The 108,752-nt window shown below is 36.4% G+C and overlaps 9 protein-coding genes, 3 non-coding genes and 2 pseudogenes across 18 annotated transcripts in view; 7 read left to right on the plus strand and 7 right to left on the minus strand.

The window, feature by feature from the left end:
• Window positions 1–24,463: 24,463 nt before the first annotated feature.
• On the minus strand, window positions 24,464–25,381 carry LOC148583915 (uncharacterized). Its single transcript, XM_088510684.1, has one exon. It carries the CDS (start codon window positions 25,351–25,353, stop codon window positions 24,712–24,714), a length of 642 nt encoding a protein of 213 aa, XP_088366810.1. The 5' UTR covers window positions 25,354–25,381; the 3' UTR covers window positions 24,464–24,711.
• Window positions 25,382–27,493: 2,112 nt separating this feature from the next.
• LOC132190235 (transmembrane and coiled-coil domain-containing protein STS1) lies at window positions 27,494–34,255 on the minus strand. Its single transcript, XM_059605160.2, has 15 exons — window positions 33,874–34,255; window positions 33,566–33,650; window positions 32,100–32,585; window positions 31,699–31,867; window positions 31,433–31,585; window positions 30,742–30,839; window positions 30,480–30,571; window positions 30,143–30,213; window positions 29,922–30,057; window positions 29,225–29,284; window positions 29,059–29,144; window positions 28,900–28,976; window positions 28,739–28,809; window positions 27,956–28,013; window positions 27,494–27,860 (listed from the first exon to the last, which is right to left on the minus strand). The coding sequence occupies exons 1-15, from the start codon at window positions 34,098–34,100 to the stop codon at window positions 27,720–27,722; spliced, it is 2,010 nt and encodes a 669-aa protein (XP_059461143.2). The 5' UTR covers window positions 34,101–34,255; the 3' UTR covers window positions 27,494–27,719.
• Window positions 34,256–35,496: 1,241 nt separating this feature from the next.
• Window positions 35,497–35,569, plus strand: TRNAE-CUC (transfer RNA glutamic acid (anticodon CUC)). Its single transcript has one exon. It is a non-coding gene; the product is annotated as a tRNA-Glu (tRNA).
• A 70-nt stretch (window positions 35,570–35,639) lies between these two features.
• LOC132189937 (Low temperature viability protein) lies at window positions 35,640–39,884 on the plus strand. Of its 2 annotated transcripts, none has more exons than XM_059604790.2 (5): window positions 35,640–36,153; window positions 36,356–36,733; window positions 37,868–38,485; window positions 38,748–38,884; window positions 39,512–39,884. In XM_059604790.2, exons 1-4 carry the CDS (start codon window positions 35,776–35,778, stop codon window positions 38,877–38,879), a joined length of 1,506 nt encoding a protein of 501 aa, XP_059460773.2. In that variant the 5' UTR covers window positions 35,640–35,775; the 3' UTR covers window positions 38,880–38,884; window positions 39,512–39,884. The 2 variants fall into 2 exon arrangements, with proteins under 2 accessions (XP_059460773.2, XP_059460774.2); XM_059604791.2 differs by having other exon boundaries at window positions 38,748–38,875.
• Window positions 39,885–41,414: 1,530 nt separating this feature from the next.
• On the minus strand, window positions 41,415–41,487 carry TRNAE-CUC (transfer RNA glutamic acid (anticodon CUC)). The gene has a single exon. It is a non-coding gene; the product is annotated as a tRNA-Glu (tRNA).
• Window positions 41,488–44,715: 3,228 nt separating this feature from the next.
• Window positions 44,716–47,488, minus strand: LOC132189400 (putative TPR repeat-containing protein At1g05150). Its single transcript, XM_059604137.2, has one exon. It carries the CDS (start codon window positions 47,257–47,259, stop codon window positions 44,869–44,871), a length of 2,391 nt encoding a protein of 796 aa, XP_059460120.1. The 5' UTR covers window positions 47,260–47,488; the 3' UTR covers window positions 44,716–44,868.
• A 1,354-nt stretch (window positions 47,489–48,842) lies between these two features.
• On the plus strand, window positions 48,843–53,370 carry LOC132189001 (Pentatricopeptide repeat (PPR) superfamily protein). Of its 2 annotated transcripts, XM_059603464.2 has the most exons (4): window positions 48,843–48,926; window positions 49,116–49,193; window positions 50,054–50,176; window positions 50,406–53,370. In XM_059603464.2, the coding sequence occupies exon 4, from the start codon at window positions 50,452–50,454 to the stop codon at window positions 52,840–52,842; it is 2,391 nt and encodes a 796-aa protein (XP_059459447.2). In that variant the 5' UTR covers window positions 48,843–48,926; window positions 49,116–49,193; window positions 50,054–50,176; window positions 50,406–50,451; the 3' UTR covers window positions 52,843–53,370. The 2 variants fall into 2 exon arrangements, with proteins under 2 accessions (XP_059459447.2, XP_059459449.2); XM_059603466.2 differs by lacking the exon at window positions 50,054–50,176.
• A 2,570-nt stretch (window positions 53,371–55,940) lies between these two features.
• LOC132189083 (kinesin-like protein KIN-7E) lies at window positions 55,941–63,022 on the plus strand. Of its 3 annotated transcripts, XM_059603590.2 has the most exons (14): window positions 55,941–56,021; window positions 56,126–56,364; window positions 56,950–57,039; window positions 57,123–57,223; window positions 57,320–57,433; window positions 57,556–57,637; window positions 57,749–57,816; window positions 57,902–57,961; window positions 58,069–58,193; window positions 59,386–59,722; window positions 59,823–61,067; window positions 61,428–61,732; window positions 62,268–62,611; window positions 62,895–63,022. In XM_059603590.2, the coding sequence occupies exons 2-13, from the start codon at window positions 56,154–56,156 to the stop codon at window positions 62,590–62,592; spliced, it is 3,063 nt and encodes a 1,020-aa protein (XP_059459573.2). In that variant the 5' UTR covers window positions 55,941–56,021; window positions 56,126–56,153; the 3' UTR covers window positions 62,593–62,611; window positions 62,895–63,022. The 3 variants fall into 3 exon arrangements, with proteins under 3 accessions (XP_059459573.2, XP_059459572.2, XP_059459574.2); XM_059603589.2 differs by having other exon boundaries at window positions 62,268–62,906; XM_059603591.2 differs by lacking the exons at window positions 62,268–62,611; window positions 62,895–63,022 and adding an exon at window positions 62,106–62,163.
• Window positions 63,023–63,127: 105 nt separating this feature from the next.
• ARC6 (Chaperone DnaJ-domain superfamily protein) lies at window positions 63,128–68,695 on the minus strand. The gene is made up of 6 exons (XM_059603592.2): window positions 68,099–68,695; window positions 67,575–67,799; window positions 66,775–67,035; window positions 65,704–66,664; window positions 64,266–64,402; window positions 63,128–63,529 (listed from the first exon to the last, which is right to left on the minus strand). Exons 1-6 carry the CDS (start codon window positions 68,648–68,650, stop codon window positions 63,239–63,241), a joined length of 2,427 nt encoding a protein of 808 aa, XP_059459575.2. The 5' UTR covers window positions 68,651–68,695; the 3' UTR covers window positions 63,128–63,238.
• A 111-nt stretch (window positions 68,696–68,806) lies between these two features.
• Window positions 68,807–68,879, plus strand: TRNAE-CUC (transfer RNA glutamic acid (anticodon CUC)). The gene has a single exon. It is a non-coding gene; the product is annotated as a tRNA-Glu (tRNA).
• A 1,594-nt stretch (window positions 68,880–70,473) lies between these two features.
• On the plus strand, window positions 70,474–74,320 carry LOC132190165 (uncharacterized). Its single transcript, XM_059605067.2, has 2 exons — window positions 70,474–73,408; window positions 73,506–74,320. The coding sequence occupies exons 1-2, from the start codon at window positions 70,705–70,707 to the stop codon at window positions 74,201–74,203; spliced, it is 3,402 nt and encodes a 1,133-aa protein (XP_059461050.2). The 5' UTR covers window positions 70,474–70,704; the 3' UTR covers window positions 74,204–74,320.
• Window positions 74,321–76,795: 2,475 nt separating this feature from the next.
• LOC132191049 (pentatricopeptide repeat-containing protein At1g80270, mitochondrial-like) lies at window positions 76,796–82,628 on the minus strand (annotated as a pseudogene).
• Window positions 82,629–95,852: 13,224 nt separating this feature from the next.
• Window positions 95,853–101,028, minus strand: LOC132190322 (alpha/beta-Hydrolases superfamily protein). Of its 2 annotated transcripts, none has more exons than XM_059605274.2 (9): window positions 100,684–101,024; window positions 100,102–100,338; window positions 99,259–99,305; window positions 98,974–99,092; window positions 98,730–98,887; window positions 98,024–98,133; window positions 97,842–97,941; window positions 96,311–96,434; window positions 95,853–96,176 (listed from the first exon to the last, which is right to left on the minus strand). In XM_059605274.2, the coding sequence occupies exons 1-9, from the start codon at window positions 100,872–100,874 to the stop codon at window positions 96,051–96,053; spliced, it is 1,212 nt and encodes a 403-aa protein (XP_059461257.2). In that variant the 5' UTR covers window positions 100,875–101,024; the 3' UTR covers window positions 95,853–96,050. The 2 variants fall into 2 exon arrangements, 1 of the variants encoding a protein (XP_059461257.2); XR_009441122.2 differs by having other exon boundaries at window positions 96,087–96,176; window positions 96,311–96,439; window positions 100,684–101,028.
• Window positions 101,029–101,337: 309 nt separating this feature from the next.
• LOC132189843 (uncharacterized) overlaps window positions 101,338–108,752 on the plus strand; it is a 10,586-nt pseudogene continuing 3,171 nt past the window's right edge. Inside the window, exons 1-2 of the transcript XR_015909167.1 lie at window positions 101,338–101,493; window positions 102,964–103,362. The product of XR_015909167.1 is annotated as an uncharacterized LOC132189843 (transcript). The remainder of the gene's footprint in view (window positions 101,494–102,963; window positions 103,363–108,752) is intronic.

The following is a 108,752-nucleotide window of genomic DNA, read 5'->3' on the forward strand; positions in this document are numbered from 1 at the left end:
TCCCATTACGTTGAATGCATTGTTTCGCCAAAATATGTAGACAACACAATAAAAATAAGGGTTAAATACCTAATACCTCATGAGGTTTCATTACTTTATTTTTTTTTTCCTAGGGTTTGATTTTTATCACAGGAGGTTCTTGTGGTTTTGATAAATGACCAAATTAGTCATTCTGTTCGTTGACTGTTAGTTGATTTAACGGAAGTCCACATGGACCAATTAAAATTTGACGCTTGGCATAAGTGACCACGTCATCAGTGATGATGTGGCACCTAATTAATTTTTTTATTTAAAAAAATTAAAAAATATATATTTTTTTTAAAAAAACTGGGAGTGGCTCGGCCATCCCCTTGGCCATTTGGGGGTGGCCGAGCCACCCCCTTGGCTCCAAGGGGATGGCCGAGCCACCCTTGGTGCCCAAGGGGGGGTGGCTGAATGGCTCGGCCACCCCCATCCGGCCAGATGGCCACCCCCAATTTTTTTATTTTTTATTTTTGAAAAAAAAAATTAAATAAAAACTTTAATTAGGTGTCCACGTCATCACTGACATGGCCGCTTATGAAAAGTGTCAACTTTTAATTGGTCCACGTGAACTTCCGTTAAATCAACTAACGGTCAACGGATGGAATGACTAATTTGGTCATTTATCAAAACCACATAGACCTCCTGTGATAAAAATCAAACCATAGAGAAAAGAAATAAAGTAATGAAACATCAGGGGTATTAGGTATTTAACCCTAAAAATAAATAAATAAAAATGAATCTTTATTTCCACTTGGAAAGGAATAGCTATTCCTCTCATTTTTTAGAGGAATAGCTATTCCTTTGTGGAAGGGATTAGCTATTCCCATGGAATAACAATTTATAGGAATAGGTTCTTACCAAACAAAGGAATGGCTATTCCACATGAATAGCTATTCCCTAAGTGTCCGCTAACATGTGAGATGCACATATATATATATATATATATATATATATATATATATATATATATATATATATATATATTTATTTTATACATATATTTTTACAGTTATATATTGATTACCCTTTTATTAACTTAAGCATACAAACATTGATTTTTTTAGGAATTCAAACATGTGAGAAAACACTAGTTATTTATTAAAGCAAATTTCGGAAATTTGTGTTCTTTATTTCTTGAGTCATTCGTATCACTGATTGCTCAATCACGTGCACACTACAACTTGCAAGTTTCACGAAACAAACACACAAAAATCATAATAGAGACAAGTGTTTATGGGAAGAAGAATAAAATGGACCGATTCGCACAACCCCAAAGAAAAAATTAAAGGATTGTTGGTGGAGTCTCACCACACAAGAAAAGTAAAATTTACTATATATATTCTTTATTCTGAGCACTGATAGCTTTTATAGACTAGGTTAAAGTACACGTGCCTGTTAAGAAAAAAAAAAAAACAACAACAACAATTTGCACACATGTGCTTATCAAAAGAAACATCCAGGAAATTTGATACATTGCTCATGGGTGAGCACATGCATTTTTATCCACGAAAGTGGATATTCCAAGTGTGGAGGACATCTTAAATGAGCATATCAAGACAATTTACATAACAAAATGCATGATGCAAAATCGACACGTCAAAAAATTTTTTTTTGACGTGTTGCTCCCAACACATCCAAAGTTTTTGACGTGTCACTGTAGACACGTCAAAAATCTGGGATTTTTGACATCTCCCTATTAACCGTTGCTAAACGTCAAAAACCTCTAGTAAGAAATTCTCACAATTTTTGTAGTGATGGGAGCCGACTACTTTTGCTTCACGATATGCATGATGGCGGCCAAGGAGTCCGACACGTTTCGGAACCATGAAGCAATGCCATATGCATTTCTTGACAACCCGATTAGCTTTGGCAAGAAATTCCTTAACTCGATCATCTTTAGCTTGAGCAACTTTGGCAAGAAATAATTTCACAGCCCGACCAAATTTTGTAGGATTGGTAGGTTTGGCAGGAAACTCAATCCCAAAAACGCAAGGGATAAAATCTTCTATAATACAGAACACCATTTCATGGGAATTAACTATATGTTCACATTTTTCATATGTGTGTTTAGAGCAAGGACGTCGGTTCTCAAAGGCAGAGGAATATTGAAGAAGACGAATAGAGAGTAAAGTGGGACAAAGAGAAAGAGGGGTAATGACATTGGCTTGGGCTTTAAATATTGCAAGGATAATCAACCTTATCACTAGAATCAAAGCTTTTCGCAGAGATTTCATGGCCATCGGTTTTGCTAACACCACTTCAAAAAAATTATTGCTTGGAAGTTAAATAAATAAACAATATATATAAGGGTTAAACGTTATAGAATTAGGTGGCTTGACACCATTTGAAAAAGAGTAATGCTATAAATCACATTTTTTATCCTATAACTATCACCTACATATTAATGTTGATTTAGCAGTCTTAACCAACCATTGAATTAGTCCCCATATTTTTAGATTGGATGTTGACAATTTTTTAAGAAAAACTTCTTTATTCCTACAAATCCTTCTATTTAAAAAGAGCTAGCTTTTTAATGATTGTGGCTTTTGAAATATATAGTATTCCATATTTAACTAACTGTTGGTTTAAGTTATATGTTTTGGTGACACATAAAAGGTTTCTCAGAATTATTTACGTAATTAATTTGTGATCGATTCTTAACAAAAGTTAAGAGACTCATAGAAAATAGTAATTTTAAAGACGTGAAGAATGAGCATTCATTACATGAAAGATATTACATCAAACCTCTATTTAAATCATAATTTTAATAAACTATTGGTCCAAAAAATAGTGGAAATTAAGTATGTAATACTAGCTAGAGTATTTATTTAAACAAGTAAAGAGGTATAATTCATTGATATAAAAATACTAATTTTTGGCAAATTAAAAATTGACAATTTTTTTTTACCCTAGAGGCTTTTTTTTAAAGCGATGTCTCTTGATTTATGTAACAAGCTCCCATAAAAGTTTTTAAGTAATTGAGAAGTAAATTTTTGCAGTAAACTTGTGTAGTCTTAAAAGATTTCAATTGGTATCTCTTTAAACAAGTGAAGAGTTATAATTTATTCGTACTTTTTTTTTTTTTTTTTGTAAATAATTTATCTTGAATTAAGCCACAATATTCTTCTATAAAAGCTAGCTCTCTAAGCAACTCAAAAGTAATTATTGGCAGTAAACTTGAAAATTCTCCGTAGATTTTAATTGGTATTTGTTTAAACAAGTAAAGATGTAGAATTCATTGGTCTCAGAACACTATCTTTTAAAAAATTCAATTTGACACTTCTTTTTTTTTCTTTTATTTTTTTTTATTTTTTTTATTGGAGAGATTGTTTTTTTAAAAACAATGTCTCTCAAGTTAGCTGAGAGGCTTACATAAAAGCTACAAGTAATTAAAAATAATTTTTGATAGTAAACTTTTGTATTCTCCGAAAATTTCAATTGAACCAACATAATTAAGAAAGTCCACTAAAAGTTATTTTGATAAAATAAATGTTTATTTATATTAACTAATTTATTTCAATTTTTCTTCCAAAAAAATGGGTTAATTAAAGTTGATGCGCACTGTGGCATTGGCAACATCAACGCCTATTTCTAGGATGAAAAATTTTATAGGGGAAAAAGCCAAGAATGGTCTTAATTATTAATTAGGGTCAACTTCTAACTAGGGTTAGTATGTCTAGACTATAGAGAGTTAGGGTTGAATGTGTCTATACGCTTGTGTTTGGCTTTTTAGAAGTCATTCGGCCTATTTTACAGGTTTTATGTGATGCTTTACTAAATGTTGTGCCTTAAATTTTCAAAAGAGTCTTATGGTTATCATTTTTCAGAAGTTTGTAATGTCAATCATCACGTCAAAATTCATGGTTAAATCAAATGGTTGATGAGTGAAATTTCTAAAATACTCTTAAGATGATTATAAAATTATGAAAATACCTTGAATTTGGACTCAGTATTTTGGAACTTTCACTTTCTCTATTAGGATTTTACGCTTAATTCATTATGATTTGAAACGAACTTATATTGGTTGTATTCATGAACATTACCAAAGTCAAGTTAAGCCAAGTTCGCGAGTAACTTGACTCATTTTTAATAACTCAACTTATCACCTAAGAAAAATCAAATTTGCAAAACCTCTCTATATTCTTTATTATGAATGCTTACAACTTTTATAGACTTATGATAACTATTTATTTTTTATTTTTTTTAGACTTATGATAACTAGCCCTCACGTGACATGTGCCTATTACAAGAAAAGTAATTTATTCTTATACCAAACGCGCCTAGTAGAAATAACAAATATATATATATATATAACTTACACACACGTACTTATTAACGGAAACAACCATATAACTTTAATTTGCACTCAAGAAAATCGAATACACATGTATTATATAAGATATCTTGCTCACGAGTATGCACATTTAAATTGTATCCATGAAGGACGTAATTCCACGTGGTGACGCTTCTCAAATGAGTGTTTCAAGACAATCTACCAAACAAAATGCATAAAGAGGGCCAACAACTTTCTGATCGTTGAAGCAGAGCTTCCCACATTTCATCGAGGCAAGAAAAGCTTTGGCATCATATCGCATTCTTGAAATAAAACCTTTACGTCTTTCAATCGGATCAATGCAAATTTCGGAAATTTGTGTTCTTTATTTCTTGAGTCATTCCTTTCTTTTGATGCCTCATTTTGTACGTTGTTTTTTATTTTTGGCAAAGAGAACCATATGACGAATACAGCAAGCCTGGTATGAGTTGAAAACCAGATTTTCTCAAATCATAAATTTGACTGTTATGGTATGTAGAAATTGGAAGAAAAGTGGTGAATTTTATAAGAAAACTAAGGGCTGGCCGATTTTTTTTTTTTTTGGTGTTTTCGTCTCTTGAATTTTTATTTTTATTTTTTGAAAAATGAGAGAATGAGGCTACATGGAGCACACGGCTATAGTGGGGCTTTTATATATAGTCTAGGGTTTTGTTTTCTTTTTCAAATAGGATTTGGGTTTAAAGTCCTAATTAATCAGTCTAGGATTTGGTTTTATGAAGAAACAAAACCTAGACAAAATTGCCCCAAAGGATGCGGCTAGGGTTCAGTGTTCTAAAAAAATATTTCTTATATATAAACATAATAAACTATCTTCTTTTTTCTTTTTTTTTTTAAGGAAACATTATTAACTATATATGTTGCCGAAATAGGACTTGAATGAAAATAAAACACGTGAAATTAGTTTTCATGTTGAACCAGGCATTATGCGGCTAGGATGAAAATTTTTAGGGCTTTTTAAAAGATAATTTTTAAGGTTGAGATGTTACACAAGCAGTAAGACAGGCATAGTGTCTAAATTGGAACAAAAGTAAAAAGTAAGTAGTGTTGTGAAAAAAGAATATTGTAGCACTGTAGCACACGTACGACAACCTGTAAATTTCACGAAACAACCACACAAAAGCAGAACAAAGACGAGTGTTTATAGGAAGAAGAAGAAAATGGTTGTCGGTGGAGTTTCACCACACAAGAAAAGCCAAATTTACAAGACTTTCTCTCTATTATTGATTATGAACACTTACAACTTTATAGACTAGGTTAACTAGCCATCACGTGACACTAAGTCACTTATTGATCTAGCACTACACCTGCCTATTAAATAAAATCAAAATAAAAAATAAAATTGCGAATACATTCTTAGTTGAAAGAAACAACCATATAACTTCGCATTAGAGAAAATTGATAAGCATGTATTACATAAGATATCTTGCTTATGGATGAGTGCATTCATATCCATGAAGGCCGAGATTCCACGTCGAAACGACATCTCAATTGAGCACATCAAGACAATCTACATAACAATATGCATGATTAGGGCCAACAACTTTCTCTTTGTGGAAGCAAAGCCTTGCACATGTCTCCGCACGCTGACTAGCTTTGGCAAAAAAATTGTTTCACAGCTCAAACAACTTTGGTAGGATTAGTAGGAAACTCAATCCTAATAATGCAAGAGATAAAATCATCAGTAACACAAGACACCATTTCAAGTGGTTCAGGTATATGTCTACATTTTTCAAATGTACTTTCAAAGTAATAACGTCGGTGATCAATTTTAGGTTGAGAGAATTGAAGAAGACGAATGGGGAGTGAAGTAGGTCAAAGAGAGGGAGGGGTAAGGACATTGGCGTGAGCTTTAAATATTGCAAGGATAATCAACTCCTCATTAAAAGAAAACTTGTCATGCTCACCCGCAAAATGCGTACCTGGTCGAGGGCAATTACCATTCACCCCCTGCGACGGCAAGTTGCTCAATGAGTTTCTCAATATGATTGTCAACTGGAGCGTGATTCGCTCAAACACATTATGACCAAATTGCTCCTCCATGTGTTGCTCCAAATGTATCATTGATTGCTCCATCATGCACGTGCACACGACAACCTGCAAGTTTCATAAAACAAACACACAAAAATCATAACAGAGACAAGTGTTTATGGGAAGAAGAATAAAATGGACCGATTCGCACAACCCCAAAGAAAAAAGGATTGTTGGTACTGGAGTCTCACCACACAAGAAAAGTAAAATTTACTATATTCTTTATTCTGAGCATTGATAGCTTTTATAGATTGGGTTAACTTGCCACACTGTGTGACACTAAGTCACTTATTTTAGCACTACACGTGCGTATTAAAAGAAAAAAAGAACAACTTGCACGCATGTGTTTATTAAAAGAAACATCCATATAAATTTGCACTTGAGAAAATTGATAAGCACACAAGAGATATTGCACATTTTTATCCATGAAGGTCGATATTCCACGTAAGGGCGACATCTCAAATGAGCATATCAAGACAATTTGCATAACAAAGTGCATTATGGGAGCCGACAACGTACTTTTGCTTCACGATATGCATGATGGCCGCCAAGGGGTCCGAGTCCGACACTTTCTGGATCTATGAAGCATTCCCTTGCGCATTTCTCGATAGCCTGATAAACTTTGGCAAGAAATTCCTTAAGCCGATCATCTTTAGCATGACCAACTTCGGCAAGAAATATTTTCACAGCCCGACCAAATTTTGTAGGATTGGTAGGTTTAATGAGATGAAACTCAATCTTAAAAATGCAAGGGATAAGATCTTCAGTAATACAGGACATCATTTCATTGGATTTAGTTATATGTTCACATTTTTCAATTGTGCTTTCAACACAATGACGTCGGTTATTAATGCCAGGTTGAGAGGACTGAAGAAGACGAATAGGGAGTGAAGTGGGACAATGAGAGGGAGGAGTAAGGAAATTGACCTGAGCTTTACATATTGTAAGGACAATCAACCTTATCACTAGAATCAAAGCTTTTCCTAGAGATTTCAAGGCCATCGGTTTTGCTAGTACCACTTGAAAAAATTTATTGTTTGGAAGTTAAATGAAGAAACAATATATATAAGGATTAAACGTAATAGAATTAAGTGGCTTGACATCATTTGAAAAAGAGTAATGCTATAAATCACATTTTTTATCCTATAACTATCACTTACATAACGTTGATTTTGCAGTCTTAACCAACCATTGGATTAGTCTCTGTATTTTAGATTGGATGTTGACATTTTTTTAAGAAAAACTTCTTTATTCCTACAAATCCTTCTATTTAAAAAGAGCTAGCTTTTTAATGATTGTGGCTTTTGAAATATATAGTATTCCATATTTAACTAACTGTTGGTTTAAGTTATATGTTTTGGTGACACATAAAAGGTTTCTCAGAATTATTTACGTAATTAATTTGTGACCGATTCTTAACAAAAGTTAAGAGACTCATAGAAAATAGTAATTTTAAAGACGTGAAGAATGAGCATTCATTACATGAAAGATATTACATCAAACCTCTATTTAAATCATAATTTTAATAAACTATTGGTCCAAAAAATAGTGGAAATTAAGTATGTAATACTAGCTAGAGTATTTATTTAAACAAGTGAAGAGGTATAATTCATTGATATAAAAATACTAATTTTTGGCAAATTAAAAATTGACAATTTTTTTTACCCTAGAGGCTTTTTTTAAAGCGATGTCTCTTGATTTATGTAACAAGCTCCCATAAAAGTTTTTAAGTAATTGAGAAGTAAATTTTTGCAGTAAACTTTTGTAGTCTTAAAAGATTTCAATTGGTATCTCTTTAAACAAGTGAAGAGTTATAATTTATTGGTACAACTAAGTCACCTGCTCCTATAAAAGCTCTAAGCAATTCAAAAGTAATTATTGGCAGTAAACTTGAAAATTCTCCGAAGATTTTAATTGGTATTTGTTTAAACAAGTAAAGATTTAGAATTCATTGGTCTCAGAATACTACCTTTTGAAAAAATCAATTTCACACTTTCTTTTTTATTTTTATTGGAGAGATTGTATTTTGAAAACAATGTCTCTCAAGCTAGCTGAGACGATAGCATTCAAATTGGCCTATTTTGTTGAGCTAAAATGCTAAAGACCCTTCTCAACAGGCTCAACAAAATAACTAACGGGTTGTTGAGGTGCTACAGTACTCAATAAGTTTGCTGAATGATATATATTAAACAATTAGCCCATCATATGCTACAACTTCTCTCCTATACTAAAAATAATTTTTCTTCTTTCCATGCATGTGCTACAAATGGTTGGATGCTATTCTACGGTTTGAATGGTATGAAGGAAAAAAACGAATAAAGAAAGAAAGAATTAAAAAAAAAAATAGAGAAATAATATTTAAATGATAGAGAAAGATTATTTAAAGAGATAATAAAAATGATAAGTTAAAATATTATAAGCCGGATGTGAGTACTTTAAAAAAGTGGGTAATTTTGCTAAGTAGGATGTGAATGCTCTAACATAAAAGTTACAAGTAATTAAAAAATAAGTTTTGATAGTAAACTTTTTGTATTCTCCAAAAATTTCATTTGGTTTTTGTTTAACCAACATATATAATTAAGAAAGTGCAACAAAAATTATTTTGATAAAATAAATGTTTATTTAAATTAAATAATTTATTTCAAATTTACTTCCAAAAAGCTTTTGGTAGAGGGGATTGGTCGAATCCTTGGAGACTGGAGGGATATGGAAGAAGCTAAAACTGGATCCTGCAGCCCAGATCACAGTCAGTTCATTATAACGTGAACACCCAGAAGATTAACACATAGTCATAGACATGGCAGGTAATACAGGCAGAGGTGGAAGCAAAATGAAAAATTAAAAATAAAAAAAAAAGTTCGCAAAATAAAATACTTTAAGGTTTTGGCTCTATGAAAATTCATGCGTCTGGAGTTCTCTAGATTACGGAAGATGCTCTGATTCGAAAATTTAATACGAAAAAAGGGCAAGGGAACATTGAGAAAACACCCAAAAACCCTAGAAATTTGATAATTTCCGTCCAAACAAACAGAAACCCAAAAATTTTCCCTCAATTTCCTTCGTTTAGTGTATTTTAAAGGGTTGTGCATTTGCATCATTAAAATTTTTAGATAACACTACCCTTCAAACCAATCAACCGTTCAAACTTTTGGATCCTTTTCCAAAGCGATATATGGCTTCTTAACCAATCGGAAACCGTAACAAATGGAAAACCAATTTCTTTAAGAAATCTGATTGTAATAAACCGCGCCCCAATTTCCGTCAAATTGTTGACTTGGGAATTACGAGAAGGATCTGAAGGAAAAAAATTCCCAACAAAATCTCAAGAAAAAGCCTTGTAATTCTATATACACCTTCATCATACCCGCTCGATCAACACAAGACACTTATTTTCTTCTTCAATCAGACGAATCTCAAGACCCCCAAAGAAACCCACAAAATAAAGAACGGAAAAAATCCTAAGACAATTTCTAAAAGAACGAGAGAGAGAGAGAGAGAGAGAGAGAGAGAGATGGTTATGGATATGCATCTGAAACGATGAAGCTGAGCCAATCAACGACCTCTTGCGAAACTTGAGCTTCGAGAGCGATTGAGAGGAAAAATGGACAGAGAGAGGGAGGGGAGTTATTTTGAACCATGGTTAAAAAACATAACTGGTAAAAACTTTTAAATTAAGACAATTTTTTAAATTTTAAGAGATTTAATCTTGATCGCTGCTTGAACTACAGCATGTAAGCTAGAACTGTTTTATGTGACGCTTTAATAATGAATTGAGATTTCCGGCTGCCATGAGGCAGCCAAGCGTCAGACATCTGACCCCTCCTTTTTTTTTTTTATTCTAAATTTGTTTTTTAAATTGAAGAAGAGATATATTAAAGGAAAATTCAAATTTGAGATATTAGCACTAAATTTAGGATGTTAAAATTCCTTTTAAGTGATACCATCCCTAAAGGGTTAACCTTCCTCCCTTAGGTTTTAGTTTTAAATTCAAAAATAAATTTTGAGGCATTAGAAACTAAATATTAACTCATAAAAATTTAACAAAAAAAAAAAAAAAAAAAACTAGCAGGACTAGGAAGAGAGAGATTTTTCTACAATTTTTTTTTTTATTTTTAATAAAGCCACATCAGACTTTGGCAGACACTTGTCTGACTCTTGGCAGCCTAATAACAGGACTCTTTAATAATTGTTGTGCCTTAAACTTAAAAAAAAAAAAAAAAATCAATTTATGATTATCATCTTTCAGAAGTTTGTAATGTCAACCATCCCGTCAAAATTCATGGTTAAATCAAATGGTTGGTGAGTGAAATTTCTAAAATACCCCTAAGATGGTTATAAAATTACAAAAATACCTTGAATTTGGATTCAGTATTTTGGAACTTTCACTTCATTTGTTAGGATTTTACGCTGAATTCATTATGATTCGAAACGAACTTATACGAGTTGTGTTCATAAACATTACCAAAGTTGAGTCGAGCCAAGTTCGTGAATAGCTTGACTCATTTTTAACAACCCAACTTATCACGTAGGAAAAGTCAAATTTGCAAAACCTCTCTGTATTCTTTATTATGAATGATTACAACTTTTATAGACTTATGTTAACTAGCCCTCACGTGACATGTGCCTATTACAAGAAAAGTCATTTATTCTTGCACCACACACGCCTAAAAAAAAAAACAACCAAACAAAACAAAACTTACGCTCGTACTTATTAACGGAAACATTCATGTAACTTTGCACTCGAGAAAATTGAATAAGCATGTATTACATAAGATATCTTGCGCATGAGTATGCACATTTGTATCCATGAAGGACGTAATTCCACGTGGAGACGCTTCTCAAATGAGCGTTGCAAGACAACGTACAAAACAAGATGCATGACGAGGGCCAAGAACTTTCTGATCGTTGAAGCAAAGCTCTTCACATTTCATCATGGCAAAAAAAGCTTTGGCATCATGTCGCATTCTTGAAAAAACTCCTGTACGTCTTTCAATAGGATCCATGCAAATGATCAAATTTACATAAACACACTGAGCCAATTGAACGACTCTTGTTTGTTTTTTGCATTTTTTAATTGTGCTTTCAACACAATGACGTCTTTGAGCACTGCCTTGTTGAGATGATTGAAGACGACGGATATGGAGTGAAGTAGGATAAAGAGCTGAAGGGGTAAAGGCATCGGCATGAGTTTCAAATATTGCAAGGATAATCAACTCCATGCACCACTAAAATCATAGCTTTTTGCATAGATTTTTTGGCCATTGGTTTGCTAATACCACTTTAAAATTTTCTTGTTTAGAAGTTATATAGAAAAACTATATATATAAGGATTAGACCATGTAGGGTTGTCATAATTGAGTGGCTTCACACCATGCATTTGAAAAAAAAGTATTTTAGTTAATTTGGATGTTGACATTATCTTTAAGAAAAACCTCTTTATTTCAACAAATCATCTTATTCAAAAAGAGTGTTTTTTTTCTTTGTTCTTTTTTTTTTTTTTTTTAAAGGATTATCGCTTTTGAATATATAACATTTCAATCAACCAACTGTTAGTTCAAGTGATACGTTTTGGCTACAAACGAAAGGTTTCACAAGATTATTTATGAAGTTAATTTGTGATTCCTATCAAAAGTCAACTAGACTCATAGAAAATAGCAATTTTAAATAAATGAAGAAAGAGCTTCCATTACAAATGTGATAATGCTGAGTTACTATGATTAAGCAATCAGAAAGAGACATCTGTATAATCGTCGTAAATCATAACACCCTTTCAAAGTTTGAATACATAGAATATAGAACAAATTCATTGTTGTGCTAACACTATAATTATTGTTTAATTTTTTTTTTTTTAATGAAAAATTATACTGTCTTTTCCAAATCCAGTTGTTCCAAAGGCTCTGCAAGAGAATGTCACTTGGCAATGACTATAATGTTACTTGTAAGGACTCTTCAGAATGCTGAGCATATGAAGGGATACTTTTTTGCTAGACCAATCAATTCTAATTATGTTCATGTGGTTAAAAGTAAACCCAATTAACCAAGGAAGTCCTAAGCAATGCCTGAGCACATCTAGAACAGTCAGAGCTATTAATTTCAGAAGAATTAATTAATGCATGGACAAATGACTAAGTAAGCGTTAGTAAAGTTTCCAAGAGGTAGTTCAACCAGCTGGAGACCACGTCTTATGATGCGAATATCACTAGTTCGAATCCTCCCTCCACCTCTTATGTGGACATGTTAAAAAAAATTGTTGATTCAAGTGATATGTTTTGGCGAAAGACAAACTGTTTTACAAGATTATTTACGTAATTAATTTGTGAAAAAAAAATGGCCATTTGCGGGTGGCCACACATTGGGCTATATAGGTATGGTTTGGCCCCCCGGTGTCAAAAACTCAAAATATAAATTCTTACAAACCCTTTTAGGGATCTACGTCATCATCAGTTGATGTTCAAATATTATAGCTAGTGTACCTTATTAAGGTCGAAAGAACAGTCTAAGAACAAAAAGGGTTTATTATTTGTCCGAAATAGGAGGGTTTTATATAAGATATTGACATAATTGTGCCTTAATTGGTGTAGTAATATCACAATGAACTTCCATTGAGAGAGTGATACGGATGCTGTTCCTAGTGAATTTACCATCTAATAAATGTTGTGCCTTAAACTTAAAAAAAGAAGAAGTCAATTTATGGTTATAATCTTTGTCAATAATTCCGTCAAAATTCATAGTTAAATAAAATGGTTGACGAGTGAAATTTTCAAAATACTCCTAATATGGTTATAAAATTACAAAAATACCTTAAAATTGGATAGAGTATTTTGAAAATTTCATTTCCTTTGTTATGATTTAATGCTGAATTCATTATGATTCGAAACAAATTTATACGAGTTACATTCATGAACATTACCCGAGTCGAGTTAAGTGGGGTTCGCAAGTAGCTTGACTCATTTATTAACGGCCCAACTTATCACCCAAGAAAAGTCAAATTTGCAGAACCTCTCTCTATTCTTTATTATATGAATGCTTACAACTTTTATAGACTTACCGTTAACTTGCCCTCACGTCACATGTGCCCATCACAAGAAATGTCATTTATTCTTTCACCTAAAAGAAATAACAAAATAATAATAATAATAATAATTTACACACACATACTTATTAACATAAATATTCATAGTGTCTATCTCTTAACATTCTTGTCTTTGTGGCACATGCACATCCACTTGACTTTTTTTTTAAAATAAAGAAAAAAGGAAAACAAAAGGCAAAGGAACAAAGAGAATGTTCCACTTGAAAATGTTGAGTAGCATTTCTCTTAATTTTATAACTATGCCTTATGTTTTAAGAAATTAATATATATATCTTTGATATACCGATTTTGGAGTAGGTAAACACACAACTTCCAACAGGGATACAAATATATGCTTTTACCAAACTAATGATTTTTGAGATAAATGTCGGAAAATTTTCTAAACTGTTGCATGCATTTTTATAATTCATTATGTATTTTGAAACTATGATTAATAACATGATTTACATGCGATGGTATTTTAAACATCGTATTGCATGTTATGAATTTTAAAAATGTATTGTGATAAGAATTTTGCAGGCTCAGATTTTCATTTAGTCTAATCAGGGCCAGCTCAATGTATTTGGGGGCTTTAAGCGAAATTTTGAAGTTGGGCCTTATTTTTTTTAATATTTAAATATTAATTAAATAATATTTATTTTAATAATATTATTATTTTCTTATAATATTATTATTATTTTTATTCTCATTGTTGTTTTATGACTTCTAAGTTTAACTTTTAACTAGTTGCCCAAAAAAATTGATGTGGCATATTTGTTTTTTTGGGTTAATTGGTCTTATTTTACAATGGGTTTATTATATTGAGGCTTTATTTTAGAGGCCTAAACTTTTTATGAGAAAATTTTGGGCCTTATTTAAAAAAAAAAAAAAAAAAAAATTATGCCTTAAGTTAAAATAAAATTAAAAAAAATTTGAGCCTTATTAAAAAAAATTTTGAGCCTTCATAACTGGGGCTAGGCAACCGCCTCAATGGCCTAGCCATTGAGCCGGCCCTGAGTCTAATACTTTTATTATTCACTTCAAAATGTACCGCATACTCTGCGCATCAAATTATTTATTCCTTTGTTAAGATCGCACCTCATTAAAAGTAAACTCGTCATACTCACCCACAAAATGCAGAGCGATGACCGTCCCCCAAACCCCCCACCCCCCCTGCGACGACACTCCTCTAAGTGTTGCTCCAAATGTATCACCGATTGCTCATACTTGCACACGACAACTTGCAAATTTCACGAAACAAACACACAAAAATCATAACAGAGACAAGTGTTTATTGGAAGAAGAATAAAATGGACCAATTCACGCAACCCCAGAGAAAAAAGGAGTGTTGGCGGAGTCTTACCACACAAGAAAAGTAAAATTTACTATATTCTTTATTCTGAGCACTTATAGCTTTTATAGACTAGGTTAACTTGCCACCGTGTGACACCAAGTCAATTATACTAGCACTATACGTGTCTGTTAAAAAAAAACAACAACTTGCACACATGTGCTTATTAAAAAGAAACATCCAGGAAATTTGATAATCACATAAGTGAGCACATTTTTGTCCACGAAAGTCGATATTCCAAGTGAGGAGGACATCTTAAATGAGCATATATATCAAGACAATATATATAACAAACTGGATTATGAGTGGCGACAACTTTTGCTTCAAGGGGGCGAAGGAGTCCGACACGTTTCGGATCCATGAAGCAATATTGCCATATGCATTTCTCGACAACCCGATTAGCTTTGGCAAGAAATTCCTTAACCCGATGATCATGATCTTCAGCTTGAGCACCTTTGGCGAGAAATAATTTCACAGGCCGAAAAAATTTTGTAGGATTGGTAGGTTTGGTAGGAAAACTCACTCCTAAAAATGCAAGGGATAAAATCTTCAGTAATACAGGACACCATTTCATTGGATTTAGCTGTATGTTCACATTTTTCATATGTGTGTTTAGCGCAAGGACGCCCTTTCTCAAAGATAGAGGAATATTGATTCATTGAAGAAGACGAATAGGGAATGAAGTGGGACAAGGAGAGGGAGGGGTATAGACATTGGCCAGCTTTAAATATTGCAAGGATAATCAACTTTATCACTAGAATCAAAGCTTTTCGCAGAGATTTCATGGCCATTGGTTTTGCTAGTATCATTTCAAAAAATTTCTTGTTTGAAAGTTATATATATATATATATATATATATATATATATATATATAAAAGGATTAGACGCTATAGCATTATCACAATTGAGTGGCTTGACACCATTTAAATAATGCTATAAATTACATTTTTTATCTTATAATTATCACATAACGTTGGATGTTGACATTGACATTGACATTTTTTTAAGAAAAACTTATTTATTCCTACAAATCCTTTTATTTAAAAAGAGCTAGCTTTTTAATGATTGTGGGTTTTGAAATATACAGTATTCCATTTAACCAACTTCCGTTTAAGTTATATGTTTTGGCGACACACAAAAGGTTTCTCAAGATTATTTACGTAATTAATTTGTGATTCTTAACAAAAGTTAAGTGGACTCATAGAAAATAATAATTTTAAGGGCAAACTTCAGCAAGCTCCCCAAACTTTTAGTCGATTTGACAAGCACCTTCTGAATTACCAAAACTCTCACTTAGGCCCTTTGAACTTTAGTTTGTTCTCACTTTGGACCCTTCTGCTAGTTTTCAACGTTAAAGTCAAACAGTTTGACTTCTTATGCCCATTTTACCCTCTCCCCAAAACTACACCGTTTTGTGCCTTAAAGCTACAACACCTACCCAGCCCAAAACGACGTCGTTTTAGGCATTAATTTTTTTTTTTAATTTTTAATTTTATTTAATTTTATTTTTTTTTAAATCAGGGTGGCTCCAGCCACCTCCTGGCTGATATAAGTGTGGTTGAACCACCCCCATGGCCAAGGGGGTGGTCCGGCCACCCCCAAAATGCCAAAAAAAAAACAAAAAGGGGGCTTGGGTGTTTTGGGGGTGGTTTCGACCACCCCCTACCGGTCGTATGGGGTGGCCGAAACCACCCCCAGGCCCTTGGGGGTGGTCCGGCTACCCCCAAAAGCACCTGATCCCCCCCCCCCTTTTTTTTTGGCCTTTTGGGGGTGGTTGGACCACCCCCTTGGCCATGGGGGTGGTTCGACCACCCTTAGACCGGCCAGGGGGTGGCTCCAGCCAGCCCGCCACCCCCTTGGCCAAAAATGGGGTGGTCCGGCCACCTCATTTTGGCCAAAGGGGTGGCTAGAGCCACCCCGATTTTTTTTTTTAATATTAATATTATACTCAAAACGACATCATTTTAAGTTGGGTGGTGATGTAGTTTTGAAGCCCAAAATAGTGTAGTTTTGGAGCCTAAAACGACGTAATTTTGGTTGAGGGTAAAATGGGCATAAAAAGTCAAACTGTTTGATTTTAATGTTGAAAACTAACAGAAGGGTCCAAAGTGAGAGCAAACCAAAGTTCAAGGAGCCTAAGTGAGAGTTTTGATAATTTAGGAGGTGCTTGTCAAATCAGCTGAAAGTTCGAAAGGACTTACTGAAGTTTCCCCTAATTTTAAAGAAGTGAGGAAGGAGCATTCATTACATGAAAGATATTAGATTAAAGCCTCTATTTAAATAATAATTTAAAGTAAACTATTGCTCCAAAAAAAGAGTGAAAAGTATGTAATACTAAACCAATAAAATCTTACTTGTAAGGACTCTTCAGAATGTTGAGCATATGAAAAGGGATACTTTTTTGCTAGACCAATCAATTCTAATTATATTCTCGTGGTTAAAAGTAAACCTAATTAAGCAAGGAAATCCAAAGCAATGCCTGAGCACATCTAGAACAATTTATTTATTTATTTATTATTATTATTATTATTTTTAAAAATGGTAGGTTTGAGAGACCAATTAGAGCTATTAATTTCAGAATAATTAATTAATGCATGGATAAAGGACTAAGTAAGCGTTAGTAAAGTTCTTAAGAGGTAACTCAATCAGCTGGAGACCATGTTTTATGATGCCAATGTCACTAGTTCGAATCCTCCCTCTACCTCTTGTGTGGACATGTCATAAAAAAACCTGTTGATTCAAGTGATATGTTTTGGCGAAAGACAAACTGTTTTACAAGATTATTTACGTAATTAATTTGTGAAAAAAAAAGGGCCATTTACGTGTGGCCGCACATTGGGCTATATACGTGACTGCTATAATGAATAGCTAGTACTGTACCTTATTAAGGTCGAAAGAATCCTTGTAACCTTTTCCCGCATTTAATTAAAAAAAAAAAAAAAAAAAAAAGGTCGAAAGAACAGTCAACAACAAAAAGGGTTTATTATTTGTCCGAAATAGGAGGGTTTTATATAAGATATTGACATAATTGTGCCTTAATTGGTGTCGTAATATCACAAAAGTTGTGCCTGGGTTCACATCCGCCGAAACAAGTTCAATATCTCAACCTACAACTCTAACGTTTCACATACTTTAACTTCTCTCATGATTTTGAGATACTAGTTAAAACACAGTTCTATATTTTGTGGGTTATCTTGATTTTGAGTTAATGTGAATTTACCATCTTCGGTTAATAAATGTTGTGCCTTAAACTTTAAAAAGAGACAATTTATGTTTATCATCTCTCAGCAGTTTGTAATGTCAACCATCCCGTCAAAATTCGTAGTTAAATCAAATGGTTGATGAGTGAAAGTTTCAAAATGTCCCTAAGATAGTTATAAAATTACAAAAATACATTGAATTTAGACAAAGTATTTTGAAAATTCCACTTCTTTTATTATGATTTAACGCTGAATTCATTATGATTCGAAACGAATTTATACGATCGAGTTGTGTTCATTAATATTACCCGAGTCGAGTCGAGCCGAGTTTGTGAGTTGCTTGACTCATTTTTAACAGCCAAATTTATCACCTAACAAAAGTCAAATTTCCAAAACCTCTCTGTATTCTTTATTACGAATGATTACAACTTTTATAGACTTACGTTAAACAGCCCTCACGTGACATGTGCCTATTGCAATAAGAGTCATTTATTGCACCACACGCGCCTAGTAAAAGAAATAACAAAAAAAATTAAAAATTAAAAAAATAATAATTCACACACGTACTTATTAACAGAAACATCCATATAATTTTGCACTCGAGAAAATTAAATACGCATGTATTACATAGGATTTGACTAACGTACTGTTATTAAAATAACATGTATACTGTAGTTTACACACATACTTATTAACAGAAACATCCATATAATTTTGCATTCAAGAAAATTAAATACGCATATATTACATAAGATTTGGCTTCCGTACTGATATTAAATATCAGCATGTAACATTTGTATCCACGAAGGACGTAATTCCACGTGGTGACGCTTCTCAAATGAGTGTTTCAAGACAATCTACCAAACAAAATGCATAAAGAGGGCCAACAACTTTTTCTTGGTTGAAGCAACGCTTTCCACATTTCATCGAGGCAAGAACAGCTTTGGCATCATATCGCATTCTTGAAATAAAACCTTTACGTCTTTCAATTGGATCAATGCAAAAGATAAAATTTAAACCAACACAGGGAAACAATTGCATGACTCTTGGTACATCTTTACATTTTTCAAATGTGCTTGCAAGACAATCTCGACGTCTTTGAGCATTGCTTAAATGAGAGGATTGAAGAAGACGGATATGAAGTGAAGTAGGATAAAGAGATGGAGGGGTAAGGGCGTTGGCCTGAGTTGCAAGGATCATCAACTCCACCACCAAAATCATAGTTTTTTGCATAGATTTTTTGGCCATTGGTTTTCTAATACCACTTTAAAATTTTCTTGTTTAGAAGTTATATGGAAAAACTATATATAAGGATTAGAGCATGTAGCAATATTCTCATAATTGAGTGGCTTGACACCATTTGAAAAAAAAAAGTATTTTAGTTTGGATGTTGACATTATATTTAAGAAAAACCTCTTTATTTCAACAAATCTTCTTATTCAAAAAGATTATGGCTTTTGAATATATAAAATTTCAATTAACCAACTTTTGGTTCAAGTCATACATTTTGGCTAGGGTAAAGTTTACATACCCCATTCAAACTACCACCTAATTAACAATGTCTCCCTGAAACTTTTAATTGTGACAATGTCCCACCAAACTACCAAAATATTGTCAATGTCCCCTCAAGATTAGCAAAAGATAAAAATGCACCTATATATTTCTCAATAAAACAAAAATACCCGATAAATTCGAAAAAATTTTATTTATTTTTTTTATAAAACGGAAATTTTATTTTATTTTTTGTTTTAAAAACAAAAATTTATATATATTTTTTAAAACGGAAATTTTTATTTAAAAAAATTATAAAATAAAAATAAAAACAAAAAATTTCAATTGTTATAAAAAAAATGATTTTTTTTTTGTTTTAAAAAAAAAATTCTTATAAAAAGGAAATTTTTTTTTAAAAAAAAAAAAAGAAGAAAAGAAAATTGGCCACTCCTTGGATTTTATTATTATTATTATTTTCAATTTTAGGTTTTTTTCTAGAAGTTCTAGTTTTTTTTTTTTTTTACTAAGGGTTATTTCGTCATTGCGAAACATTGATAATGTTTTGGTAGTTTTGAGAAGACATTGTCACAATTGAAAATTTGAGGATGAGACATTGTTAATTAATTAGATAGTTTGAGGAGGTACGTAGACGTTTCCCTTTTGGCTACAGACAAAAGGTTTCACAAGATTATTTACGAAATTAATTTGTGATTTCTATCAAAAGTCAAGTAGACTTATAAAAAATAGCAATTTTAAAGAAATGAAGAAAGAGCATCCATTACAAATGTGATAATGCATTTTCTGAGTTACTATGATTAAGCAGAGTGAGACATCTGTATAATCGTCGTAAATCATAACACCCTTTCAAAGTCTGAATACGTAGAATATATAACAAATTCATTGTTGTGCTAACACTATAATTAATGTTTTAAAAAAGATATTTTTTTAATGAAAAATTATACTGTCTTTTCCAAATCCAATTGTTCCAAAAGATCTGCAAGAGAATGTCACTTGGCAATAACTATAATGTACTTATATTGAAAATAATAATAATAAAAGCAATAAAATCTTACTTGTAAGGACTCTTCAGAATGTTGAGCATACAAAGGGATACTTTTCTGCTAGACCAATCAATTCTAATTATATTACTATGGTGAAAAGTAAACCCAATTAAACAAGGAAATCCTAAGCAATGCCTGGGCACATCTAGAACAGTTAGAGCTATTAATTTCAGAGGAATTAATTAATTCATGGCCAAATGATTACGTAAGCGTCAATAAAGTCCCGAAGAGGTAGCTTAATCGGCTGAAGATCACGCCTTATGAAGCGAAAGTCACTAGTTCGAATCCTCCCTCCCCCTCTTATGTGGACATGTAAAAAAAAAAGTACATATTAGCAGAACAGTTAATTCTACCACGGGGCAAGAGCATTTGCTAATTGAATAGAATTTTTTTTTGTTGGAAAAAATCATATTTCATCCCTAAATTTTCATTTGATTTAGATGTAGTTTTTGTGTTTTCAATTTCAAGAATAAGATTAGATTTTGCCTAGGTTTTTAGCAGGTTCTTTTGCCACTTTACAATTTGTCATATGCTACATGTATCACATTTTACATGTGAGCGACCATGCATGTTAGCACTTAACGTCAATGCTGCATTAGCAAGTGTCAAGTCATCAAATAAAAAAGAGTAATGTTATACATTACCCCATTATCCTCATCCCATTGCCCTAAAGCTTATATATGTTGCATGGTCCCCTTAACCATGAGCAATTAATGCTATACATAACCCCTCATCATCCCCATCCCCTCAAAGCGTGTGGCATACTACCCCAACTAAAAAGTCCGTCTCCATGCATCGGTGGTGGTTAATTAATAGAATTACTCTCCAACCATTTGTTGCATGAAAATTGATTTTTTTTTTTAATTTATTTTATTGATGGCTTGGCACTTCCTACCGTGGCATTGATATCGGACGTTAGCTGAAGTTTCAAATGAGACACACATGACAAATATTAAACTATTAATTTTGACCGAGAGACATATTTAAAACCTAAGTAAAATATAAGAACTTTATTCTTGAAATTAGATATCCGAGGGCTAAATCCAAATGAGATGAAAACTTCCGAGATAAATACGTTTTGTTTTTTTTCCCCTAAATTTTAATTTTCCAAAAAATACTATTTTTAGATCAATTAATTATGCATCTTCACTTGTTTAAACAAATACCAATTGAAATTTTTTGGAGAGTATGCATGCAATAAGTTTACTGTCAACAATTTCTTCTTAATTACTTGTAGCTTTAATCAAATATCTTATGTCTAATGGATGCCCCTTCTTTAAAATTCCCCCAAGTGTGGAACCAACACAATCAAGATGGATGGATGATTGCATTAATTACCAGTTAATTACGTTGGGAGCGTTACACACAACAACCTGCAAGTTTTACGAAATAAACAGACAAAAATAGAACAAAGATCAACGTTTATGGCCGGGAAGAAGAAGAAGAAGATGATAATGGCATGAGTTGTTCAACCCAAAAAATAAAAAAGTTGCCCATGGAGTCTCGCCACACAACAAAAGTCAAATTTACGAAATTAAATTTCTCTTTATTTTATATTCTTAATGCCTACAGCTTTTATAGATCGACATGAAGTCACTTACTCTTGCATAACATTTGCCTACTAAAAAAAAAAACAATTTGCACGTACACACGTGCTTATTTAAAATAAACATCCACATAACTTTGCATTGAAGAAATTAAGTTGATAAGCATGTATTACATAAGATCTCTTGCTCGTGGCCCCGTGGGTGTACGCATTCATATCCAAGAATGCCCAGATTCCACGTGGAGACGGTATCTCAAATGAGCTTATCATAACAATCTACCAAACTAACATTCCCTTTCAGATCGTTGAAGCAAAGCTTTGGGCATTTCCACGAGACACCTATACGTTTGGCATTGTATCGCATTAATCTTGAAAAAATACCTTTCGGAAAATCTTTCAGATCAATGCAAAGGGCAAAATTAGAACACACACAAACCGACATTTGAAAGCGTTCTCGTATATCTTTACATTTTTCGAATGTGCTTTCAACACAATGACGTCTATGATCATTACCAGGTTGAAATGATTGAAGAAGACGAATGTGGAGTGAAGTGGGACGAAGAGAGAGGGGGGTAAGGACATTGGCCCGAGCTTTAAACATTGCAAGGATAACCAACTCCATAACCAAAATCATAGCTTTTCGTATAGATTTCTTGGCCATCGGTTTCCTAGTACTACTGAAAAAAATTTCTTATTTGAAAGTTAAATAGAGAAAAGAAACAATATATAATGATTAGACCACCTAGCATTATCGCAATAGAGTTGCTTGACACCATGTGAAAATGGTATTTTATTTCCGATGTTGCATTTTCTTTAGGAACAACTTCTTTGTTCCTACAAATTCTCTTATTAAAAAAGAGTTGTTTAAGGATTATGGCTTTTAAAATATATATTAATATTCCAATTAACCAAATGTTGATTCAAGTGATATGTTTTGGCTACATACAAAAAGCTTCACAAGATTATTTACGTAATTAATTTGTGATATGTAACAAAAGTCAAGTAGACTCATATAGAAAAGTGCAATTTTAAAAAAGTGAAGAATGAGCATCTATTACATGCAAGATATTATATCAAAATATTAGAAAGAAAATTAAAAATTAAAAAAAAAAAAAAAAAACCCTTGTATTTAGCATTATTTTAATTAGTTAAAATTTTACTACAATAACCCTAATCCTAAATCATAGCCATCGAGCACGTGCATACATATATGAGAAATGCTATAAACCTATATTTTTTATCTTACAACTATCCAAAATTGCTGACGTTGCAATTTAAATCAATCCTTTTTTTTTTTTTTTTTACAATGATTAATTCAATGGTTGGTTGAGATTATCACATCAGCATTGTAGGATAGTTGTAAGATAAAAATTATAATTTTAGCATTACTCCACACATTAGTAATGCTAGAAACATTTCTGTCGCACAATAATGATGTAATAATAGTCTCAACCAATTCTTGAATCATCAATTAAAAAAATATGAGAAAACTTCACTTACCCCCAAACTTTTGCGTTTTTTGCAAACACCTCGCCCCCCTCCCCCCCAATTGTTTAAAAACTCTCACTTTAATGTATCAAATTTTTATTTTCTTTTACTTTGCCCCTTCCATTAAAATTTTGCAGTTAAATCAAACGATCAAATGAGTAAAAGTCTTTTATACCCCTAATTTTTTTTAAAAAATTCTAAATTTACCCTTATTTATAAATAAAAAATTATTATTATAATTATTATATTAAAAAAATAAAAAATAAAAAAGTGAACCCCGGTGGGTCACAAGATTAGTCGGTCACTTGGTGACCCGCCGGTGGGTCACAAAGTGACCCATGGTAGGTCACTTGTGACCCTCCATTGGGTTACAAGACCCACCGGGGCTCACTTTGTGACCGACCCCGATGGGTCACTTGTGGCCCTCACTTGGTGACCCACGGTGGGTCACAATATAGGTGGGTTAGATCCACCGGTAAACTCACGAGTCAAGAGTGTTTTTTAAAAAATATTTTTTAATTAAAATAAGGGTATTTTAGGAATTTAACACCGGTCCGTAACGATTTCGCAGAAAATCTTAACGGAATGGGCAAAGTGAAAGAAAATAAAATTTGATACATCAAAGTAAGATTTTTTGAACAATTGAGGGTATCTACAAAAAGCGCGAAAGTTTGGAGGATAAGTGAAGTTTTTCCCAAAAAATATCTAATAGTTGATCTCTTGAATTTGTAGGATAAGATGAAAAAAAATATTGACTTAAATCATTTCTTATATAAAAAAAAAATGTATTGTTATTTTTTTTAGAGCAGCCCAATCCTGTTTTCACTTTTTCTCCATCAAAAAACCGTCAATATAAAATAAAAAATAAAAAATAAAAAAGCGTACAAGCACACATTCCAACCAAGTTTTAACATTCCACTGAAATCTACAATCGAAATAAATCATCCTGACCCAGCAATCTTGGAATAGAAAACACATTCTCTCTCTTTTTTTTTCTTTTTTTCTTTTTTTTTTTTAATGAATAAATAGAAAACACGTACATTCATGGTTCTCTGCAACCTTGAAGAAAGCAAGTGCGAGAAAGAGTTGGGAGATGGAGAATTAAAGTAGCAAATGATCAGGAACGCCGACAATGAGCCTTGCACATATGCTGGCAGTCATACAAGCAAGGTCCACCGCAGTGAAGAGGGCAATCCAATCTCATGCCTCTACACCGGCTGCCTCTTGCCATGCATTGTGCAAACTCTCCCACCTTATAATCTTCCTTGTTGAAAACTCTCTTCCTCGATGCATGATTGTAATTGCTCCCTCCTCCTCTTCCCTTTCCTTTGCCATCTTTTGGTTGTCCCCCACATCCCCATTTGTACCATCCACCCCCTCCACCTCCCCATCCCCATCCACCTCCTCCTCCTCCTCCACGACCACCACCACCACCGCCTCCTCCTCCTCCCCCACCACCCCATCCCCATCCATACCCTCCTCCGCCACCGCCGCCTCCTCCACTGCTGCCACCTCCTCCACCGCCACCGCCACCGCCACCGCCGCCACCCCCTCCTCCTCTATTATATCTATTATTCTTGTTGTTGATCACTACTTCAGTACTGTAGGTTTTATTCTGGAGAGGCTTAGAGGGAGCTAACGAAGTAGTAGTATTGCTTTGAGAATGGGCTGTGGCGTTTCCTAATTCGTCACCTTTCAGCCCAACAATACCGTTAATGGCAATAAACAAGACAACCCATGAAAATCTTCTTATCTCCATAGATACTTTGGAGGTCCAAAGAAGCAGCTTTTGGGTTACGAGCTTGATCACTATATATAACTGTTTATATATACATATATATATATATATATATATATATATATATATATATGGGAAAGTTTAGTGGCATTGCCAGCTAAGGTTCTCCCACTCGATCCATATCTCCAAGAGTGAGATGCCTTACGTTGCACTTTGTCCCCACCTGCAATTGCAGTGATTAACGCACGCTGATTTTGTCCATTCTGAAACTCCTTGGGCGCACCGATCCTCGCCCACTATTAACATGACATGCGCAAGCATCCTCTTTGCTTTGTCTCAGCTACTATACACCTTCTAATTCTCATGGGTTAAGCCTCAAGGGACCACCTAGTGTTGTTTGATCTTGGATTTGGCTTTGGAGATTTGTTTGAGTAAACTCTATTGTCAAAGAAGTATATCATTCAAAGAAGATTGATACTCACTCTTCGCACTCATTTCATATCAATTGGTATGACGTGTTTTAAGTCTTTTTATTTTATTTTATTTTAGTAGTGTTTGACATGAAAAGCCACATTATATTAACTTGGATAAAATGAGTATGGAAGCAAGGATAAAAGTTTAAAGAGTAATCTTAAAAACTACATTTTTATCCTACAACTATTGAATATTACTGATGTAAATTTAATAATTATTGAAACTGTCACATCAATAATATATAATAATTGTGTGATAAAAATGAAGTTCATAGTGTTTCTCAAGTTCAATTGTTAAACTATCTTTCCAAAAAAAAAAAGTTCAATTGTTAAAACTTCTCTCATGTGAAACTCACTTTATGTGGTAATTAATGTCCTATAATTGGCACCATGTGCCCCATAGTGACAAAGATATCTGAGAAAAGCCCTCGTATCTCGCAAAGAACCAACAGTCTAGAAAAAAAAAATTGGCAATAGAATATTAATGCTTGCAAATAACATGGCGACCATTAGCCTTGACCCTTTAAAAAAATCCCATGCTCTGTATCAACTTTAATCCACAATGTAACAAATCATACCCGTATTTATTAAGATGTTAAAGCATACCCATGATCGGATAGAAAATTGTAAATTTTAATTATTTAATTAATATTTTAACACTTTCACTCATATATATAAGCTCAAATTCTTCCTCAATGGATGTGAAATACTTAACTAAAATGGGATAAACTATAAAATTAGAGTTCAAATTCAAGACATCTGTTTTCATAACATGTTAAATTTAGAAAGGGATCAAATATCTTTTTTTTTATTACCTAAATACCTAGGGATGGCCCACTCTATATGTATATGAGTTCCTCTACGATTGAATGGCTTTTGCTTGGCCTTGAAGTCTGGGAATTTGGGAAGGTATGTTACTTACAGGCTTACAGCAAGCAAGCAGTACAGGATAAAGATGGTGATTGGTGGGGGCAGTGTGGTGATATGCATTCATTCCAGATGGTACAGTGATTACTTTTGGATACAACCATCATGGTCCCAACTACTCCATGTGGATTGAATAATGAACATTTATACATACGGGGATTACGCTACAAGCAATATACTTACCATCACTGCTTTTATCCGTATATATGTAGGGTTGCTTGGATTGTTTCAAGTGGTGTAGTTGAATTGTAAGAGGGGGTTGAGGTAGGGTCAGGATTGATCGAATCTTGCGAAAAGAAAAGAAAGTATAGTGAAAGATACGAAAAATTGCCACAAAGGTCAAATTCATTCATAAATTACTAAACCAGTTGTAAGACTTTAACACCCGTTTCCTTGAATCATCCCAGCATCCAAAATTAGACGCTTTTCAACAAAAAAAAAAAATGGTTTGAAGTTGCTTCCCCTTGATTATGGGAGCTATTAAACGTCACTGGCCACACATATAGGTATGGTTATCCACTGAGGTTAGTAATAATTCCAGCTGGCTATGTAGGGAGACAAAAAGAATCATGAATGATGTGTTAAAACCAGAACCTTCTTTGACTCTTTGGCCAAAAATATGCACTAAAAGGAGAATTATCTACCAAGGATTATAATCAAAAGATCCTTCCCCATCCTCTAATCACCTGATATATATATATATATATATATATATATATATATATATATATATATATATATATATATATATATCACCAATATTTGCTTTACTACAGCACTTCTCTCAGGATCCTCAATTAATTGTTGCAAATTAAGAGGCATAATTTGATATATCCGTGATAATATTGGTGCATCTAAGCTAATTACAGAGAGAATAAATTATATATCAAGGAAGGAAAAGAGAGAAGGGTTTAATTCATTGAAGGAAGACAGAGAAAGGGAAAAGGAGTAGAGGTGTAAGAGCAAAGCGAAGAAGTGAGAGCTAGACTATAGACCTTTTTCTTCCTGGGATTTGGAATGTGTGCTGCTGAAAACGGGGTAGAAATAATCTAATTCAAGCTGCTCCAAGATTTGTTTTGTCTTCCAGAGATAAGAAGAGTGGCCTTCTATGATTTGTGTTACATCAACCTGCAAAGACAATGGACGGTTCATTAGTAATGTATAAAGTAATGCAAGCATGAAACACAAAAAAGTATGAAAAAGATCGGAAACAGAGAGCTTACATTTTCAATCCCGGGTAAGTCAACAGGCTGAATACCAGCTAATCCTTGACAAAGTAAGCTGTACACGTGAAACCTCTTAGTTCTATAGAAGTATCGAATTCAAAGTTTGTGCTATTTAAAAAGGTAGAGGAGATAAGTAATTAGCAGTTGATCAGATGCAGAATTGGAGGTAATAACACCTACTCCAGGCATCTGACCGTCCTTGCGATCGAGCCTTTCTAGAACTTGAACTTAAAATGTCTTCATGACCTCGTACGACTCTCCTTCGATCGAGCTTGCAATCAACAACTTTTGTTCTTCAATTTCAACCAAGTCTTGAACCACACTTTAAAACTAACTTAAACCCAAAACCTAAATCTTACACCTTAACAAATTTTGACACTGAATTTACCAACACTAAATCCTAACATCTAACACCTAACCATTGGGTCTAATAAATTCCAAGCAATTATATATTCAATTTGCTAGTACGGCTAGGTGTCCACTAGTGCATTTGATGGGGTTGCGTCAAGCTATGGTTGCACCGACTTAAGAGAGCACATGCAGTCTTCCCATCAGCTGGCTCCTCTTGTCATTGGTTTCTATCGGGTAATTGTTACTATGGTCATCCCCAGGTAAAAAAAAAAAAAAAAAAAACCTCCCAAGCCGTACTAGCATGGTGAGGCCTAATCCAACATTTTGTGAAAATAACAGGCTGCATATATAAGCATTACAAATTAGCACAACATTTTTTTATCACCTTGGAAAAACATGATCCGAATTTACAAGTAATGACCTACATACCTTCCACGGAAAATAATGCCAAGCATCCAATCATTTGTGGAATAAGCATTCACAAATCTGCCAGCAACTATCTGCAAATCACGACCAGGACCTAGTCATACCTCTTGAAAAACAGCAGCAGCACAGAGCTTGCACAAGAGACTATAAAAGGCATCCACTACCTTTCTAGCAACCTCCCAATTTTCATCTTTAATTGAAATTGGTGCCCCAAGAAGTACAACCCTTTCTACAAGTCCTGCTGCGGACATATAACAGAAAAGAACTTCACTCAAACAACAATCCAGTCCATCAAGAAATACGAATGAGACAGTGATCATTACCATTATTTCCTTCTGTACCAGCCAAACACTGGAGACATTTAAAAATTACTCGAGCCCCCAAAGAGAAACCAATGAGTGTTACAGGCCTGAACCATGCATGGAGAAGATAGGAAGGATAAAGATGATATCACCAATATATTTTCATATTCACAAGAGATTGTCTTACCTGTTTCCTTGCAAACCCGCCAACAACACTTCAGCAAGCAGCTGCCCAGCTTTATCTGACCTGAACAAACAGAAAGGAGGGGCTAGACTTAAACTGAGAGGAAAAACTACAATTCCGATGAATTACTCATCATCTAAATACTAATATATCAAATTTATGTCTCCAACTGCAAGAATGCTTAAACATAAATAGAATTTTTTTTTTTTTTAATTAAAAAAAGAAAAAGGTACAAAAGACTATGAATTACGTTTCTACATTTGGAAACTAATTGGGAAAAAGTGTCATCTAATGTAAGCGCTGATATCCCGATCTGCCTAATTCTGTGCACCTCTAAAGGCAAGCACATCTGATCATCCCAGAACTACCAGTTTTACAACTTCTGCATGTGCATGACTTTCTTCACCATTTTAGGATGTCCTAACAAATATCATCAGATTCTACAACTTCATACACAGTCCAGAGCATCATAGCAATAGTAAAGTCGTCTCTTCTTGGAACAAAAGAGTGAGTATTTTTATTTGCCATTTTGGCTAAGCAAACAAACGTGGTGATGAGGCTCCCATGTTGGGCACTTAAATGAAGATCACTAGTCAATACACTGTTGCCTGTATGCGTGTAAATGAAAGTCGATTCCAGATTTCCTTATTATCTTCCGTCTGGATAAGTGGGTCTTCCCTCTAACAAAATGAAAACTAACCTGTCCACAGCAATTGCCCATTTGCTGTCTATAAGATCGGATGCTGTGACTAATGTAGCTGGCAAAGCCAATGATGCTACAAGTGTGCTTAGTACAGTCATCATGGCACCTTCTTTCATTAATTGCAATACAATTCCTGTGACAGGAGACAATATTGTGAGTCATTAAAATACCAACTGTAGTCAGTCATCAGAAGTAAGTTATAGGGTTCAGTAAAGTACTTGAGGTTAGCCAGTCCTGAATTGCAGTGCTCAATGCAATCAAATTCTTGGACTCCCACCAGAGTGCATACCTATATATTGCACTTCATTTCTATGAATTATTTGGTAGAAAGAATGAAGGCGTAGCCTTCTAGGGAAAAAAGACATTTTCATGTGAAGAATCAAAAGATCTTTTAAAAGTTAGATCAGGGCAACATTGAGGATGCAATATACACAACCATATAATAACAATTGATCATAAGTGGCCAACCTCCATCAAATGGAATTATAATTTTCAACCATAGTAAAGGATGCAGGTTCTATTTTCCAGATAACGTGATAATAATATCTTTCATACCTTTCCAAGTTATCATTGTGACCCTCCCATGGCTTTATAAAATCTTCTTCCTCAAACACCAGTCCAGAAACCGAAATCCCAACTGCTAGCCGCTGGGAAAAGGAAAAAAGAGAAAAAGAGGTTTGTTAATATTGGTAAGCATATTTATAAAATGCTATAAGAGAGAGGCCACGCTCAAAAAAGTTTTTGGCTGTATCATCATTCTAATGAGCACCCTACTTGAAATATGTCTTAAAACCAATAAATTGGTAAATGGACTCACGCCTTGGTTATAATTTCCTCCAACTGTTTTGAACTCAAATTCTTCAATCTTTCCAATTCTTCTAGCCATTTTAAACCCTGAAAGGCCAGCTCCCGCAGCTGCGATGCAAAAATAATAATTGTTATCTGTGTTATACCATTTTTCCTATTCGAATTTAAGATATACAAGCAAAGCAAAGATGGTGTTCCTAAAATTGCTTGTATAGGATTACGACTCTGCGAGACTGTATGCAAACTTCAAAAGTCAAAATTAAGTCATTGCATAGATTACCACTACCACTCTGTTTATTGCTTTTGTTTAAGGACTATGACCCCGACCAGCTGGATGCAAACTTCACCCGAATCAAATTAAGTCCTCTGTCTCTCTCTTACATTCACACACATGCATTCAGTGGCAATTTTCCCATAAACTGACGGTCTTAAAAAGCACTTGGAAAGGTTAATTTGGCACTTCATATTTTCTTACTTCATAATTTAGTACATTTGCAACAGTAGTTATACATTTTACAAGTAAATTAATAACAATGGCGTCGTATAAAGATGAGTCAATAAATTTCTGATCAAAATGCATTTTTCTGTTTAGGTGAAAAAGCCAATAGCAAACATGAGCTAAAGTATAGAATGTTTCCTCTTATTCTACTAACACTTGATAGTTAATCACAGAATCTTGGAAACAAGCCACTTTTCCATACCACCAAATGATGCAGCAACAGCAGCAGAACCAGCAACAGATCCCGTGGCACTTGCTGCTGCAACAAATCCACTAGCTCCAATTGCAGGGACAATACTGCCCAATGTAGGAGCCAGAACACCCATACCCTGTGCAATTGCTGGGGCAGCTAGGCCTGTGAAAAATAAAATTATTTCAATGAAAAATTACAATTCCTCATGCTATCATAAACTCGTGCCGAAGAAGAGATATCTTGTTCTTATATACTAAGATCAACAATTCCCATACCACCAGTGATGGCCATCACGGCACCTCCAGTTAAAGCAGCTGCACCAATGATACCTCCTCGCTTCCATGTATCCCAAGAGCTTTCTGGAGTTTCAGATTTTTCTTCCTCTGCAACTTCCCCATTTGCTGAAGCCATTAGAGAGAAAGCAACCATAATCTCCATGGCTTCCTGTTAAAGACAACATTTTTCATAAACCTTCCAAAATCAAATGACAACTGCTAGGTGTCAGCTCACGAGCACCATAAAACACGATTCATGCATGCTGCACACACACATGCAGATATGCTAGCATACATATTCTTTTGAAGTATGAGGGGCTCTTCAGGAAAGAGAAAAAAAAATAGCTAAACCTAACATGTTAAGGGAGCTTACAGTGAATAAATAGTTCAAGTGGACTAACCATTTTTATCCATTTGACATCAAGCCATGTTGCTAGCAACCGTAAAGCCACGCGATGTCGAGCATCATAGCCCTTTCCTAATCGAGAACACATGTCATCTTCGGTATTGTTTGTAACACAAGCTGAAAGAAGCAAGTAAAGAACTGTCACTTTCCTCTGATAACTGAGCAGCGCTTCTTCTTCCACAGGTTTCTCGCCAGTTTTGCCTCTGGACCCATTAGAAGCTTCTTCTTCAAAGGATATCTTCGAACTTGTCTTCTGTATGCTTCCATAAGGCTCTGCAGCCACATCAGAGATTGATTCTGTCTCAGAATTTGAATATTTCTCACGGCATCCGATTCCAAATTCATGACTCTCATTGTTGTCTTCAGAGGAAAGAGGAAGGCTTTCCATACTAAGCACCATTGCATCAACAGTCTTTGTCAAAGCAAGTTCCTTGTCAATTTTTTCTGAAGAAGGCCCATCCTCTGAGAGCAACGTCAAGAACTGAAATAAAATGAATATAATATTCAACAAAAACGAGATGAACCAATAGCAAAAGTGAAGAAAAAATGCAATGGAAACAATAGATTAGCAAAAAGTTTTATTTTTATGTTATAAAACATAAATTCTCTTTATAAGAGGATCTAAGAAAGTATTCCAAGCCTGTCTTGCTCTCTGCTAATTAACAAAGTAAAGAGATTTTGGTGAATTGCTCTCATTCATTCAGTCGTATATTCATGGGGGATATAAACACGTGCTGGTACAATCTCATCCCATGATACACAGGATTTGATATACACTACATACGGCACCTCTACAAGACAGTAGATAATGGTAATATTTTTTCCAAAATGAGCTACGGTGGATTCCATTTTCTGTCATGGTCAGACTGTGGTGGGCTTTCCTTGCTGGGAGAGAAGTGCCAAGCTGGTGTGCGTGATATTAGGTGATGGTGTCCTGATACACCCCCTCAAACTCAACGGAAGGGAACAAACGTTGAGTTTGAAGCTTAGCGTCTGGAACCAGGTGGACACAAGAGGCTTGGTAAGGATGTCGGCGAGATGACCTTCACCGGAGAGAAACAGACTTCCAAGGCTTTAGAGGCCACCTTATCACACACAAAGTGATAGTCTATTTCAATATGGTTTGTGCGTGCATGAAAGACAGGATTAAACATAAGATAGGTGATACCAATTTTGTCACAATGAAGCGCTGGTGGAGTAGAGAGGAAGATGCCAAGATCCTTCATTATCACTTATTCCAAAAGCTTAAATTATAGAAAAAATATAAAGCTTAATCATTTAATTAAATATTATAATACTCCTCAATTTACAATCATATGCTTTGGTACCTTGTGAATTACCACTTGTCCCCACAATCTAGCTTATACAGATAGGAAATGGTGAATTGTAATCATTTAATCAAATATTCTAACAAAATGTACTAGCCGCATTTAATCAAACATTCTAACACAAGATACTAACCGCTCCAACGTGATGCCGGATTTGTGAAGAATTTCCAGCAGTTTCCTTCAAACCATGCCATGCTTGCTTATCCACTCCAAGAAATCTGTCCTTACCATCGAATTTATATAAAATTAACCAAAGAAATGGCAACAACAACAACAATCAAATTAATATCCAATCAGTAAACCACAAAAACATGACAATCTTCAAAAATGAACTTGCATTCCAGGACCTCTTTCTAAAACAAAAATCACAAATACAGCAAGATTTGGCAAATCGGCTTCAATTGTGCATTTGTACGAAGAAAGCATAATCTCTTTACAAACCTGAAAATATGCCAAAGCAAGCCAGATTTTTCGTGGACCCAAAGCAGAGGATCTTCAGAGACCGAAGCACTCTTTCCATCGCTTACACGTTCGCCAATCGGCTCCTCTTCCAGAGGAACTAAACTATTCAAAGGCTTCGTTTGGTGGACCTGAGACTGGTGAAGAGCGAGTGCAAACAAAGCGGCAGCCGCGTACCGCTGCGTGGGCGTCAATATCGAGGTTTCCATGAATCAATAATCTCTAGGGCTAAAAAACACATTGAAACCCTCCCGCATCAAATTAGTAATTTCTGGTTCAGTTTCTTGATGGTGAAATGAGAAGCACTGGTTTACCTTTTCAAAATCGCACCGAGTTCGCCGAATGATTGCAAGCACAAAACGGCTATTTCTCCGCGCTCACGCGGGAAACGTAAAGCGTGGTTTAACATAGAATAGACACGTGATCTCTGATTTTCACGGCAATAAATTTTGGTGAAATTTGTTAAATTGGTCCGTCTCCTTAAGGCCGTGAAAAATGGAAATCAGAGTGGACCATTTTAAATTAAGGGTAGAATTGTTATTATTATTATTATTATTATTATTATTATTATTTATTTTAATTTTGCTCTTCACTTAAAATTGACCAACTCTCTTTAAAAAAACAAAAATTGACCAACTCCCCTCTAGTTAATTTCAACAAAAGAGGATAAAATACGTGACAAATAGCTATTTAAAAAGTTATTGACGTTACATATTGTATGGTAGTCAAATAAAATTTAAATTCAAATTTAGAAGGGATAGTCAAGTCACACCATTTAATCAAACGAGAGTTGGGCCATTAAGTGATTCGGCCCCTTGCAATTTTTTTTTTCTTCATATTTTTCATTTTCATTATAAATTTATAAGTGGTATGTATCACTATATATATATATATATATATATATATATATATGATTAATGTTGATATGGCACATTGATGAGTTTTGTCAACTTTTTTAATGGCACTAACTTTATATTTTTATTATTTACCCCAAAAAGTGTTTAGTTAATTTTAAAACTTCGGTGAGCGTGAGCTATTTATCACAACCTCAAATTACTTAGTAATTTTTCCTAAAGTTTGATTAAGGCTCCGCTTATTTCGACGTAAAATGTTTTTTGAAAAATGTTTTATATTTTTTTTATATTTAGTACAACTGAAAATTGTTGTCGGATTGAAAACATTTTTGGTTAACCAAAAAAACTTTCTTTAATCCCTATAAAAGTGTTTCATTAAAAAAAAAGAAAAAAAAAAGGGTTATCACTTTCACTTTCCTTTGCAGATCATTCCCTACTATCGTCGGAGGTTGCTAGCTGCTGCCACCGAAGGTTACCGAGCTACTACTGAAAGTCGTTGTTAGCTGCCACCTACTACGATCAGAGTCCTTCGTCGTCGCTAATTACTATCATTGGAGGGCAAAGCCGCCACCAAAATTCCTTGAAAATTTTAGGTTGTTTCCCACTATCACGCTGGCCACCATTGCCGTTTCTGATTTTTCGTATAAATTAAATGTCGAAAATTAATTTTGGTGAAAATATTATGCAAAAGGAAAATTTTGGTCTAAACTAAAAAAGAATATATAATTTTATTTTCATTGTTCTTATCAAATCCGTTGTAGTCTAGTTGGTCAGGATACTCGGCTCTCACCCGAGAGACCCGGGTTCAAGTCCCGGCAACGGAATGGTGTTTTGTGATTTTTTTTTCTTCTACTTTTGCGATCTAAAGTGCCACGTGCTGACTATCCTAGGGTTTTTACATTTTAGCTGGACCAGCTCTGCTAGGGTTTATCTCCACACAGAAACATATCTGGTTGGTTTGGGGTTTATGTGGAAATCTTAATCCATAGCTATCAATCAACTTATTGCAGCTCCCTAGAGTTTCTACAGAATGGGAAAGAAGAAATTCATCGACAAGAAGAAATCGGCGACGTTCCAATTACTCGCCCGCGACTCGTCCGATCCCAACTACGACGACTCACCGGGTGGCGACCGAGTCTTTGTCCGCGTCGACAACAACTCCGCATCCGTATTTGCCGATGCTCTCGAGGACAACGACGAGGGAAACGATGATCTAGTTTTGGGGAACTCGGCGCCGGAGGCGAATGCTTTGCCACAGCAGTTGAGGAAGGAGATTTTGGAGCTAGGGTTTCCAGACGACGGTTATAACTATTTGCTTCACTTGAGGGAGATCAAGAACGCTGGAGCTGGCTCTGCGTTTTATGATAATCCGAAGGCGAGGCTTGATCAGCTTCCCCGTGACGTTAAGGTTGGTTGGTTAGCTTTTGATTTATGTTATCTGTTTGGTTGCTGATAAAATTTCTTGGAATATACACGAGGATAATGAAATTTTCAATGAAATGTTTTCCAAAAACATAATTTCTATGCAATTAGGATGAGCGAATGTGTTAGGATTCTGGTTTTGGTTGTCTATATGGGACTCAAATGGTTGTATCGATGGCTTTCTTTAGGCATATGATGCTTCGAGAGTACGGATAGGGGATGGTGATCCCAATGGGAATTCGATTTTTAGTGTTGCATCGAAGAGTGTTGGTGTGAGAGTTCAGAAAGCGGTTGATCCTGATGTGGCTGCACTGCTTGATGATAGCGATCTGTCGCGATTTGGTTCTGATGTCGAGGACTTGGAAGAGGATTTCGTTCTTCAGGCAAACATTCCTGAAGAAGAGGAGGAAGATGTGGAGGTGGATAATTCTGACCAACAACAAAATTTGGATGGCCTTGTCTTTCAGAATGGAATTGGAATTGGAAATCATCTGGTTGTAGGAGGAGATGAATGTGTTGGTGAGAAGCTGCGGGTTCGGCGTCTTCTGGATGAGCAATTTGATTTAGTGAGTTTCTTTTCCTCTTTTTTTTATTGTAATTTCAATTATTCTTTATTTTTCCTAAATATGCTTCAATAATTATATCATGTTCGAATGTTAAATTTCATCTAGTTCTGTTAGTTTTAGGCCTTTTTTAATATATGGTATAGAGCTTAGACTTCAATTAAGAAACTCTTTGTGTAGCTGTCGTACAAAATAGTCTCCTAACCTAAGTTTCCCAACCCTAAGGTAGTTCTTAGATTTGATTTTTTGAACCCAATTGGGTGAAGTTTTTTTTGGGAATTAATTCCTATGTGCTATGCTCTTTTAATTCCTGTTCTTTCCTACCTTAATTATTCATTTTTTATTTTTTTTAAAAATTGTCTATAAGTGCATTGTTATAAGTCTATATATAGGACTTCTTTTTAGCTTGATGATGAATTTGAAAGCATTATATAAATTATAACATAATGATGCCTGATTCTGATTGACTGAGGTGGTGGGCGTATATTATGTGACTATACTTATATTAATAGGACCACCACGTCTTATTGTATATTTTAAAGCCTTTTTGGTGTGTGCTAATCTAGTGCATTATTTTGGAAATTGACTTCTTATCAATACTTGGTTACAGAAATCATGCACCTTCTGTGTTGTTGTCTTATCCTTGATTGTAAAGAATATGCATTACATTAAGTGTATTGACACCTAGCTTATTATTCAAGATGACGTCCACGCTGTCAATTTGCTTACTTTAGGTTTTAAGCTTTAAGCCTTTAATATATCGCAAGCTAATTTACTTGAGTTTCAACTACCTATGTATTTCCTTTTCAAGAATTCTTTTGATTTCCCTTCTTGTTCTACATTGACTGCAAAAACATTTGTTGTCATTGAGTCATTGGTATCCAATTTCTACTTGATCTTGTACACCAAGTATCAAAGAATTTTTGTTGCACTTTTGACCATTCTACCGCAGTTTTTGTTGTGCTTGCCAATGCAGCCGATTAATTGTTTGCTATATTGTTTGATTCCAAAATTAAGGGAAAACTTTATACCCTTGTAACTTGCATCATACAGTTGAACCACTATCTTTCTTTGTTCGATGGCCCTTTTCTTGTCACATTAAGTTTCCTCTGTCCAACGGTTGTTTATCTTTTGCAGCTTGAGCGTCAAGAATATTGCACTGATGATGATGATGATGATGATGAATATGGTAATGTAGCTGAAGAAGATGAACACCTGGCAGAGAAGCTAAAACATGCCCTAGGTGACCATGTGATCGATGACTTGGAACTCAGTGACAAATATAAGGCTCCTGCAGATTTATTGCACGATAATGAGAGACCAAAAAGTAAGGAGCAATTTGACACTGCTGTTGTTGTGATTCGTCGCTGTGTGGAATATGGTGAGAAGTATGAAAAGGAAAATGAAAATGAAGACAAACACGTGGTTCTTGTAGAAGAAAGCAGTGATGAATCAGAAGTGTGGGATTGTGAGACCATTGTTTCTACGTATTCAAATATCGATAACCACCCTGGTAAGATTGGGGCTCCAGAAATAACTAGGAAAAAGAAGTTGGCTGAAACTTTATTTGGAGCCTCGGGTGCCACGAGTCATGTAATATCCCTACGAGGAAAAGAGAAGCTACCTGTGGACTTTCTACCTCATAGTATAAAACCTGTTGCGGAAAAGGTAAAGGATGTGGATAGTAAAATGGCTGAGCAGCAGAAGAGGAAACAACATGGTCAGGAGTCAAAAGAGGAGAAGAAAGAACGGAAGGTATCTACTTGCTGCCTGTTTCAGCTTATTACATTTCTTGAACAGTCAGTGTCTTCAACCATAGAATTATTCTGCCATCTTTTACTCATAGAAGATCAAATACAGTCCTTTGCCTCTTTGCTAACTGCCATTACTAAGCATGATGCCAAAGGAAATAAGTTGCTGTTAGTTATCTGATAAGTAACTAGTTTGAGCATTTATTGCTTTGTTGGTCTGCTCTACTTTTGTCTTCGATATTGATGTTGAAGGTTTCTGCTTGCAGGCTGCTGTAAAGGAGGAAAGGCGTGAAGCACGGCGTGCTAAAAAAGAAATGAAGGAGCTTTACCGGGGTGAAGCACAGCGTGCTCAAAAAGTTGCTGCCATTTGTGGCCCATCTTCTATACATCTTATGTAAGTGTGGTAAGCATTGAATTATGTTTCAGTTAGTTGGAATTGCTGTGTAGTTTTTAGGAATTTAGATGTATGCAATTTTGGATTTGAAGTTTTATTATCCATTATCATACAAAGGGAAGAGATGCAGTAGTTGGGGAAGAATCTCTAGAAGATAGAAAATAGAAAAATGATAATGAACAACTAGATGGACCTAAAAATCTTCATTCAACTATTTATGATAGGCAATGGCAATCCTCAGTTTTGAACTCAATCTGTAATCTCCCCTTTAAAAAAACACATTAGACTGGCATACCAACTGCAAGTCTCCAACCAAGGTACATTGCATAAGTATTATTTCTGAAGTTGAAGCAACATTCTCATGCTTGTTGAGTATTTAGTCTCTTCATAGAAGAAAGGATAAAATTAGTGGAGAGAAATTTTGTGGGTCTAAATGGACGCTCACATATTTTCCTCAGATCTGCTTCTGTTTTATCTTCTAACTTATACGCTGAACCATAGATAGCATAATGTTCTCATCTCAAATCTTGCTAAAAATTCAATGAAGTTCTCAATTGCCATGGTGCATGCGGGTACCCTTCCTAGTTTTCCTTAACCTTGTGGTCTAATAACTCTGATTTTTCTTTTGTCAAATAGGTAAAGATAATACCAGATTGTTGCCTAAGACTCTGTGGCCTTCCATTGGGGTAATTCTGCAGTTCTGAAGTACAAGGAAGTAAAGTAATTGATGTTATCCACAGTCAATCTTCTACAAGAGAAGGGGCGTATGCTCAGCTAGTTCTTGATTGCCATGATTTGGTTAGATTATCAGAGTTTACTATTTATTGTAGTCGTTTTCTTCTTCTTGTAGGGATGGGGTGGGGTTTTTGCTACTGAGCCTTTCTGGCTGAAGCCTGCATGTTCTACTGTACGCAGTAAAGTTAAATTTATATTTCTTTAGTTGTTGTTTTTGCTTGCAAAACAAAGAAACATGAGAATCTCTGCTATAAACTTGGACGCAATCATGGTAGACCTTCTCCTTACGTGTAGGATAACGACAATGATCTGTTTTTCCTTCTGAAGAACAACTTGATATGAACTTGTGGCCAAAAAGAAGGTGATACACACACTGACACACAGATTACAAATGTCTACTTAATAACTATACGAAATTCATACCATATATAAGCGACTGACTAGGAATACATGATAATAAGGTATACAAGTACATCATAGAGAGCATATCATGATACTCTGGATCTTCTTGGGTTAGAAAATGAAATCTGGACTCTAGAATCACAGCTAAATTCTTCTCAGTGTGGAATAGGAGACGAGCTGTCATCACCGGAGTTGGGCGCCGGATTCCAATTGCCATAGTCTTCTTGCAGAATTTCTTGTTGGACCTGGTACTGTTGCTCGCCTCTCTGCACCTGATTCTCTAGGGGGTCAAACAGAGTAGATGTTGCTGGTGGTGATGGGGATAATGGCAATAATGACGATGATGCTGTTACTGCCATGGGCATCATAACAACCATTATCACGCATAACATGCACATAACCAACCCTAGTGGTCCGGTTGGCATGATTTTTGGCTGCGTATCTAACCTTGTTCTCTTGAAAGGCATTTAGCAACTAATTCAATTGCTTAATCCTAATTTATAGCTTATTTATGATAATTGAGTTCCACTTGTGGTGTATAAACTAAAAGCAGTGTTTAAGTTGATTGATCTTTCTTTTCACACCCGGTGGATGATACAGCATGTATCTTGCATGCATTTAGGAGGTGGCAGAGTGAGCACAAAATAAAGGACAAAATTTTCTTAGGAGGTGGCAGAGTGAGCACAAAATAAAGGACAAAATTTTCTTTCAAACTGATTTAAAAGAACTTCTTTAATGCAAATGACGAATAAGCACTTAGGTTGATTAGCCTTCGTTTGAGCATCTTAAAATGTCGTTGAGTCAACCTATGTAAGTCATTCATAAATTGTCATGGCAATTTACGTAACACTTACCACGTCAATTACTAAACAATTAAATTTACATATTAGTTGCTTAATTTTTATTTTTTTTTCACTCATATGGTGACACGTGACATTGATGTGGACTGCAACCTAACTTTGTAATAAAGTTATTATAATTTTTGTAGAAACTAGCCCTTGTTTGGAAATCCATGAATTGGCAATGTATTGAATCTAAATTTATTTAGTCCAATCCAAACATTAGGAACCAAAATGATTTGATTTTGAATTCCACATATGTTTGGAATTTCAACTTGCATGCATGACTTGAACTGAACTAAAATTCCCGTGAATTAGCTCACCAAAAAAGACAGACCACATCCAATTGGTTCAATTTGTAACCCATTCTCTCTTTTTTCATCCCAATATAGAACACAGCAAAACTTAACAACAAGCATTCCTTTCTTTTCTCAGTTGTGTTTTTGCCAAAATATGATTGGTTCAAATATTAAATTAGATAAATGAATTTTAAATATAATTTTATACCACATATGATTGGTTCGTTTTCGGTCCAAAAGAGGTTGGGAGGTCAAAAAAATAATTTCCGTTGCCGGGACTTGAACCCGGGTCTCTCGGGTGAGAGCCGAGTATCCTGACCAACTAGACTACAACGGAGCTGATGCTTCTCTAATATTTCTATAATTATTTTTACAATACAAGCAAGATATTGATAGTGGAGGCCCAAAGTAGGAAAGACGTAATTTCAAATTGATCATATCATAATTGCGTGATATTTGAGAGTAAAGTATATACTTTCTTAAAAATTGTCCTTCAAAATAAGCTATAAAAAAAATAGTGCTTTTATGGATTTAACTCTTTTGTCTTATCATATAATTGCTGTTGGGTAAAGTCCATAAGCAATGACTAAACCTAGTGAGTTCATTTTGTGTTTGAAAAGTTGAGTCTTTAGAGTTTTTCAAGAGTGATGGGTTAACAATAATCTCACTTTCCTTGCACATACCTATCGAGTATTTTCATCCACTTAATCCTTTCTTTTTTACTCTAAACTTTGATAGTGTGACCATTTTTCTTAGGATCATTATGAGTTGGGGGCCAATTTTTGAACACGTGATGAATGCCCATTTAATAGAATATAATAGAATTAGCACATTTATTTCTTTAAAAACAAGAGGTTTTTTTTTTTTTTTTTTTTTCCTATTCAAAAAGGCGGGAAGGGGTGACCAGTGTGATTTTTATCCTTGGGCGTGATCATTGAGGTCCTCGCCCGTTGTGGAATGTTCAGTTTGAGCCATAGCTATTGCCTAAGAAGGCGAATCCGTCACCACAACCCCACCAAAGTACAAGTTGGTAAAACCCCTTTTTAGTAGCATCTAGTTCGCGGACTACTATCGCAAGTGAGTTTTAACCCGTGACCATTAGGAAAAGAGGAGGGGGGGAATTGAACCTTATCCCTTACTGTTTTACTAACTCAACTACCACATTGGTGATAAAAAACAAGAGAGTTGAAAAATGAAGCAAAGCAGCTACTTTTGTAAACTAAACTAAGATTCAGATATACAAAATGAAATGAATTTGATGCGAAATCTATGATAAAATTTGCTTTGTTGATTTATATTTCAGGTCTATAGTAATCAAATTGAACTCCCAACTCACCCTACATCCCTGAACTCAAGGCTTTGGCATACCTAGGTGGATTATCAATGTTTTAGAACTGTCTAATTTGCATTGAAATGCCGCATCAGTTAGATTTAAACTAAATAAACTTGCTCTTTTTCCATAGCATGTGTAGATCAAGTATAAGATATTAACATACCTCCATTGCTAGAAGATAAGCTTTTCATTTCTGCTCTGATGTCTTTTTGGTGGATGCTTTAAGTACAGAACGGCAATATTGTTTTATGTGTGTCAAGGAAATTAGTACTTTAACCTTAAAGTTACATTGATCACTTATCAAGTTTAACGAACTAATTTCGTTTATATTTAAGGTGAAAGTATAAATTTTTCAAACGTTTGAAAAACGAGTCAGCCAGCTATGAGCCCCAAAATAAAATAACTATGTCATATTAAAATAAAATAAAAAACAATTTCAATGTAAAGGTTTTTAGTGTCATGGATAATTCACATTTGGCAGTACATATTCAATGAGATTATCAGTGATGAAGCCATGACATCAGAGATTATAAGAGGAAGTGTAGAAGAGCCCACCTTCAAGTCCTCCACATGGTGGAGGATTTGGATTGCCATAATCATTTGCTATTAATCCGGGAGTGATAGGCCTTGCCATAATCATAGCTTACGTAAGTCATTATTAAATGGACAAAGATTTTCTCAAGATTGAAGGACTTCTTTTAATTAAAATTTGTCATTAAAAAGTTAAAACAAATAAAATGCACATAAGAATCACACCTTTTTTTTTTCTTTCTTTTTTTTTTTTTTTTTTTTTTTTTTGTAAAAAAAAAAATCTATTAAAAACACATGAGAATTATATGCTCTAATTTAATTTACAAAAAAACTTTGTCCTTATCCTACTAAGGTGCAGTATTTTAAAGAAAAATAAATGAATTCAAAATTTAATGATAATTTTTGCTGTTACATTAAAAAGTATGTACTTGAAAATGCGAATAACATTTGTCTATTTTCTATAAATAAAGGACAAAAAATTTTCAATATTTCATTCAACCTACTTCAATAGGTGTCATCTGGATCTGGATCCACTAAAATTCCTAAGGGAATTTCAATTTTTAGAATTTCAGATGCAAGCCGTCTATTTTTCATCCAATGATCATTGTTATGCCACATGTCCCACTACTAATAAAATGAGCGGCCTAAATTTTTTAGATTGGATGAAAAAATAACCATTGGATGAAAAATGAGCGGCCTAAATTTGAAATTTCATAAACTGAAATTCTTTAGAAAATTTCAATAGATCTTAATCCTAAATATTAATTTTTTAGAAATTTAAAAATATTAAATAATATTTATCACTTATTATAATAGGTCGAAAGAAATTTTTATCCTTTCAATAAATTGGTCAGGCAAGATGGTTGTGTTTAGGCAATGATTACGCCTGTCCTCCCTATTTCCAAAGTCTTACCAACAAGCAAATGAGCCAAATAAAAGTTATTAGCATTTCTTGGGGGGTGTTTGGCACATGCACTAGTTGGTCCCCTGTTGACTGCCCCAGTCGCAAGAGACATAAAATTGTAAATCAGGGGCTTTAACGCAGCATTCGATTGCCTTATAACAGTAAGACTTCTAGCTTTTCAACTCTCGCATCATTATCCTCGGTGTTTTTCCAACTTGTGAATCATCATGACATTGTTGCTCTCACATGCCGACAGTAAGCAGGAAATATTTTCCAACAAGCCATTTTCTCTGTAACCTTTTTCTTTTGTTTTTTTCTGGCTGGTTTCATATCAATGGAATCATTTTATGTGACTAGACTTTCATTGCTATTGAATCTTTCTGCTACTAATTGGAAAGGGTCAATAATATTGCCAAAAAAACTGCTGCAACAAGAAGGAACATTTCCAAGTTCTCTACTACAGAGCAGGATCATCAATCTAGAAACTGCCAATTTTCACAGTTCAAAGCTCAAATTTGGTTCCTATATATATATATATATATATATAGATAAAAACTGACACTCAAATCATGTCAAGTTATTTTCAAATGCAAAGAAGTTATCACTGAAAAACAGATATTTTGACGTTTAGCACCTTTAAGTAGAGCTTAAACTCATAAAATAGTACTCTAAATAGAAAGCCACTGGCCCCTACTGCAGATCTGGACTCATCAATTGAAAATAAACTCTACATAAAGAATGAGAAATTATGAAGGAAATATACAGCATGTCAATTCTACAGCTAGAAAACAAGAGCATCAGAGCAACAACTTGACAAATTTTATTATACAATGGCATGAAGCTCGCTAAACACATCGATGAACTATATATCTCACACTTGACTTAACAACTAGAATAACATGATGGAAGAACAAAAAAAAAAAAAAAAAAAAACTTCTAAGCCTTCTAAGCTACGGATCATTATGGGATTGCACATTAAAGCACATGCACTTGTCTTTCATCGCTTCAGCCTCACTTCCGTACTCTTTGAATCTGAACTCTTCTTGCTTGTAGGTAGAAGGCACCTTTCCCTCACTGTAACATTGATTACAGAGACTAAAATGAGATTTTATTTCCTTGAAGCGGGATCCAATAACCGGATAGCGGCAAACTGCACAAACATAGCGGCCATGGCGGTTCCTATCCCCAGTTTCAAGCTTCAATAGTGTGGACATGATACCAAAACCCCAATCGGAATCATCAAACATGACAAGAAACTCAGAGTAAGACACCAGTGAAGCATCGGAGTCTCCATGGAGTTCCAGCATCTCACTAACCCCATGAGAAGGGACATAGATAGCCCTCAACAATTTGATGTATCTAACAGCATCGGCCTTTCTAATCTGCGAAATGCCTTCATTCACAGGACGCCACACAAGCGCATCAAACGCCACACGCTTGCGCTTCTCTAGAGGGCCGCTGCAAATGGGGGCAAGGACAGCATAGAACATGCCCAAATCCACCCTGCCTGAGCCTGCTTCATCCAGGACAGAGAGTATCCTCTCGTTTATGGCTTTGACGGCCCCTTGGAATGTTTCAGGCTTTAGGAAATTGAGCAAGCGACGGAGAATTTCTTCCAAGTTAGGCTTACGTATGGTTTTCTGGGGAGCGCCAGTACCGGAATAGGACACCGGCACATCACGATCAATCATCTCCCTCTTCAGAAGGTCTACATCACAACGACTCAACCTGGTAATCCTCTGGAAAGCTCTAATTTGAAGAGCATTGGCCAAGTCCTGTCTCAAGGTAGTCTTGTCCCCAACAGTCTTAAATCTCGAGAATTCCACAGTGACAAATGCCCCTTCCCCATTGGCACCCCCATTAGACTTCACCTTCTTCTTCTGCAACTGCTTCAAATGTGATATAGCATCATGCAATTCAACCCTGTTTGTCATCTTCAACGCTTCCTTCAAAGCTTTCTTAGCCTCCTCAGTTTCCCCAGCCCCCAACAAGGACACAGCCTTGTTGAGCTGTGCCCGCCAATGATTCGGCCACACAGCTAAAACCCTAGTATACATCTCCGAGGCTCTCGGAAACCTACCCAAGTCCATATACAGCCCACCCAAATTGTACAAAGCGTCAACATGACCGGGTTTCAAATCAATAGCCTTCTGAAACACCTCAATCGCCCTCTCATCCTCATCCATGGCATGCAAAGCCGACGCCAAATCGCAATGTGCGTCGGCATAATCCGGTTTCATGAATATGGCCTCTTCTAAGGCCTTCACGGCCGCCCTATATTCCCCAACCCCAAACAGAGCACTACCCAAAAGCTTCAAAGCTCTAAAATGCGTAGGACAAAGAATTGCAGCCTCTCTATAGTACTCACAAGCACTAAGAACCATACCTTCGCCTTCCAGCGCAATCCCAAGATTGACATAAATCTGTGGCAGCAAGTAGCCCCACTGATTCCCACCAGCCTCGGCCGCCTCCAGAGCCAACAAGAACTCCTCCTTGGCCTCCTTGTACTTCCCAAGCACATAGTGGCAATTCCCAGCTCTGAAATGCGGCCTCACATCCACGGGTTGCAACTCACAAGCCCTCTTGAAGCTCACCAAAGCCTCCTTAAACAACTGGTGCTCGTACAAGACCCTACCGATCGCCATGTGCCCATCAAAGGCCTCCTCTCTGGACCTCGCCCCGTCGGCTCGGCTCCTGAGAACCCCCAATTCCTTCACGAACGCCGCGTAGTCGTGTCCGGACTCTTCCCAGAACACCCTTTTGTCAGAAATCTCCGTTGACGGTCCCAATTCCCTCGACCACCCAGCGTCTGAGTACGCGTCGAAATTGTCTCCTTTCAATTTCCCATCTTTCGCTTGCTTTGCCTTGAGCCTCTTGATCAGAATCTCCAAGTCGTCGACGATCTTCCACGTGTCGTCGAAGACGATCCCGTGGTTGGGCGAGACCGCCCACGCCGCGGTCCTCTGCTTCTTCTGGGCGTCGATTGCGCGCTCGTCGGCAATCGAAGACGACGACGCTTCCGAGATTCCCTTGATGTTCTCATCCAAACTGAGCTCGAGCTCCAGCGCGTCAAAGTCACGGTCTACGTCGCCGGCGCCGTCGTCGTAGGTCCGCAACAGTCCCTCGTAGGTCAGGCCCTTCTCGCCGTCGATGAACTCGCCATAGGTCCGGAACACCTCGTCGAGAATGGCGTTGATTTGCTCGTCGCTGAACTTGACCCTCGGGTTCACCGCCACCACAAGCGCCGACATTTCCTCTCTGTTGAGCCCTCCATCGCGGTTCACATCGAATTGCTGGAAAATCCTCTTCACCTTCTCCGATCTGCTACCTCTCGTCGCCATTTTTCTCCCTCTCGCTTCGCACTGAGACGGAGAGGGTCTCTAAAAGAAAACCCACAAAGATGATAGAGATAGGGGCTAAGGGCTAAGCAAAATTATGGGTTCGTGGGGGGAGTGTTCGCTTCCTCTCATTGGATCTAGAAGGAAAGCTAAAGAAAAAAGGAGGAGCTAGAGAGGGAAAGAAAGAGAGACTCCTCTCTCTTTTTCTCTCTATCCGTTTCCTTTCTCTCCCTCTCTCTCTCTCACTTCGTTGGCTGTGATGATTGGTGTGGTGGCAGCCCCACGATAAAGCAACGTCGTTTTACTTTTCGTTATTTTATTTTATTTCGGCTGAGTAGGCTGTGCGAGGCTTGGCTATTAGACAATTGGCTTGTATTTGAAAAAGGTCACAGTAGAGACTTTTGGCCAGCTGGCTTAATATTAGATTAGTGGGGCTTTTAGAACTAATTGCGTCGTGCTAATTACCGTACCAAACGTCCACTTTGCGATAAAGAAATTATTATGATTCGAGTCCAACTGCCGATATTAGCTGAACCGTCGGTTCACTTCTAATCTAAGTATTTTAGCCTATTCAACGCCAGGATTTTCCCTTTAAAAAAAAAAAGAAGAAAGTATTATTAAGTTTCATCGACTTGATCATACTAAAATCCTAAAACCTCTTCAATAGAGTTGATAGTACCATACTACCATGCCAAATAAAATAAATAAATATCTAGTTTAGTAGCTTATTGCCGATAGACTAAAAGTCTGTTTTGGTTTGTAATTTTAAAAAGTGCCGATCATAATATGTTTTACATTAAAAAAAAATATAAAATATGTAAAGATATATAAAAAAAGAAAAAAAACAATATATGTATTAGGGGGGTTGGACCACCCCAAGATTGGGCAAAGGGCTTGACTAAACTACTCCCAAATTTTGTAGATGGTTAGGTCATCTTGTTTGAGCGAAATTGGAGGTGGCTGAACTACCTCTATGGTTTAAGCGGTGGTTCGACTATCTCCAACTTTGGTTAGAGGGAGTAGCTGAATCATCTTCAAGCTTTTGGAGTAGTCTGACTACTCTTATTGACCAAAGGTGTGGCACTAATATGATACTCTTGCAGTTTGTATTGAATTTTTAAACGGAAGTTTAGAGGGGGGACTTAATTTGCTATTTATGCTGACCACTTTTAAGTAACTTTTTTAACTTTAAGAAACATATTGCAAATCAATGCAATTATTGAGACTGATTTTACGTTTTTTTCCTAAAAGTAATTCTAAAAAAAAAAAAACAGAAAGAGCAAAACATTAAAAACTCTAATACATTCTTTTTGAGTTTAGTTTAGCTTTAATTTTGGTTAAAACTGGAGTCACTAGACTATATGTCCGAGTGTGACATGACATGATACATGTTCCAAACATGAAACAAAGCCGGAACCAAATCCATTATTTTCTTTATATTGTTTGCTAAGTCTCATTTACTTTTCTCTTGATTTTTTATACAAAAAAATAATTATTTTAGAAAAGGAAAAAAATACATATATCGGTCTAGCTATCCTAAAACCCTCGTATATATCGGTCTAGTTCTCCTAAAACCCTCGTGGAGGCGCATGTTGGGTTGGTTCTTCCGACTGTCATCTTTCAGAGCAGCACTTCCAGAGTCCCAAGGCTCAGCAATTTTGTCATTTTAGGTAAAATGGCCAAATCACTAAAATTTTCTCATCTTTTGTTTATTATGTCACCCTTTTCCCCCCTTTTTCTTCAGTACTTTTCTCAACGAAAACTGCCTCTCCCGCCTCTCTCTCTCTCTCTCTCTCTCTCTCTCTCTCTCTCTCAGTAGCTAATCCGTCCATTTCTGCCTCTCCGCTTCTCTCTCTCAGTTGCTCAAACCAGGAAGTCTGTCTCTCCGCCTTCAACGAAGTCTGCCTCTCCGCTTCTCTTTCTCTCAGTCGCTCAAGGTAACCTTCTCACTCTCTCTCGTTTTTTTCCGCTTAAGTCTGGTTTCTCTCTTCTCTGTTTTGATTCAAGAATCGTGGTGTTTGGTTGTGGGAGATTAAGAGATTTGATGATGGGGGATGGCTGGTTGATTGGCTTTTGCGTTTGTATTTTGTTGGTTTTTGGCGTTTTGGGCTTTCCCAGAGGAGGAAGCCATCGGTGGCTTTGGTTTGTAGTTTTTTTTTTTTTAGTTCTTTATGTAGAGTTGTCTAGGTTGCTGCTTGAGGAAAGGGAGAGTTTGTGTGTGTGTGTGCGTGTTTTTTTAGTGTGATATATTGGATCACTTGTCCAAAGCAGGGGAAAAAGAAGACATTAAAAGATCAAAAGAAAATTGTATGTACGAAAAACAACTGTGGTATGAATATTAATATATTATAACAGCAAAGCAATAGCAACAATAATAAAATTGATATGTCGTCACCTGGTAAAACTGTCGTTCTAATAGAGATTTTTGACCCATCCAGCTCATCCATGTAGTTTTATGTATTCAATTAACAATCAAAATTTCCCATAAATTCTTGAAATGCTTAGTGAGTTTTATGAATTGTCCTCATTATGGTGGCAGACAAGACTGATTATTGAAACGCTTGAAGATAAGACTCAGTTTTGGATTGAATCCCATAATTGCTATGGGTGTTCTGTATTGATATTTATAAACCATTCACAACGTGTCGTCTGGTGTTTCAAATACAAAGTGATTATCTCATCTTGTCTACAATACTTGAATTCAAACTACTGTCATTTGAATCTTCGGCTTCGGATGATTTATCTTCAGTTTCATTCTTGTTGCTCTTGTTACGGATACGACGTTGATCCTTATCAGGATCAGGTGGAGTCTTATCTCCAAGTGTTTCAATACTGATCAATAGTTTTCGTCTGCTTGGAACTTCCACTTGGTTATGTTGAATATTTGTCTGACCTTTGGGTCACCAAGGCAGCATGGCAGGTATGGTTTCTTCCTTTATCCTTTATCTCATTATTAACTTGCAATTTTATAGAAATAAACCGTTAAAAAAATGTATACTTAAGTGGATTTTCCTATGGTATCTAAAGAAGACAATATTAACTACTATTAGTTCTATGCGTATGTTAATGTAGTGACATAAAAAGCTAGTAGGATTTACTTTGACTAGGGCCGTATGTTTATGTTAATGCATATGTTAATGTATTGACAGAAAAAGCTACTATTAGACAAAACAATGACTTCCCAGCGTTTCCAACATGAGGAATGCATTGGACGTCCGTGCAGTTGCCAACCGTTATGCTGCCCTACTGCAACTATGCTGCTCCCGAAGCCCCCCTTCGTACTCCCTAGCTCGAACTATCCATGCTCATATGATAACTTTTGGGTTCAGGCCACGGGGCCACATTCTCAACCGTCTCATCTATGTTTACTGCAAATCATCCAACATTGGCTATGCCTGCCACCTGTTCAACAATAATCCTGAACAAGATATAGTTGCAAGAACAACGTTGATTGCTGCATACTCTGCTGCAAGGAATCTGAAGCTGGCTCGGGAAGTATTTTGTGGTACCCCATTGAGTATCAGAGACACGGTTTTCTACAATGCGATGATCACATGCTATTCCCATAATAATGATGGCCACACTGCCATTGAACTCTTTCGCGACATGAGGAGACACGGGTTTAGGCCAGATAATTTTACGCTCACCAGTGTACTAGGAGCTTTGGCACTCATAGCTGATGAGGAAAAACAGTGCCAGCAGATGCATAGTGCTATGCTAAAATCAGGAACAGGTTTTGTTACTTCAGTGTTGAATGCGCTTATATCTGCTTATGTAAAGTGCGCGTCTTCACCATTAGCATCGACATCGTCATTGATGGGTGCAGCTAAGAAGTTGTTTGATGAGATGCCTGAGAAGGATGAGTTAACATGGACGACAATGATTACAGGGTATGTGAGGAATGATGATCTTGATGCAGCCCGTGAAATGCTTGATGGGATGACTGAAAAGTTGGGGGTTGCATGGAATGCAATGATTTCTGGTTATGTGCACCATGGTTTTATTCACGAGGCATTGGACATGTTTAGGAAGATGCATGTAATGGGGATTCAGCGAGATGAGTTTACTTATACGAGCGTAATCAGTGCTTGTGCTAATGTTGGATTGTTCAAACATGGAAAGCAAGTGCATGCTAATATTTTGAGAACAGAAGGGAAACCTGAACCGGAGTTTTCACTCTCTGTGAATAATGCATTGGTTACACTATACTCGAAATGTGGTAGAGTTGACGAGGCTCGGGGGATTTTTAATAAGATGCTTGTAAGAGATCTTGTTTCGTGGAATGCAATCTTGTCTGCATATGTGAACGCAGGGCGCGTTGAGGAAGCCAAGTTATTCTTTAAGATGATGCCTGAGAGGAGCCTTCTAACATGGACTATGATGATATCTGGTTTTGCACAGAATGGGTTTGGAGAAGAAGGTTTGAAGCTGTTCAACCAAATGAGAATGGAGGGTTTTGAGCCGTGCGATTATGCATTTGCAGGAGCAATTACATCTAGTGCAGTGCTAGGAGCATTGGAGCACGGACGCCAGCTCCATGCTCAGCTACTTCAGTTGGGGCATGATTCAAGCCTCTCAGCTGGAAATGCACTTATTACAATGTATGCAAGATGTGGCATTGTTGAGGCTGCAAATCTTGTGTTCCTTACAATGCCTTATTTGGATTCAGTATCTTGGAATGCTATGATTGCAGCTTTAGGGCAACATGGACAAGGTCTCCAAGCAATAGAACTTTATGAGCAGATGTTGAAGGAAGATATAGTACCTGATAGGATAACTTTTCTTACAGTTCTCTCTGCTTGTAGCCATGCTGGTTTAGTCAAAGAAGGGCGTCAGTATTTTGACTCAATGTGTTTTTACGGTATAAACCCAGGTGTAGATCATTATGCTCGATTGATTGATTTGTTGTGTCGAGCTGGGAAGTTCTCAGAAGCAAAGGATGTGATCGAATCAATGCCTTCTGAGCCAAGTGCAACAATTTGGGAGGCTCTTCTTGCTGGTTGCCGGCTCCATGGGAACATGGATTTAGGGATTCAAGCTGCTGATCAACTCTTTGAACTGATGCCACAACATGATGGGACCTATGTACTTTTGTCAAACATGTATGCCACTGCAGGAAGGTGGAATGATGTGGCTAAGGTGCGGAAATTAATGAGGGATCGGGGGATTAAGAAAGAACCTGCATGTAGTTGGGTTGAGGTTGAAAACAAGGTTCATGTGTTCTTGGTTGATGACACTCGGCACCCCGAGGTGCAAGCGGTGTACGATTATCTAGAGCAATTGATACTTGAATTGAGAAAACTTGGATACGTCCCCGACACAAAATATGTTCTGCATGATATGGAGTCTGAGCATAAGGAGTCTGCCTTGTCTACTCATAGTGAGAAGCTTGCAGTTGTTTTTGGGCTCATGAAGCTTCCTCTAGGAGCCACTATTAGGGTTTTCAAGAACCTTAGGATCTGTGGGGATTGCCATAATGCATTCAAGTTCATGTCAAAAGTGGTGGGCAGAGAGATAGTTGTGAGAGATGTGAAGAGGTTTCATCATTTTAGGAATGGTGACTGCTCTTGTGGCAATTATTGGTAGGCAGAATATTCGTCAGCCGATTATCTATTGGAGAAGGTTAATGTCAAAGGTAGAAAACCCCATCTCATTTTCCTATTTATTGCCCACAAGTGTGGGAATTTGTACACTGCAGAGCCACGCCAATAATTCGCCAATTATGGATTCAACTACCGAAACATACAGTCACTCTCAAGGACTTCCCAAAGTCTCGCCAAAGGTGCATGCATGAGTTTTTCACTTTCCTCTGGATTTTTTCAACAGAAGGTATTGAATCTCAACAAAGAATATTCTTTATAATCTCTAATATTGTTGACGAGTACTGCTACACCTAAAAACTCTTTTATAACTTGTTGACGTGATTGGAGCCATATCAACCACTGTTTGTTTTTTAACACCCTCCAATCAATCAAGTGCTAATACGACGAGTCAACAAGTTGTAAAATAATTGTAAGTCTAAAACATTATTTCCTTGAATAGGTGATTTATTATTTTACTTCGTAGAACAATTAGCAGCATTTGACATTAGTTTCTATGTTTCTGTAATACTTGTTAAATAACATGTGCATCTTTAGTTCGTTGTTTACGTATAGCGAACTAAATTTTCTTGGATTTTTACATTGTTGATCCAGCAATGTACTTTCTGCAACCATTGATAAAACTTCCTCATGAAAAATCTAATTAGGGCATGTTTTTTGCACCCTTAAGGATTTAATTCACATAGAATTAAAGGATGGCTTACCAACTTCATTGGGTTTTAAAGAATATATCTTAGTTGATAAAACTTTATCCCATTTTTTAGTTTCTTTCACATAGGGCATGCCTATGATGCTGATGAAGTCTCTGAGGATCACATTCCTAGAATCTGATTATAGAACAATTTCTTGAGGATGTGTTTGATAATGGTTTTAAGAAGTGCTTCTCTTTTCTTTTTTCGGAAAAAAATATTTTAACGTGATATAAAAGCGAAAAGTGTTTTTTTAGGTCCACATTTGAAAAGTGCTTTGAATTGTTTGTTAGTAGTTTTGAAAGGAAAAAAAAAAGAAAAGAAAAAGTGTTTTCTTTTGTTTTGAAAAAATAAGTGTTTTCAAAACTAATGCCAAACTATTTGAATTTTTTATTTTTTATTATTATTTTATTTATTTTTTTGTAAAATATGCATATATATATATATGGCACCAGGAAGAACGGAGTCTGCAAAATCGTCTCCTCCTTTTTTGGAAAATCAGTCCAAATTATAGGGCTCAGTCCAAATCAAATTCAATCAAATGCTAAAATTAAAGTGATCATGTTATACCACCCATTACTATCTTTGATAAAAAAAAAATTACAAATTGAACAAACTATCCTAATACAAGAATTACAGCAATCGTTACATTTAAATAGTTTTTTGCTCCCAATTAGTGTGTGCAGAAATTGGAGTAAGATTGTAGTAACCGGAAAAAATTGAGTAATTTTAAAAGTCTTTCTTGTGTTCCTTCAAGAATGATGTGACTTTTAAAATCGTTATTTGATCAAAATTTAATAATAATCAATTACAATAGTGATTTTAAGGGTCCGTTTGGAATTGCGATTTCAATAAGTGTGATTTTAAAAATTGCGTTTTTAAAAATTGTGTTTGTTAAATTGTTACTTTTTAAAATCACAAAGGTGTTTGGTAAAACATGTTAAAAAAAATATTTTTTTATTAAATATTTGTTATGAGAAATCGTAATTTTGGTTTAAATTTGTGCCTTTTCAAATAAGCACTCATAGCCTGCTTATAGAAATCGCATTTTTTTTTGTTTTAAATCGCAGTGTTAAGCGTCTTACGTTTTGAGATATCTTTTAAAAATGTAAATTATTCTTGCGAAATTACAATCTCAAACGCACCATAAGAGTTACATCATTCTTGAAAGGATATAAGAGAGACGGACTTGTAGCATTACTTAAAAAAAAAAATGAAACTGCGTGTCAATCTTTTGAGTTACGGATTCAGATTATTTCCTACTTAAAAGAGAAAGAAATGAAGTGATAACCTGAGAATTGTGCGCGCAAAGGGCCCTATGAGCGTGGCCTCATGTTCGGGTAAGGAAATTGATTCAGATTATTTCCTATTTAAAGAGAAAGGAAAAAATTGATAACATGAGAATTGTGAGAGGTGTGTGCTCAAAGGGCCCTACAAGCGTGGTCTCATGTTCGTATAAGGAAACCTCCTTTACATACTCCTGCCCAAAAAAGAGTAGAAAAGGTGAGAAATAATTGGGGAAAATTTCAATCGTAGAGATCCATTTCTTTTAGTTACACATTTAGAAGAAGAACAAGTCAAACATTTTTTTTAGTTAATATAAGTCAAATGATAATGGTACCCAACTTCTTATTAAAAGTTTTTTTATTATATATATATATATATATATATATATATTTTATATGTCCGCACAAGATGAAGAAAAATGGTGAAGTTGAGTACCATTATCTTTGCTGTATGAAATTCAAATCCGTTTTGGTCGTCTAATTACAACCATTTCTAAAAGAAAAAAGAGATAGGGTATAGGGAATTACGGAGGTATAACAAAAAAATCACAAAAGATTTGTTGTTGGACTGATATTAAAAATTAAATTAAATTGAATTAGCTAAAGAAAAATGATAAAAATTATTATCTCAACTATATTTTAATCATTTTTTTTTTAATAAATCTAATTGTTGATCTATTAAATTTGTAAAAAGAGATGATTGAACGAATAATATATAGCATGCACCTAACTAAATAAAACAAAAATAAATAAATATAGTAAATATATTATCAATTAATTGGACAATAAAGTGACCGAAATGTCTATTTATAGCCAAAGAAAAACTTGGTTTTTCACACGTGACTAACAAAAGTTTGATTTGCCGACAGGCGGTGGAGAGTGAAGGCTACTAAAAAAAGAGAAAACGAAAGAAAAATAGGTGGCGATCGTGTTAATATACTACCAAGTGGAGGTTAAAACGATAATTTCATCAATTGGCGGTTTCGTTTCAACGGTCGGTTCTATTTCCCACTCTGTCTCGTGGTTTTGGGGCCTTTTGGCCACATTTCTCTCTATTTCCAGGTTGGATCCAACGTTTTCGCCAATTTCTATTTTCTTTCTGTTCCTTGCGTAAATTGATTTGTATCTTCGCATTGAAGTATGTAGTTCCAGTGCCATTCGATTTCTCTTCTTGGTTTGGAGATCAGAAGGTGAGCTAAATTGTTTGGTTTGAGTAATCTTTCTCTGTTTCTTGCTTTCATTTACATTCAGATTCAACGTTTAGGTTACAATTTATTTGTTTCTGATCTTGAAGAGGAAACTCTGCGGTGAATGCCTCCACAATGAGTGGAGAGGAGCAGATGATGCAAGGGGGCACACCGGGATCGAATGGCCAAGAAGAGAGGATTTTCGTTTCGGTTAGGGTGAGGCCTTTGAATGAGAAAGAGATTTTGAGGAACGATGCGTCCGATTGGGAATGCATCAATGGAAACTCAATCAAGTTCAAGCACAACCTGCCGGACCGTGCCATGTTTCCCTCCTCCTATACATATGGTAATCAAGCATGTTCTTGCTTTATTATCTCTTCATTTCTTTTGATTAATGGTTGTAGTCTCATAAAGTTTGTCGTGTCCAATTTCTTAAAATGTCAAAACTCTCAAGATTCCTCTAAATGAATCATATGTGTAATATGCGTCAATGATTATAAGAATCAACAGTTAATATAACATTATTGGGCGCTCAAACCCATAGATTTAAGATTTTGGATTGAATGGTATCATTTTCCATATACAATAACTAATCTTGGAATTGTTTTTCTTTTTTAATTTCGCCAATTCAATAAGTTAAAAGGTTGTTCAAACTCAGGCAAGAACTTGAACTTGATCCCAACAAAATTTACGCTTTTATAATAACATCAACTTTTTATTTCAGTTTATAGAACCTGTTATAACTTTCTTTTTTGGTCTTTTTTCTTTTTGCATTTTTTCCCATGACTTTACGCTTCTATAATAACATCAAATTTTCATATCAGATTAGAGAATCTCTCATAATAACTTTGTTTCACCAACCACCCCCCCCCCCCCCCCCCCTCCCCCCCCCCCCCCCCGTTTTTTTTGGCAATCAATGAACTGGGGATAGATAGAGTATTTGGTAGTAACTGCCCCACAAAGCGGGTGTATAAAGAAGGAGCAAGGGACGTTGCCCTTTCAGCAGTCAACGGTATTAACTGTGAGTAATTTTCTTGACCTCATTTTCTGTTTCCTGATATTCGAGTACGATGGTAGACGACTGAAGGTGAAATATGCGTACAGCAAGCATTTTTGCATATGGGCAAACCAGCAGTGGAAAGACGTACACCATGAGTGGAATTACTGAATATGCAGTAGCAGATATATATGAATACGTAGATATGGTATGTACAAACTTAAACATCTCATATTTACAACGTATTCTATGTTGTTCCTTGGCACAGTAGCATAAGTTTGACATGTTTTATTTCATCTTTTAGCATAAAGAAAGGGAATTTGTGTTGAAGTTCTCTGCCATGGAGATTTATAACGAAGCTGTGAGAGACCTCCTCAGCTCAGACAATGTTCCACTTAGACTTCTAGATGACCCAGAGGTTAATAGTGTGCATTCTTCTTCTTTTCTTTGTTCTTTTTGTCATAGTGTTCTTTAAAGATAGTTCATTGTTGTAATTTAATGATCAAGAACATCTTCAATAATGTTATTTCACTTCTACAGAAAGGTACTGTTGTTGAGAGACTTACGGAGGTGACTCTGAGGGACTGGGACCATCTGCAAAAGCTACTTTCCATCTGCCATGGTAAAGGAACTTGTGTTGGAGTTTGCTTCACAAAATGACATTATATCTATCTCACATTTGTTTTCACCGTGTTGACGTTTATGTTGTTATCTGGGTGTTTCATGCTTGCAGCTGAAAGGAAGATAGGAGAGACCTCTCTGAATGAAACTAGCTCCAGATCTCATCAAATTTTGCGACTGGTATGAAACATCAAATTACAAAGTAGTTATTTTCTTATATTGTTACTCTTCTTATAAATTGTTGGATCCCACATGTATTCCACAGACAATTGAAAGTTCTGCTCATGAATATATAGGCGCTCCAAGCACTCTTATGGCTACAGTGGTATGTTATTGTTCATGAGTGATTAACAATAAATTTCTTCATAAGGTTCTGTTGGAATGATTTCATTACAAAGGAAAATGAGAACTGAAGTTGGCTTATTTGTGCAGGATTTTGTTGATCTTGCCGGTAGTGAGCGTGCTTCTCAGACATCATCAGCTGGTGCAAGATTGAAAGAAGGTTCCCATATAAATCGCAGTTTACTGACACTTGGAACTGTAATCCGCAAATTAAGGTCTTATAATTTTCGTCTTTAACAGTTAATTCTTTTCAATTCATTTGTCAACTGGCAGCTAGAATATGCAGCTAGATTGCGTGATCTCAAATATGGTTATAATGCTTTGATTTTTTTTTAAGATGCCAAAGTCCTGAAAAAAACCTAGAAGTCAACTAATCTTACCTCCTCTGTTTTCATAGAAGAACCATGTTCATTAACGGCTTGCCAAACTGAGTTTTCTTCACAGAACCCTCATAAAAGCATGTCTACAGATTGTAAACTCTACTATATAATTTTCATTCTCGCTTTCTACGTTTGTGATTGAAATCCTTCTATCAATCATATTCCTAAAATTGTGTCCTTATAAATTAATACATGTAACTGCACTTGAAGTTAAATGGTAACATTAGGTTGCTGGTTAGTGTATGCAGATATCCTTTTTTCTTCTTTTTTATTTTTTATTTTTTTTATTTTTTTATTTTTTATTTTTTATTTTTAAACCTTATTGGCTAGGACTTGCTACTTTTGAAGAAAATATATTGTAGGAAAGAGTTTAAGGTGACAGAGCTAGGAATCGAGCATCTAAGTCTTTTTATATGCAACATAAAGTTTTGTCTTAATGGTAACATTAGGTCGCTGGTTAGTGTATGCAGATATCTTTTTTTCTTTCTTGTCTTCTTTTTTTTTTTTTTAACCTTATTGGGTAGGACTTGCTACTTTTGAAGAAAATATATTGTAGGAAAGAGTTTAAGGTGACAGAGCTAGGAATCGAGCATCTAAGTCTTTTTATATGCAACATAAAGTTTTGTCTTAGTGGCTAGTCTGGTTGTCTTCGCTTTCATTCCCTTGTTATGTTGTGTTGACTGCAGCATCGTTTGTGTCTCCTCCTTGGGTTTTTTTTATCTGTTTAATCCTGCTCAAGCCTTGAGCAACAATCTAGATCATGTTCTATAGTAGCATCTTGGAGGGTTTCTACAGCAGTATTTATTCTGTAGAATATGCTGCGCGCCTTTTATGTCAATTGCTGACGTAGTAGTACCTTGTTTCTCATTCGGGGGGGCCTGGGGCTGGAAATTTTGAAATTTTTGTATCTTTTCTTCTTGAAAACTCCTGTTTGTTCCCCCTTTAATTGACCTTCTTATTACTGTATTTATTGTAACATAACTTAATCATTTGTTCCTTGTCAATCTACTGTCATGGTTGGATGCAGCAAGGGAAGAACTGGGCATGTTCCTTATAGGGACTCTAAGCTAACACGCATTCTGCAGAACTCTCTGGTAGGCAATGCCAGAACAGCGATTATTTGCACCATGAGCCCTGCGCACTGTCACGTTGAGCAATCAAGAAACACACTCTTGTTTGCAAGTTGTGCTAAAGAGGTGACTACTAATGCACGGGTCAATGTGGTGGTGTCTGATAAAGCAATGGTAAAGCAACTGCAAAGAGAGTTGTCTAGACTAGAGAATGAGTTGAAGAGCTTGGTGTCGACTTCCATCACGTACGATTTTGCTGCCTTACTGAAGGAGAAAGATCTTCTGATTGAAAAGGTATGATGAGATGAATATCTAGAATCCAGTCTCTACAAATATCTGTTATACACTGTTTGCTCACATGTTCAAGTGTGGCACACGCTGCCTTTCCATGCAGATGGGCCAAGAGATTAAAGAATTGACTCAGCAATCTCAGCTTACTGAGTCTCGCATTAAGAATAGTCAGCAGTCAGTTGGAGGAGACCAGTTTTTAAGAATTGATGAATATTCTATATCAGAGTCATCAGGTCCAGCAAATCCTCTTTGTCTTGATCTAGGTCCCAGAACATGCAGTACGTCTAAAGATCTTCACGGATCCAGTGTGCATAATTCCAACAAGGATCACCAACAATTTTCTGGTAATTCAGTGGACAACTTACTGCTGGATGTCAGTACTCCTAAGTTTGTTGACCCTGATCTATATCGGTCTGGGGAGGAGATTGCTGAAAGAGCTGATGCAGACTCTGAAGATAACTGCAAGGAAGTTCGATGTATTGAAGTGGAGGAATCTCCAGGAGATCAAAATATTGAATCCGTTCTTCCCTTACCTGGTCCTATAGAACAAGTTGGACAATTCCCCTTGAGAGAGCCCCTGAATGAAGATGTTTTAACATCCCCACAGAAGGGACCTAAGGAGGCAACAAATGGAGATGCTGTAACATCCCAACAGAAGGGACCTGAGGAGGCAACAAATGAAGATGCTGTAACATCCCAACAGAAGGGGTCTACGAAGGCGACAAATGAAGATGCTGCAACACCCTCACAGAAGGGATCTGAGGAGGCTATGGATGAAGATGCAGTGTCATATCCACAGAAGCGATCTGAGGAGGTTATGAATGAAGAAGCAGTATCATCCCCAGAGAAGGTAGCTAAGGATATGAATGGTGTTGATGACGACAACACTTACAATGATCTGAAGCAAAGAATTCAGAGCATGCAAAAGGCCATCAACCGTCTGATCAGTTTCTGTCCTTCAGACCGATCTCCATCCTCTGAAGCATATTTTTTGTCTAGCACTAGAAGCTCGAAATTCGCTAGAAGCAAAAGTTGTAGGGCAATTATGCAATCTGCTCATTGGTTCGAGAAGGCAGAACAGAATGAAAACACGCCACCTGCTGGGTCTGAGAAGGAGTACTTCCCCAGCATTAAAGAAGGCCCTCAGAGAAGTCTTTCTGCAATGAAGCTTGGTGCCAGAAGTGGAAATTTTTTGAGAAAAGCTTCTCAAAATTATGTTAAGAGCGTTTCCACAGAAGAACAGAACAGCAGGAAGTCTGATACAGAGGATGCGAAAAGCACCCCCAATTTTACTGCAAGACAGAGTGAAGCGGCCAAACCTCAGTCCAAGAGACTATTTAATGATTTGGTGCGAAGCCAGACCTCTCTCTCTCTCTCTCTCTCTCACTCTCTCTCTCTCTTACACACACACACACACATTACGTTTAGGTCTCTTGTGATTCTTTTGGTTTTATCTCACTTAAACCACATCATTGGTATTAACAATGAGACCTGCTATTCTTCCATTTCCCATTCATCTCTTTTTTCAAATATTCCACATTGGATCCAATGGTGGATTTGAAAAAGAGATGGATGGGAGATAGAGAAATAACATTTTTGATTAACAATTAGAAAACATATATAACAGAAAGTATGGGCCGCGATATCCAGTTCCAGTATTTAATACATAGTTCTCCGTGTTTTATCATGGGATTGTTGTGTGTGATAGGAACGAGATGCCGCAATAAGGACCTATGAGCACAGGAACAGCGTAAAAGATGCTGGCGTGCATGGTGCCTTGCTGCCTGGTTCTAATTGGCCCTTCGATTTTGAAAGGCAGCGGAGAGAAATAATTCAACTCTGGGATGCTTGCAATGTGCCATTGGTTCACAGAACCTTTTTCTTTCTTCTCTTCAAAGGTGAACCATCGGACGCAGTGTACTTGGAAATAGAGCTCAGACGGTTGTCCTTTCTCAAGGTTATATTTTCAAAAGGAAGTAGCAAAGAGAATCGAACTCTAACACCAGCTTCAAGGTATAGTCTCTCTCTTCCATGTGAAGGGATTCATCTTAGACACATGCACATGCACGTAACAAACATGCAATCGAAGCACCAAATCATGAGCTCAACATCAACAATGATGAAATTAACAGAACTTTGTAATCTTTTTGATTTTTTTTTTTTTTTAAATGTGAATGTAAAAGAAACTATTTTCTGATAGGGCCAAGATATAGCTTTGAGACGAAGTAGTCGTATTTAGATGGACTGGGATCTCTTATAATTGATAATTCATGTCTGTGAGAGGAGGCTCACCTGCCTGAGTTGGGGGGGGGGGGGGGGGGGCTGTTTGGGTAGGGACCCCTCTCTTGGCCGCTTACAATTTTCTCTATCCTTCTTTGTGCAGCAGATTGTAGGGGATTCAAATTCTATATGGGCAACGTTACAAGTTGTTGTTGTAATATCAGGTCCTCGTTTGTTAGAAGTAGAAGAAAAGGTTTATTTAATTTGTTTTTTATGTGCCAACAAGAAATGTCTAATCTAACATCATTTTTTTTTGGTTGGTGAACAGTGAGAAGGCTCTCAATCGCGAGAGAAAAATGTTGAGCAAGAGAGTGAAGAAGTTCTCAGAGAAGGAACGAAAACGCCTTTATCAAAAATGGGGTATTGGGTTGAAAACCAAAAGAAGGAGCCTTCAATTGGTACACCACTTGTGGAAGGTACCAAAGGACATGCACCATGTGCAGGAGAGTGCTGTCCTTGTTGCGAAGCTGGTGGGCTTTGTGGAAACAGGCCAAGCCCCGAAGGAGATATTTGGACTCAGCTTCTTATCCTCCTGGCCGCTAAACCGGAAAACCTTTAGATGGAAACACAGTAGTTTGTCTCTTCTCTCATAAGCTTTTTGGAACTAGAAAGGTACGGTACCTATGTTGAAATATCTCCTTCTGATTCTTACCATATAAACCCCCTCCACTTACTAAATTGGAAGCATTTTTCATTTCCTCTCTTCCATCTATTATTTTCTCTCTCTCCCCTTCCCCTTTTTTATTTGTTTCCTTTTCTTTCTTGTTTCGAGTTGTTGTCAGCGAAATTTGACTCGAGATGAAATGGATATTTTGTCTCACTGAACAATAGAGCCCGGGTTTTGATTTCTTAAGAGAACACTAAATTAACTGAATAAATTCCTTTTTTACTGCAGGACACAGCCCACCACTCAATACTCTACCACGGCTTTAGCTCGGTGCACGCCGCGGTGTTTTACCCTTCCGGTCAGAAGAGTAGACAACATAACATGCAATACAGGATATCGGCATTATCAACAACGATTTTTACCTTCTTCTTTTTCTTTTTTTTTTCTTTTTTCTTTTTTTGGGTGGGTGGGTGGATTAATTCTTACTAAATATGTAATTAAAAATTAAAAATAAAAAAAAATAAAAAAAAACCTTAACAATACGATAGATAACAATCTAAGAATGATACCAACAAAAACAGTGATGGTATATACTATATACACTGAACCTCATTCTGTTTTGTGTCATCTCATTATGGTTCGAGGACGGCTCCTTCGGTAATTTTCCATCCCGAATTGGAGCAAGACATCTCATACCTTGTCGTGTAGGTTCTGGTGTTGGAGGCATTCTGCTCCGGACGGTCCACAACAGTTAGGTAGGCTGACTCTTTGAGAGTTGCTTCAACCACAGCACGCCGCCCATCTAGTGACACGGTGACGCTGTCAATAGTGAGGTTCAACAGACCATAGTCATAGAACCAACCCAGTTGGGCAATTTCAGCGGCACGATCTGTCCATATCTTCAACATCTCACCATCCAAAACCTGGCATCATTGGAAGGTTAAGAAAGATATTAACCATTACATTGACGACTAATTAGAAATCCTCAAAGAAAAATGCATAATCTGTAATCATGCCAGGCTGACACATAAAATCTAGTGATGAACTTCACTTTAGGCATAGTATAAACAATCTTAGTGCCTACCTTGATGCAATATACGCTTGATATTCAAACAACAAAAAGCACCCATAACAACAGACAGAACATGTCGAGAATATACCCGATTGTAAACTGGGTTAACACTAGCCCAGACAAAGAAGCTGAAACTAATAAAACAGCAGTCTGTGTGCACATGTATGCATTGCAAAAAAGCAAGCATGGGTTCCGGGATGCTTTGGTACATTTAAAACTGTTGGTGCAGAATTAGTCCCAGCCATTAATTTTTTACATTTCTAAGTCGAATCTTTTTGTAATGCTCATATACATCGATGGGAAATCTTTGTTGTGAAGCATTATAAAAAGGATAAGAAAAGAAGAAAGAATTTCTGCCATGCCCAGGAAACAATACACCCCCGCTTGTGGTTGACGAAACCACGGTTGCCAATTTCTGAGGGCACTGGATGGGTGGTTTTTCTTCTCTTTTTTTCTTTTTAACCCCCCTTTCAAGCTTTTCTCACGTGGCCAAGAATTTTTAATTTATAAGCAGTGTCAACATCTGGTGGCTAGCTCATGGAAATGATCCCTGCTAATTAACACAGAAAACAAGGAAATCGTGTTACCTCTGGCAATCTTTCTAGGCAATGATCAGGTCCAAAGGCCTGAGATTTAATGTTCTGCCATTTGCGAACTAGACCTTCTGCAATCCTTGCATCCATTTTGGGTAATTCCTCCCCAGCCTTTTCATCTCCTGAGACCCCTGCATAATTGAATGTGAAATTTAGAGCACGATGCAATGGAAATGCCTGAGATCACATCTCTGTGCATCTCATGATATCAAATATTTTGTTATATTAGAGGTTACACATTGAATCTAAATATGCAAAACCAATAGGTGTCAAGGTCTTTGGGAGTCAATTTGATACACATTTCAATAAGAAAAAAATTTCTAAGTTGTCCAACTTGGGTAAGTGTCATAATTTGAGGCCAATGGTAGTCAAGAAGTGACGCCAATTAAGTGAGATTTTGGTTCAGAATAAGAGGGCACAATCAGATCCTGGAATCTCAAATTTTCCTAGTACATCATTATATGAAAAGGAAGAGGAGACTGGATAGCCGTAAGATATACTACTATGGTTCCATGATGCGCAAATTAAGAACACTACAACAAGGAAATTACTTCGTAAATTAGGTAAGTCACACATGCATCCATTGGGTTTTGAACCCACAACCTACCCTCCATCCCACTTTTAAGGGAGGAGGAAGTATCACTTGAACTAGAGCTAATCAACAACAAAAGTATGTGATTAACCAGAAGTCCACTACATGCATAAAAATTGAATGCTACATTTGTCAATGGCTAGCTCTGACAGTTAACAAGTGGATCAAAACGTGTAATTCATAAATAACAGCAAAATTCTAACAATTAATTGGTTTACACCACAGAGATAGGTAAAAAAAAATGTAAAGCCACAATTTGAGGGGGAAAAGAAGACAAGAAAATTCACAATTTCATGAATAATATACCACATCTAAGATGTGTAAACAAAGATGCCATCTATTTTGCTGCCATCAATCCTCAGGACTAATTAAAATTAGTTCTATTTGGGGAACCAAAAATGACTTTCTGAGTATCCCCACAAACAAATGTGGGATTTATTTGAAAACTAAAAAGGTTCCATCAGAAAGACTCACCAAAAAATGGTTAAATGAAAAATTAGCACAAGAAATTCAAGCACAAAATTCTTTTAAATGTGAAACACGCAACAGTTAACTCCCATAATTTGCAAGTGAAAGTGGCATATATTGTTAGAGATATTCTCTAGATAGAGCAAAATTGCCTAAAAATTACATATAGTTCACTGTTAAAGGCTTTGTTAGATTGAGATACACTGTCAATGTATCATTATATCATACCTACACTGACACTGACATCCAATTGAGAATATATTGTTAGAGATATTCTCTAGATAGAGCAAAATTGCCTAAAAATTACATGTAGTTCACTGTTAAAGGCTTTGTTAGATTGAGACACACTGTCAATGTATCATTATATCATACCTACACTGACATCCGATGCCATCGTTGAAGGAACTTCTTTACGTAGAATGGATGAGCTGTTCCTAGCCGGTAAATACCTCAAGCCAACCAAAGTCATTAGCCCAATGACCACACCAGCACACATAATCTTCACACTTGCATCTTTAATTTTGTCAGTCATAAATTCTTCCTCAAGTATTTCACCAGAGCTATTACTTCCAGAAATCTCAGCTATATTGGCAGAATCACCTTGATCAGGTTCTCCCTGAGGCTCTTCACTTTCTATGGCAGGAACAGAGTAATTCAAGTCACCATCTTCTTGATGTTCAGTATTCTGGTCCCTTTGACCTAGAGGAAACACCTTCTGCAATGCCTGAATCGCACTAACCTTAACATGATCAAGAACTGCAGTAGCCTCAGCGCCAATCCTCACTATGGCTGCTGCTGCAGCTAAGGGTGAACCACCAACACCCTCCAGCCTTTCTAAATATCTAAGGACTTTAGGATCATCATAGTAATCACCAAGCTTGAACTGTATAGCTTTAGTGTCTCTAAATCTGGGAAAAACCACCTCCATCAACCATGTCTCCAACAGTTTACAAAGCCCAGGAAGATCCTTGTCATAATCATCCTTTGAGTTCTCCAAGATAAAGTCTACAACAGATGGATTCCTGTAAGGTGAATTATCACTGTCCAAGCCCAACCATGAACGACACTCATCAAGCTCCCCTACAAGTAGTGAACAAAGGCCCCTCTCCAACGCAAAGTCTACCTCAGGGTTTCCTCTGGGAGAATAGGCAAGGACAGCATTATCAAGAGCTGTTACCTGAGCCTGCTGAAGTTTCTCGAACAGGTTATCAGCATCTTTTATGAGATGAGGTTTTTTCCCAAAAAAGGCTTGTGCAACAAGTGCAAGTGCCACTCCATAAACTTCAAAACATTCTGCTGGCACAGTAGGTGGTGTGGCTGCATATAAATCGACCTTTCAAGGAAAAAATATTTTAAAAAAACATTCAAATTGAGATTAAGACAATTGAGTGGCAAGGATAAAATTTCACTGGCAGGAATTGAAAAAATAATCTATGGTTCTACCTGCTCAGATGTTGTCATACGCAAGAATGCCTCACTCAGGAAATCTTCACGCGTGAATCCCCCAGCAATAACAGCAGCTCCCCCTCCTCCAACAGCCCACAAAATGTTACGTACACCACGGAGACCCTCTTCCCTTCTCGACCGGTACTCATCACCAAGAGGTAAAGCTAGCAGTTCCAGAACACAACGTGGGGTGATCTCTTCCAATGTCTCATCAATCTGTGCTTGTAAATCTGGTGCAAGACTACTGGCCCCTTCCTCCTATACAGCAGTCAAGATAAATACATCATATTCTATCAAAATAACAATTCTTAGCATTTAGTGAAGATTGAATTCTGAATTTCTGATCCTTTATGTCACCATACTGAGACCTGATATTTGCAAGATTTCTCTTCCGTTCTGTTGTTTTTCTACCTCTTTTATTCCTACTTTTTTTCTTTTTTTCTTTTTTTCTTTTTTTATCCCTTATATGCATTTCAGGTACAAAAATTGCAGCATTTATTAAGTGCATCCTCTAAAGGCGACCTGTTATGATTGAAAATATGTCTGGTGTGCCCTTACATAGTTTTCTATTGAAACAATTTTAAAAGGAAATCTCATCAATTATCAGCATGTAATGCAATGGCAAAACCAATAGTGAATATTCAAGCAATTTTAATAAACCTCTAGAGGGTAAGGAATTTTCAAATAGAAGAACAAAAAGGCACATAATCAAAGTTTAAAGAAAGATGAAACGGCAAAACCAAAAAAAAAATATATATATATTAAATTGCATTAAAACAAGTGATTCAGAGATATACCTGCAAGAGCTTCAAAGCCCTCCCTAGCACCTCGCAACCCCGAATGAAATCCGGTGGAGCCAATGCCATTGCGTCCCTCGACATGTCAACATATGCCAGTGCCAACACCAAGACGACATCTTGCTTGAACGATTTGGGCAGCCTCTCTCTAAGCAAATCCTCCCCAATTTGAATAACTAGCTCAGTCTCTCCAGCCTCTAGCAACACGCTCAAAGCCCCAGGAACCTACAAATCCATCAATGCCACCCTCATAATAGGCTAAATTTCTGTTAAAGTAATGGTTAGATGATTTAATTCACTATTTTTCATCAGCCTTTGGGGGTAATATATCATGCATCGGAGCAGTGGTTCTAGTTCAAGCACCGACTTCAATAAATAGCAGCTTTAAAGTAATGGTTAAATGATTAAATTCATCATTTTCCACCGGTTTAGGCTTTTTGGTAAGTGATAATTTATCAATTCCGATTAATCTTGTACATATTCTAAACCAAACAGAGCACAAGAGAAATTGGAAATGCGAGTACCTTGTCCCATGGGACTTGTGTGAAAATGGTTCCAAGCTCATCTTCCACGAGGCCTCGATTGTAATCTCGTCGTGAGCTAGGGTTCGTTAGGGTTTCGCAAGCGGCTTGGAGGATTTGCCTTCTACTAATCAGAGCGTCGTCGCTGAACCCGTACGGCGGGGGCTTCGAAACCCTCGCTTCGTAAGCTCTCCTAATGCCATCGCCGAGGAAATGCGACTCGGCGCCGAGGACGCGGTAGAAGTCGAGGGGGATGGACACGTGGCGGTCGTCCGGAGGAGCGAGAGGTGGTGTTGGTGGAGGAGGGAGAGTGGCCGTGGATGAGGAGAGAGATTGATCGGATGAGGGGTCGGCAAGGAATTGGAAGTCGGCGATGAGGCGGTCGGCCCATTTGCTGGCGGAACAGGTGGTGGAGAGGCTACTACTACCACTACTACAAGCACCGCCGGCGCCAGAGGAGGGGCTGAACTTGTGGAGTTTGCGAGGATGGGGCAATGAGAGTAGGAGGCTTGGAGTGGTATAGAGGCCAAGGCCAAGGGGTCTCAAGGCTTCCATTGAAGCACCAGAGAGTCAGAGACTACTGCTGTGCTTAAACCCTCTTTCCTTTCTGTCCCTGCGCAGCTGCAGAGTGCAGAGTTCTATCCGTGGAAACGCATTAAATTTTCGAGTTGTACGTATTAATTACTATAACTCTAGGAGAATGACAACAAATCCGTTGTAGTCTAGTTGGTCAGGATATTCGGCTCTCACCCGAAAGACCCGGGTTCAAGTCCCGGCAACGGAATTTATGCACTATTTTTTTTCCTTCTATTTCAACTCTCCTCGGAGTATCATATTCAGATGATGCTATAATTACTACCAATGGACGTCAATGCGAAAGGTTGGATAAAGAGAGAATAGAGATCTCATAGTGACTGCATTTACAACTCTATTTTATTTTATTTTTTTCTATTCATATATTGAAAAAAAATAGCGGGCACCCCCAACAGGCAACAACAGAGCCCAAACGAAAAAGACAGTACAAACATACAAAAAGAAAAACAATATTCAATAGTTTTATTCAGAAATTCTAAATGAACCATAAACAAGCCAGTCATCTTTAAGAGCTGCACAAAGAGGTAATAAATGGCAAAAAGAACTCAATAAAGAGCTCCAAACAATAAAGGCAACAACCACAATAAAGTGGTGCATTGACAACTATATTTAGTTCCATGCCATCGAGTACGGGAACAAAAACTCTTACAACTAAACAGTAAATAGGTCAATGGACATTGGGTGGGCTTTCAAATTTTAGTTCAATATCTAATGCTGGATTTGGATTCCATCCAATTTGAGAAATTAGAGATTTTTCAATTGTTAATCATGACCTTTTCATTTGAAATATAATGGTCTATAAAATTATTTAAATCTCGGTAAAACAAAAGTCAGTATTTAATGCCTCGGTTATACAAAAACAGTTAGCATTTTATGGACCATTGGATTCAAAATGAAGGATTGCGATTAACAATTGGAGAATCTTCAATTTCTCCCCGATTGGAGGGATCTCAATCCTTCCTTAAATTTTCAATTTCAATAATTAAGTTTTTAGGTTTTTTTTTTCTTTCTAATTTTAAATTGGTTATTTTGTTTTGTTTATAGTATATTTGCATTTTAAAGTAAATAATAACTATGATATATGACAGGTAGAGTTAACATGACATATCAAACAAGTGCCACATGATTTTAATTTTTTTAATTTTTTTTATTTAGCGTGATGTATCATTTATTAATTAGATGGTAAGTTGATGAATTAACCTATTTGAAAGTAGAAGAAATTCTAAGACATAATTGTCGAACTTGTAATCACATAAAAACCTAGAAACTAAATTTGATTTTTCCCAAAAATAAAAACTGTCACAACACTTGAGCAACAAATCAAATAAATGGGCATTATGATTTGCACATGTTTACCTCAATTTTGATAAAGCTATACCCTTTTTTTAGCTTTAACAAAAGGATTAGGATCTATCTTTTGCTATTATAATGCTTAATTTCAAAAGTAAATTGTATTGGACCCCCGTTCTGTCGTTCAACAACTATTTCTTGTTAGGAAATTTGATGAAATCCACGAACAATAATATAGTTTATTCAAAGTATCATTAAGGCCATAATAATAGTTTAAGAACCATATCATTATTTTACACCATTAATTATTCACTAGAACCCCATGTCATGCAAACCAACCAACTCATCCGAATTAAGTCACCATCCTGTCTGTCAGGTGAGACTATCAACCCCTCGTGACATTGGGAATTCACAAGAGTTAATGTTGTCTGTTAAAGAGCGCAGAAAGAGCAAAAGAGCCTTCTCTTGTTTTTTGTTTTTCTTTTGGGAAAAAACTTTTGGGGAAGAGGGAAGGAAACCGAAGCGACTAAAAGCGAGAGAAAAGGCACAGAGAAGCTCACACACTCACACACAAATCAACGCATATATGGCGTCGTTTCTGCCGAGCACTCTTTCCAGTCCATCTCTGCTAGCACAATCAACAACACACGCTCCCCAAGTACAACCCAACAACGCCTAAAACCCTCACGTTCACTCTCGGTCTCGCTCATCTTATTCTTTTCTCTATGGCAGTGGCAACGGCTACTTTCGTCCTTTTCTTCGTCTTCTTCACTGTGGCGTGCTTCAACGACGCCGTCTTGACCTGCGCCCAGACTCTATCAGAGATCCAAGCGCTGACGGCATTCAAGGCCAGCGTGCATGACCCGCTGGGCGCATTGGACGGATGGGATGCGTCCACGCCGGCAGCGCCGTGTGACTGGCGCGGCATTGTGTGTTACGAAAACCATGTCCGCGAGCTCCGGTTGCCACGTCTTAAACTCGGCGGCCGACTCAGTGACCGACTCGGTGACTTACGGGAGCTGAGAAAGCTCAGCCTCCACACCAACGACCTCAACGGCTCTATACCTTCCGCCCTCTCACAATGCGCTCTCCTACGCGCTATTTACCTTCACTACAACTCGCTCTCCGGCAATCTCCCACCCTCCATCTTCAACCTCACCAATCTACAAATCCTCAACGTCGCTCACAACTTTCTCTCCGGGAAGGTCCCGGACGACGTGTCGCGCGCGCAGAGCCTCAGGTATCTGGATTTATCGTCGAACGGTTTCTCCGGCGAGATGCCGTCAAACTTCTCTGTGAAGTCTCAGCTCCAGCTCATCAACTTCTCGTACAACAGGTTTTCGGGTCAGGTTCCAGCGAGAATCGGAGAGCTTCAGGAGCTTGAGTATCTCTGGCTGGACTCGAACCAGCTGTACGGCACTCTTCCCTCGGCTATCGCAAACTGTTCCTCGCTCGTACAACTCAGCGCCGAAGACAATGAGCTAAGAGGTCTCATCCCGGCGACCATTGGAGCGATTCCGAAGCTTCAGGTGCTGTCGTTGTCCCACAACGATCTCTCCGGTTCGGTCCCCACATCTCTGCTCTGCAGTAATATGGTTACGATTGTTCAGCTTGGGTTTAATGCGATCACGGGCATGGTTAAGCCGCCAAGCGGAAAATGTTTCAGCATTTTGGAGGTTTTCGACCTTAAAGAGAATCACGTACATGGTGTGTTTCCGACGTGGTTGACCAACGTGACTACGCTGAGGGTTATGGATCTTTCTGGAAACTTCTTTTCGGGTAAATTACCGGTTGAGATTGGTGGTCTTTTGAGGTTAGAAGAGCTCAGAACGGCGAATAATTCACTCATTGGTCGGATTCCTGGTGAGATTGTGAAATGTAGTTCGTTACGGGTACTTGATCTTGAAGGGAACCGGTTTTCCGGTTCGGTTCCTGGGTTTTTGGACCGACTGAGTAGCTTGAAGGTGTTATCTCTGGGTAGAAATCTGTTCTCCGGTTCGATTCCGGTGGAGGTTGGAAGGCTCTCCGAGCTCGAAATATTGAACTTGAGCAACAATATTCTCACCGGCAATGTACCGGAAGAGATAATGCATCTGAGCAACTTGAGTGCTTTGAATCTCAGTAATAACAGATTCTCCGGTGGAGTTTTGTTCAATATCGGGAATTCAAGCAACTTGCATGTTCTGAACCTGAGTCGTTGTGGGTTTTCAGGGAGTGTTCCGGCGAGCATTGGGAGTTTGATGAAGTTGACAGTTCTTGATTTGAGTAAGCAAAAGCTATCTGGGGAGTTGCCGATTGAGCTTTTTGGATTACCAAGCCTGCAAGTCGTTGCTCTAGAAGATAACCACTTATCTGGGAATGTTCCAGAAGGTTTCAGCAGCTTGGTTAGTCTTCAATATCTGAACCTCACCTCCAATGCCTTCACTGGTGAGATTCCTGCAACCTATGGATTTCTTCAGTCCTTAGTTATTCTCTCCGCATCGCACAATGGTATTTCCGGTAGAGTCCCGGCAGAACTTGCTAATTGTTCTGATCTTGAAATCCTTGATTTTCGGTCTAATCGTTTGGAGGGGCAAATCCCAGGTGATTTTTCTCGTCTATCTCGTTTGAAGGAGCTTGATTTGGGTGAGAATAGATTAACAGGGGAAATCCCAGATGAGCTCTCCAAATGCTCGTCTTTGACTTCTCTGTTATTGGATGCAAATCACCTTTCAGGTCACATACCAGACCCATTGTCAAAATTATCAAACCTGACAAAATTAAATCTTTCCTCAAACACCTTGAGCGGAGCCATTCCCGCAGATCTTTCACGAATTTCTGGTTTGAGATACTTGAATTTGTCTAGTAATGACCTTGAAGGCGAAATCCCAGAAATGGTGGGTTCTCAGTTCAATGATCCTTCCTTGTTTGCGATGAATAGGAAACTATGTGGAAAGCCCTTGATGAGAGAATGCGCAAATGTAAGGAGGAGAAAGAGGAAGAGGCTGATTCTATTCATTTGCGTGGCTGTAGCTGGAGCATGCCTTTTGACATTATGCTGTTGCGGCTATATATACAGCCTCTTGCGTTGGCGCAAGAAGCTTCGAGAAGCGGCATCTGGGGAGAAGAAGCGGAGCCCCGCAAGCTCAGGAGCGGAAAGGGGTAGTCGTGGAAGTGGGGAAAACGGAGGAGGACCAAAACTTGTCATGTTCAATAACAAGATAACAGTCGCAGAGACATTGGAAGCAACAAGACAATTTGACGAGGAAAATGTCCTGAGCAGGGGAAGATACGGCCTTCTATTCAAGGCATTGTTCCAAGATGGAATGGTGCTAGCAATACGTCGCCTTCCCGACGGCTCCATCGCCGAAAACACTTTCCGGAAAGAAGCAGAGTTGCTCGGCAAAGTCAAGCACAGGAACCTAACTGTTCTACGCGGCTATTACGCAGGTCCGTAAAAATTCATCTCGCTCAAAATCTTTGAATTATAATAATAATTTTATAAAAACTTTATAAAAATTAATAATTTTAATTTATATTTTGACAGGTCCGCCGGACGTGAGGCTCCTTGTATACGACTACATGCCTAATGGGAACCTTGGGACGCTTCTCCAAGAGGCGTCGTCTCACCAAGAAGGGCACGTGCTCAACTGGCCAATGCGCCACCTCATTGCACTTGGCATTGCTCGCGGGCTAGCTTTCTTGCACTCGGTCTCAATCGTCCACGGCGATGTGAAGCCGCAAAACGTCCTCTTCGATGCTGATTTCGAAGCCCATTTGTCGGAATTCGGGCTAGACCGGCTAACCATAGCAACTCCGGCGGAAGCATCCTCCTCGTCCACCCCAATCGGCTCCTTGGGGTATGTATCACCGGAAGCGGCGTTAACCGGGCAACCCACAAGAGAAGCGGACGTGTATAGCTTTGGCATCGTGTTGCTAGAGATATTAACCGGTAGAAAACCGGTTATGTTCACACAAGATGAAGACATCGTGAAGTGGGTGAAAAGGCAATTACAAAGGGGACAAATCTCGGAACTACTTGAACCCGGTTTGCTCGAGCTTGACCCGGAGTCGTCTGAGTGGGAAGAGTTCCTGTTGGGAGTGAAAGTGGCATTGCTTTGCACAGCACCTGACCCACTTGATAGACCATCAATGGCCGACATTGTTTTCATGCTTGAAGGCTGCCGGGTCGGACCCGAAATTCCTTCCTCAGCTGATCCCACCTCGCTGCCCTCACCAGTTTGAGAAACCTTTTTTTTTTTTTAATTTTTTTTTTTTTTATGTTTAAAGCAGAATTGCTTTCTCCAAAGAAGTCATTCTTTGAAATTTGTTTATGATTTTGTGAATGTATTTTTTTTTTTTTTTTTTAATCCCCAATCAGCAATATCTTAATCTCTGATTGTGTCTTTATTCCACATTTTGCTCACCTTTCTTTATTTCTATACGACTGAAGTCCATTGTAATTGCATTAGTCACTAAATAATTTAATTTATTTGTTATATTTTTTTGATTTTTCGTAATTTATTTTATCCTCTCAAAACAAAATATTAACAAATATATCCGTAGTACGAAAAGCATTTTTTATCTATATACACATAATACACACCTTGGTGGGCTCTATACAGCTATACCCCACCAGTCAAGCTAGGATTCCGTGCTTCCATGGATGAGGGCCCCAGGAGTCATTCGCGCCAAATAGAGAAGCTATAATCGGGGGAAGCCACGTGGAGGATTCTGAAGGGAGGGAAAAGTAGCCGTTAACGTGACCTGGTCAAGACCCCAAGCGCTCATATATCATCAGCAAAAGAGGAGATGGGTTGTCAGAGGATCCCGTGAATGGTGTCGGAGGCCGGAATTTTCTTTTTTTGGAGGACTTGCCACGCTGGATTTGACCGGCACGTGGTGCCTGACTTTTACCCCCCCAAAGGATTTCAGTAGTTGTACGTGAAGCAATAATAGGGCGGCACGGAGGTTGAGTGGGGGCGTGGGTCCTACTGTATCAGCATAAAATTTAAATTCTGAAAAGGAAATAGATGAGGGACTGAGGGTGACAGTAGTTTTTTTGTCAGTGTTAGCTAAGTGAGCAGTTGTGAGTGGCGTACTGGGTCGTTGTAAATTAAATACTGTCATGGCAATCGACAAGCTACAGTGTTATACTACAAGACTTGTCATTTTCAATGTTTTCGGAGACATTATTATGGTTCACTTCTCTTCTCTGCTACCCCCGTCTGTTTTTTAGCTCCAAATTAAAAACCCATCTCCGAAATTTAGATCCACTCCCTCAAATATTTATTTTAAAAAAATAAGTCTATATATATATATACATTTTCACATTAATTGCTAATAATTTGAAAAGCTATGGTGTATTTGGATTTTTTTCGGTTAAAATTGACCGGAGATAATCCGTTTCCAATTGACGTGAATTCTAATCTCATCCAGCCTCCCTACTCATTAATACTTAACCCTTTTATTGCGAAGAAGAAAAAAATTGAAACCCATCTCTTCCCTTTTGATGAATCTTGTCGAGGAAAGACATGGTAATTATCTACCCAAAATTTGCTTTTGACAAACTCATCTTTTCGGTATGTGATTTTCACATGCATTTTTATTAAATTGATATGTAATTCTCACATGTATTTTTTGGTCTTTATAAACAATTTAATAGAGCATCTAATTCTTTAAAATTCATGTGAAAATCACATGCTCTAAAAATACATATCAATTTAATGGAGAATACATATCAATTTAATGGAGAAAAACTTTGTCCAAATTTGCCACGACACCCCTAAAGATTTTTTAAAAAAAAATTCACTGTCCATTGGCAAGCACAATTGTGCTATTCACTGGTAGGCACAATGATGAACATCAAATATCATTTTAGAGTAATATCTTTATTTGAAACTTCAAATGTTTGAAGTTTATAGGGCTTAGGTTTATTTATTGTAGAATTGACGTGGAGAGTGTGTGTTGGCGCCTCAAGATGATATGAAAAAGGTTACCTATCATTTTTTAAAATCAGAAAAAAAAAAAAAAAAAAAAAAAAAAAAAAAAAGTGTCGCATTTTTATTTGGTATGATGTGGCAATGAAACGGTTTCGTTAAGACATTTAACGAAAAATGAGTTCAGGGAGTAAAATGTTATTTTAGCCTACCCTAGAGACCTATAAATTGTTTTTTATACCACAAGCAGTAATTTATAAATTAGGCCAATTGATCAATTTTGCATTTATCCCTTAAATTTATCTCCTTAAAGTGGTCTAACAATTGAGAGGTACATAGTCAAAAGACTTTTTTTTTTTTTTTTTTTGACATTTTTGCTTTCTTACAAAGTTTCAAGTATCTAATAAAATTTTTAAATTGATTTATTATTAAATAAAAAAATTTCTATGTAAACTTTTATATATACTTAAATTGCTCTCTCTCTCTCTCTCTCTCTATATATATATATATATATATAGTTGTTGTTACATATTTTAATTGGATAAAATATATAATTGCATGGATTTTAAAATATGCAGACTAGTTGAAGATAACTGAATAGATTAATGTTAGGTATGACAAAATAAATTATAATTTATATTTAATTGGTCTCCCATTCTTTTTTCCATTCAGATCAAGAATTGGGAAGATCCCCCTTTAGCCCTTTTCTTAATTTAGAAAAAGAAAAAAAAATTGTAAATTACATTAATATGTTTTAAACAATAATTTAATTGTTTATAATTGTTTAAAAAATTGATTAATTTTTCAATCAATTTTTGTTTAATTTTATTTTTTAAACTTGACCCCTGAACCAAAATCTTGGTTGTAAGGGGAAAAAAATAAAATGTTTAAACCCTAGCTAAGATGCAAAAGAGTATTTAACCCAGATTTGGCTATGATATACGCGCGCGTGGATCAGATCAATATCAAACGGCTTGAGTCGGCCAGTATACCCTAACTGCTTCATTTTGTGGAACCATTTCTCAGTATTATATATGTATATCACCCCCGCTTTGCATACTATTCCATAATAACCATGCATGTGTTGAACAGCGGTCTCACCTGGTTCTGCTGAGCTGCCTTGTGCAAAATGGAGTTGGCTTTTTCCACGTCCCCTGATGCCAAATAGAGCCTCACTAGCTAGTGCATCCCAAGTGAAGGGGCCGATCCAACACCCGCTATCTCCCATCTGCTTCACCAAATCCTTCCCCTTGGTCACAGGCTTAATTATGGTTAACATAAACTTCCAGAAGTACATAGTAATGCCTTGAAGACAGTTTCTTCCACTTCTGAAGCATCATTTCAAAGATTGCTTCTGCGTTTTCTACTTTGTATACCAGCAGAGCACTCCCTCAACGATGGATCCAATTCGCATTCCTTCCAAATTCTAGCTTCATTATCAGAATGACCGAGAGAAGCATAGAAAAGAAGCAATGCTTACTTTCATTCAACTCTCCTTCTTCAATTTCCTTTAGGACAGTTAGAGCTTTATCTTTTAACCCCCCTAGATATATATATATATATATAGTGTCTAGCCATTGTAGCCAGAACATTGACCATGTCAGGTAGCACTCCTTCAGCCTTCATAGTCTCAAACAATTGCTTCATCCCTACAATGTCATTGGATGCACCTTTGATGTCTATTAGGAGCCTATATGTAAGAAGAGATGGCTTGACATTTTCTTTCCCCGTTAACAACAAGATATCGGCTACGTACCCTTTTCTTGTCAAGCTTCTTGTAGAGAGTGATCATTTGACTGCAGGCATAAACTGTGATGGGAAACCCCAGATCCCTCATTTTCTTGAACAGGGCCTCGATCTGCTTTCCTCATGTTACGAACATGGACAAAGCCAGCTAGGAGGGCTCCGTATACTAGTTCACTTCTAAAGGACTTTGGAATATCTTCAATGTAGCTCTCTGCCCTTTGGATACCTTGCATTTTAACAATCAAATCAAGGCGACAAGCATGGTGTACGTTTCAGTAAGGTCGACTTTCTAAGTAGCATCCAACCACTCTGAGAACTGCAGAACAAATTATATTTTGATTTAAAGTCTGAATTACAATCAAACATTAATCCCAACTACACAGGACAGGGTCAGCTATATGAATCTTTTTCCACCATATCTGGCCTTAAATTTCAATATACTCTCTCATATCATAAGTGCACTTAACAAGGTGTATCTACAACTTCCGCGGTGCAATATATTTTACACCCAGGGTAATAATCCAACTCAAACTTTTCAAATGTGGGTCCAAATGATGATTGGATTAATGAAACAAATGAATGAGAGAAAGAGTATTTGCATCACATATAGGGACCAACAAGAGAGAGGCCTCACGTTCATTACACAGTTCATAAAATATCTAATTTGAATCAATGCTAGCATACTACCTACCAAGTTGATAGACATCATTACGATAAACATTGACAAACTTATAAAAGACATCTTCATTTCAACTTTAGATGTACAAAAATGTCACAGGCAAAGTGCAAGCAAACATATGCATTTTAACAAAACCATGAGACAAGTATTTACATAATCTATGTGAAAACAAAAAATGCTAAACAGTGTAAATTTTTATTCGAGGAAATATTAAGAATAGGTACCTGTAATGCCTTGCCATGCATCCAACACTTCCGAAGGTCAATTATAATTCTAGAAACCCTTAATGGATCCAAATTATTCCCTTCCTCAGTCCACTTATTAAGAACACTGGCAACAGAGTGGCTTGGAGCATCCATTATAGCCTTGCACAACCCTAAATCCTTTTCCTTGTCAGAATCTTTACCACCCACAACTTTCTCAGAATCAGATAAATCATCATCAAGAAATCCCGGTTCTGAACCTACTTCTTCCCCATCTTCTTCCTCAGCATTATTTTCCTCAATTACATCAGATTCCAAAAACCCGTACTCCACATCCGGGTTCTCACCACTACTTGTTGCATCTGCCTGTGAACAAAGACTACGACTAACCACAAAGCTTCTATCAAGAACAGCTGTGTGGTGAAACACATTCACTGAAAGGACTCTAGTAGATATTAATTCTGCAGGACAGCACATAATAGCTCTGTCTCCTCTCACATTACTCGAAGTGTCTGGTTTAACATAAAAAACCCCTTGAAGCCTCAAGGCCATACCCTTGTTTCCTATGAATAAAAGAACGAGATTCAACAAATTTAGACAGCTAAAGAAGTAAAATTATCATGACAGAAGGTGCAACTGTATTAAATCTCTCAGGAATAACAGGGGTATCTGTCAAAGCTACCACAAACAGCATAACCAGCGATCATTATTCGACAGATAAAAAGTAAAAATAGTTCGAGGTGATGATAATTGGCTCTCGAAATCATTGCAGGTTGAACATTTTATGTAGATTATATGCTCAATTTTAAAATCTTAATGGGCAAATGGCACGACCTCAATAACTCATTACCTCAGAAAGGCAAAGCCGTGGGACAGGATTTTAAGCAGCTCATGCACAATGCATAGGGTAAGAAGAAAAATCAATGGACAAGGCTATTGTTTATAGTATGGTTCCAAAGAGTGTATTCACGAAAAAAGATAAACCATATTTCACCTTATAATTTTCTGAGGAGTAAAATTAGATTCCCACAAATGGTTCAGAATTGCTGCTTTTCATGATGCTCTGAACTGGACAAGCGACTCAGACATGGTTGACTCTGCTTGAAATCCAGCAGGTCCAACTAAAATCAAGTGTTGAACGTGCTTCGGATGCTATACATATGAAGAAAAAAATGACATCAGAAATGGTACTATTATACTAATCCTGGAATTCAAACGCTTACTGGAGAAATGATCACCTTAAGAGCATATTTAGCTGCAACATACCCTCCAAATGAATGTCCAAGCAATATAAAGTTGCTGAGGTTTTCGGCTTTTCGCCATTCCTCATAAGAATCAATGAACCATGCGTCAGTTTCTGCATTACCAATTGCAAGTTTAAGACAAAATCAATATAGATTGCATTGTTTATGTACTATCTTATCTCATCTTTAAAAATAAGCAGTACATAGTGGATTCTGCTTTAAATGTAAAATAGACCTGAGGGCTGTATAAAAATTGATACATAGTCATGACATAATACTACCTTCAGTGTTTTTGCATTTAAAGTCCGGCCTGTTTGATCCACCCCAGCTCCAAATAGAATTGATCAAGGGGAGATGATGTGATCGGTGGAGGTGGGAATCCAGCGGAGGACAGTGAGCCACAACGACCTCGATTTTGCTGATGTCACGGTGGCCGCAGCAGACGATCCCATCTCAGCGTTCCTGATCTCCTCCGCCATTCCCTTTGACCACCGAATGCGAGCCAGACTCATACGGATATTGAATTTTCTGCTTTTGCTACAACTTTCACGCTGTACATATATATATAAACGTACGAGCCAGACTCGTACGTTTAGTCAGCTCTTGACTGGCCAGCTCGGGAAGAGAGGATGATGCCAACAATGAGGCCATAGAATAACTTTATAAATGAGCATTCCATAGATTCATACATGAATTTGAAACCCACCAAGTATGAAGTGATATCAGACTTGAAAGTTTACCAGTATCTACAACTTCCACTATCAATTATCAAGTATTCAATTCTGTACAATTGAGTGTAAAGTTAAGACAGAAAATAATGATCTAGAAACATAGTTCCCCATCCCAACTTACAACATTAAACCAGTATACTATTGTAGCTATATATAGACCTGTGCAGCAAACCTGAAGTAAACCTTCACTGCTTGTCTCGTATAGGTTCACTGAGCTTGAATAAGCCTAAATATATTTCCTTGGTTTCTACATGACAATATCTTTTTATCATATTTATTTTAACTCTTTTTTTTTTCTTTTGGAGGGGGAGGGGGACTTGATACAGACAGAATGGAAGAGAACAAAACCACTCACATCTTGAAATCATTAGAATAGAAGAGCTGGAGATAAGGCTCTGCTGATAATGTCAAGATGGCACTAGTTTTTCAACAAAAGTGATCAGCAGAATTTTTGATCTAGCAATAAACTGCTTCCGAATTAACCAACTTGAATATGTTATTTTATGAAAGCCAGTCATATTTCACAGCGCATAGAGGGCCAGTGCTTCGGCTAAATTTAGAGCTTGTCAAAGAATGACTCTTTCATTTGTAAAGTGTAGTCTATAGACTTAATCACAAGTTTATGCATGTCTGTTCTCTTTATTTCAAAGTCTAAACTTTTAGATTGGGTAACCAAAACTTTTAGTTGATAGTTGAAGGAAAGGTTATAAACTACATGAATGAGGAGGCCCTTCACTCTCCATGAACAAACTTACAGAAACTTTAAAGTTTTGCAAGTTAACTTTCATTCTGGGTAGGAAATATAGAAATTCATAATCAAATGGAAAAATAAAATAATAGCGGAATTTAAATAAAAGAGACACAGATTTTTACGTGGTTCGGTCAACGACCTACATCCACAGATAAAGCCCATAGGGCTACATTAAGCTCTTATTGAAATGAATTGTTTACAATACATATATAATGCTCTATTTGTAGAGCTTACACATAAATGTAATCTTAATCAAATCCCTTAATTTAGGGTGATCAAATCATAATCAAACCCTTAAATTAGGCTAATCTAATCTTCATCAATCATAATCAAATCCCTAACTTTAGGGTCATTCAAATATACTCTAACATCCTCCCTCAAACTCAAGGTGGAAGATCCTGAAACCTTGAGTTTGACTACTTTTTTTTTTTTTTTTTTTTTTTTGAGATAGCAAAACGATACAAAAGAGGGCCATCTATGGCCAAAAAAAGAGAGCAAACTTTGGGCTAAAATGAGAGCCAACTGTGGGCTAAAGTGGATTTGGGTTTTAAACAATACCACATAGTCAAATAAAAGGAAGGAGAGCCAACTTTGGGCTGAAATGAGAGCTAACTATGGGTTGAAATGACCTGGGTTTTAAACAATACCACATAGCCGAGCAAAAATAAGCCAACTATGGGCAAATGGATGGGCAACTTGGCCTCTTTTGAATTTTTTTTTTTTTTTTTTTTTTTTTTTTTTTTTTTTTTTATGGGTAGATTGGCCTCTTTTGAATTTTGCTGGGCAACTTGGCCTCTTTTGATTTTTTTTTTTCTTCAACCGAGATTCTTTTCATTTCATTTCTTTCTTTCTTTCTTTTTTTTTTTTTTTTCCTCGGTTTCACTTTTTTTTTTTTTTTTTTTTTCAAGAATATCCTGTTCACAGATTACATAAACAAGGATACGGAATACCTTAATCCCGTAACCAAACTGAACTAGGTTAAAAACCTACACCAGGATAACATATTCCTAAAACTAGAATAAGAGAATCTGCAAACTCAAATAAGGCTAAATGAAACTTGTAGCCAAACACACGTCTTCTTCTACAAAATCTTCTCAACACACGCACAACACCTCTGGCGATGGGCTTTGGACAACCAATGGAGGCGGCTGCAGATCTAAGACGCGAACAACGCTGAGAGCGACGGAAGTCGGCGCTTGGAAGGCTGGAAGCAGATGGAATGAGGACGGCAACAGAGAAATCTAACCCGGCTGGACTCAAAGCTGGTGAATCGCCGGTGAAGAAATCCGTTGAAACAGGAGGCTGAAGCTGAGAGAAAACGCTGTCGGCGCCGGTGCTAGGATGAGATCGTATGTTTTGAACGGCACAGAGGTTCATGGTGATGGATTTGTCCGTGAGATGAGGTGGACAGTGGCTGGATGGTGCATGTTCGACCTTGCAGAGAACGGCGTTGCTGAATACGCTGATTTTTTTTTTCTTTTTCTTTTTCTTTTTTTCTTCGCAAGAAGCAAAAATAAATTGAGAAAAAAAAAATACACAGGACCATTGGATCGTATAATGGTGTTAGCCTATCGCTTTGATACCATGTAGAAATTCATAATCAAATGGAAAAATAAAATAATAGCAGAATTTAAATAAAAGAGACATAGATTTTTACTTGGTTCGGTCAACGACCTACATCCACAGATAAAGTCCATAGGGCTACATTAAGCTCTTATTGAATGGATTGTTTACAATACATAATGCTCTATTTATAGAGCTTACACATAAATGTAATCTTAATCAAATCCTCTAATTTAGGGTGATCAAATCATAATCAAACCCCTAAATTAGGCTAATCTAATTTTCATCAATCATAATCAAATTCCTAACTTTAGGGTCATTCAAATATACTTTAACATGAAATACAAGCCATTAGAGTGATATATGCACAAATCAAACAGTATTAGAAAATAAAGAGTAATGCTACAATCAAAAGGGCCTAAAACTCTTGGCAAACATATGAATAAAGCAAAGCAGGTGAGAAGTAGACTTTTTTTCTGCAAAATGTGGTTCTAGAACTTACACTTACAAACACCATTGCCTTGATAAGGCACCAAAGTCAAAATAACCTTACACAATGATGCACTCAGGCTATTGTCTGGCTGCCACTCTAATTCCCTCTACGGCGATGGGTGGCAGAATCTCTGGGGGGAGGGAAGGAAGGATCTGAAAATAAAAAGAAACACTTAATTAAAAAGATAAATTAATCAAAAAAAAAAAAAAAACATAAAATTTAACTTACAGATGCCATTAGGGCCACAATGGTGATGATGATAGCCCGAAACATTTGATGGCTGCCACTTTCACGTTTTGGCCAAGCAAAGTCAAGGATGAGGTGGAAAAAGTTGACAAGATACTCTTCCGTGATAACAGAAGAGTCTTCATAGAAGCATAGTTTGATGCCACAAATTATGATGCCACATACAGAACACAAGCATGAAAAGGCCAACATTCTTGACCCAATCACGTTACAAAGAGAGTAAAATGAAGCAATAAAACATAGTTTTATGCCCACTTTTACTCTCTTGGATAGACTATCTGAGTAATGGTTTAGGCTAGAAACGTCAATAATAGGAGGCTTCCTAATCTTTATACCTACTAGGGCCAATAGGGTCAAGCCTATGCCACTTAGCATCCCAGCTAAGAAACTAGTGGGGATATGTTGGTTCCCAAAAGCTTTCATGTTTTGGCCAAGCAAAGTCAAGGATGAGGTGGAAAAAGTTGGCAAGAAACTCTTCTGTGATACCAGAAGAGTCTTCACAGAAGCACAGTTTGATGCCACATACAGAACACAAACATGAAAAGGCAAACATTCTCGACCCAATCATGTTACAAAGAGAGTAAAATGAAGCAAGAAAACATATTTTTTATGCCCACTTTTACTCTCTTGGATAGACTATCTGAGTAATGGAAATGAAGCGAAAACATATTTTTTATGCCCACTTTTACTCTCTTGGATAGACTATCTGAGTAATGGTTTAGGCTAGAAACGCCAATAATAGGAAGCTTCCTAATCTTTATACCTGCTAGGGCCAATAGGGTCAAACCTATGCCACTTAGCATCCCGGCTAAGAAACTAGTGGGGATATGTTGGTTCCCAAAAGCTATCAAAGATGAGAGCAACAAGATAGAAAAGAGAACTATTAATGTCATCCAAAACAATTTCCACCCACCTCCTCCTCTAGTTGGTGAAGCCTCATCAATGGGAGGCCCTCCTCCTCCTCTAGGTCCTCCTTCTCCAGCCTTATCAATGGAAGAATTCCCACATATGTCTGGTGAAGCCAAAGAAATCTCATTAGTTGGTGAAGCCTCATCATTGGGAGGCCCTCCTCCTCCTCCTCTAGTTCCTCCTTCTCCAGCCTTATCAATGGAAGAATTCCCACGTCTGTTTAGTGAAGCCAAAGAAATCTCATTAAGGGACCCTTCTCCTCCTCTAGGTGAGGAAGACAGAGAAATGTCATCAAGGGAAGAAAGAGTATTTATTGATTCAGTGTGGAATTCATGTAAAAATGAAGTAGGCAGTCCAAGACGTGAGAGGAGAGGAGACATGGGGGTCTTCTTTGGTGAAGCTATGCATGCAAAAGATCAATTCAAGACTGCAATTCAAGAGGTGTATTTTTTAGAAATTAAAATATTATCGTTACCTTACTTTTAAACCAATTTATATTAACTCATTAGCACACTCACCCCTTCAACCATTAGGGGCCATGTCATCTGTCATTTTGAATCCAAGAACCACGTGTTTGATGCCCATTTGAATCCAAGAAGCACCTCAAGAAACTGTTTGATGCAATGTGGGATGACCCTAAGGCCAATGAAATGGGCTGAGGAGCCCTTTAGCACACTGCACATAATCTTCTGCAGTAGATTTTTACCAGGACCATGGGCCCATGGCATTTTTTGAGGAGATACTAAGAGCTTCAACTCTCCCTAAGTTTCTGCGATGCAATTACTGACAAGGGATTTGAGTGATCATCCTCACCGAGCTCTTAAGGAATTAAGATCGTAGGATTTAGTGGTTGCATGTATCACTTAATTTGAATATTTGTATGCGATCATTGGATAATATATCTGATTTGCATTTTAGATAGATATGGCAGCTTTTGAATAAACAAGGTCACTTATCCATTAATAGTTGTATCTCCCAAGATATCCGAGTTATCCATGTTGCCAAGACCTGTGTGTCCTGAGTCAGTCTCGGACTTAACAGTCTCGGCTTAAGGATCTCGGATCCCATGGGTCTCGGTCATGAAGATCTCGGATCTCGGGGTCTTGGGCTTGGTTACCCGAATCCTTACTGGGCTTGGACCTTTCCACGATTAGACTGGTCCCGAGGATTGCCGGGCATTTAATGGGTTGATCTATGACCCAACAATAACCCTTGAAGTAGTGTTGAGAGAAATTGGGCATGAAAATTAGCTCACAAAGACTACTATCTTTATAGTAGCAATACTTGGAAACTATCTCAGTTGGAATTGGAAAGCTTTGCTATTTGTGCATGTTAAGCACGTGTAGCACGCGTTGGGTTGTCATAGAATGGACGGTGGGACTAAAGTGATTAAACGCCAACAACGTTTGACGTACTGAGAATCTGATCAGAGTCAGCACGAAGGATCTAAAGTATGAACTTGGAACTGCCTCTCCCCTAGCTCGCTCTTGAAAACAAACGGCATTTGTTTTGCCTTTGGTAGCTGTCGATGTCGTTTTTGAATGAGTGTACCCATGTTAGCATTCTAGCTTTAGTCAAACCAGACCTAATCATGGCCTTTGGGCCCGAAATAGTCGGTTTTCATTTGGGTGGTCCCAAATGGTAGATTAAAGCCCAGCTCCAAAGCAAAACCCATCCCAGATGAAAACAGACATTATTCAGTCTATATATCTGGTCGACTCAACCCATGGGTTTATTCCTAATTTTTTTTTTTTTTTGAAAACTTCACTTATCTCTTAATTTGTAGATATATATATATATATATATATATATATATATATATATAACTTAATTTCACTTAATTTGTATTTTTTTTTTTTTAACTTTAAAAACTTGTAATGTAAAGTTTTAATCTATCAATCAATTTCAATTATTGTTCTATATTAAAAATTTATGTTATATAATAATGGTTTTTGTGGTAGTCTATGAGCTTTAAGGTTCAATTTTTTTTTGGTGCAAACAATTACTTAGAGCCAGCAAGCCGGCAAAGTTGAAGTATTCTCAATCTGTGTGAAGGAGACACTTTATATGTGTCCGAAATTTACCTAACATGGGTGGATACACAAAGTAACCATGCTTTAGAGGGATTCCTCCACTACAAAAAACAGGATGGTTACTGACGTGGTAAACATTAACCAAATTTTGCCACGTCAGTAATTATTGACATGCCAAAAGTGACACGTCAACATAAAATTTGTTGACGTGTTGAATATGACACGTCAATATTTATTGATGTGCTACATTCAACACGTCAGCATTTCCTGACGTGTCAATATTTGACACGTCAGGAAATTTAAATTCAATTTAATTTTTAAAAATTTTATTTAAATATTTATATTATATATTTCTGATGTGCTAGTTTTCGCACGTCAGAAATTTCTGACGTGCTAAAACCAGCATGTTAGTAGTTTTTTTATTTTATCAGGTATATAGATATATATATATATATATGGTCCATTTCTGCTCAATTTTTTTTTTTTTTTTTTTTAAATCTGGTTTATTTCTGACGTGCTAAATGTTGGCACGTCACTAAAAAATTGGGCGGGATTTTCAAATTATTCCCTCTTCTTTTGCCTTAATTTATTCCCTTTATATTCTTTATTTATTCTTCTTTCCAGACGCATGAGCTCTCTCTTTTATTTTCTTTCCAGACTAATGAGCTCTCTCTCGATCTCAATCTCCCTCTTCTCTCTCTGCACATACATGCAGCCGGCGAGCTCCCTCTAAAGGGAAGAAGAAAAGGAAAAGGGGAAGAGAAAAAGAAGAGAAGAACGAAAAAAAAAAAAAAAAAAAAAAAAAAAAAAAAAAAAAAAAAAAAGGAGAAGAGAAGCAGATCGAATAAGAAGAAGAAAAAAAATAAAATAAAGGAGAAGAGAAGAAGAAGAAGAAGAGAAGATAAGAAATTTTTTTGAAGATTTGTTTGGTTTTTGATTTGGGTTTTTAATTTTTTGAAGATTTTTGGGGTTTGGGTTTTGAAAATGGAGGAAAGAAGAGAGAGCTAGAGAGTGAGAAAATGGAGAAAAGAAGATGAGGGAGAGAGTTGGCCTGGAGAAAATGGAGAAACATACTGGCCGGTGAACTGAATTAAAAAAAAAAAAAAAAAAAAAAAAAAAAAAAAAAAAAAATTAATTAATTGAAAAATAATTTAAATTAATAAATTTTTTAATTGAAAAAAAAATTCCAGAATTTTTTTTTTTTAAAAAAAAAAAGAAAAATAATTATTTTTTAATAATTTTTAAATTACTGACATGTTATTTTTTGACACGTCAGAAAATTTCCTGAAATATCAAAAAGTGACACGTCAAAAATTTTCTGTTTCTGACATCCATAATTTTAACGCCCGAAACACGTCAAAAATGCTCCGTCAAGAGGATTTCCTGACGTGTCAGACCACCTGACAAGTCAGAAAACTTAAGTCAGGAAAAATTTAGTTTTTTTTTGTAGTGCTCGTTTTATATGGGTGAAAACATAAAACAACATCAAACTTCGTCTACACTAGGGCTGGGCTAAATACCGAGTGCCGACTAGTAGACCAACTTTCGACCTAGCCGACTGTGACCGGCTTCATGCCTGACGGGAGGCGGTAGGATTTTCCTATACCAACATTGTTGCGGGCAGTAGGCGGAATAGCTTTTTGGGTGTCGGTTTTCGACCGACACCGATCAACTTCTACCGCATTTCAAAACGACGTCATTTTGAATATTAGTTAATATTCATTATATTTCCCTGACAAACATAGACGTAGACGCTTGTCTAGCTTAGTGGCTTGAGCCAAGGCTCTCTGCCTTGTGGTTGTGGGTTCGAAAACGAAGCTTATGTTTATGTTAAGTGCAAAATATTTATATTTTAGCCCTTAAACTTATGTGTGTTAATGCCTTAAGTGTTGTTAAATTGTGTATTTTAATTCTTTTATGTGTTTTCAATGCTTTTGTAGGCTTTTGGAATACAATGAAGTAAATCTGGAAGATTTGGGCTCAAAGAGGGAAATAGGGAAAAATTGGAGTTCCTACCAGTGCGATCGATTGCAAGTTCCCTGCAATCGAGCGCACTACTAGAGAAAATAAAGCATGAAGTGGCCATCTGCGATCGAGCGCAATGCACACAGGATCAATAGCAGACCTGCGATCGAGCGCACATGGGTTGTGATCGATCGCAGCCGTGCACTGGAGACACATCAGACCTGCGGCCAGAATGCTACTGTTTCCATATTAGGGTTTTCCAACTCTCAATTGTAATAGAATTAAAACCCTACGAAATTCTTAGGTTTACTAGTTTGTGAAGGACTTTAAAAGCCTATAAATAGATCTCTAAACCTTAAAAATCATCATCCTTGGAAATGGCATAACTTTGGGGGGAGGAATTAGAGGCTACCTTTCGGTTCTTTCTTTCCCTTTCTTCTTTTAGTTTTATTTTAATTATGTGTAATTAACTCTTAAGGAGGACTAGATTGAAGCCCTAATTATGTTTATTTAATATTTCAATATTGCCGCCTTTGTGATAATCATATTGTGTTGCTTAACTTGATTAATGCATGTTTTTTTGAATTCCTCATATGTGTGTGATTGGCCATTATATGTATGTGGTATGGATTAGTTAATTAAATCAATGGGTAAATACTAAATAACTGCCTGGGGTTTCACTTAATTTTTTTTTTTTCCCCTAAGGTTTATTTTTTATCATAGGAAGTCCTTCTGGTTTTGATAAAAGACCAAATTCATTCTTCCGTCCATTGACTATTAGTTGACCTAACGGAACTCCACGTGGACCAATTAGAAGCTGACATTTGGCATAAGTGGTCACGTCATCAGTGATGACGTGGCACCTAATTAAATTTTTTATTTTTTTAAAAAAATTATATATATATATATATATATATATATATATATATATATATATATATAAAATAAAAATAATAAAATAATAAAATAATAAAAAATAAAATTGGGGGGTGGCCGAAACCACCCCCAGTACCCACTAGGGGTGGCTAGGCCACCAGCCACCCCCCCAATTTTTTTTAAAAAAAAAATTAATTTTGTGCCACGTCATCACTGATAACGTGGCCACTTATGCCAAATGTCAGCTTCTAATTAGTCCACGTGAAGTTCCGTTAGGTCAACTAACGGTCAATGGACGGAAGAATGAATTTGGTCTTTTATCAAAACCAGAAGAACCTCCTGTGATAGAAAATAAACTCTAGGGGAAAAAAAGATTAAGTGAAACCCCATAGAGTTATTTAGTATTTACCCCTTAAATCAATTTGGATGACCAAGTCCTAGGTTTAATAAGAGTAACAAAAGATATCAACACCGGATTCTTGGGTTAATCAACATGGGGAGCCGGGAGTAGACACCCATGCCCTAGGCCTCATGTGTTTGTCGATTTTCACAAATTTAAGCTTTCTTAAAAAACAACTTAGTAGACACCCATGTTAAATCCTTTAAAAAATAAAAGAATTAGAGTAGACATACATGCCTAATTCGTTGTTTAGGAAAATCAATAGCTTAAGGAGTAGACACTCATGTCCTTAGGTTGGCAAACATTAAGTACTCATAATATGATTGGATCATTGGCATATTATTATATTAGTTGAGCATAATTAGTGGTGAATATCAAAGCCCTACATTTACTTTATTTTTATATCTTTTTATTTTCTTTTTTCACAATATCAATTCAGTGACAATTTGAGTTTTGAGCCATATATATATATATATCAAACGAAGCTCTCTCTCATTTTCCCTAACCCTAGCCAGCTGCCACTCTCATCTCTGCCTCTCTCTCACTCTCCTCTTATGATCTCATCACATCTCCGCCTCTCTCTCACTCTCACTCATGACACCACCTCTATGTGTTTTTTTTTAATATGATTTTGATGTTATTTTCTTGCTATTTGGTTGCCGAAAAAGTGGAGGAAAATAGGTATTTTCTTGCTAAGCATGTTTTAGATAGTGATTTGCTTCGAGTGGTGTTTGGTTGTTTGGTTAGATAGGTATTTTCTTTCGAGTGATTTGCTTAGATAGGTATTTTCTGATTTTGAATTCTTTTTCTTGTTGTTTGGTTGCCGAGAAAGTGGAGGAAAAATATTTTTCTTGCTCTTTGGGGTTGATTTTCCTGCCCGGCCCAAACCAAGTTATACCAACCAACATTGAACTGACTTGTACTTTAGTGCGGTTAACATTTTTTTCTTCGGACTTTGGCCGACACCGACCGCCCACCCCTAGTCAACACAATCATATGCTAACATGTCAATGCAAATTAAATGATCATTAACTTTTGTATTAGATATTATTAACATAATGGTGACGTAGGAAATCATTTTTCCCATGGGAATCTGGAGTATCGGGCGTAGTCCATGTGACAAACCTATTTTCCATCAACATTTTTTTTCCATTTTTTTTCAAAATAAAATAAGAGAATTTCAAATTGAATCCATATCTGAATTTCCCCGCGGCCTCTATTACTTAAACATACACCAAGGTTTCTTCTCTTGGAGTTGGAGGAGCATAGTGAACAAATGGTCTAACAAATTGTCTAAGGTTTATAACGTCGACAATCCTCTGCCTCTGGGTATCCACGGCGTTGGTCCATGCCGAGTCGCCGCCGATTTTCCTTGATTGGACCATCTCTTACTCTCACCATGCCCCTCTTGGCGTTAAGAAACAGGTAATTAATTCCATTTCCATAAAAAAAACAATATATATATATATAGACACACACATACATTTCTGTCTTAGATTCTTTATGAAACTGATCACTAGAATGCAATGATCAATTCCTCGGGCCACTTTTGAACGCGACGACCAATGTTGTTGTGAATATTAACATTCATAACAACTTGGTCGATCCATTTCTTATGACATGGTTGCTATATATATTGAAGCTGAAACCTCTTGGCCTATGAAACGATCCTCTTCTACAGAAATATCACTTACCCTTGAATTCTTTTCAATTATCTTTAAGTTATGTTTTTTAAAAATGTTAGGAGTATCAAATCTTTTACTAAAAAAAATGAGTATTAAGATGATGTGAAGCTTATTCATTGAAAATTATGAAAACAATTAATAAAGAGAAATGCTACATGTACCAATGAATAAGCTCTACATTATCTTAGTAATCAAAAGATTTGGTATTCCTAATATTTCTCTTTTTGTTAACTCAAATGAAATAACTAACAAGTGAAATGCTATCCAAGAAAGTAAAAAATAAAAATAAAAAAGGGATATGATCGATGGCCCACGGCTGGTCATGGGTTAATGACGACCTTCGGTTGGCTGTGTGTTCGTGTTTTTTCACCCTTTTTAAAATTTTTTTTTTTTTTTTTTTTTTTTTATGAATGTGGATATTTTGATTCTTTTTGTTAGAAGTTCAGGAAAAAACCTAACGAATGGACTATTGAAATGAAAGGGGCTACTAAAGAGAAATGGTAGTGAGGCTTTGAAATGATTGTCCTACGTACTTTCTTTACAGCACTTTTTCTTTTTCTTTTTTCCTTCTTTTTTTGGTAACTTATCAACATGGATTCCATGTTATTTGAAATGAAGAAATCAGATAAAGACTATTAAGCTTTGGAGTTTATTGTACCTTGTCTTTTAATTTATCTTTGAATGTGACGTTAATTTTTAGAGAGATCGGACTCTTTAGTGTAAAGAGCATTCAGAATAGTCTCAACAAATTTATTAGCTAAAATAACTTCAAAAATCTTCTTCTTTTTTTTTTTTTCTTTTTTTTTTTTTTCATTTTTACTATGTATATTTGCTGGGTCAAGTATTTATTCAAATGGTACTACCACCGTATCCCCCACCACTGCTGGATTACCAACCAAAGACGTCAACAACCTTATCAAACTGCAGATCCATTTCACCAGATTGAAGTCTCACCACCACTATTCCAAAATAGCCCTATCACCACCAACAATAAAGTCTCCACGTCAACAACCCATTATATGTTCACATCAGCCTTAGCAAACCCACCTAGTCGCACCACAGTCCTCCCTAGCAAACCAATTACCACCCACAGAATCAGTCAACAAAAACCCACAACACAATCGACCACTCAATCTATCAACACCAACCACAGCCCCCCAAACCCATTGGAGCAGCCTCATTGGCTACAAACAAGGACGTTGGAGGTTAAGAGAGCAAGCCGCAAGCGAGCAAGGTCGGGCTCGGCTCGTACTCAATTCGAATATTAAATGAAGCGTTTCATAAATACGAATCCTGACTCGAATATTAAACGAAGCTAGCTCGGCTCGACTCGGTTAAGCTCGCGAGCAGCTTGTATAAGGCTCGAACTGATAGTTATTTACATTATTCCTCATATTAATATTAAAAATTGATGATTTTTTTTTTTTAATAACATCCTTTTATTATAAACTGATGCATATCATCTCTCTTCGAAACCAAGTGCCTATATTGACTCGGGCTCTATACTCCACTAGCCAGACTAAGCAAATGCTCATATGCAAGCTGGCTTCTTGAGCCGTTTAAAAGTATTTGAAATTTAAATTTATAATGAAAAAATAAATTAAATTAAATATAAGAGTTAGCTCGTGAACTGGCTTGGCTCAGCTTGACTTATTATGAGCTCGAGCTCGAACTCAAGTAAAATTTAAACAAGCCGAACCCAAATAAAGGAAGCTCGCTCAAGCTCGACTCGTTTACACCTCTATTATATATATCTGCACCATTATGCCAAGTAACCTAAAAATAAATGGTGGGTTAGGCCATCGAAAGACATTAAAAGGGCCCTCCCCTCATATGGTTTTCTAGTTTAACCAAGTAAGGAAGACTACAAATGACTTAAATGTGACATTTTCTAACCTAAAGGCATTTTTATTTTGTGACATTTTTCAAGCGTTTTGATGCCTACAAATAACTTAAATTATGTAATTTAAAATTTTATAATTTTGAAAAATTATAAAAGATCCTAATTCATTGGGAAGTGACATTTGGTGGGAGCGATCATAATCACATGTTTGTATTTTCTAAACATTATGAAAAGATAGTAAAATTAAATTTAAATCGTTACAAAAGCTATGGTTATAATTTTTTTCCGTACATAAAAGTCAAATCTTTCCAATTATTATCCCTACTCTTTGTTATTGGACAAAAGCTGTGAGGGACTTTCTTATTTTCTTCAAATGGATTTTTTGAATGTTAAACACACTTTTAAATCCTAAAATGCAATCACAAACAAATCCTACTATTAGAATTGTAGAAGGAAACTTCATGTTGACATCTGGTGGCAAAGTTCTGCCCTAAACACCTTACTGGATCATGGGCTTTTGAGAAATGCTTTTGAGACATTTCTGATTTCTTCGTTGTATTGGATTCCGAACAAAACAAAAACAAAAAAATAAGGTGAATGGGCAAGGGCCGAATGACGAATCAGTTAAGTGAGACCCATAGAAGGATGTAGTTGGACCGGGCTTTCAGAATACAAAGTGAGATTTTAGTCAAGAAGTTGGAACCTTTTGTAGCTCCCCTACAAACTGTTGCCACCCAAAGCCCCAATGATTCTCATTTCTCTGATTCTATCTAACCCTAACCCTACACTTCTTTACTTTCAGTTCATATATAAAGTGACGGAAGCACACAGGGGACGGAGGGAGGGGGTGGCCCATATAGGCCACGGCCACCCCCAACTCATAAGGCCCCAGCAATACAATTTATTGGCCATTGGCTCCTACCCATACTAAACTCTGCCTCCGTCTCTCAGCTGCCTCCACTTTAAAAGTCCGCCCTATAAAATACTATCTACTCCTCTATATTAGAGAGAGAGAGAGAGATTATTATATTACAACTGGGGAAAATCTAGGGCATGCAAATGTCAAGAATTATTATTAGTTTTGTTGGATTATGAGAAGCTTACGTTATTCTTAATGTGAGCGATGTTCCACCTCATACATTCATGACTCTGAGGCATCGCAACTGATTTTTAGCTCCAAATTGAAACCCATCTCCAAATATCTATTTAAACAAATAAGTCACACACACATATATTGTGGAAAAATACAATGTCCAAAAATTAGGAACAATCGGTTTTCAAGTAGTGCAACAAAATTACACTAGCCCAAGGACTCACAACCAAAAGTAGAAGAAAGATCAAAACTATATGGGAAAATATACTTCTTATTTATAAAATATTACAACGATGGAAAAACTTGGGTTGGACTACATTTGCACAAGATAGGAGAAGGTTTTGTTGAGATATGATGGAATGAAAGGCTTGGCAACATGCCTAGGGTATATATAAGGGTTAGGGAAGAGTTATAGAGTATTCTCACACTTAATAAACAAGATAGGTGTGACTTTTTAGGAGACCAAGGATGAGCAACGAATTTGGATTAGAAATGATAATATACATTTACTTTTTTACATTAATTGCTAATAATTTGAAAAGTTATGACGTATTTGGATCATCTCCGATAAAAGCTAAATCAATTGGAGAGGATCACGTGGACTCTAATCCGATCTACCCTCCCCAATCCCTAATACTTAACCCTTTTATTGTTCAGAAAGAAGAAGAAAAAAATTGAAAACCATCTCTCCCCTTATGATGAATCTTGCTGAGAAAAGACATGGTAATTATCTACCCAAAATTTGCTTTAACAAACTCATATCTTCGGTTGATATGTGATTTTCACATGCATTTTTATTAAATTAACATGTGATTCTAAGACATTTTTAGTCTTTACAAACATTTTAATAAAATATGTAATTCTTTAAAATACATGTGAAATCACTTGCTCTAAAAATATATATCAATTTAATAGAGAAAAACTTTGTCCAAATTTGCTCTATCATGTTACTACTAGATACTATGGTGCAAATTGAGTAAGGAAAATTCAGTTTATTTATTGTTGACTCTGATTATGGTCATTCTCATCATTTATGACCGGATATGACTAAACCAACTCTCTCATCGTCCATCTGCTCGCTTAAATGAATGGTCCAAATAAAAAGTATTGCTTGGTGCAATACTTTGGATATCTCAATCCGTACTAATGTCACCTCACTTACTCTTCACACTGCCTCAACAAAAAAACTCACTATTCACTGACTAAACAAAACAAAACAAAATGTTTTTTTTTTTTTTTTTGGTTTTCTCAGCTCATGCCATGGCTTCACGAATCACTTGCAACTATCCAGCTACAACAATAATAATGGTGGGCATAATTTCCCTAACTTCCAGTGCAATGGCTATGTTCTAATTTATCCTTTTTTATTTATTTATTTATTTGGTAAATGTTATGCGCCAATATTATCTCAATTAATTAAAACTCTCCCTCCCCTTAATGGCGCATACGTTTATAGGCAGCAAAGTGTTAATGACAACTGAATTAACCATGGAAAGGAAATCAATCTGCTATATCACTTCCATTATTTTTCATGTAAACCCATACACTACCGGTAGGCAGGATACATTCACAAGATAATCATATAAAGATACACTCGAAAAGATTTGATAAATGAAATATGAATGTTCTATGTGCCACTACAATAAGACAAGTTGTATTTGTACATGGAACAATAATTACAACATTCTCTTCTCTAGGCAGAAGACAAACCTTCGGGCAATGACTCAGTATCAGGGTCAAGTGAGAGAAATCGGCGGCAAGCATAAAGAACAGCTGAATGGAAACCGCTTGGGTTGTCTATGAACACAAAGTGCCCGCCCTGCATTTATATTATCAATGAAATTCTATCAATCTTCTGATCAATGGTTTTAAACCAATACATGAGTGAGCATTGGCAAGCAAGACGCACACACACATGCACACAAATGTAGATAGAAGTGGAGAGTGCAGCACCTGAGGAACCCTGATGATTTCACAAGGGACCTTCATTTGCTTGCGAGCTTCTTGAGCTCCTTCATAATTCATCCAATCTTGATAGCCATAAATAAAAGTGGTTGGCACTTTCCACTCCGCCGCACTGCACGCAATAAATGAGAGGATTATGTAAACGTTTCAATACCCTGCAACTATTATGTGTAGAGAGTAACAAAACATAAGAAGTCTAGGATCCACATAGGTTTCAATAAATAGTACTCTTGCTTCATCCAAGACCCCCCTGCCCTTCCCCCACTCAAAGAATTACTCCCGTCTCCATCTTCCCAAAAGTATGCAGTATTTATCTAATAGAAGATGCGGCCAAAAACCATAGCTTGATGAACACTGTAAGTAATAGCATGTACAGTACAGTTTAGATAGAACCAAAATTTGACAATGATTCAGGTGGGCGTCCATTATCAAGCATATGAAGAGGGCAGTATTGGCAAAAAGCATTACCATTAGCAGAACCACTTTTCGGGTATATAAGTGTGCATGTGTTTCATGAATCCCTTTAATACAAGAAGAGAGATCCATGGTTTCGCTGTTTATACAGAATTTTGAATCTCCAGGAGTTCTTGATAAGTTCAACTTCAAATGACTAAAATAGAATCATACATCTGACATAATGGCCTTCATACCCTGCACAGGGAAAAACAGTACGTCCAGATATTGTGCCAAACTTTGGCAGTCTCCAGGAAACTACAGCCCCACTGACAGAAAGGGAGACACTCAGAGAGATCCACAAGACTGAGAGTCGTTTTTTTTTTTTTTTCTGGTTTGGGGGGGGGGGGGGCAAAGAAGACCTCTATTTCAGCACCTGAGAATGAAAGAAGGAAAAAACTGGACATTTGATGCTTCAAGGAAATCAAATGTGACAAACTTTCACAAATGCTTTGCGGCAGAGCAGGTCAAAAACCTTATTCGGGCCAAAGCAGTAGACATATATGCATTGACCCCAGGACACAGCCAACAACAGAGACGGGGAAGAAACCCCCCTCTATTAGTATAGAACAGGCCTTTTAGAAATATGCACTGGTCATATGCAACTTATGCACTAAAGCATTATATGGAAAGCCATTCCACTATGTCTCAAGTGGTATATTTGGAGAAAGAGGAACACTCACAAGGAGGGAAATAAAATCAGAGTGATGAAATTGAAATCCATTTCTCAGTTCTCTTTCAATTGGATGGGTACATAGAATGTTCTGTCTCACTATCTTTCAGGGAGTTTCTGATCTTCATAATTTTCTGTTAATAGGTGTACTATGCTTCTTGTGTACTAGGGCTATACCATTTTTTTTTTCTGTCTTGAATGGATTTTATTACTTATTAAAAAAAAAAAAAAACTTATCAACCAAGACAATAGAAAAGAGTAGCAATGAGATGCAATTAAAATTAAACATACTAATTCAAAGAACAAAAAACAAAGCAAGGAGTTTGATAGTGACACAAGTTAATTCTTCTACAAATTTAAGAAGCAACTTTGAAATGATTAGGATAACCAGACCTGTGTAGGAGGGGCATCCGCGCAAATGCTCCAAAGGAAAAAATATATTTTAAGCACAGTTCTCCACTAGCTTTGGCCGCTAAAGTATGGTACACATAATCTTCAATTGAAAAGGCAACCATTAGCAATCTAATGATTCTGTGTAGTATATATAATTCACCAACATGTTTATCCTAAACTACCTGTCAGCAATCCGGACTCCCCTTCCACCAGGACATCCCCAGTTGAATATGTACCAAACCTAGCAGTCGTATACCTGCGGACAACATTTGGACCCCAAGGACCTAAACCTCTGCAAAAAAATAGTATAATTAAATCTTCAGTGCATTATCAGAGAGAAGCTTCTGAATGACAAGTAAAAAGATTAACTTTCTTTTTGGAACCAATTCATAATTGAATTCAACCAAGATGAAATCAATTGGAATTGGAATTCACAATTCAAATCATCAATAAAATTCATAGAATTACTCTGCGGTTGAATTCATTTGATGGAATGTAAATAAAGTAGGTGGATTTTTGGGATTCGGTACAAAGGATTGCTCAAGTAGATAAAGTACGGGCTTTTGAAACCCAAGAACTGCTTTCAGCCAAACAGTAAATCATTATTCGACAGATAAAAGTAAAAATAGTTCGAGGTGATGATATTGGCTCTCGAAATCAATGCAGGTTGAACATTTTATGTAGATAATATGCTCAATTTTAAAATCTTAATGGGCAAATGGCACGACCTCAATAACTCATTACCTTAGAAAGGCAAAGCCGTGGGACAGGGTTTTAAGCAACTCATGCACAATGCATAGGGTAAGAAGAAAAATCAATGGACAAGGCTATTGTTTATAGTATGGTTCCAAAGGGTGTATTCACGAAAAAAGATAAACCATATTTCACCTTATAATTTTCTGAGGAGTAAAATTAGATTCCCACAAATGGTTCAGAATTGCTCCTTTCCATGATGCTCTGAACTGGATAAGCGACTCAGGCATGGTTGACTCTGCTTGAAATCCAGCAGGTCCAACTAAAATCAAGTGTTGAACGTGCTCCGGATGCTATACATATGAAAAAAAAAATGACATCAGAAATGGTACTATTATACTAATCCTGGAATTCAAACGCTTACTGGAGGAATGATCACCTTAAGAGCATATTTAGCTGCAACATACCCTCCAAATGAATGTCCAAGTAATATAAAGTTGCTGAGGTTTTTGGCTTTTCGCCATTCCTCAAAAGAATCAATGAACCATGCCTCAGTTTCTGCATTACCAATTGCAAGTTTAAGACAAAATCAATATAGATTGCATTGTTTCTGTACTATCTTATCTCATCTTTAAATAAGCAGTACATAGTGGATTCTGTTTTAAATGTAAAATAGACCTGAGGGCTGTATAAAAATTGATACATAGTCATGACATAAAACTACCTTCAGTGTTTTTGCATTTAAAGTCGGGCCTGCTTGATCCACCCCAGCTGCAAATAGAATTGATCAAGGGGCTTAGGTATAAATAAGATTAAGCTAAGACACCAGGTACAAAAATATGTCATTAAAATCAGAACTTTCCCCCCAATGGAAAATTGAGGCCGAAAGAAAGTTGTATATTATGTGAGAATAAGAAGCAATACACACAAGAAATGTTTCTAAAGAGTTCCCAAAACGGGCTTTCAGGACCAAGGGATAAATGAGAAAAATACATGCGGCTTTCAGAATCAGATGCAAGGAAGGATTAAAAATTCAAAATTAGAAGACAAATGGAGAAAAAATACAGAACTCAAGCAAGATCATGTAGGGTTTTTTTTTTTTTTTTTTTTCGTATAACAAAGGTTCCAAATAATTCACTGCAAAAGCACAAATTTCCTCTCCTGCTTTTGACTACCATGTACTAGGGTTGCCACCTTCTTTGTTCTTAAAGTTCACATTCTTCTCACATTATCATATGATTACGTTTTGTTTTTTTTTTATTTTTTATTTTTTACTTTTTTTTTTTTTTAAGCCACATGATAAGCATGCATTTAGAATTAAGGTTAATTGCAAATTCCAGTCTAAATTATGCCGTTATTCGCATAGTCTCGAACTATAATTTTTTACAATCGATATATTAATTCAAGATTAATTCGTAACGGCCATTTCAGCTGTTAAAATTAACAAATTAGTGGAAAAGTGGAGTCATGGGGTGCACCAACCATCAAAATTTAGGATAGGAAAGAGCAATTTACGAAAATTCTAGATACTCAACAACAATGTAGATTCAAGACCACAGGGGCTCACCCAAGCTGATCAATAGCGATGACCTTAAAACGATTGGCAAGAGCATCAAAATTCCTGAAGAAGAAACCTTGAGAAGCACCATAACCATGAACCATCACAAGAGTGGGAGCACCATCCTTGGCATCAAAGGTAACCGTGTTGATAAACCTTTGCTCATTGCTTTTAGAACCAAACCACCTGACTTTCGACCCAGGTGGGCCAGAACCAATATTGACGTTCTCTTGAACATAGGGAGTCCTGAAATTCAAGCAAATTTACACCCAGCATCCCAAATTGAGACAAACAGAAAAATTATCGTTATCATTTATCAACGTATAATTCAAAATTGAACCTCTCTGAAAGTTCCCCGCCCAAATTTTCTTGGTCAAAAATATTATATAAGAAATAAAAATACCAGTTCTTTCAACAACCAAACGAGATTATCTTTGAGCAAAATGAATTTTTCATCGAATTAAAGTGAATTATTTCCTAAACTCATTTTCACAGATAGAACTAGTAAATGAAAAGGGCAGTTAGGGTTGGTTTATAGTTTCAAGAATTCGCAATCAACCGGTGTATGAGGGTTTCGACAGCGATAATTACTTGACAAGAGAGAGAAGACGCTTCTCGGCGGCGATGATGTGGTTGGTGGAGGTGGGAATCCAGCGGAGGACAGTGGGCCACAACGACCTCGATTTTGCTGATGTCGCGGTGGCCGCAGCAGACGATCCCATCTCGGCGTTCCTGATCTCCTCCGCCATTCTCTTTGACAACCGAATGCGAGCCAGACTCATACGGATATTGAATTTTCTGCTTTTCCCACAACTTTCACGCTGTACATATATATATATAAAAATGTCGGCTAGCGCGCGCGACACAAAAGGTTGTGCTTGTTGGGTCCGTCTCGATCTGGCAGTGGAACGCGCGAGAAAGGCATGGACTTTTCTCAACATAAAACAAAAAAATTGGCCTATAAGGTGAGAATGATATTCTATGTACGCGGCATAAGAACGTGGACAGTACGCGCCAATCACAAGTAAAGAGGGTACCAAGACGCCGAGCCAAGGCTTCTTTGATTGAATGGGACTTTTTTTTTTTTTTTTTTTTTTTTTATAAGTGATTGAATGGGACTTGATTGATGTGCCAGGCCTCTGAAGCAGTCTCTGAGAACCCAGAATTTGCTTTTTGTAGATTCTTTCCACGTGTCGTGAATCTGATTAGATTAAAGGCCCTTACAATGGATACATGACACAAGAGATGACGATTGGCCAAGAGAGAGAAAGTAGGAAAAAATCACTTACGTTCGCCGTGACGAACGCCCAGGTGGATTTACGTTTACCCAGAAGAGACCGACCACTTGAGCTCCAAGAAAAAGGCTGTGTTTGTTCTACACGGAATTGTTCATGGACCACGGTACTGTTCATAGATAAAAAAGAAGAAAAATAATAATAATAATAATTGGTATGAGCAGTGGCGGATCCAGAAGTTCATTCTACCGGGGCGTCAATAAAATACTAAAATATAATGATAAATAATTTTTTTTCTCTTTATATATTATATTTTTATTATAATATGGTAAAAAAAAAAAAAAAAAATTATACCACAATATATGTATCACAAAAAGCATATTTATATGTTAAATTGATATATTAGTTACTATGTAGGCACTAGTACAAAAGTAAAAGAAAATACAAAATACAAAGTGCCTAAAATTGCATTCTATGTGGTCTTAGAGAAATAAAATCATTAAGTATTAAATCTGAATCGAAGCTTTCAGCAATTCCCCTTTCAATGTAGACAAGTAAATTATCTTTAAGAAATTTATCTTTCATTTTGCTACGAAGTATTGTTTTAATAATTGTTTACTTCTCATACTCTAATGATATTATAATAAAATTATTAGCATATTCCGATAGCTATTAGCCTAAAATGAATTAATAAATAGAACAAATCTAAGATTGGTAATAATCTTCTGAAACTTGTTAATACTTGAAAAAAATCCCAAAGTACTATATAAAACACACCAAAAAAAAAAAAAGAAAAAACAATATTGTTTTAGAATAAGATAAACAAAATGCCAAATATTGATAAATAAACATTAAATTTCTTGATTTTTTTTTTTTTTTTTTAATGTGAAACTGAAACAACTGGAGGAGTTTTTTACTTTGTTACCTAGGGAAGTAAACAATTCAGCCAAAAAAAAATTTAATAAACAAAAAAATTTTTTTTTTTTTTTTTACCAGGGGCGACCGCCCCCAGGTCGCCCCTGCTTCTCTCCGCCACTGGGTATGAGAAAATGAAAAAGTAATACTGAGAAGTAAAAAATAATAATAATGAAAAAGTAGAAACAATTGTTTGTAATACACATATATTAAAATATAAAACAAAAAATAAGAAAAAGATTGAGCCAAAAATTTGTGTCTTTATCTACCTCCTTCTATATTTACTTTGTTTCGGTTTTTTTAGAGCCCACAATCCCATTATCACGTAATAAGAAAAGAAGAGGCATGATACAACCATAATAAAGGAGTAATATTATAAGTTATTTTAGAGTTTTTTAAGGGTGTATGTAAATGTAATGTGATTTTTAAAATTATTGTTGAATTTGAGATATAATTTATTATTTTTTGATTTATTAATAATTTTAAAAGCTAAATCACATTTAAAATGACTCTAATAAAACTTATAGTATTACCTACGCGAGACCTAACTTCTTTGGATCCAGATCCTCTCCAATCCATAATGGACTGGAGAATATCCAGTTAAGGGCTTAAATTTCTCTATAAAAATCTAAGTCTAAAAATATGACACGAAACGGCAACAACCCACGCTGATCCTCCGTTAGACAAACTCCCTTCAAATCCTCCATCCTCACATTTGCAGAGAAAACGTGGCCTCTCCTTCATTGGCCCAACTCGGAACTCGCCGCCGGTGAGTTGGGGCCATGGGTCCGTTGGTTTCGGGGGCTGGAAAGGGGAAGGAATGTTGGGGTACCATGGCTCCGACTATTTGGGGCGCCGTCAAGGGGAAGGACTGGACGGAGAAGGTGGTGGCCATGTATTGGGTCTGACCGGGGTCGATCTTGCCGGCGGGGATGAACATGAAGCCGACTTGGGAGCCGGAGTAGAGGAGCTGGAGAGTGCTGTCGTAATGGGTTGGGGTTTCGGATGGCGGCGGTACTGGGAGAAGGTGAAGGTGCCGTTGGCGATGGAGAATGACGGGAGCTGGACAACGTTGACAGAGATCTTGAGGACGATGATGACGACAAAGATGAGGAAGATGGTTTTCTGGTTTTTTTCTGGTTTCTGGGTTTTTTTTTTTCATAGTTCATGGGTTTTAATTTTCTTCATTTCGAAATTATTGTTTTGATTTTGTTTATTTTCTCATTTATTTTCATTCTATTTTTGTTGTAGCTTTCCTTTCCCGGAGGAAGACGGTTTTTCTTGGTTTTTTTTACGGTTTTTTCTAGTTTCTGGTTTTTTTTTGTCATAGTTAATGGGTTTTAATTTTCTTTATTTCGAAATTATTGTTTTAATTTTGTTTATTTTCTCCTTTATTTTTATTCTATCTTTATTGTAGCTTTCCTTTCCTGGAGGAAGATGGTTTTTTTTTTTTCCTGGTTTTTTCCAGTTTCTAGTTTTTTTTTTTTCATAGTTAATGGGTTTTAATTTTCTTTATTGCGAAATTATTGTTTTAATTTTGTTTATTTCTCATTTATTTTCATTCTATCTTTATTGTAACTTTCCTTTCCTGCAATGTTTTATAGAGAGAGGGGAGTCTATCCTAAATCTAATTTTCCTTTGACTTTGAAGAAGTAATCTGTAAATACTCGTTTCCTTGTGAAATCCAAACAGATTGGTGACTATTGTTGAGCTGGATTATGTAGAAACCCAAACAGACGATGACTATTATTGTGGCTATGGTAATAGAAACCCAAACAGATTGGTGGTGAGAAATTACAAACCAATTCAAATACTTGTTCATTCAAAAAAACAATATTTGTTCAGCACATCAATAATTTTATATTTTAAGCAAATACTGTAAAGCAATATCTAAATACAAGTTTTTTCCTTTTTTGATAAATATGAAGCAAAGGACATATCTTAAGCAATTATTGTGAAAGCAATATCTAAAGCAAAGTTTTTTCCAAAAATTGTAATCCAAAAATCACTACAAAATACAAAATATTGTCATCTTACATTCAAGAGCCAAATATAGTGTAACACAAAATGATTAAATTTTTAAACTACAAAAACTCCATCTCTGAGCGCATGTTGAATTTTTTTTGCCAACGACATTTGGTTCTCACATCATCCTCCTTCCTTCGCTTCCTGATGAATTAAAAATAATAATAATAAAAAAATAAAAATCAACTAAATTATTCACTTAAAACTTTAATTAAAAAAAATTGATGAGTTAAAAAGGTAATATACCTTCATTTTTGAACTTCTTTAGTTGGTTTCTCTTGTAGAAAGTTTTGATTAGGGAAACTACGAGATGCAAGTATCTAGAGAATAAAAAAATAAAAAAAAAAAGAAAAAAACCGTCATAAGGAAACTTATCACTAAATCAACTAAATAAGTCAAGTATGAAACTTCATAATTAATAATATCAAATTAAAAATAGTATTTATGAATATATTACCCTAGATATTTGGGTAAAGCTAGGAATATGACTATATGCGATATCCTCGTTGCTCTTCTGTGTGTTGCAATCATGTATTTCTATATCCTGTAAGAATTGTATGCGTTTAATAAGATTAATAATATATTATAATCATATCGAAACAAATTTGAACATGGAAAGACAATTTAGTATACTACCTTTGACTCTTTGATTTCCTTTGCTTGATTCTTTGACATGCTTTCTTTGGGTTTCTTCATATTTTTTATCCATGGTTTAGGTCGACGTTTCTTATTACGATAATTCTCTTTTTTCTTTATTCATTTTGGCCTTACCGTGATTGAAACACATGGTTGATCCTCTTTGTCTACAATATTGGTTGAAAGCCTAATAATATTTTATTCTGCATTAGCTTGGCAATTATTTGCATCACAAAGTATTTTCTTCAAATCTGCAACAGCCGCGTTTAGGATATTAATTTATTAAAGCCTTTTTCAGTTTCACATGCCTTATTTTATAATTGAATATATTTAGGACACAAAGCTCGATACTTATCTGCATATCCTAATTGAGTATCTAACTCAATGTCATTCTTCATTAATTGTTTTTCATTCTCATCTTTTGCATATCTTTAGAATATATCTATCAGGAATCAGCTTGATATCTTACATATCAAGAATTTTTCAAGCATGCCGACACAAAATACTGAATGTCTCAAACTTTCTACAACTACAAGACAAAGTTTGATCTGATGGATTCCACATAATGTTGTATTTCCCATGTCCATTGAAAACTCCAACAACATATCTATGTGTCTCTTGACTTTCACTGTGGTCTATAATGGAAAGTGACGGTATCTCTTCAACTTCATTTTGAAATAACTCAAACACTCTGGGTGTGTACACTTTTGCTACTTGATTAAGCATAGGTGAGTTTTTGAGATTCAATCTTGATAATTTTTGTCTAAAGTTGTATTATGCTTCTAACTCCTTATCACATTTTTGTTTGACAACTCTTTCAAAATTAGTAAAGAATTATAGTATATTGAGATCAGTAGGGAAGCAACCATTCAAGTCATAGTTGAATGTCTCAATAAATAAATAAATAAAATCAATAAAGACAAATAAAACAACTCAAAAGAAAGTTTCAACAACTACAATAAAAAAAAATAAAAAATAAAAAATAAAAAAAGTAAAGAAGAACTTGAAAGTTACTTCGAGTAAATGACAAAAAGTTATTGCTTTGTCTTTATCCTATTGCTTTTGTCTTTTGTCCTTTTTTTTTTTTTTTTTTTCTCGGTCTCTTTCTATACCTTTGAAGTTGCACGAACAATGTATCTTTTGTTTCATATTTTTTTTGTTTGTCTTTTCTTATTCTTCACCTATTCCCGTGTCTTGGTTTTTGTGTTTATGCAGAGTTAACATTGCACAATTAACATTAGACTTAACGCTTCTCTTCTTTTGTAAATGAGGCGTTCATTTTAGGATCTTAGATTGCTTTAAACAAATCTCAATCTGAACGGGATACTCTCCGGTTGCATTGGACTGGGGAGATGATTGTTTTCCAACTTCTTTCCTACATGTCACTTTTAAAAAAATTAAAATTAAAATTAAAAACGATGAAAACCTAGAAGCATCTCTTAAATTAAAAAACCGTAAGAGCCCCTCTCCCGCTCTCCCTCCCTCGCTCACCCTCTCTCTCACTCCGGCCACCGGCGAACTCCGTCGCTCCTGTCTCTATCACTTTGGCGCAAGGGTTCCGTTCACCGGCAAGAAGAACGGGCCTTGCTCTCCCTCCCTCGCTCCTGTCTCTCTCTCACTCCGGCGCAATCATTCCCTGCCACGCGACGCAAAAAAGAACGAAACCCTCTCCCTCTCACACTCTCCCTCACTCGCTCCTGTCTCTCTCACTCCGGAGAAGGATCTCCGGCCACGCAACCTGAAAATCAGGTGGGCTTTGGTCATCTCGCTCAGATCTGGGCGTCGGCGAAAGATCTCACGCAAAAATCTCCACCTCCGGGAAGGTTCTCTCTCCTCCACCGGTTTGTTTTTAGGTTCATTTTTATTTTTGGTTGGTTAATTTTTCTGCTGTTGGTTTGCCGAGAAGAGCTTGTTTTGTTTTGTTTTGTTTTTGTTTTTGTTTTTGTTTTTTTTGTTTTTTCTGGGGTTATGCAGGCTAAAACGCCCTAGATTCTGCATTTTGGGGTTCTCTCATCTAGGTTTTTGCTTAGTGATTTTTGCATCATTGGATTTTTGTGGGTTGTTCTGTTTTGTGCTCAACTGGGGTTTTTCATTTTGATTCTTTAGGTTATAAACAAGCTCATAAATTTTGTACTACAAGAGAACCTCAAAAAACCCATTGATAGCCGAGGTTCCGAAATAATAAAAAAAGAAGAAGTGTTTTTCCTCTCTTTTGTCTATCGGGAACTATTGCCTTCACTTCTAAATCCGCTTTCACATACCATCATCCATACAGCTTCCAATTCAGCAATAAAGCACACAAGTCGGAGAAAGGAGATTTTTTTTATAAAAAAAATCAGTTTGCAGGGACTGGATTCTTTTTAGCAATATGATTGAATCCAAACTTTTTCAATTATTAGGGGCGATAGATTGTGGGCAGTTTGTTCCTGTTTCCATCATTATATATAAGTAATGTGATGGGGTTTTGTTTTATGATCTCATACGTAATGGAAACACAGAGACAATGTGATACACCAAATTTATCTGATGAAATGAGAAGATCAATTGCCTCATTATATAATATTTGAGTTGAGGGATCATTGGCGGAGCTTGAGTGTTTTTTCTTTTTAACTCTTTATACTTGGACAGCCGCATTTGTAGCTCCCTTGGAGCTTAGTTTTCTCAATTTTCTTGTTCTTTTTTTTGCGCTCCTCTGTGCTCTTTTAATGCATTATTACTTATGAAAAAATTTTCTTGTTCTTTTCTCTCCTCCTAATTAGGTGTCTCTCTTGTATACTCTGTGTACCAAAGTAGCACTTTTCGCTTTTAATAATATTTTGATTACTTATAATAAAAACTAATGATAGATTAATCAATCACATGACATAATTTTAACAAAAACTACTAAACCCAGTTTATCACATTTTGGTAATGTATTATAATATGAACTTGAGATTTTTTGCTTTGCACAAAGAGGAAAACTTTTTATACTCTTCCTTCCACATAGGCAAAAGAAACTGTCAAGTATGTTTTTGTTGTATATTGGACAGTCTTCATTTGGTGTTAAGGGCATTCGTTCGAGTATAAGTTTAGCTGGCAAGCCCACTGTTAATGGGGTTTGAGTGTTCGAGTTTTCATGCTGTCAGAGACTAAGTGCCCTATTCTTCTATTTTTACTACTTGGATGTGTGAATGTTGTCTTATATAATCAGCAGTTCTGTCACTTTGTAGTATGGGCATTATATTGATTTTGGGTGTAATGTATGTGTACCTGGCCTACTTTATAGGGTATTGGACCATTCAAACTTCACAAACATTTTGCTAATATAGCAAATATTCTTTAACATTCCCATTTAATATTGTAAGCAACTGAAATATGTCCCAGGATTCTTGGTAATTTTTGTGCTAGAGGATTCTAGAATCTTTAAATTTTTCTATCATCGGCAGTTTTCATTCGGACTACAGATTGCATGTATTAGGTCTAGATTGCAAGGAAAACGATCTTAGCCCCATAGCTTAGAGCAACAATTAGAAGTCAGGCATTGACTTTATTCTTGTGTTTGTATGCTGATTCTAGACCTTCTCTATTTAAGGACCTTGCCTTTGGAGGTAATCTTATGTATTTACTTTGTAACTCAAAATGAAGTATTGGTGAAACACAACTGTTATTGAGTCGAATTCCTAAACTTAATTTCAATTATTGTTCCTGCATTCTCCACTAGATACTCCTTGGTCATTGTTTTCCCTGGGATTCTTAATCTTATAGTTGATCTTGGCTTCATTTTAGAACTTTGTTGTCATACTTCTTTGCGTATTTTTTGTATCAATTCAGTATTCATATAGAGTGTGATGTTAATTTTAGCAAATATTT

Source organism: Corylus avellana, chromosome 9, assembly GCF_965113065.1.
Source record: "Corylus avellana chromosome 9, dhCorAvel1.hap1.2, whole genome shotgun sequence".
Taxonomy (NCBI): Eukaryota; Viridiplantae; Streptophyta; class Magnoliopsida; order Fagales; family Betulaceae; genus Corylus; species Corylus avellana.

What these genes read in the sequence shown, in the direction of transcription:
- LOC132189083 (XM_059603590.2), top strand. Translation starts at nt 56,154, where the DNA reads ATGAGTGGAGAGGAGCAGATGATGCAAGGGGGCACACCGGGATCGAAT. An exon ending in AGCAGTCAACGGTATTAACT is followed by an intron (nt 57,040 to 57,122) that starts GTGAGTAATTTT and finishes ATATGCGTACAG; the next exon opens with CAAGCATTTTTGCATATGGG. An exon ending in AAGATCTTCTGATTGAAAAG is followed by an intron (nt 59,723 to 59,822) that starts GTATGATGAGAT and finishes CTTTCCATGCAG; the next exon opens with ATGGGCCAAGAGATTAAAGA.
- LOC148583915 (XM_088510684.1), bottom strand. Translation starts at nt 25,353, where the DNA reads ATGGAGATAAGAAGATTTTCATGGGTTGTCTTGTTTATTGCCATTAAC.
- LOC132190235 (XM_059605160.2), bottom strand. Translation starts at nt 34,100, where the DNA reads ATGGAAACCTCGATATTGACGCCCACGCAGCGGTACGCGGCTGCCGCT. An exon ending in ATGTCAAATGGATAAAAATG is followed by an intron (nt 31,868 to 32,099) that starts GTTAGTCCACTT and finishes TGTCTTTAACAG; the next exon opens with GAAGCCATGGAGATTATGGT. An exon ending in CACAATGATAACTTGGAAAG is followed by an intron (nt 30,214 to 30,479) that starts GTATGAAAGATA and finishes TGCAATATATAG; the next exon opens with GTATGCACTCTGGTGGGAGT.
- ARC6 (XM_059603592.2), bottom strand. Translation starts at nt 68,650, where the DNA reads ATGGAAGCCTTGAGACCCCTTGGCCTTGGCCTCTATACCACTCCAAGC. An exon ending in GTATGACAACATCTGAGCAG is followed by an intron (nt 66,665 to 66,774) that starts GTAGAACCATAG and finishes TTTCCTTGAAAG; the next exon opens with GTCGATTTATATGCAGCCAC. An exon ending in GCCTAGAAAGATTGCCAGAG is followed by an intron (nt 63,530 to 64,265) that starts GTAACACGATTT and finishes CAATGATGCCAG; the next exon opens with GTTTTGGATGGTGAGATGTT.
- LOC132189400 (XM_059604137.2), bottom strand. Translation starts at nt 47,259, where the DNA reads ATGGCGACGAGAGGTAGCAGATCGGAGAAGGTGAAGAGGATTTTCCAG.
- LOC132189001 (XM_059603464.2), top strand. Translation starts at nt 50,452, where the DNA reads ATGAGGAATGCATTGGACGTCCGTGCAGTTGCCAACCGTTATGCTGCC.
- LOC132190165 (XM_059605067.2), top strand. Translation starts at nt 70,705, where the DNA reads ATGGCAGTGGCAACGGCTACTTTCGTCCTTTTCTTCGTCTTCTTCACT. An exon ending in TCTACGCGGCTATTACGCAG is followed by an intron (nt 73,409 to 73,505) that starts GTCCGTAAAAAT and finishes ATATTTTGACAG; the next exon opens with GTCCGCCGGACGTGAGGCTC.
- LOC132189937 (XM_059604790.2), top strand. Translation starts at nt 35,776, where the DNA reads ATGGGAAAGAAGAAATTCATCGACAAGAAGAAATCGGCGACGTTCCAA. An exon ending in AGCTTCCCCGTGACGTTAAG is followed by an intron (nt 36,154 to 36,355) that starts GTTGGTTGGTTA and finishes GGCTTTCTTTAG; the next exon opens with GCATATGATGCTTCGAGAGT. An exon ending in AGGAGAAGAAAGAACGGAAG is followed by an intron (nt 38,486 to 38,747) that starts GTATCTACTTGC and finishes TTCTGCTTGCAG; the next exon opens with GCTGCTGTAAAGGAGGAAAG.
- LOC132190322 (XM_059605274.2), bottom strand. Translation starts at nt 100,874, where the DNA reads ATGAGTCTGGCTCGCATTCGGTTGTCAAAGAGAATGGCGGAGGAGATC. An exon ending in TAAATGCAAAAACACTGAAG is followed by an intron (nt 99,093 to 99,258) that starts GTAGTTTTATGT and finishes TTGGTAATGCAG; the next exon opens with AAACTGAGGCATGGTTCATT. An exon ending in CGGATGCCCCTCCTACACAG is followed by an intron (nt 96,435 to 97,841) that starts GTCTGGTTATCC and finishes TATTGCGTGCAG; the next exon opens with TGCGGCGGAGTGGAAAGTGC.